The sequence below is a fragment of the Nyctereutes procyonoides genome, unplaced genomic scaffold (genome assembly GCF_905146905.1).
Source record: "Nyctereutes procyonoides isolate TBG_1078 unplaced genomic scaffold, NYPRO_anot_genome, whole genome shotgun sequence".
Classification (NCBI taxonomy): Eukaryota; Metazoa; Chordata; class Mammalia; order Carnivora; family Canidae; genus Nyctereutes; species Nyctereutes procyonoides.
The window spans coordinates 12,696,698-12,840,876 of NW_026575021.1; positions in this window are offsets into that span (position 1 = coordinate 12,696,698).

A 144,179-nucleotide genomic window follows, 5' to 3' on the forward strand; every position below is an offset into this window, starting at 1 on the left:
GAAGTGATTTGTCAGTGCTCATCACGGTACATATTTTAGGAATCATTCATTTGGATCTTGTGTATTACTTGATGTGTTCAAATTATGTTATAAGCAGTGTGGTAGGAAGAGAAAAATAATAGAAACAGAAGGCTAGTCCAGTTTGACCAGGAGAACTATATAGGTCATCATGTTCATAACTCATCTTGAAAATAGAAAAAAAATTATATGTTCAATTATTTCTGTCCTGGAAAGTCAGTGAGTAAAGGAAATTTCTACACAGGGTGGCTCAGCGGTTGAGTGTCTCCCTTTGGCTCAGGTTGTGATCCCGGGGGTTCCTGGGATGGAGTCCTGCATCATGCTCCCTGCATGGAGCCTGCTTCTCCCTCTGCCTGTGTCTTTGCCTCTCTGTCTCTCATAAATAAATAAATAAAGTATTTTTTTAAAGTAACAAGTGAAAAAAAAAGTAATTAGCAAATAACTAAAATAATAGATTGTTGTGAGAAATCAAATATTATTGTGATGGCCAGGAGGACATAGTGCTCAATCCTCTTACCCAGAGAACGTAGTACAAAGAATTTGTCGGCTGACAGTCTCCGGTTGATGCACCTGGGGGTTTACTTGTTCATGTGGGAGCCACATGCTCCGTTGGGCTGCTCCTGGCCAACGGTTAAGCACGTTCAGGGTGCCAGAGGGGTTATTTCTGTCATCTGCTGAACATCTCTAAAAGGTGATCTTTGCTAGGAGGCTCCCTAATGTTCTGGATAATACTTTCTCAGAGCTGCTGATCCCTTTTCTTCTTTTGTAGCAATAGAAACTCTGTGTAGGAGACAGGTGTGATTACAATATTGAACTTAAAGTTCAGATCTGAAGCTGTGCTTTTCTATGATTTCATGAAATAAACCTAAAATAACAGCCGAATTGTCAGTTTGGGCAGCCAATCCCTTGGTGGCAGTTTTTATTGTTATCTTTTATTTGTTTTGCCTTTTTTTTTATGTACAGAAATGAGAAATCCTACTATATCTCTAGTGGCAGGGTATTAGGTTCAACAAAGCTGGACGTGAGTTAATGTATTAAAAATAGGGGTGGGGATCCCTGGGTGGCGCAGGGGTTTAGCGCCTGCCTTGGCCCAGGGCGCGATCCTGGAGACCCGGGATCGAATCCCATGTCGGGCTCCCGGTGCATGGAGCCTGCTTCTGTCTCTGCCTGTGTCTCTTCCTCTCTCTCTCTCTCTCTGTGACTATCATAAATAAATAATAATAAAAAAAAATAGGGGTGCCTGGGTGGCTCAGTCTGTTAAGTGTCTGCTGTAGGCTGGGGTCATGATCCCGGCGTCCTGGGATCGAGCCCCACATCGGGCTCCCTGGTCAGTGGGGAGTCTTCTTCTCCCTCTATCCCTCCCCCCTGCTCGTGCGCTCTCTTTCTCTCTATCTCTCACACACACACTCTCACTCTCTCTCTCAAATAAATAAATAAAATCTTTAAAAAATAAGAGTGGCTTGGTGGCTTATTAAAATATAAAAAAATTCTTTTAAAGACTGTCAGTTCCTTGTGCAGCATTATGGAGATCCCTGAAACTAACAGTTGTTTAAGATACAACAATGGTAGGTCACTCTTTTTGTAAGCATTTATGGGTCTCGTTGGTTCTATAAATACAGAGAACTTTCTTCAGAACTGGTATAACTGGCACTTCTTTGGTGCTTAGGGTTGCTTTTCAGTTAAAATCAAAAGTGTCATTTATATTCGAACAGTCATTACTTTCCATAGTTCTGTTAAACACCATCCCAAAGAATATTGTACAGATGGCATCTGTTGAATGAATACTGAGCAAAATCATATTGATTTCGGTTGCACTTTGCCTACTAGCATTTGCATCATAAATATAGAGCTTAGATATCACACAATGCAAAGAGAGTGAACACACTGATGCTTCTCCTCCACCAAATGACAGACTCAACAGCTTCATTTGCATTACTTTATGTCTAGATAACTGGCTTTTGATGTCCTGAGAATATGAATCTTTTCATTTCTTGTATTTATGGGCTTGAAATTAGTATCTGAGATGTGAAAAGGATATTATGCTAATAGGGGGTTAATGAATTTTAATAAGAGCATTTGTCTATTGGATGTAAGCACATCTCTAGGTGTCTAGTTAAACTCACAGGTTCTGAAGTCACAGGCTGAAGTTATTGGCTTACCCCAGTGTTGTGACAATAGGATTCATCCTAGGACCGTGGCTATATAGGTACAGCTTGCCCACAGATAAGAACTCAGTGGTATGATAAATTCTGAAAAGTTCCATCTCAAATTATGGGCTGGATGATGGTCACAACCTTCACATTATATCATACTCATATCAGTATATTTTATACTGAAAAATAGTAGTAATATTTGAAAATAGATATTCCTACATCCATATAGCTTAACTACCAAGAATGAGAATTAAGGCAGTTTTCATCCACACGGAAATACTATTTGTTCCAGAAAATTCTTGCTGGGAGGTTAGACTACAGACCAGTAATAATTCATTGAATACTTTATGAATTCCCCTTGAAAAAATGTTTTCTTTCAAAGTTCTAATTTATAATTTAAAGTTTTCATGGAAAATTCTTTTTTGGGAGTAGAACTATTTCCCCAGGTGGGTAGGAGAAGTAGCATGCCAGCTGCTCCAAGACAGAGTCAAATATGATCACCAGAAATCCTTGCTCCCATGTGTTGCCATCAGCAATGTTGTCTAAGGAAGGTGGCTCAGGTTCCAAGATGCTAAAACACATCACTAGTATTTAGACAGATGAGACTGCTGTTTGGGGAGTTGCTCATTTGGCTTGCTTCTCAGGGCTTATTGGTCCCATAGCGCTACTTGTTAAATGCCTTTAAGTATCCTCCCATATCCTCAAATATAAATACAACTGGAGCGGCCCTCCTGGGGCATTAATCACTCACATAAACATACATATAAAAACACAACTCAGAGATCCAGAGAATGCCCTAGAAGATGCTACCAATTATAATGGAAAAGCAAATGGATCTCAGGGACACTTCCAGAAAACTCTTACAAAGTCAGAGTACTGAAGCACTAAACTCTTTATAGCCACAGCCTGAACAAGGCATGAGGAGAGGTCTCAGCAGTACCCCTGGTGAACATACAACATTTTAAATCAGTATCTAGATTCTGCTCATGAGCCTATTAGTTCAAGAAGGATTTGCCAACTTCAGACTGTAAGTAATTATTACTGTGGAAAAAAAGTCCTTTGCATTTAAAGATAATACTAATGTAGAGGCCACTTTTAGGCGGCCAACTTGAGCAATAGAAACCTGAATAAGGGGACACCCAGGTGGCTTACTGGTTGAGCGCCTGCATTGGGCTCAGGGTGTGATCCCAGGGTCCTGGGATCGAGTCCCATATCGGGCTCCCCGCAAGGAGCCTGCTTCTCTCTCTGCCTCTATCCCTGCCTCTCTGTGTGTCTCTCATGAATAAATAAAAAAATACATTAAAAAAAAAACTGAGTAAGGTAAAAAAGCCCATAGTGGCCAATGGCTGAGTACAAATAGGCCCATTAGATGACTCACCTTAAAATATCCATAAGCCCCAGCTGACTAATGGGTTCTTACATTGGAGCACAGGTACCAAAAAAGGAAAATTCCATAGGTTCCCATGGCTCCTTACCTTCACTCTTGACTACTACACCCCACCCCTGGCCTCCTGGCCCGCAGTCTCTCCCTTGAGGTACTGCCTGCTGCTCCCTTGCAGTGTGTTCAATTAACTTCTATCTCCTTTGTTCAACCTTGGGTGAATTCTTTCACCACCTGTACCGCTGACCTCCACCTGATTGGGTCACCTCACAACTGATATCCATCATGAGTTGAGCATTTGCTTTGAGGAAAGAGGTCGTTTTGTATAAGTGCCTTACATGTTTTCTTTTATATAAGCTCAAGATTAAACTGGCAAGGTTGGTACAGTTATAGCCATTTCACGGTTGAAGCCATGAGGCTGTCAGTGATGAAGAAATTTTTGCAGGATCAAAAAATGACTAAGTGATGATCTGGAACCCCATCAGACTAACCCCATCAGCCTGACATTTACTTATAACCAATGCCTTATACTGATCAGGATTAACTCTCCTTCAGATGCCTATGCCTTCAGTAGCAGATTTGGGTTTGTGTTAACAAGGCATTTTTCTGCCAGTCTTACGAAAAAGAAAAGAAAGGACCCAAATAAATAAAATCATAAATGAAAGAGGAGAAATCACAATTAACACCACAGAAATACAATTATAAGAGAATATTCTGAAAAATTATATGCCAACAAATTGGACAATCTGGAGAAATGAATAAATTCCTAGAAACATACAAGCTACCAAAACTGAAACAGGAGGAGGTAGGCAACTCAAGCAGATTGGTAGCCAGTAAAGTGATTGAATTGGTAATCAAAAATCTCCCAACAAACAAGAGTCCTGGGCCAGATGGCTCATGTGGGAACTCTACCAAACATTTAAAAAAGAGTTAATGCCCATATTTCTCAAAATATTCCAAAAAAGTAGAAATGGAAGGAAAACTTCCAAACTCACTCTATGAGGCCAGCATTACTTTGATTCCAAAGCCAAAGATTCCACTAAAAAAGAGAACTAGAGGCCAATATCCCTGTTGAACATGGATGCAAAAATTCTCAACCAAATACTAGCAAATGGAAACCAACAGTTCATTAAAAGAATTGTTCACCATACTTAAGTGGGATTTATTCTTGGGTTGCAAGGGTGGTTCAATGTTTGCAAATTAATCAATATATACCATTTGAATAAAAGAAAGATAAGAACCGTATGGTCCTCTCAATAGATGAGGAAAAGCATTTGACTTAGTACAGCATCCCTTCTTGATAAATCCTCACCAAAATAGGGATAGGAGGAACATATCTCAATATAATAAAGGCCATCTATGAATAACCCACAACTCATATCATCCTTGATGGGGAAAAACTAAGAGCTTCTCCCGTACAGTCAGGAACAAGACAGGGACGTCCACTCTCACCCCTGTTATTTAACATAGTACTGGGAGTCCCAGCCTCAGCAATCAGACAACAAAAAGAAATAAAAGGCATCCAAATTGCCAAGAAAGAAGTCAAACCCTCACTATTTGCAGATGGCATGGCACTGTATATAGAATGACTCCACCAAAAAATTTCTAGAAGTGATATATGAATTTAGTAAAGTTGCAGAATACAAAATTAATCTACTGAAATCTGTTGTATTTCTATAGACCAATGATGAAGCAGCAAAAGGAGAAATCAAGGAATTGATCCTGTTTACAATTTCACCAAGGACCATAAGATACTTGGGAATAAACCTAACCAAAGAGGGAAAAGATCTATACTCTGAACACTCTAAAAAACTGATGAAAGAAATTGAAGATGACAAATAAACAAAAAATGGAAAAACATTCCATGATCATGGATTAGAAGAAAAATATTGTTAAAATTCTACACTACCCAAAGGAATCTATATATTTAATGCCGTCTCCATCAAAATAACACCAGCATTTTTCATAGAGCCAGAATAACCAATCCTAAACTTTGTATGGAACCACAAAAGTCCCTGAATAGCCAAAGCAATCTGGAAAAAGAAAAGAAAAGCTGGAGGCATCACTTTCCAGACTTCAAGTTATATTACAAAGCTATAGTGATCAAAACAATATGTATGGTACTGGCACAGAAACAGACCCATATATCAATGGAACAGAATAGAAAACCCAGAAATGGACCCACAACCATATGGTCAACTAATCTTTGACAAAACAGGAAAGAATATCCAATGGAAAAAAGAAAGTCTCTTCAACCAGTGGTATTGGGAAAACTGCACAGCAATCTGAAAAGGAATGAAAATGGACCACTTGCTTATATCATAGAGAAAAATAAAATGGATAAAAGACCTAAATGTGAGACGGAAAACCATCAAAATCCTGGAGGAGAACGCATTAACCTCTTTGACATTGGCTATACCAAATTCTTACAATATACACTTCCTGAGGCAAGAGAAACAAGCAAAAATGGACTATTGGGACTTGATATAAAAGCTTCTGCACAGCAAAGGAAACAGTCAACAGGACTAAAGGCAACCTATGGAATGGGAGAAGATATTTGCAAATGACATATCAGATAAAGGGCTAGTTTCTAAGATCTATAAAGAACTTACCAATCTCAACATCAGAAAAAAATCAGTTAATAAATGGGAGGAAAACATGAAGAGACATTTTCCCAAGGAAGACACATAGATGGCTAATGGTCACATGAAAAGATGCTCAACATCATCATCATCAGGGAAAATACAGATCAAAACTACAATGAGATATCACCTCATCCCTGTTTGAATGGCTAAAATTAACAACACAGAAAACAGTAGATGTTGGCAAGGATGTGGGGAAAGGGGAACCCTCTTACACGGTTGGTGGGAATGCAAACCAGTGCAACCACTCTGAAAAACAGTGTGGAAATTACTCAAAAAGTTAAAAATAAAACTACCCAAGACTCAGCAATTGCACTGCTAGGTATTGACCCAAAGGATAAAAATAAATAAATAAATACTGATTCAAAGGGACCCATGTCCCCGATGTTTACAACAGCAGTATCAGCCGTAGCCAAGTTATGGAAACAACCCAAATGTGCATCAGTTGATGAATGGATAAAGAAGAGGTGGTACATATATGCAATAGAATATTACTCAGCCATCAAAAATGATGAAATCTTGCCATTTGCAACATCATAGATGAAGCTAGAAGGTATTATCTTGTGTAAAATAACTCAGAGAAAGGCAAATACCCTATGGTTTCACTCATATGTGGGATTTAAGAAACAAAACAGATAAACATAGGGGACCAAAAAAAGAGGTAAAACATAAAAAAGACTCTTAACTATGGTTAACTAACCGCTTTCCTGGAGGGGAGGTGGAGGAGGAGATGAGTTAAACAGGTGATGGGATGAAGGAATGCACTTGTGATGAGCCCTGTGGTTGTATTTCAGTGCTGAATCACTAAATCCTATATCTGAAACTAACATTACATATGTTAACTTACTAGAATTTAAATAAAAACTTAAAAAAATGCTTTTTCCTTTGCTGGACACTGATGAGGGAATATATAGCTCTAATTACAGTGGAGCCCATCCACACCACCAGCCCATTTGAGGACAAAGCTGAAGTTTTGGCTGCCGTAGCAAAGGGGGGAAAAAAAGAGCAAGAGCATAGAGCATAGGCATTTGATACCACCACGGAGCTTCCAGATCCAGACTCTGAAGGGCACCTTACTCTGATTTCCAACTAGGCCATGAATCTCTTTACAATTTATGCCGATTTGAGCATTGCCAATATGATACGCAAACATAGGGTCCTAATTGACAGAGAATTTGTCATCGGAATGAGAGAGGTTAACTTTGCAGGAAATAGGGTGGAGAACTATTAGAGTTCATCTCCGGGTGGGAAGTTGAAAACCCTCTTTAGGTCTCTGTGTAATTGGGTACACTGTTGTCTTTTCATGTTAGGACAAAAACTGCCTTTTGAGGGCATGGCGTTAAGAGATTGTGATGAAATTCATGGAGTTGGGAGTGTACTGGCCACTTCTGGCCTTCAATGAGATCCTACAAGTACAGCAGGTCAGGCCAAAGGTGGCCTAAATACTCAAAGAGAGAAAAAAAACAACAAAAGTACTGCTTTGCTAAAACAAACAAACAAACAAACAAAAATCCTTTCCTTTTATAGTCTGTAATCTTACTTCAAGATAATGCAATAGGGATCCCTGGGTGGCGCAGCGGTTTGGCGCCGGCCTTTGGCCCAGGGCGCGATCCTGGAGACCTGGGATCGAGTCCCACGTCGGGCTCCCGGTGCATGGAGCCTGCTTCTCCCTCTGCCTGTGTCTCTGCCTCTCTCTCTCTCTCTCTGTGTGTGTGCCTATCATAAATAAATAAAAATTTAAAAAAAAGATAATGCAATAATTTTGATTCTGCTTGAAATGAAAAAATAATTTTTTTTCTTATACTAAATGTTGTATAAACAGAATTGGAAAAAAGAGACTTAGCAGAGGACAAAGCTAGATGATAAAAGCACACATCTACCTCAATATGCCAAGCCAGACTCTTAACATTTAGTTTAAACCAGCTTAGTCCACATGTGAACCATTCTTTACTGTGACCAGAGAAATGAAATGTGTCGAATTATTTAAATCAATCAAATCTTTTTTTGCAGCCTTGCCAAGGTATAATTGATATACAAAACTTTTTTTTAAATAATGAGTTTAATAAACTTTATATTATATTATATTTATATTATATTTTATATAAATTATTATTATTTATTTAATAATAAATAAATGAGTTTTTAAAACTCATTATATTTATACATATAATTTGAAGCATACACCTATGAAACTACCATGGCAGACAAGCGGATACTTACAGCCATCACCTCCCCAAATTTCCTCATATCGCGTTGCTTTCTGTTGGTTTCTTTTGTGGTAAGAACACTTAAGACAAGATCTACCCTCTTAATAAATTTTTAAGTGCACAACACAGTATCACTAACTACAGGCAGTATGTTGGACAGTAGATTTCTGGAACTTATTAATCTTATATATTTCAGACTTTATATCCATTGAAGACATCCCCCCGTTCCCCTTTTCCCAGCTGCTGGCAATTACCTTTCTACTTTGTGCTTCTATGAGTTTATTTTAGAGACTTGAGGTGAGTGGAATCATGCAGTGTTTGTCCATGTACAAATCCTGGTTTATTTCGCATATTCACTCTAACAAAAATATGGAAACAATCTAAATTAGTGGATGATAAAGAAAATGTGGTATATACATACAATGGCGTATTATTTGGCCTTAAAAAGGAAAAAAAAATCTTACCATCATACAACGTGAATGAACCTTGAGGACATTATCTAAATCAGCCAGATCTTTTTTTTAATACATTTATTTTTTATTGGTGTTCAATTTGCCAACATATAGAATAACAGTGCTCATCCCATCAAGTGCCCCATTCCGTGCTCGTCACCCAGTCACCCCCACCCCCCGCCCACCTCCCCCTCCACCACCCCTAGTTCATTTCCCAGAGTTAGGAGTCTTTATGTTCTATCTCCCTTTCTGATATTTCATACCCATTTCTTCTCCCTTCCCTTCTATTTCATTTCACTATTATTTATATTCCCCAAATGAATGAGACCATATAATTTTTGTCCTTCTCCAATTGACTTATTTCACTCAGCATAATACCCTCCAGTTCCATCCACGTCGAAGCACATGGTGGGTATTTGTCATTTCTAATGGTAAATCAGCCAGATCTTAACCCCTGGGTATTGGGAGGGCCTAGTGCACACTCACTGAATGGATACTTAGCTAAAGGAAGAGGGACATGAGTTCCAGGTATATAACCACCACAGACCACCTCTATGACTAACCAGTATCCATACACACTCAACCAAATCCATACACACATCACATATTTTTTTTTCTAACTCTCCCACTTTCTTTTTAAACACAGACCACAGAAAGCATCTTACCTGAACTGCATCCTGCCATAATTATAAGGTAATGATGTCTAACTTGGGAAATTCAGTAAATGTCTTTCTGTAAGTCCGCACAATTGTCTTCCTAGAAGGGGGCACAGAGAAGGCTGGCCTGAAAGTTTCTTTCATTTCTAAGATTTGTTTACCTCAGGACCAGGTCGAGGCAAAGTTATCCGATGCCGCTAGAAGCCCAAAGAGAGAGAGAGAAACCAAATATTTCAAGGGGAAGTCCAACACTAGGAGGGACATACAAACAAAGATGCCAGAGCCAGAGCTACAAGGTACCCTTAGTCAAAGTTGCAGAAGTGAGAAGTAACTCATTCTAAGAAAAAGAGTGACAAGGACACACCGAGGGTTCCCTGAGTTTATGCTCCTCGATCAGAGGATGGTTTCCATCCCATCACAGCAAAGCTGAAACCCTTACATGATCTTCAAACCCCTCCACTGACACCCTCTCACCAGCCCATCTCCCACTGATGGCTCTTTCACGCGCCACGCAAACCACTGACATTCTTGCTCTTCTTTGGAAGCTCCAGGCCTGATTCCACCTCAAGCACTTTGCATTTCCTGTCCCCTCTGTCCACAGAATACTTTTTACTCAGACGTTTACATGTCTTGATCCTTGATTTTGAAAAAAATCTTCAGTCAAAAATCAGTTTATCAGAGAAGCCTAACTGGCCATGCTCTCAAAATTTGCACACACAACCTCTCCGGCCCCCCATCACCAACAGTTCTTTCATTGGTTCATTTTCTCCTCTTTAGCTCTTACTACTAAATACCATCTATATTTTGTCTATTTACACTGTTTACTGCCTGTCTTCACTCTTAAGAATGAGGTCCAGGAGGGATTTTTTGTCTGTTTATTCATTTTTCTACCCTTAAAAACCTAAGTTATGTTTACAAACAGTTTAGCAGTACTCAATAAAAATGCATTAGTGAGGGATCCCTGGGTGGCTCAGCTGTTTGGCGACTGCCTTTGGCCCAGGCCGCGATCCTGGAGTCTTAGGATCGAGTCCCACGTCAGGCTCCCAGCATGGAGCCTGCTTTTCCCTCTGCCTGTGTCTCTGCCTTTTTCTCTCTCTATGTCTATCATGAATAAATAAATAAATCTTTAAAAAAATATAAACTAAAATAAAAATGTATTAATGACTGAGTGAGTCAAGAGGGCAAAAGAGGCCAGAGGCAGGATAGGTAGTGTTTGGCACAGTAGGCCCACAACTCTAGTGAAAATATTACAGAGAGTGCAGCTGCCAAAGGCGCCATTGCCCCAGAGGTATTCTGTGGTCACCAATTTCGATGTGCTTGTTAGAGCTCATTCTGTGAATCATCATAAACTGTGACAAAATTGTGAAAGGATAAGTGTGAGTGATAGTGACAGAGAAGAAGAAATGAGTAGTGGATCAAGAGATGTGTACTGGGTGAGGAAGGACAGACTTTGTCTCTTGCATCGTGTGCTCTTTGTAACGTAGACCCAATACTCTAGAGAATTCTTCACCCACTCATTTACCATGATGGAGTGGAGCTCACTAAAGGAAAATCAACCCTTTTACTGAACTCTGCAGCCCAGAAATAACATAACTCCATAACAGAAGGAAAGAGACGGAGCCCTGTGTCCTGTTCTACCAAGCTGAACGTCCATTCATGTTTTTGCTTTGTTCTAGTCTGTACCTTAGAGCGCATTCTAGGTGCTATCTTCACTGTAACAGCAGAATTCCTGATGTGATTCCCAATCTGTTGAACGCTGCCACATTTTCCAGTCTAGAATTCCAAACTATAAGGTGGCCATTTCCTCCTGTAAGATCTCCCGGGCTTAAATTTCTCTCACTCCTTCTGAATCTGCACATGGCTTCAGCTTATAACATTACAGATGAGATTTGGCTTAATTCTTGCCATTCCTTGGGGAGCTTCCAGCAATAGTGATACCCATCACAAAGCCAAAACTTCAAAGTTGTAAAATCTTAACCTCTTCTCTTAAGTCCAGACCTGATGCATCTCCAGCATGCTCTTCTAGGACGCAGTCTTTGGTAGGGCAAAGGCATCACTTTCTGTTCCCAAGGAAGGTCTTGAAGGAAAAATGAGAAAGCATAGACTTATTGGCTAATACTTTTCAAAGATTTTCCCTAAAAGGAGAGGATTTTTAGGTGAAATGCATGAGTTTTGATTCTCATGATTATGGACCACTCAACTTGAGTGTCTTTGTTTTTGTTATGTGTTTGTCTTTGTATCTGCACCTAGAAGCAAAGGTTTAAAAAAGTTTAAAAATCAACTTTCATCTTTATTCATGAATTAATTTTGCCTATATCTGCCTCCAGGCCTGAGGCATTGAAAATGTTCACACAAGGATGCTGCTCCTGTTCTCCAGCTTACCATTCTATGAAATTCTTTCTCTTGTTCATCCTTCAAGGTTCACAGTGAAACTAATTTTGTCAAAAGCATAGAATTTTCATGCTCTTTCTCTATTTGCAGGGGTAGTTTTGATTCAAAGCAGGGAAATGAAATTTTTGCTTCAATGGAAAATGTAGTATTCTTCTACTTTTCTAGGCTTTAAAATTTAGAGAAATATTTCACAAATTTCTCTGATGATAAGAATGCCTGAGCTATAGATTTCCAGATGTCCTTCTGGAGATTCTTATTTAGTAGGTCAAATATGAGTTCTTGAAATCTGTGCGGTGAATGCGTAGCAGGCCACAGGTTAGAAGACACTGATGTCTGGACATATCAGAATGGCATTTATCATCACAAAGTATTAATAATCATCATAGTAGCTAGCAATTATTGGGGTGTATTATATATAAATAGTAGTACAAGAATATCATATGCACTGTCTCATATAATCAGCCAAACAAAATTCCTCAGTATATATAATTATTGTGGTAGACACAATACTTGGCTGGCTCAACATCTTGTTCTAAATTCATGTATTCTTTGGGAAGCTAAAATCTTACCTTTTGGAAGTCTTCTAGAGATGAGATTTATGGATTTTGTTGGATTTGCTAATCTGATTCACTTGCACGTGAATATAGAATGGAAATAAATTAAGTGGGGAAAGGGGTAAGGTCGGTAAGGTACAAGCATTTGTTTTGATAATGCACAGGATCACGCTGTTCCATGGTCAACAGCTTCCTGATGCCATGGCTTTCCACAACTCTATGTCAGCTTTTCACATATTGGGAGAAGCAGCGAGATTCTGGGGCCCGATTTGTTCTTGAAAGCTCAACCTAGAGTTTTCTTTTGCTTTTTGAGAGAAACCTTAAATATTAACTTTTTATTGCTTTTTTTTTTTACAGATTTTATTTATTTATTCATGAGACACACACACACACACACACACCACACACAGAGTGGCAGAGATACAGGCTCCATGTAGGGAGTCCGACATGGGACTCGATCCCAGGTCTCCAGGATTAGGCCCTGGGCTAAAGGTGGTGCTAAGCCACTGAGCCACCTGGGCTGCCCCATTATTATTGCTTTTTTATAGAAGGTGAAAATGAGGCTAGTCGGGCTCATGTAAATTGCCCGAGATCATTTTGCTGGAACACAAGTGTGTTTGCCTCAGAACTCAAACTCAAACTCTGCCCTATATATCCTTTTAATTAAGAAGATAGAGGCCAGCCTATTCCTGAGGACTGGCATTTTGAAGTGAGTAACAGTTACAGCAAGCAGCTGTAGGAGGAAGTGATCAGAAGAAAGATAATGTCAAAATACCACGTGACTTAATCTTTGCAACTGGAGATTTCCATTTCAAATCAATCTTGTAAGATTTGAAACTTTATCGGTTTAATGGAATTTTCTAGGACATGGTTGTACTCCTCATGTGGGACAGTATTATTATGCTTTGTGCATTTTTCTTGTTTTAACCTTTGATAACAATTCGATGGCTTTGACAGATTCCTTTTTTCTTTAATGGAAGAAGGCTACTGATACAAGTTAACGTAGTGTATTTCAACTCTCCTGAGAGGGTTGAAATAGAGAGGATATTGAATGATTCAAACATGATAATGTGTGGAGCTGAAGACAAGAGCTCTAGTCCTAAATTGCTCATTTGTAAGATACATAATCCAAGTTGTCACTTTATTTCTCTGAATGTCCGTTTTCTTCACATGTAAAATGGGATAATGATGCTGTCTACCTTGGGAGTAAGGGGCACAACACATAAGGTAATGTATGGGCAAGGGCTTCATAAATTATACATTCCTGCCCATGTGCTCACTCTTGTCAGTGTTAAAGGGAATAAGAAAGCACAAGATCACTACTTTAAGGGGGCCCAGGGGACCCCAGTTAGTGAAGTGTCTGACTCTTGATTTCAGTTCAGGTCATGATCTCAGGGTTGTGAGATCAAGAACTACACTGGGCTCTGCACTGGGCTTGGAGTCTCCTTAAGATTTACCCTCTTCTCCTGTCTGCCCTCCCCCTCCCCCTCTTAAAAAAAAAAGAAGTACTAATTTAAAATCATCTGGCCATCTGGCCTTGATATAGTCTTATATAAGAATATGTATTAAATCCTCCCTTTCCTTTCATAGCCATTTTAGTGTACTCAGAAATTGTACAATGGTGATTTTAAATGTAAGAAAGATAAAAAAAAATAAATGTAATTAGAATACTTGAGACATGTTGGTTGTCAAATTTGGGGCAACAGGTACAAAATGAATAAGCATTCAATACTTGAGGCACACAAACACACACAAAAAGCCAATAGCATTATCCTGGAATTCAGAAACTGTGAGTGAATATACAAGTAGCCCCCCAACTGTGCAAAATATTATTGGCAGTTAGTTTCTTCAGTCCAAATATAATGTAAAAATCAGCAAGTCATTGTCTATGAGTCAGGTACTGTAATGTTAGCACTTAAGAAAAGTGGCTATTGTCACTTCCAATTTGTTGTACTTCAGAAATAAATTGGATTGAATCAATACATGAGCTGACTTTCTTTTTTTCCTGAATGTGTAAGTTGAAACAAATAGAGCAATTATGTAAAAAGGCATCAGAGAGAAGTATAATGATTGAATGTTTCAAATAGTACAGGATGTAATTATTAGAACTGATTAAGCCTTGCTTTATTATAATTAATTATCATAAATATGCTTTCAGTAATTTAAGGATATGTTTCAGGCTTTCAATAGAGAAAACTCATTTTCAATAAGAATCATTAAAAATCAATTGTTCAAAGAAACAAATAATTTTGCAAAGGTGAATTAGGATGAATTGAAGGAAGAATGGTCCACATGCACAAACTTCCTGTTACAAGATACGTGAGTAGTGGGGATGTTAACATACAACACAATGACTATAGTTAGCACTATGGCATGGTATGTTTAAAAGCTGTTAAGAGATTAAATCCTAAAAGTTCTCATTACAAAGGGGGAAAAAAACCCTTAAAAAAATCCATATGAGACAATGGATGTGAACTGAACCTATTGTGGTAATCTTTTCACAATATATGTTAAGTAAAACCATTAGGCTATAGACCTTTAACTGTGCTGTGTGCAATCATATCTCAATAAAACTAAGGAGAAAGAATTAGAGATATGGAAAACAGGAAGAGGGAGTCTAACATATATTTAGCACTAATGCATGCCAAACTGTGGACTGAGTATTTTATGTACATTATCTCATTTGATTTCCACAATGACCCTTTGAAGCAGATCTTAATTAGCTCATTTACAACTGAGGAAAGTGATACTCAGGGTAGTCATAGGGTTAGTCAGCGATAACAGTGGGCTTTAACACACAAGTCTATCTGGTTCCACAGCCCTATTCTATTCACACAGGGTCCTATCTTTCTAAATGGTCAGAATTTTAGCAAAATTTGGAACTGGACTACTGCAGGAATTGTGACCATACAATATCTCCAATGTAATAACCTTCAATGTTATTCAGTTAATTTAATATATTTTCATGACAGTAGCAAAAACAAGTTTTGGGAGAAAATATAATCTTCAAGGCTGGAAAAGGCATTGGGACCATGTACACTTGCTGTCTTTATTTTTTGAAGAAACATTCATGGATTAAATCACTCATTCAAAGAACATGTCTGACGCTGGGCACTCTGCTAAATGCTAGGACACCCAATGTGGTAAAAGGGTATGTTTAAGTCATGGGGATAGTCATTGATACTGGGGCTAAGAGATCCGAATCTTGACCTTATTCTGCAGTCCTGAGTGCTTGCTGTACCAAACTAACCCATCATATGGTGAACACCAATTTTTTTTTAATTTAAATTCAATTGGCCAACATACAGTATATCATTAGTTTCAGGTGTAAAGTTTAGTAATTTATCACTTGCTTGATGTATATAAGCACAATACCCAGTGCTCATCACATCATGTGCCCTCCTGAATGCTCCTTATCCAGGTACCCCATCCCCCTCCCTCACCTCACCTCCAGCAACCCTCAGTTTATTACCTATAGTTAAGAGTGTCTCACTGTTTATCTCCCTCTCTGATTTCTTCCCAGTTTTCCCCCCTTCCCATATGATATTCTGCGCTATTTCTTATGTTCCACTTATGAGTGAAACCATGTGATAATTGTCTTTCTCTGATTGGCTTATGTCATTCACCATAGTACCAGCTAGTTCCATCCATATCAGCGTGAATGCTAAGAGTTCCTCATTTTTGATGGCTGACTAATAATCCATTGCACATAAGTACCACATCTTTATCCATCATCTGTTGATGGACATCTGGATTTTTTCCATAGTTTGGCTATTGTGGACATTTGCTGCTGTAAACATTGGGTGCACGTGCCCCTTCAGATCACTGCATTTGTAACTTTGGGGTAAATATCCAGTAGTGTGATTGCTGGGTCATGGGGTAGTTCTATTTTTAACTTTTTGAGAAACCTCCATACTGTTCTCCAGAGTGGCTGCACCAGTTCACATTCCCACCAACAGAGGGTTCCCCTTTCTCTACATCGTTGACAACATTTGTTGTTTCTTGTCTTGTTAATTTTAGTTATTTTGACTGGTGTGAGGTGGTATCTCATTATGGTCTTGATTTGTATTTCCCTGATGCCAAGTGATATGGAGCATTTTTTCATGTGTCTGTTGGCCATGTGTAGGTCTTCTTTGGAGAAATGTCTGTTCATGTCTTCTGTCCATTTCATGACTGGATTATTTGGTTTTGAGTGCTGAGTTTGATAAGTTCTTTATAGATCTTAGATACTAGTCCTTTATCTGATAGGTCATTTGCAAATATCTTCTCCCATTCTGTAGGTTGTCTTTTAGTTTTGTTGACTGTTTTCTTTGCTGTGAAGAAGGTTTTTATCTTGAGGAAGTCCCAATAGTTCCTTTTTGCTTTTATTTCCCAAAGGCAAGGTGAACAACCATGTTTCTTAAAGATATACTATTGCATGTACATACAAACATGCAAACCAGAAGGTGCAGCACGTCATATTGCAATATCCTAATTTTGCACACAATCTCTTACTTCGTAATGTTTATGTTAACATAATTCATCATTACTACCTTTCCTCTAGATATACTGTCATTTATTCATACATGCAAAAATATAGAAATATTTTTTAGTAAAATATCTGCTTAAATATACTTGTTCATCTATTCAACACTCAGTAAGTATTTATTGATGGGCACTATGAGCAGGTACTGTTCAGGATGTTTGGGATATTTCAAGGAACAAAAAAGAAAATTCTCTGTCCTTCTAAAATTTAAATTTTAGTATAGGAAATGCACAATAAGTGAGAAACAGATAATTGTAAATTATATAGAATGTTAGAAGATAACAAGATTAAAGAAAAAAATGGAGTAAAACAGGGTATGGAGGGTAATTGGTCTGGTTGGGAAGTGGGGTTGTAATTTTATTGGTGATAAGTGGCACCATCCAATGCAAAATCTGTAAGGAGAAAACATGCCTGGCAGTCAGGATAGGCACGGAATTAGGAAAGGTAAAAATAACTCCTTAACTTTTTGCCTATAACTATGGACTTGAACATATTCTTTTTATATTCTGCTCCATATTCCTATCCTAAAATTACTACAGATAAAATCCTAAGAAATGGCGATATTCATATAAAACACAATATATGCTTTATGCATTTTAGAATAATGATGGGCCCGTCTGCTTCACTGAACCCTCTGATTCCTCTTGACTTAACTCATTTAATCATTTTTGCTTATATGAAAAAGTCACAATATTTTGAATCAAGGTATTTTGAAATTCTACCTACATTTAGATTTGTCATAGTTCAGGACCCTTCGGCTGTCTCACCATTTTCTCCCCACCTGAATGGAAGAGAAGCAAGCCTCAATGCCCTCATCACAAATCCTTTGTTCTTTGCACTACTTTGAAAGATTTTCTCTTATACTTTGTCTAAAGGCATTGTGCTTTTTCCTCCTTCCTCCCTCCCTTCTTTGTTTTCTTCCTTCCTTACTTCCTCCCCCTTCCCTCCCTCTATCCCCCCACTTTCTTTCTCTTTCTTTCTTTCTTTCTTTCTTTCTTTCTTTCTTTCTTTCTTTCTTTCTTTCTTTTTCTTTCTTTTCTTTCTTTCTTTCTTTCTTTCTTTCTTTCTTTCTTTCTTTCTTCTTTTCTTCTTTCTTTCTTTTCTCCTTCCTTCCTTCCTTCCTTCCTTCCTTCCTTCCTTCCTTCCTTCCTTCCTTCCTTCTTCCTTTCAGAGAGTATATTTTGCCCCCAAATATTTTTTCAAATATGCTTAGAAACTGAGAAGAGAAAACAGATGGTGCCTTCTTCATAATACCCTAGCTTTACAAATCATGTGAAAGGTGTCAGGAGGCAATGTCCAGTATGCTCTATATCTATATAAAGCATTCATTTTGGAGAGTTTTTATAACGTCCCACTTTGAGCTTCTAGTTCCCTAAATATCCTACATCAGAAAGATGGTTCAGAGGTATTAATTTAGATGACACAGTTATCCACATATTCTTTATAACCAGCCATAGACATCAGAATTATTCTGTTTGTTCAGTAGTTGCATTTTTGATATAAAGGCAAAAAGAAAATCCATGGCTCTTAAATCTTAAATCATACTGAATTCTGGTCCATAAACGAAAACTAAAACCCTGCACGTCTTTATTTTTTATGTGGCTTATTTTACGTTTAAGGCAGCATCGAATAGATATATTCCTGGAAGCCCCATATTTATTTATTTATATATGGTATATGATATTTAAAATACATGCATATGTTATAAATAGTATATGATATATACTCTGTCATTTCTTTAAGTCGTACCAGAATAATTTCAGGTTTCAGAGATGAAAAGCCAACTCAAAACAGCTCGTGCAATGGAGGGATTCATTACCTCACACCATACAAGAGTATGGATTCTTCAGTTTCAAGACTGTGGACATTTTGTTACTCACTTAACCAAAGGTTCATATTGCTTTCGTTTATTCAGGTATTTATGTTTGTAGCCCTCCCTAGGGTGTGTCCTTTCTCCTTTCACGGTGGTGGGATGGTGCTCCGGGTTCTGGAAGCCACAGACCCACACAGCAGCTGTGAAAGCCAGAAGCTCCTTCTCCCTCTCTGACTTTCTCTTTGGTTCTCTTGCCCTGTTTCTGAGTCTGTCTCTCTCTCTCTGTCTCCCTGAGATACAAATAGATATGATGAAGAGCAACGGGTATTTAATATTTGACAAACATATATATTTGCGTATCTAAGTATAATTAATACTCCAAGACGATACAGAATATAAGTATCACCTCAAAGAGCTTCCCCATGCCCACTCCCGGTGATTCCTGCTCCAAAAGACAAACACTGTCCTTACTTCTATTACCATAACTTAGTTTTGCTTGTTCTTAAACTCAAGGTCAATGAAATCACATAATGGATTTTTGCATAAGTGTCTGGCTTCTTTTTTCTCAAAATGATGTTTTTAGATTAATCCATACTGTTGTATGTATCTTTATATATTTATATATTCTTTTAATTTCTGAGGAGTGTAGTGTTTTAGAAATATACCATAATCTATTATTTATTTACCTGTTGATCTTCATTTGGGTTGTTTCCAACCCAAATTATATATAGCTATTATAAAGAAAGATACTATAAATATTCTTATACACTTATTTTTTAAAAAGGTTTATAGAAGACTCCTGCTGAGTGAGAGCCTGATGCAGGGCCTGATCCCACAACCCATGAGATCAGGACTTGATCTGAAATCAAGAGTTGGACGCTCAACTAACTGAGCCACCTAGGTGCCCCTAAGCTTATTTTTATAAACAGGCATTTCTACTTCTCTTGTGTAAATATCTAGTAGTGGAATTGCTGGACTGTAGGGTATGAAATAAATTCATAATAAATGAATCATCAAAATAATGTCCAAAGAAGATTTTGCCACTTGTACTCCCACCAGCTGCTCATCATCTTTGCTAACTTTTGTTGTTGCTGTTACTTTTAATTGCTGCTGATCAAATGGCTTTGAAATGCCATCTCATCACATTTTTAAGTTTATAATGCTAAGATGATTGATAATGTTGATCACTGTCCTAGGAACTTAGCCTTTAGGTATGCCTTCTTTTGTAAAGAGACTGCCTTCTCTATAATTTATTGGGTTGCCTTATTTACTTGTAAGAGATTTTTGTATATTCTATGGAAATATAAAAATGCAAGTTCTTGGTAAGATACCTGTATTTACATTATTTCTCCCAGTCTGTGCCTTGAATTTTCATATCTTTAACAGTGTGTTTTGATGAGCATAAGTTTTTAACTCTATGAAATTCAAGTGTTTTTTTTCCTTTTATTTTATTTATTTTCTAAAAAATCTTGCTTACCACAAAGCATTAAATATATTTGCTCAAATTTTCTTATAGCAGCCTTCCTTATATTTAGACTTTCAAATTTAGATCTATGGCCCATCGTAAGTTAGCATTTTTGTGTATGGGGTGAGGTAGTCTTCAAAATTTATTTTTTTCAATTTGTTCTATGTCATTTGCTGAGAATACTTTTCCTTTTCTATACATTGCTATGACATTTTAGTCCAAATTAATTAACTATATATGTATGATTATATTTCTATTTCAATAATTTATCCTGTCTCAATAATTTCTTTGCCAACAAACCAATTTAAAAGAATACCACATTAATTTATATTGGTCATTATAGCTCCTTTGCATTTCCTTATTTAAAAACAAAACAAAAAAACTTCTCAAATTCAATAAAGATGGGATTTTTACTGAGATTGCATTAAGTTTATAGATCAATCCTAAAATGATCCCCAAGCATCCATAGCCTTGTATAATAAGTGCCCCTTGCATGTGGGTTGGATCTGTCAATATAAAGGGGTATCAATCCCATGATTATATTATGTGGCAAAGGTAAAGAAATTTTGAAGAAATTAAGATCCTAGTCTTACGTTGATTTTCAGTTAACCAAAAGGGAGATTATCTTGGATAAATTCACCTAATCAGGTCAGCAATTTTAAAGAGAGACTGGCCCCTCCTGCTGGTCTAGAAGCAACAAGGCAATATGAGTTCTATAGTTGGAAGAAAATTAATTCTGTCCACAACCACATGAATTTGAATGAGGACTCTTCATTCTAGCTAATTTTATTATTGCAGTTTGTGAGACCGTGAACAGAGGATCCAGGTAGTCCATGTCCACATTTTGACCCATAGAACCAAGATAATACATACATGCTGTTTTAAGCTGCTAAATTTGTGGTAATTTGTTATGCACCAATGGAAAACTAATACAAGTGTCTGTTTTAGTGGGACAATAGTTAATACCTAGGAAAGAAGTCAGGATCATAGAGACGCAAGTAAGTAACAGGAGTAAGAGGTTTAGTTTGGAAATTAAATTGGCAAACCTATTGCTAGAGATCAGAAATGAAGTGGTAACTTTCACCCAGAGGCTTGGGTGAAAATCACAGAGCAAAGTGGGAGACAAAAACAAGGAAAACTAATGACATCTTAGCAGTAATTAGGTAGATTAAGTAAGCAATTAATTAGGTAAACAATTAGAAGAGGTCAGAATTTTCTGGGATTTCTGTCTTTAGCCTCTAATTTGCATATAAACAAGGAGAGGGCAGGTAGCAATCCTAGGGCATGAACACCTCAGACTGCAGTGGAATAGATGAAGGCTCTAGCAGAGGGAGTCAGAAGTATAAGAAACATCACCCATGATGGATACATTGAGCAATATTCAAGAAAATTCCATGAAACAAGGAAACTATCAAAGAGGTAGAAATAGTAGACGGATTGGAGAAAAAAGGACAACAGAATTCTAATTTGGTGATGATATGGTTTACCTGAGAAAGAGTCCCGTAGAGAGAAAACAGACTTTGATAGAATAACACTTATTAGGGCTGGTTAAAGACATGACTTTGAAGATAGAAGAGCCCATTCTACTTCCCAAATTACAGCCGAGATTAACTATAATAAATCTCCTAGGATAGTATTTGAAATTTAAGAATAAAAAAGAATCCAACAGGTATCTAGGCAGAAAGTCCTAGGTTAGCTACCAAGAAGAATATTCAGACTTTCCTCAATCATCTCCTTAGCAAAATTAAATGTTATTGGGTAGGGAGATGAAGAACATTTCTATTTCTGTTTTTACATCCAGTTGCTAGATTTGGTCTATGGAGAAAGGTTTTTTTGGTTCCCTCTCCCTCTTTTGATGAATATTGAAAGGAACATTTTTTCCTCTAACCTTATCACTTTACTTGCTCTAGGACTCAAAGTAAATCTTAGTTGTCAGAAAATGACATTCATTTCTACTTGTCTGTTGAGTTATTGTGTATTAAAATTCAGTGCTCATAAAAATCAGACTTCTAGCCCTCTTCTGTGTGGATATTGAATGAAAACCTGGACCTTCTGAATAAGCTCTTTTCAGTGCCTAAAACTTCGAAGAACATGCATGCTGTTTCTTGCCTCATCTAAGATTAAAAGGTCTAGAGTCCTCACTGTCCATTGCCACACCCTTCATCATGGTCTAATCACAAAATGGGCAGAAGCTCAGAGGCCTCTTCCATGTCCAACTAAACAGACTTGGAAGCATAGGCCAACACATGGTTAGACAATCTTAAATAGCTCAGATAGCTTCTTCTTGTCTATCTGAAACATTTTTCTAAACTTTTAAAAAATATTTTATTTATATATTTTTAAAGAGATGATAATTTACTTGGGTCACAGTTCAGAAGGTACAAAGGAATTAGCATTAAAATCCCAGCCACTCCCACCCTTGTTCCATTATTCAATTCTTCTTCTTCGATACAAATTGTGCCATTATGCTATTACTGTTTTGTTTTGACTATCAGATATATTTTATGCAAATTTAAGCAAATACACAAACACATGCATAATTTTTCTACCTTTGTTTCTAAAAAATTATGGCTTATTATGACACTCTTCTGCACTGTGTCTTGTTGTTGTTTTTACTTATATTGACACACAAATTGGTTCTTTACCAACTCATAAAGAGTTTCTTAACTTTTTAAATAGTACATAGTATGGTGGTATATGATTTATTTAACTAGTCCCATAGATTCAGATTATGATTTCAGGTTATTTCTAAAAAACATAGTTATTAACATAATTCCACAGGTGTAAATATATTTCCAATTATTAGAGATGGAATGGCCAGGTAAAAGAAATTTGCATTTATAAGTTTAATAAATCCTACCAGATTCCTTACCATGGAAATTATACCAATTTACTCTCTTAATTATTAATAGTTACACCTGTTTCTTCGTACTCTTGAAAACAGTATTACTTTCTTTTTAAGATTTTATTTATTCATGAGATACACAGAGAGAGGCAGAGACAGGCAGAGGGAGAAGCAGGGTCCCTGCGGGGAGCCGGATGTGGGACTCCATCCTAGGATCTGGGATCACGCCCTGAGCTGAAGGTGGCGCTAAACTGCTAAATCACCAAGGCTGCCCCAGTATTACTTAAAAAATAAAAATAAAAATAAAAAATCTGGAAATTTAGCAAAAGGATCAGTTAACATAGTTTTAAGTTGCGTTTTTTCTATTAAAATTGAGGTTGATCTTCCTTTCAATTATTTAAGAGCCATTTCAACTCCCTCTTAACTGAACTGTCTTTGTCAATTCTCTTTAGGGTATTTGTATAATTAATTTATAGAAACATTTTATATATTAAAGATATTATTTCTTTACTGATGATATAAATTGCAATATTTTCCCAGTTTATCATTTGTCTTTTTACTTTGTGTTTGATGGGTTTGGCAATATTTTATATATATATATATTTTTATTTAGTCAAATTTATCAGTCTTCTATGATTTCTGACTTTTGTTTCATTTTTTTTGTGTCACGGTTTCTTTCTGCTTTTCTTCCCCAAATAGCTTATGGCCTCTTCAAATATTGTTATGATATTAGATTTCACAATTAAATTTGATCCATCAGAATAATCTTGGTGCTTAGTATGAGGTGAGAATGCACATTTACTCTTTTCCCTGAAAAAAGTTACTTTGTTTACCTAACAAAATTTCTCTTATGAACCATAATAATCTCACCTATATGAAAAGGGACTTTGTATTAGTCAAAAATTCCATTTACATTTGGACTCTCTGTTCTGTTCCTTTGATGTGTATGTGTATACCTACACCAGAACCAAACTACAAAAGCAGCTTTAATGTCAGATTACTCATTTATTCATATTCATTCTGATTCTCAAAAAACCTGGCTAGGTTTATGGAAGATATTGATGATCAGCCTGGTATTTCATAAAAAAGAATTTAGGCTTTTTTTTTTTAATCTGAAGATGTGTCCTTTGCTTCCTAGAAATACACTGTAATAGCTTTTTCTGGAATCTCTAGGTGTGTAGTACCCTCTGTAAGCCCTTGCTCTTCCCTGGTTCATTATCGCTGTTTTTGAAAGTAGTGGCAGCCATTCCAATTATTTTACCATTTGGGTTTTATCTATCATCCAGTTTCATTAACATGATCTTTTCATAATTATTTCTTATTCTAAGTGATTTTGGGTAATTTCCCCAAAGAGGAAATGATGGTTTCTTGCTAATAACTGCATACCAGAAGTGCTCTGAATCAATTTCTCTATTCATAGCAGTTACATGACTCATTATTAGTTATTGGACAAGAAAATAAGCATAAACCCAAAGTCTCTTCTTTAAAGCACAGATTCTAGAATTTTGAGATGATAGTAGCATCCATAACAATAAATGCTGAGCTGGGACTTAATTTTCAAAAATAGTAGTTTACTTTCTAAGTAAAGTGTCTCTTAAAACATGTAGAGTTTTTGTGTATGGGAATTTTAGGGTTAGCAAATAAAAAACATTCCACTACTAGCTAGACCCTCCTTAACCTTATTCAATTTCTTATCTAAGAGTGTAAGGTAAAATTAAGTTCTCCCCAGATAGTTTCTACCAGGGTTACAAACCAAAATTTCAAAGTTTTAGGGCTTTCAGATAAATAGTCCTTAATATGAGTAGATGGATTAATACTGGCTATCCCAAATTCTGTTTCGCTTTATCAAGTGTGATCTATAGTCAAGGAAGAAAAGGAAAAGTCTGATACATCCTCTTTGCCCAGTATACAACATCAACGGGCTCTGGACTCCTCTTCACATAGACCCTGCATATGTCTGCTGATTTCAGTGACCCGGAATGTAGCCCAGTAAAAATAAGTAGATTATTTTATCAGTAAGTGAATGAAAACCAAAGAAGACCTCGCACAAATAAGAGGAATATTTCATCTTTGTTACTGAGTGAAGAAAATAAAGACATCAAGAAGTGTTATAAATTCAAATGATATGAAGTAATGTAAAAAGCTGATACTGCAAAATGCTCTCTGTAAATACTGGATATACCCGGAGACTCTCTGGAAATGAGGTTAGTTTAAGAAAAAGTTTAAAGATCAAGTGTTATTAGAAAAGTTAGAAATGGGAAAGAAATACAAAAGACGGTAAGCTGTTTTACTCGGAGAAGAGTTACTCTCCTTGGGAGAAGGGTGGTACTCACTGCTAGCTGCTTATCTAATGTAATTTTCTTCATTTTATTGTAAGAAATAAAGGTTCAAGTTATAGTTAATTTAATAAAAAGAAATAAGCTACATTTTTCTTTTTTTCCTTTATTATTTATTTTATTATTTTTTTGCAATTAGAAGTGTTGAGTGATTTCGGTTCTTGCCTATGAGACGTAAAAAGAAATTGTTAGTAGAAAAGCACTGTGGGGGTGTGGGTGTCTGGGTGGCTCAGTTGGTTAAACGTCTGTGCCTTCTCAGGTCATGATCTCAGGGTCCTGGGATAGAGCTCAGCTTTGGGACTCCTTGCTTAGTGGGGAATCTGCTTATTCCTCTCCATCTCCCTCTGTCCCTCCCTGCTGCTTGTGCATGCTCTCTCTCTTTCAAAAAAATAAATAAAATATTTAAAAAGTCATTTCTTAAAAAAAAAGAAAAAAGAGAAAAGAAAAAAAAACAGAAAAGCTCTTTAAAAAGTGTGCAGCTTGAGCTAGATAAGACTTTCTTATGCCTTTGGCCTTTCCACCTTCTTCCTGAAGAGAAAACCTTGCCTAGAGCAATAAGGATCCATCTTGTGATTATGAAGGCAGAGTGCCAATGCTAATGACTACAAAGTGGAACAGGAAATTTGCATACACAATGAAATTTTGAGCCAGTTTAGTACTAATTGATCAGTTTCCTCTGGACTTCATCCTGTGCGAGGAAAAACTTTTAGCAAATTTAGGCCTTTCGAGAGATATAAAGACCACTTTTGAGAGATGGTTGTGCATAATTCTTTGCTCAAAGCTGAGCACATCCCTAAAATAACACAGAAGGGTTGAAGTCTTAGATGCCACATTATATTTAAATGTTTTAAAACAAGAAACTACAGTACATGGCCCAGATCAGGCCCTCTGGTCCTTGTAGTTTTCTTGGATTATGGCCATATTCGTTGATTTAATTATGTCTATGGCTATGGGCATGCTACAACAGCAGAGTTGAATAATTGTGACAGAGATCACATTGTCTAAGTCTAACATATTTATTAACTGACCCTTTGTGGAAAAACGTTTTGACCCCTGCTTTAAAGTATGAAATCCAGAGAGCAAGGAGAGAATAGTATTTTAATTGCCATGGGTCAGAGGGGATGACTCGAGCAAGAGAGATCTAGTAGAAGGTAACAAGCAAGGCATAAGTCAAACCACAAGTAATACCGAGATGCTGTTGCTTTTAGCTGCAATACGAATTAATAAAGCAATTGTGAAAGTTCCTTTCAATGCCCTGACTATAATAAGTGGTTACATAAATTTTGGATATTTTTGACACAGCAAGATTGTGAAAATAACTAAAGAAATTATTATTTTTTTTTTAGTGGGAAAATAATTGATACCCTGTGATAGAAGGGAAATTTGTGAGGCTAGGGTCTCAGGAAAACCACAAAAGACATGAGAAATTAAATAGAAATCCAATTCACTCACAGCGGGGTCCGAAAATGTGTGTGATGACACAGAAGAATGGCTTACAAATGGAATTATCCTACTCAAGGTGGTGAAAATGGTTTGCTTTGCTTAAAATAATAGATGCTTTGGCAATTCAAGAGATGATTGACTTCATTTCTCTCACTAGGAAGGAAGATTACAAGTTAGAACCTGCACAAGTGTGTTAGGGAAACCTATATCTAGACCAGAAATCAAAGAGAAAAATATGAAACAGACATTTGGATTCAAGAAGCAGAGTTGCCATACTTAATGCAGAGAAAAAAGGAACAGGATTAAATAAAGAATGTTACAGCTTTATAGTTTTCATGCTCAGCTCTAAACAAAACATCACAAGAAGAAGCGATAAATAAGCTCCACCCTTCTACCAGGAAAGAAAAGGTAAAAATGAAATATTTCTCCTTCTATTAAAAAATGAGAAGTAATCAACAAAATATTTGGGGAGAGTGCCTGGCAGGAGACAAACTGGTCCTTGTTAGTCATGTTAGGGCAACGAAGCTATAACACTATCAGCATATTTATATAAAAACCCTCACGTTTGCATACAGTTAGGTTCAAAGTTAAAATTCAAGTTTAAGAGTTTCACAGGCATTGAATAGCATTCTCTCTCTCTCTCTCTCTAAAATATATATATATATATATATATATATATATATATATATATATAACCTTCTATTCCTTCTATCCCTTTCTTTCAAATTTTGGAATTCCTGGTAAATTTGATTACTAATCCAAAGTCAAATGAATTCTAAGGAAATTATGTTTTAGGACTATCTCTACGCTCCTTTCGTCTAATTTTTATGTCAGATTTATCTCTATGAGCTTCCCAAGGAAGTAGCTTTTACACTGATGAGGTATTATTATAAACTTCTACATCTGCACTGCTTTAAGTGTGAATAATCTTATTCTGATGGCTAAAATAGGGAGTTTTCTAGAAGTTTGCTCTTATGTTATTCTGATGTAGTCTGATATATGCTGATATAGACTATATAGTCAGATAGATCCCGATATATAAACACAATTGAGGACAAAAAGCAGGAACTGTTGGGGTCTTACCTTATGTTATTTTAAATGTAATTTCTGTCAGTTAAAACTCACATACTTGACAACTATTTATTTGCACTGTATTCAATAAAATTACTTAGATTTAATTGATTTAAAGTGTGTAATTTATATAATTGAGTATAAGTATACTATTAAATTAGAGATTAGGTGGTGTAAAATATTCTTCAGGACCCTAATCTTCAATATCACTGCACTAGCCAGGCTCCAATTATCATAATTGCAAAACTCTTTTAGAATTCAAGATATGTATGAGAAGTTCTGTGCTATTTATCAGAATGAAATCTTTCCTCTTTCTTTTCTTTCTTTCTTTCTTTCTTTCTTTCTTTCTTTCTTTCTTTCTTTCTTTCTTTCTTTCTTTTTCTTTCTTCCTTTCTTTCTTTCTTTCTTTTTTCTTTCCTTTCTTTCTTTCTTTCTTTCTTCTTTCTTTCTCTTTCTTTCTTTCTTTCTTTCTTTCTTTCTTTCTTCTTTCTTTCTTTTCTTTCTTTCTTTCTTTCTTTCTTTCTTTCTTTCTTTCTTTCTTTCTTCTTCCTTTCTTCCTTTCTTCTCTTTTTTCTTCTTTCTTTGTATCATCTATCTATCTATCTATCTATCTATCTATCTATCTATCTATCATCTATCTATCATCTATCATCTATCATCAATCATCCCAAGAAAATGTTATCATTTAGTCTAGGGCATGACTGATCTTTATATGACTTAGTGATAAAGAAGACAAGAATTAGAGTTTGCAGTTGGAAGTGATGACATGATCTAAATGACTCAGATTCTCATGCCAACAAAAAGATGAGACCTACATTCTGAAATATTTCTTATTTATTTAATGCATTTGTGTTTTCTTTATGTCTACCTTCTTGTCATTAAGTTTTTACCACTTTAATATAGGGAATGCACTTGATTTTCAGAACTTTAGAGAGCAACATGTTTAGTTACTTAAGGGCCTTCTGATCAACAAACTTCCAAGCAACTGATTATATAAAACAGTCAGGGAAGAAAGGGAAAGAAACAGTGTGTGAGAAACTCATTAAATACTTATACATTTTACTATTTGCTGCTTCTAATAGAAAGTGTGTATTTGGTATGTTTTCTTTGGTACTTGTCATCATGATTGCATTCTTGTGCTTTCTTAAAACAGAAAACAGACCAACTGCATTTGGGGCCCTTAAAATGGACCTTTAGAATTTTTACTTTAATTACACTACATTTATTGATTACTTTGTAGAAAATCTGCATTAATTCAACACTAAGTTTACTATCAGGATGAGACATATTTCTAATTTTTAAAATCTTCTCTTAAGTATTACAGTAAGATGTTATTCATATTCATGTTCACATTTATCATTTACTTATTGCTAAGTAATTTATTGTTTTTAATGCAGTATTATATTTCCTACCCTTTATCATTGGTATTAATCAAAGTGCATGCCTTTTATATTTGTCCTAAGTATCTCACTGTAATATGTAATTTTAAGCAAAAACAGTATTATTTGCAAATGGTTTTTAGATCTTGACTATATTTATAAACTTTATTTCCATTTTCTCTCTTATAATACTCTTTAAAGATTTATTTATTTGAGAGAGAGAGAGAGAGAGAGCACTATTGGGGGGTAGGGGCAGGAGGAGGGAATATCAAGCAGATTCCCTGCTGAGTGTGGAGCCCAAAGTGGGGCTCAATCCCTTGACCTATGAAATCATGACCTGAGCTGAAACCAAGAGTCGGATGCTCAATGAACTGAGACATCCAGGTGCCACCTTATGGTCCTTTAAATATGACAATGTAAGAGTGAATTTTAATGAAGATCATAGGAATACTGGCGTTGATATCTTATTTTCCTAAAACACAGCATTATTGAATTGCTTGGAAAATAACAATAAGAAAATTATTGAGCTTGGATGTCAAATTTTAAATAAATAAGAAAAACTAAAGTTAAGGAGCTTCTCTTCTTATGACTTTCTTAATAATATTAAGTTTCTTTATTGTAAAAATGTATAATACATGTAACATACAAAATATGTGTTAAATGATTATTATTGTTAAGGCTTCTGACCAACAGCAGGTTATTAGGAGCTAAGTTTTGGGGGAATCAAAAGTTATATGCAGGTTTTTGACTGCATAGGAGTTGGTGCCCCTAACCTCTTGCTCTGCCCATTGTGCAAGGGTCAACTGTACATTGGCCTTTATGTCTGTTCTCATGTCAGTACTACACTGTCTTGATTACTAGACCTTTTAGGTTTTCTAAGAAGCATGAATCATCACTTTTGATGGAATTCAGGATTAGCTTTTAGTTTCTGTAAATAACACAGCTGTGAGTTTGTGGGAAATTTCATTGAATATGTAGATCAATTTTGGGGGGATAGTCATCTTAGTAATATTGAGGGTTCTTATCTGGCTTCCTATTTATGAACACGAGGAGTCTTCAATTTATTTAGGTCTTAATTTCTTTCAGCATTGATTTATCCCCTCAAACTTAGCACTAAGAGGACTTTCAGAAGCAAGAAACAAACATTTGTATGTAAACCATACACAGAGTACTTTTTTTTTTCTTTTAAAGAGGGAGAAAGAGAGTGTGTGAGCAGGGCGGGGAGGGGTAGAGGGAGAGAATCTTAAGCAGACTCTGCGCTGAGTGTGGAGTTGGAAGCAGGGCTTGATTTCATGACCCTGACATCATGACCCAGCTGAAATCAAGAGTTAGTTGCTTAATCGACTGAGCCACCCAGGCACCCCTACACAGAGTACTTAAAAAAAAAATTCTAGTTCTTTCTTTATGATCCTTTTGGTCTCATTTCAAATCTTGGGCTCTTTCTCCCTCTTATAAAAATGTTCACTGATATGATACTTTGGATATAGGTTCTTTCCTTACTCATATGTCTATTCCTTTGCTCTCCTACTTTTTTGCTCCTTTTCTTTTTCTTTTCTTTTTTTCTTTTCTTTTCTTTCTTTTCTTCTTTCTTTTCTTCTTCTCTCTCTTCTCTCTCTCTCTCTCTCTCTCTCTCTCTCTCTTTTCGGGTCTGTAGATAACCCTTCTTACTGTATTCAACTCTCTAAAATCACATTTGCACCCATCATACAATAATGCTCTGTTAGCACACTCAAACTGTTAGACTTGAAATCTTAGAGTAATTTTATACTAATGCTTTATAGATATGTTACTAACTCTTAAAAAAAAAGTTACTAACTCTTGTTGCTTTTATATTTTACCTTTGTACTCCCTATGCCTTGAGCATAATTGAGGCACTCATTGCTGTTATCTTTGAGAATACTATATATTTTTTTTTCTAAATGTCTTCCTTTCCCTTTCGTCTTAATTTTGTCATGTTTCTTTTATTTCTTTGACATTTTCATATATATATATATATATATATATATATATATATATATATATATGGAAAAGTAAGAGGAACAATGTCTGTGTACCATTCACAGAGTTCACAGAAAATCTTAATATTTTGCCACACTTGTTTCAGTTTTCTTTTTTTATTTAAAAATAAATATTCAAAGATAATGTTGAAGTCTTCTGTGTCCTTTTCATTATCCTATTCTTCTCTCTCTTTTTCCAGATGCAAAAACTATGAGGAAGTTCATGTTTACGTTTTATTTACCCTGTATGTTAGTCACTATTACTTTGTGAGTATATCCATCCATAAACAATATATTTATATAGCATTTATTGCATATTTTCAACCCTTAATTAAATAGCATAAAACTATTTTAAAAGTCAGCTTTGAAATCAGCTCTGACTTAGAGATGTATTCATATTGGTATTAATACAGCTAGCAAAAGTCATTTGGTTTAATTACTATATTTTATTGTATAAATATATAACTATAACCATATTTATTTATTTATTTATTTATTTATTTATTTATTTATTTATTTATGATAGTCACACACACAGAGAGAGAGAGAGAGAGGCAGATACACAGGCAGAGGGAGAAGCAGGCTCCATGCACCGGGAGCCCGACGTGGGATTCGATCCCGGGTCTCCAGGATCGCGCCCTGGGCCAAAGGCAGGCGCCAAACCGCTGCGCCACCCAGGAATCCCTATAACCATTTTCATAGATAATTATTTGAGTTTACGGTAGCATCAATTGCTTCAATGAAGAATCTCATATTTATGTTATGGTTTGATTGTGAAAATAATTTTAATATTTTTATTTAAAATAACTTTAGACTTGCAGAAAATAGGCATTAATAGTAAGAAAAATTTCTATATACCTTTCACTCAGCTTACCCTGTTAACACCTTACCTAGCCACAGTACAAATATGGAAACCAAGATATTAATATTAGCATAATAATAACAAACTACAGAATTTCTTGAAATTTTTATAATATTTTCCACTAATAGCCTTTTTCTTTTCCAGGATTCTATTGAGCATCACTTATTATATTTTGTTTTGATGCCTCTTTAGTTTTTAAATATGTGACAATTCCTCATTTTTTTCCTTTTTTTTTTATGACCTTAAAACCTTTTTAAATCACTGGCCAGTAATCTAGTAGAACGCCCCACAATTAGAGATGTTCTGATACTTAGTCATAATTGAATTAAAATTCTGTGTTCTTGGCAAGGATGTCCCTGAAGAGTTCTATACTTTACAGTGTCTTATATCTGGAGGTTTAACAAGTCAAAAATGTGTCTTATTAATAGTGTTATTATCTTGATTTTACTTGTTCCAAGTGATATCTACCAAGTTTCTGAATTGTAAAGTGACAGTATTTCCCTGGTAATAAATTTCTTGGGAGAGATACTTTTAAACTATGTAAACATCCTATTTCTCCTCAAATCCTCACCCACTAGGTCACTTTCAACAATTACTACTGTGGTTTCCCAATGATAATTTTCTATTTCCTTTATTCCTTCTGTGAAAATTAATAAAGGAACATTCATTTAAAGTGGAGTCAAGAGGCTACCCAGAGTTTCTCGCATGCCCTACTGCTGGTGGTCAACTGCAGACCCAACAGGAACCAGAATATCTTGCAAGTCTATACTACTTTACCTATTGCTTTACCACCCCAACAGGAGGAAGAAAGGATTTTCTCTCTCTTTCCAACAGTCCAATGAGAGACAGTCACAACTCAGCCAATGAGAAGTCACTACCTTCAAATTCCCAGTTAACTCCAGTGGACTTCCTTGTAACAGCCCTTCTCCCCATTTTCCTCTCTAAAAGAACATTCTTATCCTTTGTTCGCCGGACTTATCTATGGTTTTGCTGTAGTTTGCTTGTCCTGAATTGAAATTACCCGCTGTTCCCAAATAAACAATTTTTTTTTTTTGCTTGCAAAAATAACTGCCAGTCTTGTATTTATGGCTAACACTTCTATATTTATTAATTAAAATCTTCAGAGAGGACAAGCTTTCTTCCCCACGTTTTATTCAATGATTCATTTATATCAATATTGGCTGGTGGATATTGGGTATTTATTTTGTTGCATGAGTTCTAATCTAATGTCATTTTTTTTCCTGTTTAAATTGTTACTGATTTGGCCATTTGGAGCTCTTTCAGATCATTACCTATGTTTTAGTTTTTATTTTGAAACTTGCCCCATCTTGTTTGTTTTAATTACTTCCCTACTTTCTGATACCGCAAGTTGCTCTAGGACCATCTTGTGTGTTCTCTGTCCAGGTCTGAAATCAACCACTTCTCCAGGGAATGCTGTCCTTTTGTTGGATAATCATATTTAGAAAATAAGATATTAGTAACAGATGTGCAAAGATATTTAATAAGCATATAGTACTGGAAGTGGAATTGTGGAATCTGAAGGGAAGGAATCTTTTGATATCATTAGATATTGTCAAATTGGTAAACAAAGTAGTCTTACAATTCCTTCAGAAGCATGCAAGAAATTTGTTTGTTCTTCAGTCTTAACAATCTTTGTTATTCTCAGACCTAAAAAAAAGAAATCACTAGTCTAATGGGTGTGAAGCAATGTTTTTTTGGGATTCTGGGATTCAGATTCTGGGAAATAGAGAGCAACTGAGCAACAAAAGGCTTAAACTCTGTTTAAACTAGATTTCAGAGCAGCCTGGGTGGCTCAGAGGTTTAGTACCACCTTCAGCCCAGGGCGTGATCCTGGAGACCCAAGATCGAGTCCACGTCGGGCTCCCTGCATGGAGCCTGCTTCTCCCTCTGCCTGTGTCTCTGCTTCTCTCTCTGTGTCTCTCATAAATAAATAAGTAAATAAAATCTTAAAAATTAAACTAGATTTCAAAGAATTTTTTTCTTGCAATTTTCTTCTTTATATCCTTTTTATATTATTTATTTTATTTAATTTATTTTTTTAATTTTTTTATTTATTTATGATAGTCACAGAGAGATAGAGAGAGAGGCAGAGACACAGGCAGAGGGAGAAGCAGGCTCCATGCACCGGGAGCCCAACGTGGGATTCTATCCCGGGTCTCCAGGATCGCGCCCTGGGCCAAAGGCAAGCGCCAAACCGCTGCGCCACCCAGGGATCCCTTATATTATTTATTTTAAATAAATATTTCTTTTTATATTTTATTGGCTACAACTTGGCCAAATGGTTACCCATAAATGGAATGGAGGCTGGGAGAGAGGCTTTTATTTTGAGTGGCCTGCTACCCACTAAAATTCAGAGTTCTCACTCCAAAACATTTATAGATAGCTATGAATTAACTAGATAGCTTGGCTTCTTGGGGTTTGTTGCCAGTTCTGAAGCTCCTTAGACTTCTTTCATGTGATCTCCTCCCCTTCACCATGACTGCTGGGTTTTTTCATATGCTAGTGCCACGTTTCCTGGAAAATGAGTGGAAATGTTCAAGCACCTGAAAAGCAAGCTCAGATTGGCACATCATTACTTCTGTCTCACTCCTGGACAAGGCATATGGTCATATGGTCAAACCAGGTTCAACTCTTCATAAGAGGCGCTTCATGGTCTCATTACTAGAGGGAGGATAATTGTAGGCGTTTTAATGATAAACCTACACGAGTCATACACTGGTTGCTGAAAATGAGGCATGTATAATCTCTCAAATTTACTTTAGATTGATATGTCATTGCCCATATTAGTTTGGCTCTTTTTTTTTTTTTAATTAACCTGCTGGTTTTCCCACCCCACTACTTAGCAAAGTAGTTAACAGTTGAATCAATATGTTTTTTAATAGCTTTTAATGTTTGGCAAATTATTAAACAATACGAAGTATAAAACCTCTGTTATACTATTTATGGTATATTATGTTGCACCTGTGTAAATTATTACAACCACTTTAGAAAAAAAAAAAGAAACAACATAAAAAATGATTAGGCATAGAATCCCTCCCTCATGGGTTGAGTAGAGCTTAGGTTAAAACTCTTAAAGGACAAATGTGGCCAGGACCATTTGAAAAATATAATTTGAAATTAGCCAGATGACTTAGTGACATTTTAAAATGTCATTTTGAACAAGCTCAGGAAAAGTGGTTATTAACTTGTAGCATAATAAATCAATCAAAGTGCTGGTATATATACCTTTTAAAGCATAAATCTTTAAGTGCTGGCAATGAACCACTAGTCAGTTTTCTTCTTTTCCTTTCATCTGGCTAGGCATTTCAGAGATTCTTAGAGAAGCCAGAGTCATTTATCTGGAAGGGTCTTTCTTTTTTTTTATAATAAATTTATTTTTTATTGGTGTTCAATTTGCCAACATACAGAATAACACCCAGTTGGAAGGGTCTTTCATTCAAGCAAACCTCAGGGTTTTCCTATCCACCTGCTTATTTCCTTGCCTTTGCTCTTTACTACTAGTAGCGACCTGTAAAAATAGAATTGTGTGGATTTCGGACATGGCACATCTCAGAGAATTGAGGGACTGAGAATGGATTCATGGTGAGTCTGAGGGGAAGGGAAGTAAGCTATGGCCCTGCACCTCCGTTAAAAACAAAATCAAGAAAATAAATAAACATGGCCAGCACACAAAAGTCAAAATAGCAAGTTATTGTATTAGAGCAGTGATAACAAATGCCTTTCCAAAATTAATGATTTTGAACTTTAGAATCGCTTTCAGGGAGGAGGTATGCAGTTTCTCATAAAGCTGACTGCAGTCTACTCCTCTCTTCCCGTAGTCTTTACACATAGTCCTTATCACCTGAAGTTCAGAACTGACAATCTATGGATTGTGAACTGCTGATCCAAACTTTGCTAATGCCAATCGCACTTCCTAATAAAACTTATTATTATCCCATTGTCCAGTGAAAACCACACATTTTTACATCATTTTTAAAAAAAATCTCAGACATCAAACACAGAGAAAAATAAAGACTGAATTGGGGTTCTTCTATTACCTTCTTTTTAAGAAGACCACCAATGATTATCAAAGAGATTGCATATGTACAAATATGACCCATAACTTATGAATACAAAATTTTATTTTCCTTTTTATTTTAGACATAGCATCAAATTTAATTTTTCAACTGAAGGTGAAAAAATCTGGATCATGCATTATGATTCTACTGCTATAATCCCTATCATAGTTTGTGATTTATAAATTTATGTGATGTGTAAATAGAATGTCAAGAGCGTCAATCACATAATACATGACTTGAGTCTAAAGCACACGAAAAATGAATCTTGCTAAAATTGAGGAAATGCTTCATGGTAGTCTACCAATCAATAAAGTCATTTTACAATGGGGGACTGATTTAAAGTTATCATAAATCCTAGTGAAGGAAAACATTTTTGGCTAATCAAATTAGCTGCTTAAATTGCTGAAGCAACTTAATTGAAATTGAATCAAATAATCTGCATAAATCACACCATCAAATGTTTCTCTTGAAATCTATTTAGTTGTGATTTGTATGAAGAATAAGCACTCAAAGATATTAACACAAACCAGGCCTCTGAAACTCATTGTACTATTATGGAACATTTGTAAATGTGTCATTATTTAATTAGATTTAATATTTTAGTACTTTGTACAATTTAAAGTTATTTATTTTGGAAACATTAGTTCTAAATTATCTTGCCTTCAGTAATTTTTCTAAGGAGGAAATCGGTTTAGAAGTGTGTTATTAGCCAAGTAACTGAGTGGATTTATTTAAATATATTAAAATACATGCCAGGTTGCCTCTTAGACTGTGATCCATATTTGTTTATGAGATAAATCTTTTTATTACTTCATTATATGTGACTTGCTCTTTAGAAATGTTTAGCTTTTGCAGGGAGAATATGTGTGAATATTTCAAAAATACATAGAAAACAGATATTTGGGATGCCTGGGGAGGGGTGTAGGGCTCAGCGGTCGAGCTTCTTTCTTTGGCTCAGGGTGTGACCCCAGGGTCCTGGAATCGAGTCCTGCATCAGAGCCCCTGCAGGGAGCCTGCTTCTTCCTCTGCCTGTGTCTCTGCCTTTCTCTGTGTCTCTCATGAATAAATAAATAAAATCTTTTTTAAAAAAAGAAAACATATTTGTTTATATATTTATTTATATTTAAGTATTGACTTTTATTTTTTTAAAGATATAAAGGTTTATTTTTTTTATTTTACAGACAGAGAGAGAGCAAAGGGAAAGGGAGAGAGAATCCTCAAGTAGACTCCCCCCCTGAGTATGAAGCCCAACACGGGGCTTTATCCCAGGACCCTGAGATCATGACCTGAGCTGAAACCAAGAGTCTGATGCTTAACCGACTGAACAGCCCATGCGCCCTAACACTTGCACATATTTTGTTTTTTATTTTATTTATTTTATTTTTTTATTGGAGTTCAGTTTGCCAACATATAACATAACACCCAGTGCTCATCCCACCAAGTGCCCCCCTCAGTGCCCATCACCCAGTCACCCCAATCCCCCACCCACTTCCCCTTCCACTACTCCTTGTTCATTTCCCAGAGTTAGGTGTCTCTCATGTTTTGTCACCTTCACTGATATTTTAACTCATTTTCTCTCCTTTCCCTTTATTCCCTTTCACTAATTCTTATATTCCCCAAAAGAATGAGACCATGTAATGTTTGTTCTTTTCCGATTGACTTATTTTACTCAGCATAATACCCGCCATGTCCATCCACGTCGAAGCAAATGGTGGGTATTTGTCATTTCTAATGGCTGAACAATATTCCATTGTATACATAGACCACAGCTTCTTTATCCATCATCTGTCGATGGACACCGAGGCTCCTTCCACAGTTTGGCTATTGACACTTGCACATATTTTAATACATAGGTTAATATTCTTTGATACAACTTATTTAAAAGAAACATACCAATAATCACTTCAAGTCCCATTTTACTTGAACCTACTAAGCTATGGGTCAAACTCTAGCATATTTATTAGCCAACAGGGACTTTGATATTCATATAAAAAACAAAGCCTCTTAAAAGTTGTAATTTGTGTTAACAAATTCATGAAAGCTGTTAGATTGACGAAGGAAGTCACAGGTATACTGCATGCTGACTGCTGATTTAAAATGATTGAATATTTATAAAACTTTGTATACTGTCCAAATAATAGATCTTGGAATTGTCATTAGTTTTATTGCTCCAATTTTTCTTTTGTTAATTTCTTCTTTTACTTTGCATATTTAATTCTATGCGACATGAATACAAAATCAGCTTACATAGTTCCCTGACTCTCAAGTACGAGGGAAAACCATTTCCAACTAATAAACATAATGCAATTATTTATCTTATAGCACAGAATGGTCCTTTAATTAAAAGAGAAGATTAATAACACAAATGACTTTCTAGTATCAAGTGTGCGTGGAAAGATCTTTTTAAAGGATGGTGTACCTTTTACACAACCCTCTCAGAGGAAGTCCTGTTACATCCTCTCATATCTTCTGCAGCCTACAAGGCTCTACACCTGGTTTGCACATTTTTTTTGCCATGTTGCTGAGTCCTACTCTAGTCCTTGGGCATGCCACTAAAAACAAATGATCCATGCTATGAATTTCCAGTTATCAGAGTCTATGTTAGCCTATATTATTTTAAGCCACATCTTCATAGAACACATGCTCATTGCCTTTATTAAGGCTGAATTTTAATATGCTCTTTTATTGCTTAATAATACAGATCAGTAGTTTTCAAATTGGGCTCAGAGGAGAACAAGGATTTCATGGAATCTTCCTCAAGGACTTATCTGATGAGGATTGCAAGAGTGAGCAAAGCAGAGCTGTAAAAAATCTGTTTTCGCTTGTAGACAGACATCTGCCTTCTGACTGTGTGCTGTCATGGACTTTCTTCCATTCATGCACATGGGGAGTGTGTTCTTTCCTCTTCTTATAAGAGTACTGATCTCATCACGAAAGCCCCACCCTCATGACATAATCTTATCCTAATTACCTACCACCCCCAAATATCATCACATTGCAGATTAAAGCTTCATTATACTGTGAGAAATTGTTCATTCTGTAAAATCATCAATCAATTAACCACACAGACACATGAAAGAGACGAATGCAATGTGATCTTCTAGAATTCTAGGGAATCTTTCCAAATGAAATAAAATCTAAATTGATAGTGATATTATGAGCAGCAAGTTTTCTATTATTTAGCTTCATTGCACAAAGAGATATTAAAATTTCTGCAATGTGTCATATTAATAAAGCACCCCTTCTTAAGGTGCTTTATGATCTAGTTTCCTTCTTACTCTGCCTAATTTGAGGCTTTGGGCCAGTTACAGTGCCCTCACTCTCAGCTTCCCTCTCTATCAACTATGGGCTTTGGCTAAATTATTATCTATGAGTTGATTTACAGTACCAAATTCTATGATTCACTGTTTCCACAACTAGCAAAGTAATAGGCTCATGTGATTCTGCATTCAGATTAACTCAATAAAATTTACATTTAAATAAAAAATGAGAAATGGTTTCAGACTATGGGAAGTACTACGCTGGGAAATTTTCTTACATTCAATAATTTAAATGTATTTTATCTAATACGGCAACTGCCTCTTGGGTTTTAGGCAAAGAAACAGATGTGATGCCTCCTGTAAATCACAAGAAAATGTTCCATGCAAGATGACTGACCTGAAGCCTGAAGGCAATTTTAGGACTGGGAAATATAATAGCCTATGTGCTCTAAAGTGTATTTGCATAACTTAACTTATGTAAAGAAATTCTGATTCATATATGCCTCTGGGTAACAAATACATGACAAATAAGTAATTGAATATTATAAAAAACGATAATCAAGTAACACTCTTGTCAGTCACTGATATTGGAATCACTACTCATGATTGATAATAGTGTATAGTCTCTGTAGATTATGATGTGGAGAAGTATTTTATTTTACAGACTTCAGTTTTTCTATCATTTCTTCAGTCCTAAGAGTGATAACGACATCTCACTGTCAAGTAAAGTCTATCCAAATATAACAGCTTGAATCATTCTTGAATCAAAGAAAACGAAAAGTGCTTCTCTAAACCCCTTTGCAAGTTTTTTTATGACACGGGTTGTAAAATAAAATCACTACCACCCTGCTTCAGATTGGATATATTAATTTCAATTTACGTCTCAAACTATATCAGGAAAAACAGTCATTGTCACTTACCATTTAGATCCAGTGACTTGCTTTTCCAAATAATTTCTAAAAGTAAAAATAAATTGATTAAAAAAAACAACTTGTTAGAAAAAACTCAGTTAAACTTTCTCATTCTGAGATAATTGTAGATTTGTTTATAGATGTAAGAAATAATAGGGAGATTGTATGGGCCCTTTACCAATTTTCCCCAATTATAAGGTTTGCAAAATGATAATAAAATACCACAAACATGATATTAACATTGAATAGTGAAGACGCAGAAACCTTCCATCACCGCAAAAAAATCCACTCATTTCCATGTATAGCCATGCCACTTCCCTTTAGCCCCCAATCTTAACTCCTGTCATCTGTTCTCCATTTCTAATTTGTTTTCTATAATTTTTCCATTTCAGTAATATTTCATCAATGACCTAAGAGAGTATGTAACCTTTTGGTATTGGGATTTTTTTTAGCATAATTTTCTGGAGACTCATCAAGGTAGTAAATGCATCAATAGTTTTTTACTTGTCATTGCTTGTTAGTATTCCATAATGTGAACATACCCCAGTTTGTTTAGTCATTCACCTGTTGAAGGACATCTACGTTGTTTCCAATTTAGAGCTCTTATAAATAAAGGTGACATTAACATTTGCGTGTATTTTTGCTTAGTTTTTGTTTTTGTGTCTTTGATTTGTGGGGTTTTGTTTTTTTGTCTTTTGTTTTTGTTTTTGTTTTTTTGTTTGTTTGTTTTGGGTTTTTTTTTTTTTTTTTTTTTTTTTTTGGTGTGTGTAAACATAAGTTTCATTTCTTTGGATTAAAAACCCAGGAGTGCAACTGATGGCTTCTATGAAAATGGAAGGTTTTGTTTTTTAAGAAAATTTCAAAATATTTTCAAAAGCAGGCATATCACCTTACATTCTCACCAGCAATGCCTGAGTAATTTAGTTTCTCTACATCCTCACAAGCATTTGTCATGGTCACTATTTTGTTTCAGCCATTCTGATGGTGCGCAGTGACATCTGATTGTGCTTTGATTTGGGTTTCCCTTATGGCTAATGACGTTGAATGTCTTTTCACATGCTATTTGACACGTGTATTTTTTCAGCAAAATATCTTTTCATGATTTTTGCCCATTTTCTAATCAGATTGCTGCCTATTTTCAACTATTGTATTTTGAAAGTTCTTTATATATTCTAGACCTTAGTCATTTGATAGATAAATGGTTTGAAAATTATAGTATTTTTCTTTTCTTTTCATCCTCTCTTAAGCATATATTATATTATATTATATTATATTATATTATATATATATAATTTGAGAGAGAACTAATTTAAAACTAATTTACTAGTTTTAAAAATAGATCATACTTTTTGATATCAAGAACTTTTTGTATAGCTCTGTATAAAAATGTTTTCACTTATGTTTTTTCCAAGAGTTTCATAGTTTTAACCTTGCCATTTAAGACCATGATACATTTTGAGCTCATTTTTGTATATGATGTGAGAATGAATTTGAGATTCATATTTTGCATGTAAACGTCCACTTACTTCAGCATCATTGGTTGAAAAGGCAATCTTTTCTCTACTGAATTGTTTTCACATCTTTGTCCAAGGTTAGTTGGTCAAGTGTTCTGGTTTTAGCTCAGACATATAAAGAACTTAAAAGCTGTCGCTTTGCCCTTGTGGTAAAACAAAACAAAACACCACCACCACCACCATCAATAACAAAACTGAACATACTGAGGGGGCACCTGGGGGGCTCAGTGGTTGAGCGTCTGGTTTCAGCTCAAGTCATGATCCTGGGGTCCAGGAATCGAGTCCCACATCAGGCTCCCCCACAGGGAGCCTGCTTCTTCCTCTGCCTGTGTCTCTGCCTCCCTCTGTGTGTCTCTCATGAGTAAATAAATTAAAATCAAAAAAAAAAAAAAAACCCACAACTGAACATAGTGAAAATCAGTGACTTTTTAGAGAAATGAGATGTCAGGGAGCCACTACTGAAACCTGAAGGAGGCAAATCCAGAGTGTCACAGCCAAGATATACTTATCTAGGTAGAAGCTACTAGAGATACAGACTGTTGGTAACATGTAAGTGGCAATTTCAATGAATTACTGGGAGCTGAGTATGGATTATATTGAAAAACTACTTCAGGTTACAGTTTCTTGGGCTTTACCTTCAGGAACCCCAGCAGGTACTCACAGTGAAAATCCAAGAAAGATCCTCTTGTGGTATGGGTGGGAAAGGTGAGATCAATCACTGTGAATAAGATCACTGTCCAGATCACTGTCTATAAGAAAGGGTCATTCCTGAGAGAAAATGACTTTACCAGAGTCTTATCTGAACTGATGAAGAGAATTCCTCTTCTTCCTTCCACTCTATCCTCTAGTCTTAACTGTTTTTACTTAAGAGGCCAGGAGATGCTATGTCACTAGAAAAACACTTTTGAAGTTTACAGTCCAGATACAAAAACACACTAGGAGACAGATTTAGTCACAAGATTCCAGAACACTTCCCCTACCCTACATCTGATGGACAGGGTTCAAATATAATAACCATGGATTATAGGTGAAAATGCTGCAAGACTCAGACTTTCTCTAAGAGGAAATATTTAGGAAAACTCAAAGTCAGAAAACAAGGAGCCAAAAAAAAAAAAAAAAACGGAAAACAGAAATTTGAAATGTTCTACAGAAAACATTAAACATAGCACAAATTCAAGCTAAATTAACAGAAAACCTCACACTAAGTGCCTATTTATATTGGTTCCTATAAGCCAAAACATCATGTCTGGCTTTCGAAAAAAATTACAAGGCATACAGGAAAACAAGAAAAAAAATCACAGGGTAAAGAGAAAAAGCAAATATCAGAAGTAAATTCATATGCGACACAAATCTCAGAATTATCAGACAAGGAATTTAAGAGTTATGATTAGTATGTTAAAGACACTGAAGGAAATATATACACAGCAAACAAGAACACATGAAAAATGTAAACAGAGAGATAGAAGCTCTAAGGAAAAAGCCAAAGGAAGTCTAGAAAATGCAAATTTCCTTTGTTGGACTCATCAGTAGACTGAACATGGCTAATAAAAGAATAAGTAAGCTTTAAGGTCTATAGAAACTTCTCAAACTGAAATGCAAGAGTAAAATTAAAAATATAAGCAAACAAAAAACACAGAGAACAGCACCCAACATCATACTTGATTTCAAAATGCATGAAATACATATAATTGTAATACCTAAGAGAAGAGCAGAGCTGAAGAAATATTTAAATAATTACCAAGAATTTTCTAAATTAATAACAGATACCAAACTACAGTCATAGGAAGCTCATGTGAAACCAAGTAGACTAAATGAGAACAAATCTATACCTGAGCATACTTATTCAAACTTTAAAAAACAAAAAACAAGCAAACAAACAAACAAACAAACAAAAACCAAACTTTAAAAAACAAAGAGAAAATCTTGAAAGAAGACGGAGGGAAAGCTGTATCTTACCTATAGGGGATCAATGAAGAGAATTAGCGTGTACTTTTATTCAGAAAGAATGCAAGCAAGAACATAGTGGGATGAAATATTTGAAGTGTTGAAAAGAAAATCCACCAAACCAACATTGTATATCTTGTGAAATCATCCTTCAAGAGTGAAGGAGAAATACAAACTTTCTCAAACAAAGAAAAGCTGAGAAAATTCATTCTCAGCAGATCTGCCTTGGAAGAAATGTTAAAGCTCTTCAGGAAGTTAGAAAATGATCTTGTTCAAAAACTTCAGATAAAGAAAGGGAGATTGTCAAAGGAGTAAATAAAGGAGGTCTGGAGATTCAGAATGGAATGCAGAATGTTGCGAAATAACCCGATGGTATCCCATTACGTGAAACTGCCCTCCTGAACGGGGTAGGTGGAAAAATAACTCTGAAGATTAGTGGAGTTTGTAAAACTAAAAGCAAAAGAAACTGGAAGAATACTATAGTTGATGAAAGTGTTTCCTATAGTTACAGGCCAACAAGTTAGATACTTCTATCTGTTATCTCTATCCTGCAATGAAATAATTATGTGAATGGATGGCAGGTGGAGGAGGCCAAGTTTCTCACTGTTGGAGTAAGAGGTTACAAATAAGCAAGGTGAGAGTCTAGAATCATCTATGTGGTAATTAATTCAAATTTGAAATGTAAGCATGAACACGTTTAGCTTAGTATCGATACAGGTAGTTATATGTGGAACTATTTACACATTTGTGTATGTACATGGGTTGTATACATACCTGCCCTTTCTTACTACATCAGGTGAGAGGACCTAGGAACAACATACCAGTAGAACAGTCACACTCAGTGCACAAATATTGGTTTCTAATGCTATTCTTCAACACAAGCAGCCCCAAGGAGAAAAGGTTGATTATAGTAATGGAATAAGAGGAGTCCGGAGCATCTCATGGTGCTAGAAAGTAAAGAAATGCTCAAAAACAAACAAAAAACTTACGATAACTAGGGTATATCCAAGGCACACAGCGGTCAACTCAAATGACTTCAACGACAAAGTTTAGAACAATTTGGCAGACAAGTTAAATAAATTTGTAGTGGATTATAACCTAAGGAAGACATTTCTGAGTCCACATTGTTATAAATAAATGACTGAATAGCTTAATAAGGACGGAAGAAAACGCAAATCTGTGCAAAAGAATTCTAAGTAATTTATGTAGATATTCTACTCCCAAAGAAGGAGAGCATAACTCCCCACTCATTAAATGTGGGCTGCACAGGGTGACTTCTTTCTAAATAATACAGTAGGAAAACAGGTATAAAAAGAGTAGCTTGATAGTGGAGGAACCTGGGAATCCGTTTCTCAGCCAGATGAGCCAGGCTAATGTTAACAGTGTTAAATCATAGTGACTGTATATACTCTTGATATGATGTCATAATAATGGCATTTTGCCTCTTTGACTTTTCTCCCCAAAACATAGAACTCCTGTGTAATTATGAGCAAAATATCATTAAGGTCCAATTGAGGGATATTCTACAAAATATCTGACCTTTCATATCTACTGAGGTTATCAAAAATCATGAAAGTCTGAGAAACCAAGAGAAGTCTAAGAAGATATAATTATTACACGTAATATTGTGTCTTTACTAGGATCCTAGAATAGAAAAATAACATTAAGTAAAATTAAGAGAATCTGATTAAACTATGAGCTTCAGTTAATAAAAATAATCAATCTCCAATGAAAAATATAGATATTAAAAAAATTTAAAAATGATGTATCATATTGGTTGCTTAATTGTAACAAATTTACATTAGTAATGCAAGACGTTAATAATAAGGGAACTGAGCATGAGGTATATGGGAACTTTTTGTACTATCTTTGCAATCTGGCTATAAATCTGAAATTTTCCTAAAATAAAAAAAAATTGTTGAAAACTACAAAACAATCAGTTTGTATATTTGTATGGGTCTATTTCTGGATTCTTTATTATTTTATTTTTTTGGATTCTTTAATTAATTCCATTTATCTATGTTTCATGCCTTCACCAATACTATGCAATCTTGATTACTTCAGCTATATGAGAAATCTGGAAATCAGATAGACTGAGCACTCATTGTCATTTTATTTTTCTTCTTCCAGATTATTTGTTATTCTAGTTTTATCAGTTTCCTGTGTAAATCTTAGAAAAACATTGTCTAAAATTAGCATAAATAAGTCTTACTGGGATTTTGACAGCAATTATATTAAACTTAAATACCAATTTGAGGAAAATTTATGTCTTTGCTGTATTTTCCTATTCACAAATATCGTATGTGTCCATATTTGTCTAGATCTTTTGGGATTTCTCTCTTTAACCTTTTGTAGTTTTCAGCATACACATCTGGACTTTATTACATTTCCTTACATTTTTTAGCAGATGCAAAATGGCATTTGAAATATTTTTTTATTTGTATATAGTTGGCACACCAGGTTAGTTTCAAGTAGGCAACATAGTGATTCAACATTTCTGTATGTTTTGCTCTGCTCCCCACAGGTGTAGTCATCACCTGTCACCATTCAACACTATTACAGTATCATTGACCATATTCCCTCTGCCGTGCCGTTTATTCCCATGATTTATCTGGAAGCCTGTATCTCCCACTCCCCTGCACCCACTTTGCCCATCTCCCAACCGCTTCCCTATGGCAACCATCAGTTCATTCTCTGTATTTAAGGGTCTGCTTCTTGTGTGTTCGTTAATTTGTTTTTTGTTGTTGTTTTTTTAGATTCCACATAGGACCGAAATCATACGGTATTTGTCTTTCTCAGTCTAATTTTGGTGACCACATTTCCACTATAGATCACTGAAAAACAATTGATTTGTATATACTTATCTTGTATCCTATGACTTTGATGAACTCACTGATTAGTTCTAGGAATAGTTTGGAATCTTTGCTGCTTTCTTTGTAGACAAATATGTTACCTACAAATAGGGGTTTATTTTTGCCTTTGAAAATTATATGCATTTTTTTCCCACTAGATTTCATTGACTAGGATTTTCAGAACTATGTTCAGTAAGTTGGTTTGATCAGGCATTCTTGCCTGGCTGCAAATAGTAGTGGAAAAGTATTTAGTCTTTCACCATTAAGAAGCAAGTTAGCTGCAGGCTTTTCATAGACGCTCTTTATCACGTCGAGGAAAATCTTCCTTTCAATCCTCCTGAGAATTTTTGTCAGGAATAGATGCTGAATTTTGCTGTGTTTTGTTTTGTTTTTGTTTTGTTTTTTTCTGTATCAACTGACACAATCTTGTAGTCTTTTTTCTTTAGCCTGTTTTTGCAATGGATTACTATGATTGATTTTTAAAAAATTGATCCTCCCTAGTATAGACTATAGCTAATATTCACGACTGTATTTGGTAATATTGTGTTGCCTATTTGAAGGTTGCTAGGACATTAAAACTTAAAAGTTCTCATCACAAGAAAAACATTTTAACTATGTATGGTGACAGATATTAATTAGATTTATTTTGGTGGTGATTTCACATTATGTGAATATCAAATCATTATGTTGTATACCTGAAATTAATATATTATATGTCAATTTTACCTCAATGACAAAATTGAATCTGTTTTAAATCTTTGGAATACGTCCCACTAGCTCATGATGTACAACTCATTCTATACATTGCTGAATTCTATTTGAAGAAGATACAAAATTTATGCGATTACTACTACCATTTTCTTACCTTTCTTTCATCTGTAATATAATAATAACCTACTTTTTAAAATTTGAAATACACAAGGACATTTTTATTTGATAACCAACTGAGGCTAATATTGTATGCCAGCTTTCCTAGAATGACTTTCCTAAGGATATTGGAACAATTTGTCTATTTGTCAAATCCCTTTATATCTTTTTTCATCAACTACTTCATATTGAATTTAGATATGATAACCTAACTCAAATAGTTTCTTAAATGTCTTTGGAATGCTGACAAGCCATTTTTGCATAAAAATTTACTAAAACAATAATTATATGTATATAATTATTGTCTGTGACTGTCAATATATAATTTTTGTCTGTGACTATCTGAATATATATATAATATATATGTATAATTACAGTATAATATATATATTATACTGTAATTTCCAATGTACTATTCAGAGTAGACTTGTATGTGTATGTGCTGGCTCCTTAAACCTTCTCTAAAATCTCTATGGCATTACTTTAAAGGATTTCCTTTATTTTTATTTCCTTTTATTTTTATGGTTCAGATTGAATCAAACTTCTTTGAAACATAGAAATTGTTTATATGATTTTGTGGCAATGTATTTTATTTTCAAAAATGAGACCTACATTATTCTTCACTTGATCCTCCCCAGCCTCAGAAGGTTACACTAAATCTACTTCCCTGCGCCTATGCTAGTTGTCTACGCCCCTTTGTAGCTAATGCTTTTGTCTTTCTTGTGCTTGGATGGAAAATGTCACATACTTTCTGATGCTTTTTACTCATAGTCTAAGTCCTAAGAACAAGAATCATATCAAAAGCTTATTTCCCCTAACTTCTTTTGAATTTGGTCCAGTCTATAGAGGTCAGAGATAATGTAATAGGTTTTGGTGAGCCTTCCAGTTTAATGCTGGGGCTGGAGTGTTACCGGGAGCCCCTGTTGCTTCAGTTAGTGCCCTGATATTATTTTCATTTATGACAGCTTCATCCCAAGGTAGGTGGAGTTGGCATATCCTACTTCCTGCTGTCGGCTGAAGTCTGGTTCTGAATGGACTGATGACAAGATTCTCTGAGATTTAAACTTTGTAATTTCATAGTTATTAGGGGCAAATATTTCTCACTATGATTGCCACCAAAACGGCTATTTTTGAGAGGGGAGGGAACTTCAAAACAAATGAGATTTTAGGGGGCTTAGCAGTTTAATATGGTTGATTACAGGGAGGCTTCTGTATGTAGCAGCATGATGCCATGTACCATTCTTAATTGCAAGTGTAAGATGTTAATTAGACGCTGCTTCTTCTTTTCTGGCTGCTGGATTAAATATCCCTGAACTTTCCCTGTGTATTAGAATCCCTTCCAGCTCAAATTTTAGGTGAATTCTTTTCATCCATCCTTGTTACATCTAACCCCAGACCAAAATTCGACAGAATTCAAATTCTAGGCTACTTCAGTGTAAATCTGACCTCACTTATGAAATTCCACTTAATCATAGAATAGACAGGGATCCCTGGGTGGCGCAGCGGTTTAGCGCCTGCCTTTGGCCCAGGGCGTGATCCTGGAGACCCGGGATCGAATCCCACGTCGGGCTCCCGGCATGGAGCCTGCTTCTCCCTCTGCCTGTGTCTCTGCCTCTCTCTCTCTCTCTCTCTCTCTCTCTCTGTGACTATCGTAAATAAATAAAAATTAAAAAAAAACTTAAAAAAAATCATAGAATAGACATTTTTTTTTTTTTACTTTCACAGTAACTCTAACTCCACCTGGCTTAATTAAAACAACAACAAAAGAGAAGAAAGAATATCATGCTTCTACTTTCATTCATATCTGATTTAATCCAAGTGGTTAGGCAGGCTAATCTCTATTGGCTCACATCTAATTTTTTAGTAGATTGGGAAGTTTAACTTTTTGACACTGTAATTTCCAATGTACTTATTTTTCTTTACATTTTACTGTGACTGTCAACATCAACTTGCATATTTTGGATCTTGGGGATTTTCCAAGAAACCATATGGCTTAGACCTCTGACTTCAGGCAGATAATATCCTATTAGTGCTCAATAACAAAAATTCTTCTTATGAACAATTTTAGAGCTCTTAAAGCTTTTTGATTTTTTTTTCTAACCACATGTCTAGACCTCTGAATGCTGCTATTGTTGGCATCATATTACTCTTAAAGAGTCCCTGTAGAATTGCCTGATGGGTGTGACTGCATCAAGGCCACGCTTGAGAGATTTTAGATGGGAGAGTGCTTGATTGCAAAACCTGAGGGTATTTTTTTCTGCAGTGGAAAATATGTTCCCTACTTACTAAGTGATTTATTTTGTCTAAAAAAAAAAAAGACATTTTGGAGGTGGAGGAAAAATGTCTCTGTCGATGTAGCTGTCCCGAGCTTAATGTCATTTTCTCTGGATGATAACTTTTTCTGTATAGTCATTGTGTCCTACAGCTGTAGCCTATGGATGATTTTTCTCCCATATGACTTCTTTGTGTTCTTGTTTCAGAACATTCAACTTCATCATCTTTGACAGCGTGGTAAACATTTTGTGGCATAAGGTAAGCAATATTCTGTTTTGTTTTGTTTAAACTCATTAATGTGGGAAAAGTACTGCCAACATAGTGTTTGGAAATGATACCTTGCATACAATAAAGACTCCAGAAATGAAGCAAATGAATGACTGCCCCCAAGGACCAATGGTTTCAATATCAAATACTACAATACCAATCATTCTGATAGCTATGTGTTGGAATAGATATTTTGAAACTGAGGAGTGCTGGGCCTTTTAAGTCCATTGTCTGCTAATTCATAAAAATAACACATTCTTGTTTAAGTTAGTGCTTTCTAGCCAAGATGATTATCACTAAATTAATATGATTAAGAAAACAATAACAAAACAACAATAATACATAACATGAATTGAGTACTAGGCCTTGTGCCAATTATTATTGAGGTTGATGCTTAGAATTACTTTATGACTCTAAGAATCTTTCCTTCTGTTCATTTGAGGTAGAACCCATTCTTGTAGAAAAGCATAAATTTACATTATTTTTACCAGATGGGCTCTTGCTCCCCAAACTGTATTGTCAACTTCTATCCTTGATAGCTAGGTTTTACATACCTACTTTGGATGAGAGCATAAATAGTATATAAAGTGATGCCTGTTTTGCATAATGTGCCTGCTTAATTTTTCTTTGGTCCTCCTCTTATTTGTGGGTTGGATGGAATGGGGTGAGAATTACTGTTTATTGCTACTGAAAAGGCCAACTTCTAAGAGAGTGGCTGCTGTCTAGAAGAGGGAAGGTTTCTTCTGCAGTCAAGGAAGCTCCAGTTTGATCTTTTATAGGAATATGAGAAAAGCATAAAGATTAACCAAAGATCAAGGAAGCAAAAGAACACAATCAAAATAAGATCTGCAAAGACACATGACCCCATGTCTCTTCACCTCTTTTAGGGTCAAATCCAAGAGAAAGGGAGCCCTTATAAGCTCCCCGGAATTTCTATATGCTCATAACAGTAGCAAACATCAGAGATCCTCTTTGGGAACTCAGAAATTTATCAGATTTGAGGTTTGGCTCAGTTTGTGCACATTGACATTTTCCAAAATGGAAGATATATACTATTCCATGTTGCCTTCTTTCATCCACCCTCGATTCCCTGGTCATTACTCAAAACAGTAGAAAATAAGTAGAGACAGAGTGGATACTAGCTCTGCCTTTCCACCTTAACAGCCTATAGCTACTGTGCTCATATTTGTTTTACAGGCTATGAGATGTATTACGTTATCTATAGAAAGATGGTCAGGTCAAATCTTCACCAATCAACGTGAGAGTTATAAATCACAAAATCATAGACTGCTAAAGCTATAAGGACATTGGATCCAATCTAATCCATGCCATTTATTTTACAGAGGTAAAAATATAGTCCAAAAATGGTAAAATGACCTTCTTGTTCAAGAACATAAAGTTAGTGTCAGTTTCATTGATAGTATACTTGGTCTTTTACATTCTGCATGTGTGGGAACATATTTTATTCTGTACCCTAAAATAAGATTTTGAAAATCTTTTATTAATACAGTACAGCAGTTCACATTCTGTTTATGAAGGATTTAAAATCGTTTTAATTTTCCACAATATTCTATGTCAGTGTAATTAACCATCTCAAGCTACAGTATTCAACATTAAACAACAAATTTTTTTTCTACTGGTTTCCTTGAAATGAGCAGTTTGCTTCCTGTTGCTAAGGAAACAGATTTTTGCATGAAATGTAATGTAGCATTGATGTCACAGTAAACCACTAAAGTGGAAATCTTTAAAGTCTGACAACATCTTGAGAATAAGCGGTTTGCTCTAATCAAAATGAATTCAAAATTATTCTGAGCATGTGCAAATGCAGTATTTTAGAAAAACATTTCTGCTGGTAAGGACTTGTTTTGTTTATCTACTTTACTCAAAATCAACATAAAGTACTTTTAATATGTGCTTATACTATATGCAATTTATATTTTCATAATCCCAACTTCCTATAACTATAATTAAAAGATTATTTTAACAAAGCAGTAGTAATTATGCTTAAAAACAAAAAGGATAATTTAAAAATTAAGTGAATTTTATCATGAATGGTGTTAGCATTATCTTTTATGAAAAAAAATAAAACTGAATGATAGGATTTATCCTTTATGTATCCTTTATTTCCCGGTTCAAGTTTTCTTAACAAAATAAAAGATGGTCCAGATATTTGGAGAGCAGACTTTCTTAGGTCAACAGCAGAGAGCCTTTTTGTCTAACTATGGTTTAATTCAGGAAAGGTAAAATGTACAGTCTCTAAGAAACACTCTATTTTATTAGTGTTTATAAGCCCCCAAAATGTTATTTCTTGGGCATTTTTGACAAGTGGCAACATGGTAGTAGCTGACTAATCCTTTAATTTCAAATCAGATCTAGTGGGTTTCATGAAATGAACTGGGCTTTTAAAGATGCAGCTCACTTATTCACTGGCTTAGGGGTTTAATTGAGTGTCCAGTTATCTGAATGAATCCTTTTAAGGGGGCAGAGAGTGCCTTCCATTCAAGGGACTGGAAATGGTGGCACAGTGTCCATGGGTCTTCAACAGTGGGGTTAAAATAGCCTCAGGGCCACACAGATCCCTGCCAGGCTGGATTCCCTGCATTTACGACAGGCCCATTGCCCAGATCCTCTGGGAACAGGTTGCTAGAGTTTGGGCTGCATTGTTGGGAGGCTTAAAAAAAAAATGGTCATGATATTTGGTTGTTTGTGGGGAAGTCTACAATGAAGCTTATATATTTTTTCCAAACTCCGGAAAACCTAGAATCTAATCATAAGGTTAACAGTTTTGACAATCAGGAAACCTGAATTTAAGGTTTGTATATTTTGATATATTCAATTCTGCTTTTATTGAAGTTTGGGGTTTATATGCCTGGTTCTTGAGGCTGCTGCAGAGTTTATTTACACTTTTCTTATGACTTTTGTCACTTTCAGTCCTAAATGATTATCAGGAGGTTCTATCCTGTTTATGATGTAATGTTTTAGAGACAATGCAATGATTTATCTATCTCAGCACGCTTACAGAGTATGACGTCCTCTATGTATCACAGTTATTACATTTGTGTTGGAAAAATAAGGGGATTGCTGAACTTTATTTTGGTGTTATATCAACGATTCTCCCAACATAGCTTTTATAATTGAGGTAAGAGAGGCATTTGTGTGTGTGTGTGTTGATGTCGTTGCTTTCATCTTTACATAATTATTACAGTGTAAACCTAACTAAATGGGCTGCTCAAGTCAATTATTTAATTAAAAAATTAAAAACTGCTATAAGAGTTGTAGAATATTTGTTAAAAACGTGAGTTCAGTGACATGGTACGTACATAATCCATTTAAGAAAAACTAAATCATATTTCCCAAACAACAGACCAGCTATTACAACCATGAAGTTACAAAATAACACAGACGACTTTGATATCTCTCAAGTCATTTTACAAAACTTAGTCCATGTGATTTTCTCCCCAAATAATCATTATTTCTGAAGTGCTAGTGAATATATTAAGGAGTTCTAGAACATGCCTAAAAATAAGGAAATGCTTTAATTTTTTTTTATTAATCTAGCAGTTGGATACTTGTAGGTTTAAGAACAGAAGTAAAAGAAATAGACTTGATTACACAGTAAGTCTCTGCTGCTAACCCCGTGTTCTGGAAAACCATCTTAACTGTTACCAGGAATGGTGCTGGAGTGCTCCTTCTACATCTGTGTTGCTCTTTGCCCTTCTGCATGGCCTCTCTTTGGGCAACCCTCTGCCCTACCCTCCTTTTCCTCTGTCTGCGTACCAGTACCCAATAGAAACCAGGGCTCAGAATCTGAAGACTTCCTCTCATCAGACAGGCAATTTGTTACTTACCACATAATCCTGGACATGCTGATAAATGCCCTTAAACCTCTTTTTTTTTTTCAATTGTAAAATACAGATTAAAAAAAAAGAAACTTCCCTGTTGATAAGTTATGCATGTAAATCCTGAGGCAGAATGTTTGACACAGAATTAAATGCGATAGAAGATAGCTATGGTGATGATGATAATGATCTATGCACAGGAAGAGAATGAACCCCCCTAGATATATCTCAGGGTTGTGAAATCTTGTCATTAATACCTGTGTGAAGGATTCAACTGAGAAAAATAAATTACTGAAAAAGATTAAGATGAAATTATTCTGGACTGATTTTAGACCAGAGCTTTCTTTCCCATTCTAAAAAAGAAAAGATATTGAATAATACTACATACAGGTTATCAGAGATAAGGAGCTCAACAAGCTTTTAATTAAGTTATTCGAATTAATGGGATCAGTACACTAGGGTGCAGATATTTTATCTTTACCTAGAAGCTAAGAACCATTTTCATCTACTGCCATGTTGCACCACATTCACAAAAATTCCACAATAATGCCAGTAAATCTATTGCTTTAAAAGGATATGTGCAAAAATAGTCTTTGCCTTAATGATGTCAGAATTACAGAAACTTTGGGAGTGAGCAGTGTTTTGGGGTAGGAGGATTTCTCAGGGAAAGACTAAGAAAAAGTTCTTAAAATATTTTCAAATTAAGAAAAAGAAGAGGTTTTTATGCTAGAGTTCTGCTCCTTAGTGTGCAGTTCATTGTGCTAATAAAGCTTTTATAGACTTGCATAGCAAACTTGCTAAAGTAAACCCACTTTGAGTGACAACTAATAGCAAAAAAGAGAGAAAAAGAAAAGGAGATAATATAGCTAAAACCGGCATTAGTATTCATGAAAACTAGTAAAATCTAATAAAGATGAAATATATATCATGGCCAAATAACCCACAGACACAGTACACATTGCTTTGGTGACAAACTATGCTTTTCATTATGGGAGCATAAATATAAAGTACAAATCTCTATGGAACAAATTTTATTTAAAAAATTTCCATGTGCTAAAATTGACATTTGAATTTTAAACCATTTTAAAGTCTACTGGAATTCATTTTAATTTGTTCTCTGAAAATATTTTCTTTTTTCCTTATATTAGATTTTGAAGGCTGTTTCCATAGAAACCACTTCATGAAGCAAGAGCTTGAACTTTTTTTTTAAAAACATAAAATGGGCTTGACCATCTCTTTTCCTATAGAGGTATAAACAACCTAAAATAGCACACAAAATGATTTTAAAGGTAGGCTGATGTTTACAGCACAACCCCTGCGGCCAGAAAGTTCATGGAATTGTTCTTTGCTGGTTTGTCTACTGCATTCTTAGATTGGAGGCTGCTGTGACAAAGTTGTTTTTTTTCTTTCTTCCTTCCTCCCTCCTTCCCTCTGTCCCGCCTTCCCTTCTTTCCTGAATTAGTACCCTATGGCTGTTGTAATAAATGACTACAAACTTGGTGGCTAAAAACAGAACAAATCCATGTTCCCTTACGGCTCTAGGGGACAGAAGTCTTAAAACAGTTTCAATGGGTTAAAGTCAAGGTGAGGGCAGGATGGGCTCCTTCTGTAGGCTCTAGGGAAGAATCCTTTTCCTTGGCTGTTTTAGCATCTGGTAGCCCCCTGCACTCCTGGACTGGTGACCTCCTTCTTGTGTTATTCCAAACACTTGACTCTATCACCATTTCTCCTGCCATGTCTCTGCTCTTCTCACTCCTTCCTACTAGAATCTTTAACGATTACAACCCTTTTGCCATAACGGTCATGATTCTGGGTTTATTTGGCCTACAGTACTTCCTTTCTTCCCATGTTTCAAGTTCTTGTTTGCACAGAAAGAAAAAAAAATAATAATAGCACAGTTTGTAGGTGTAGGTAATGAATAAAGACAAATAAAACTCACCAGCAAAGATTCAGCTTCAAGAAATGTTTGAAAACAGCTGAGATGGTATACAGTTGCCTGTGTCAACAAAAATACCAGATAACTTGCTCAGTATATTTTCAGAGCTGATGATAACAGATTTTTATATTTGCATAATGCCTTAAGTATTTGCATAGAATTACACGCAATACATCAGTGGGGCTAATATGATTATGCACTCTTCCTGTTCAGACAGGTAAGGTCCCATGACGCTAAGTGCCTTGTAGAAGCTTATACAACTTTGGAACTAGGTTGTCAAGAAAAGCACTGTCCTGCCTCCTTGCTCGGTGGCTTTATCACTGCTTAGAGATTCAGGCTGAGAAGAGTATAGGTTATTTCCTCTCCACCACTTGTGAAAAGCACATTATGCAAATGAATAGAACAATGCAGTTTTTAGAAATATATATATATATTTAGGAATCGAAGATGTTAACAATGCCTAGATTTGCATCATAATCCAAATTACTTTTTTACTCTGAAGAGCTTTGTTTTTGCTCTACTTTATTTTTTAAAAATTTTTTATTTAAGTTCAATTTGCCAACTTATAGTATAACACCCAGCGCTCATCCCATCAACTGCCGTCCTTAGTTCCTGTTCACCCAGTCAGCCCTTCCCCACCCCCTACTTTGTATATTAAGAAAAAATCTTATTGGTAAATATTTGATATTTTTCCAAACATTTAACAGAAAATAAAAATGAAACAATCGTGATCCTGCCACAAAAATATTTTTTTCTTTATTTTGACATGATTACTTCAAGCCTTCTATGCATTTTTTTAACAAATATGTTTTTTTTTCAAAACTGAGAATGAATTGTGATCTTTTATTCTGTATCATTAGAAACTTAAAATGGTGATAAATGCTTACTACTGTATAATATTATTAGGTTAGAAATTATTTTTGTTTTCTTTTGTGTGCACATTGGATTGTTTTTAGAATTTAAAACTAAAATTGCAATTACGTGCTCAAATAAGATTAGTGGTAAGATTCTATGTTCTAAGTGCTAACCATTATTCATTAGAATCCTTTTAGCAGTTATCTGTAAATGCCCAATTCTTTGGCATTTTGTCAATATTGGATACAATTTTCAATGTTTTCCAATACATAACGTAAAGTGTTATTTCTTTGTTTTCATAATTTACTCTTATCTAGTTTTGTAGGAAGATGAACTTTCTTTTTTTGCCATTTTATATCATTATGAATTGTTTGTTTACATACTTTGCAGATTTTTCTTTTTGTTGAATTTTAAAATTAATGTAAATACTAATTAATACTATTTAAAACTCTGCCACTTGGTATACAGAATTATTAAATTGTGATTATTGATATCACCAGTTAAAAGCTCATATTTTTTTATTTAGAAAAGAAAAAATACAGTAATCTTTCATTGGTAAGTTTTTAAGCTGACAAGTATCAATGAGTATATGTTTATATTTTAAAATTTATTTATTGTTTTAAATGGTTTTTCCTTCAGACAAGTAATACTAAGTGTTCTATAACACTGCATATAATTATATAAGAGAATAGCTGTGTTTGTATAAATTATAGGCCACATGGATTATTCCTACATGAATAAAATATGGTTTTCCTACAAAGTCTTTATGTGCTCAATGGTTTTATTACCTCTAAGATAGGAGTAATCTTTACTCTTTATCTCCAATTCTCTTATTAGTCACTCCTGAAATCTACGCCAATTAGACTTTTTTTCTGCCAGCTCCTCTCCACAATATTCTCAATTCCACATTGCTCTGTGAACTTGATGGGTGCCCTAGGTCTTGAGGTCACAGGACTGACTCAAGGCACCTAGGATGTTAAGTTTACAGTGTGAGGTAGTCATTATAGGCACATGTGGGAATAAGGTCCTTCTATAGACCTGGCGCCTGTGAATACCACTCCCCGGGGCTGACAATCTTCTGTCCTGAGGAAGTCATGTCATTATTCAAAACTCAACTAAAATATCATTTTCTAAAGGAGAAATGCCCCTGACTAAGTCATATCCCACCTCTATTTTTCTCATAGCACATTATAATTCTACACAGGGCATCAACATTTTAATTAGAATGTATGTAAAATTTTATTCATTATCTGACTCCCTCAGAAATATGCCTAACTCATGGAAAGCTAAAAAGTATATACCTGTTGTGTAAATAGTGGGTCTAATTTTGAGATGCATAATTCAATTTAATTATAACCCCATAGATTTTTCTTACCGTACTTTTCTAAAAAAATTAAGCATTTTAATCCAATGGACAGAATCCATACTACACTTACATATTTAAAATAATACATAACAAAGCATTATAAAAATTTATAATATGCAGAAATTTCATAATAGTATTATTAATAACTGTAATAAAGGTTTTTTCACTCTCAATATGCGAATAAACCGTTTCATGAAAAATTAAATGTGAAAAAAGTAACTTTTTAACTCATTCTATTTTTTTTAATTTTTTATTTATTTATGATAGTCACACACACACAGAGAGAGAGAGAGAGAGAGAGAGACAGAGACATAGGCAGAGGGAGAAGCAGGCTCCATGCACCGGGAGCCTGACGTGGGATTCGATCCCGGGTCTCCAGGATCGCGCCCTGGGCCAAAGGCAGGCGCCAAACCGCTGCGCCACCCAGGGATCCCTAACTCATTCTATTTTGAAAAATATAGAATAAGAACTGAATAGATACACAAAGAAATAACTTGCAGATCAGGAGATGCATCTAATATAAGACAAACTCAGTCTTATTTAATGTAGAGCAATTATTATTCAGAATAATAAAAAATTATGATTGATGGGTTTTTTTAGAAGACTTTATTTCCTTTTTCTATTATAAATCCTGTAGTTCTCATTAGTCAAAAAAGTGTGTTTATTATTTATATTTATTCAACTTTTAATGTGTCACAGGGAACTGGCATGAGGAATGGTAGAAAAAAAATAAAAATCAATTTTGAGTGTGACTTGCTCGGACTCATTAGATAATACACCCAAAACATACTATTGCCTCGTATCTCTAACTTGGTATGTGCAAACACATAAAAGTTTCAAGTGATATTGAGTTGAATAGAATTGAACTGTTCCTTTAATGAGCTTAAGCAGTATAACATAGTTGTGGAAAATCACAGATTTGTAAATAAGTTGTACTTTGAGTCCACTCTTGGTTCTGACCTCTAGCACCTTTGTGTGTTAGGAAAATCAAATATACTCTCTAAACCTTTGTTTTCTGTAAATAAACAGAAAAATCAGATTTCCTTCCAAGAGCTAATTTGAATATTGAATGAGATAAGACTAAATGCTAAACGCATGGTTTGGGGCAAAGGCATATAAAAAATTAGCTTTTAGACAGCTTCAAGAAAAATGACTGATAGCATACCTAAGACATAAAGAGTTTAGCAGGACATATTTTTCTACCTGCCTAATTTTTCTTTTGCTTGTAATGAAGACACTTCTGGCGATATTAAAACCTACTGCATAAATATCACTAAAATCAAGAGTCCATTCACAAATTAGTAAAGTCTTTATAATCCTAAGTGGTCATAAACTGATGTGTACAGCCTCCGTGAATGGGTTTGTTAATCAAGTTTTCATATCTATCACACACTGGTGTCCAAGTTTTCAAGATTAAAATATGTTAAAAAACACATAAAATATCTTCTGAATATAGTGTTTCTTTGTTTCAGACATTATTTTGATATTTCATGTTAGCTAAAGGAAACGAAGTGAATAATTGCCACTGCCGATTGATAGGAATTGTAATAATAAACATTGTAATATGAGTCAGTAAATGCTAATTCAGAAAGAAATCTGGTTAACCAAATGTCACAAATAGAGATTTTATTGTATTATAATTCCTATCATTAAGCTTTGTGTTACTACAGGATTTCTATAAATTACATGATTTTTCTATACATGACCATATATATACATATGCTTCAAAGTAGTCTACAGGCAAATACAAACATATATACAACTTCTAGACTTGACATAAGTAATTTTCAATATTAACTCCATAAAATGATGAAATTAAGGCTACAATAGCAGGGATTAGTTTTTGCTGAACATAAGCTTATAGAAAACATGATCTTCAACATTTAACAAAACCTTGAAATATTTCTATATTTCACTAATGCTGTCATGTCTAACTTTGCATTTGAATAATGCCCCATTAATATAATGCTTTATAGACTTACCAAATTACTCATACTCTGTCCTTTTGAATAGCAGACTAGGTAGTTATGGATAATAATGCTATTATTCAAGGACAATAGGACAGCAAAAATTTTATCATCAGGTTACCTCAGGGCAAAGTAAGAGAAGTAAAATCATTTTTTATGTTGGTAGTTCATATGCATTAAATTCTAGATTACTAAGGCACTCTGATAGATTCTCTGTTGAACAACTTTAGAATTGGGTCTAAAGAATTTTAAAAATTATGTTTACAAGTAAAGAATTGAAGAATCATTTAAAAGAGTCATTCATCTTTCTGGAGTCTTCTTCTTAGAAGAAGTGTTCCAAGAGGACAAGTAAATGTGGGCTTGTAGTTGTATATGGTGCTTTCTGAGGCTATGCTGGAAAACAAAACATCTGTAGAGAGCTTGACCAGGCACTCGGTTTAAACCTGGAAATCTATTAGGAAGTATACTGCTTGCAATTTTATTATTGGTTGAAAAACCGCCTGGTTGGATTAGTCTTCTAAAATAGAATATGTTTACCATTATTGGGACTGCAAGACATTTGAACTTTGATTATTGTGTACATATTTAAACAACTGTAATTAACAGGGAATCACTATCTTTTAAACGCATTTTTTAATCCCTAAAATTCAATGCAAAAAGCAGTTAATAAGTGTCTAGGTGCTCTGACATACTGATATGAGTGGGCAAAGTTAAACAAGGTGTTAACCCTTCAGGAAATTATTAGGAGGTTAACATGTATGGTTCATAATATTTGCTCTAGTTTTGGCTATATTTGTACACATATGTATCTAGTCCTAATTCACAGAAAATGAACATATACTACTATGCTAAGTAGAGGGTACCATTTCTACTTATGCTGCTTTTATCTAAGTTAATTTTAACCTTGCCTTCTATATCTATGGTGTTTTCTATGTACAAATAAGAATGTCTTTGATTTTATAAGAATAGGCATAGTTTAATTTCATCATGAGCCTCAGACACCAAAGGTACTTTCCTATATTTTTTCTATATAACTAAGGAAACAGTAACTTATATAAATGGCTAATAGTCATGGAAACATGAAAAAAAAGCAAGTAAAACACTGCTCTCATGACTTTACTAATTTTACTTCTCAGCTGAATAGATTACATGATGAAATCCATATAGTTAAAATACTCTACATACTGTTAATAAAATGTGTATTGTCTAAGATATTGCCGGTAGGAGGCAAGGAGTCCGGTACAAAACAAAAAATTGAAACTTCTTCACAAATAAGATTTAGAAATAGATTACCTGAAAAACTTCTGGAAAAGCACCCAGTTATGATTTTTACTACCTTCTTTTTCTCTCTCACTTAGTTTTCTGATCCTGGAGAGTTCTGTCTCAGCAAGATCTAGAACTTAGTAAAACATAAAAATAAGTGTGAAATTCCTTTGTTGAGAATTCCTCCTTCTAATCACTTTGTCCAGTGAAAAATGGATGAATGAGTGAACAGACTCAAAAATATCAACCGTGGGATGTCTGGGTGGCTCAGAGGTTGAGCATCTGCCTTCGGCCCAGGGCATGACCCCAGGGTCCTGGAATCGAGTCCCACATTGGTTTCCCCAGAGGGAGCCTGCTTCTCCCTCTGCCTGTGTCTCTGCCTCTCTTTCTGTTCTCTCATGAATAAATAAATAAAAATCTTTAAAAAAAGATATTATAAAAAACATATCAACCATGATCCAAGCAAAATACACACTAGAGGAAGACAAACCATGAGAGACTCTTAACTCTGGGAAACAAACTGAGGGTTGCTGAAGGGGAGGTGGGTGGGGGGAGGGATAACTGGGTGACGGGCATTAAGGAGGGCACATGATGTAATAAGCACTGGGTATTATATGCAACTAATTATTGAAAACTACATCTGAAACTAATGATGGACTATATGTTGACAGATTGAATTTAAAGTAAAAAAAATACCTACAGGGATGCCTAGGTGGTTTAGTGATGAGCACCTGCCTTAGGCTCAGGGCGTGATCCTGGGATGCCAGGATGGAGTCCCTCACTGAGCTCCCCAAGAAGCCTGCTTCTCCCTCTGCCTATGTCTCTGCCTCTACCTCTCTCTCTGCGTCTCTCATGCATATGTAAATAAAATTTTTTTAAAAAATACCTACAACCCATGAAAACATGAAAAAAATAAGTGTGAAATTCATTCACTTTGCAAACAAGTATTCATTTTGCACCAAGTATTGTCAGGAATTCTTCTGGACTCTAGGAACACTAAGGTAAGAAAGACGATTTCTGCCTCACAGAGCTTTAATAAGTAGACAATCATCACACAGTTCACTAAGTTCTATGGTTGGGGGATTTTGCATTATATTATTGAAGCATGTAAAAAGGAATCCAAGAATCTATGGACATGAGATATATTTTGGAATTAGAAAAATAGAAATTAAGGTTGGATGTGTAGGGAGACAAAAATACAGAGTTTCAAATGAAGTTCATTTGTGTGGCACTGCGGTGAAATGATGGTGCCATTTATGGCAATAGAGGAATAGGCTCTGCTACCTAACTATGGTTAAGTAAATTTCATTTCTCTAAGTTTAAGATTGTGTAGAGATAGATTTTTAGATTAGATATATACACACATATAAGTGTACAATGCCATGTAAATGGTAAGGACCTTGATAACACTAGAATATGAATTCTAACTGATTGGTTTGGGCATAAATGTTTAACGTGAAGGTAGAGGAAAATAATTTTGGAATTTGAAATTCCTTGGAGGGGATTTGGGGGAAATGCATAGGAAGAAGACTGAATTAGATTGGTTTGAAAAATATTTTTCGAAATAAAATAAAAAAAAGAAAAAAATTTCAAAGATAATGTCTGGGAAAACCATGAGAACTACTACTGCTATTGCTATCTTTTTATTTTATTATTTTTTTTAATTTTAAAAAAGCAATGCTGGGGATCCCTGGGTGGCGCAGCGGTTTGGCGCCTGCCTTTGGCCCAGGGCGCGATCCTGGAGACCCGGGATCGAGTCCCACATCGGGCTTCCGGTGCATGGAGCCTGCTTCTCCCTCTGCCTGTGTCTCTGCCTCTCTCTCTCTCTCTGTGACTATCATAAATAAATAAAAATTAAAAAAAAATTTTTAAAAAATAAAAAAATAAAAATAAAAAAATAAAAAAGCAATGCTTTTCTCACAAAATTCATCCCTCAGTCCCTTGACAAGAATTATACTATGTGGCTACCCTTAACTGCCACAGAGCAAATGCTTAGCTTTCCCATCCTTAATAACTGAGATTTGCAAGGAGTAAAAGAGGCTGGGAATAGGCTGGATTGGGTCAACCATCTTAGTGCCTGCCATAATCTACCCTTTGTATTCCCATCCTTCAAAAGTGCCCTTTTCTCACATATATCCATTACATGAAAAACTTTTGCCTAAATACCTTTGAGTTATTCATCAAACTTTAGGTTCAGAATCTGTCTTTAGCAACCTCAAAAGTAAAACAAGTTATGTGCCCAGAACACCTAACATAAAAGGATTAAAAAAACACTGGATTCTTAAATGGATTTTTCTACTTAAAGGTCTTTTACTTTGACAAAAAAAAAAAAAAAAAAAAAAGCAAAGCCTTGTGTCTTCTCTGAACTCCTGATAAGGTTGATCCTCTAATATTAGCTTCAGCTCAAGTTACAGAATAAATTGGATTTTGAGACTTTAAATTCAAAATTATGGGACTCTTACTCGATTTAGATTGCTAAAGACAGAGTACTTTTGATTACTAAAGCCATATCGTGTGTGATCTGCTTTCAGACCAGCCATTCCTTTTTTGCTGGAAGAGACAAGAAATAACAAAGATGCTCCAATATTTTTTTCCTATAATTTTCACTATTTACACAGCATTGGTCTGTAAATGGCCTGGATTCAAGGTTGTAGATTACCCTAATTTGATCAAATATTTCATACCATAATAAAAGTCACCAACATTAGATCAAATTGGTTGGGTCTTTGTTAAACAAAACTATCTCCTCCACTTGGTTTACCTGCAACATCTTGTGGTAGATACTGCATAAAGGTTTTGGACAGTTCTAGTTAAATTTAATCATAGGTACTCAATTATTTTGGCTGTTAGGTTAGTGGAAGCTGGTTCCTCTATTTCTCTTTTCCATGTGGATACTGCTTAGATAGAGAAAATATGTTGATGTTTGATTTCCACCTTGTAATTGGTCTTCTTATTCATCTTGTTGAAATCATTGCTGATTTCAATGGTATGGTTGTTGTTTCTTTTGAGTGTTCCAGGGCTACTGTCTTATTTCCTACTAATAACACTGGTGGAATATTAACTTCCTAAGAAAATAATATATGTTTCTGTACCTTTAAATACTTTCTTACTGGAATTCTATTTTAGTTGTATAGCATTATTACAGCAATTTTCTCTATTTCTTAACCTCTATCTTCTTAGTTTTTCATCTTCTGTCATTTTGGCTCATATTGAGTTCTATTTTATTTTATTTTGTTTGTTTTATTTTTAAATAGAATCTCAAAGTCTCTCCTAATAGTTGGATTTCCCTATTTCCCAATTAGTGACATGACTAATAATTTTGAATTTAGTTTCTGTTTTCTGTTTTTTATTATTTTACTTTGTTCCTGTTTTGCTTTCTGAATTTTCTTAAAATCATAGGTTTCTTATTTTATTTTCCCTGTATTAGATTGAAGAACATAAATATTTCATCACTCTTAAGACTTACATAATTTAGAGATTTCTGGAATTGAAATGTGTCTCTTCACTGATGGCATCTTATAGTTACAGTCAAATGGAAGTCATGACAAAGCTGCCCCTGCCTTTTCATGCATGACCTTTGTCATATAATTTCATATTAGAGGAAAAACACATTATTGGTCCACATATTTTTTTGGTACCACATATTTATACTTAGTTATCTTTTAAAATATCTACAAAAATAGTATGATTGACTGAGATGTAAAGTTACTTTGGAAATTAATATGGGAATGGTGAAGGCATACATTTGATAGCAGTGAAGCAAATATCTGCTGTTGGAACAATTAAAGTGATTCCATATTTACTTGCTGAATAACAGTAAGTGGTTTAGGGGACCCCAAAAAGGAAGACTTGAAAGTAGATTAAGCTGCATCATGTTTTGTAACTGAGATAAATAAAAAGGACCATTTATCACATACCAAATAAGTAAGTACCAACATCAAAACTTGTAGATGGCTGTCAGAAGTCTGGAAGGAAATACTGGAGAAAATGCTATAGCACCAATCCTTAAGCTGGTTCAGACTATGCTACTATAAGGGGGGAAAAAAAGGAGAGGGGCTTTGAAGTTTCCAATTTTAAAGAGTTATCTGAGAGATTAGGACTTTGTCAAAACATTTTAAGGCAAACATTTGTTTCTTACATTTTTCTTTGGATGGTTGTAGAAGATATGATACAATAGGTACACCTCAATAATTCTTAATACGTATAAACACTCTTGTTTAAAAAATTATTTATTTATTCATGATAGACACAGAGAGAGAAAGAGAGAGAGAGAGCGGCAGAGACACAGGCAGAGGGAGAAGCAGGCTCCATGCAGGGAGCCCGACACAGGACTCAATCCTGGGACTCTGGGATCATGCCCTGGGCCCAAGGCGGCGCTAAACTGCTGAGCCACCTGGGCTGCCCCCATATAAGCATTCTAATATATAAATGTGTTGTTATTGACAGCATCTTTTTCTTCCTTTATCGAACATTAAAAATATGGTGCATCTTAAAATTAATGACATAGTTTTGATGATTTATTTTTTTGAATAATCACCTTTACAGTTTTGGCATTCCTTTGTATACTTTTCTGACAAATTTCAGAGTAATTAAATAGGTAAAGTGTGAATATAGGAACAGAGAAGAAATGAGTATTTGATGAATTTTTGAGCATTTATAAAAGTCAGTTATTGTATATATTTAAGAAGTTGAAATAAATTTTGTAATTTTACAGAAATAGTTTTGCATTTTAGATGTTTGTGTTGTTAAAACAACGCCCCACCCACATTTTTTTTTTTTTATTAGAAATGAGTTGGTATACTGGAGTAGAAGCTACAGATTGAGAGGCCTACTGTGGTCTGTGTATTAAGAAAACTTTTGCATATGAGCTGAATGACAAAATCCTCTTTGTGGTTTTCAACTGTTGTTTCTCAAAGGGATGGATTATTTCATGTAGTTAATACTACCTGTCCTGGAAGCAAGTTGTTTCATCTGATTGGAGAGGCAAGTGTTTACTTGTAGCCTCTAATGTGTAATAATTCTGTTTTTCAAATGAAATTCATGATAGTCCCTGCCTTCTCTACAACGAAGAATCTAGGGGACAAGTGGTCCCAGCTAGGGAAAAATTATATTAGCCCCTGATATGCAGTATTTGTTCTCTAAACTCAGAATTATTAACAGTGTTCTTCAACCGTATTACAGCAAATCTTTGTAATATAAATACCACACAATTTGTCATTACTCATTAATGTATATGGATTTGGATTTATGAATTAAAATTTCAATATATTATAAAATTATTTCAAGGTTATTCTTACCGTAATGGTTTTCTCATGTGCATTGCAACTCTGAGCTTACAGCATTTCCCAAAGCTACATGCTCTGAGAGAGTAATAACCCTTCCACCTAAGAGCACTCATGACTCCTGGAACTCTTACTTTCACTTTGAAACAATGCCTAGTAGAGTTACATTGCAAGGACCTGATAAGACTTGAAAGGATTTTCCATTTCAGGATAGATAAAGCCTTCCCACAAGCAAGGTTCTACAAGGGAATCAAATATTCCCCAAAGGGAAAAAGTCTTTAATACACATTACTCCTTTCATACCAAAATTGAAGTAATCAAGGCTATATGACTCAGATGGGACATAATGGTCAAACAAGGGAACCAAAAAATGGAGAATGAGGCTTATGAAGCTAAAGCTATTTTGGGTCATGTTATAGACTTCCAAAGGTTACTCTTCAAATCAATTAAACTACTCAGTTTTGCTACTAGTAATATGTATCTGAGTAAATGTATAGTATACGTACAAAAACACATAACCATGAATTCATTTATATGCACATATCTTTGTTATTCTGTAAATAATTAGTATGGAATATGTTATACACACAAAATACATATATACAGTGCATGTGTATCTCTATCTGTGATTCCTTACTGTGATTCTTTTATTCTTTTAAAGCATTTTGTATGTTGTAACTTAGTTCATCTTCACAGGAATACTAATTATTATTAATTTAGATGAGAAGACTGAAAGACCATTAAACAAAAACCAAGATGTAACACTGATGATGAAGAGAGTAAAATGCTTTGATTTTGTTCTTTCTACTACATCGCTAATATTTATTATTGCCAAGGATGTGAATATTGACGTCTGATAAACATGCTTTAGAGCCAGACGATTGCTGTAGTAGGTAGGCTATTAAGATGGCCTCTAAGACTGCCCTGGGGAACATGCCCGGTGTGATCTCTGATCTCGGAGTGTGAGCGAGATGGGATGAGATACATGAGTTTGTTGGTGTAGGTTGCAGATGTGATTTTGCTGCTATAAAATGGAGCATGGTGAGGATGGGCTAACTAGTGGCAGATGGAAATGCAGCGATTCTATCACTCTAGCTCTGCATTTTCACATCACCTATACAGTGGAAATATGAATCTCATTGAAACAGATGCATTTTCAACCGTCTTAGGTAGTCAGACAATAGAAACATGGCCTCAGAGGGTTTCTAAGCAAAGTCCTGTGAAGAAAAAGGTATAGAACAATAGTGTTTGGCTGTTGAAAGGCAGACTAGGGCATGGCGATCTTTCAATCTCCAGCAATGAACATGGTGACCTTCTGACAGTGATTCTTTATAGTTGTTTTTTTTTCTTCTGCAGAGATAATGGCACAACCATAAAAGAATGCACAACTAATGCACCAAGGGATAAATAATAAATATGTTATTCTTACACCGTTATGTCAAGTGAGATTCAAAGCACTTTCACTCTAAGAAATTCCATGTTGCCAACTCTATATCTAAGTGCATATTTTACATCACTTTGAAAAATATTGTCCAGTTTTCTTTCGGAGTCTGAAAATAAGAAATAAAAACATGGGGATCCCCGGGTGGCGCAGCAGTTTGGCGCCTGCCTTTGGCCCAGGGCGCGATCCTGGAGACCCGGGATCGAATCCCACATCAGGCTCCCGGTGCATGGAACCTGCTTCTCCCTCTGCCTGTGTCTCTGCATCTCTCTCTCTCTCTGTGACTATCATAAATAAATAAAAATTAAAAAAAAGTTAAAAAAAATAGAAAGGCCTTAGAGTTTCAATGTGCCAGGATGAAAATGGCTGATGGGAGAGCAAGTTTGGAAGGAAAAAAAGATAAGTTGTGGGGATACTAAGTTTGAGTTTTCTATGAGAAATTGCAATAGGAATACTGAGTCTGGAATTTAAACCTAGAATTCAGGAAAGGAGCTTGGGCTACAGAAAGAAAGTTGAGGGTCATTAGTGTATGGTTCTGAGATCACCAAGGAAATAAGTGTAGATAGAGACAAATAGTGGCACAAGTATTATCTATCAATCCTTGAGATACTCCAAAATTAAGATGTTACATGTAAGAAAGAGGAGCCAGCAATGGAGATTGAGAGGAAGAAGTCAGTGAGAAAGAAAGAAAACCAAGAACATATGGTATCAGGTCAAGTGGAAATCAAGAACTGACATTTGAGTTTATCAACAATGGACTTCTTTGGTGACCATGATAGGATCTGATTATAATGTGTCAAAAACAGGATAGGAAGAGAAGAGCTGTAGACACTAAATATGCATCATTCTTTGAAGCAGTTTTGGTGCAAAGGGTAAGCTGGGCAGATGAACATGGTCAAGAGAAAGTTTTCATTTTTTTAAGTTAGAAGAAATAACCTCATGTTTGAATATTGTTTTTTTTTTAATTTTTATTTATTTACTCATGTTTGAATATTGTTGTTGTAAGAGAGGGAAGCATCTTTGTAGCAATGCCTTTGAGAAGATTAACAGGGAAATTAAAGTGATGTGCTTCCAGTTTGCAATAAAGGATGAAATCTCCATTGCTTAAGTTGAGGAATTGGCTTCAGATAGGTACAAGCCCAGCATCAGCGTGGTGATGGAATACATTCTGCTCACTCTTACGAGAAGTCCTGCAAAGTCACATTACAAGAATGTGGATATAATTCTATAACAAGGAAAGAGTGGAGACTATCACAATAGTCTAATCTCTCACATCAGGTTAAGTCTTTTTATGAATCTGTTCCATTCTCTAGTTGTTAAAGACTAAAAACTAAAGACTAGAGACAACTGGTCTAGTCCATGGGATTATTTAGAATAAGCAAACAAAACTGAATAAAATAATCATCATTTAATCCCTTTAGTTATCTTTCCATAAGTGTCCCCTAGTTTAAAATAATGTAGGCATTTTGACAATAATTTAATTTATTTTATCATCATTATCCCTTCTAAAATAATTTTATATTATTTGTTAATGCATCTGGGATTTGAATCACACCACAATGTTATTGTCAAGATTTTATCTACCTTATTATTGTCAGAGGATGTATCTTTGTGATACATCAAATAAAAATTATGAATGCCAAATGATACATTTTAGTGTAAAAATCTAAGAATGAAAATTTGGAAAGCATTTGCAACTCTACTCTAAAATGTTTCTTAATCCTAGAAAATTAATTTTTTGGTGTTTTGTTCATGTAATGGACTACTTAGCTCACTTCCTTTTTACTATGTAATAGTTTTATTTTTAATTAAATTAAATCTATATACAAAAAATAACTACATATTTTCCCATTAGTATTTATTTATTATTTTAAGGATTTTATTTATTTATTATTTTAAGGATTTTATTTATTTATTCATTATTTTATTATTCACAGGCAGAGGGAGAAGCAGGCTCCCTGAGGGGAGCCCGATGAGGGACTAGATCCCAGGACCCCAGGATCACAACCTGAGCTGAAGGCAGATGCTCACCACTGAGCCACCCAGGCATCCTCCCATTAGTATTTATTTATTGAATATCTGTATGCATAATACTTTTTGTTAGAAAAAGAGTGGAATAAAGGAATTGAATTCTGACTTTGAGAACTTATATTCTGGTTATGTAAAAAGCTAAAAGATAAAATATTTAGACAACAATACAAGGCTACATATTAGCAAATATCAAAATAGATGGTACAGTTAACAGGTGATACAGTATAGAGAGAAAAATTTGGACTGAAATTATCAGTTTGTTATGAATGAGGTAGAAATGATATTAAGTTTCAAAAAACTGAATACCTATTTGGTAGCAATTCCTCTTAAATATTGTAGGTGAATAAAAATAATTTCTAATATTAACAAGCTTATACTCTGTGAAGTAAGGGAAAGGAAAAAAAACATGCAATTATAAGAGAAAAATTTTACTGTATGGTAAAAATATGATAGAGATATATCAGACATCAGGTTGGAGAAGTGTATGTGAGTCAGAATGGTAGATAATAAAGGTTTCTAGGATATATGGCAATACCCAGGTGGCATCTAAAATCTGTCTGGCTGAGTTTCCCAGGGTTAAGAGGAGTTAACCAGGTAAAAGGATCTGAATCTGTCACTAATCCATTAAAAAAATAATCAATTGGATTGTTTGGGTTTGCGAGGGTATGGAGTTTTATAAGTTCTTTGTACATTTTTAACACTAACCCTTTATTATCCCATATCTGTCAGAATGGATACAATCAGCAATACAAGAAATAGTAGGTGTGGGTAAGGATGTGGAGAAAGGTAACCCTCTTGCCCTGTTGGTAGGAATGCAAATTAGTGCAGCCACTCTGGAAAACAGTATGGAGGTTTCCTCAAAATGTTAAAAATAGAACTGTCCTATGATTCAGCAATTGCACTCTTAGGTATTTGCCCAAAAAATACAAAAATACCAATTCAAAGGGATACATGCACACTGATGTTTACATCACCATTATGTACAATAGGCAAATTATGGAAACAGTCCAAGTGTCCATCAACTGATGAACGGATAGCAAGATGTGGTGTAGATATGGAATATTACTCAGCCATAAAAGAGAATGACATCTTGCCATTTGCAATGACTTGGATGAAGCTAGAGAGGATTATGCTAACTGAAAAAAGTTAGGCAAAGACAAATATCATATGATTTCAAACATATGTGGAGTTTAAGAAACAAAGCAAGTAAGAAAGGGAAAAAAACAGAGAGGGAGAGAGAGAGAGAGAGAGAGAGAGAGAGAGAGAGAGATCAATAAACAGACTCTTAACCATAGAGAACAAACTGCTGGTTGTCAGAGGGAAGGTGGCTAAGAGGATGGGTTGAGTAGATGGTGGGGATTAAAGAGAGCACTTGCTGTGATGAGCATTGGGTATTGCATGGAAGTTTCAAATCACTATGTACACCTGAAACTAATAGCATATTATATGTTAACTATCTGGAATCTGAATAAAAACCTTTAGAAAAATTAGTAAAATGATGCTTGGGGAAACTGATCTTTGTATCTATCTATGTATATCGTATGCACGTATCTATACTTCAGTGTCTATACAGTATCTATATCTACAGGTATTCATAGATGTTTTGCATTAGAACGTATGCACACATTTGTAAAGGTTCTCTGGGAGGCAAAACTGTCGGGGATCTAGAAGTTGATGTGCAGCAATTGGGTGTTAATCTTCCCACTACCCTTTCTTTCATAAACCTATGCTACAGGTGTCCCATCAGGTCTTGAAAATTACCTTTACCGAAACATACTTCTCAGATGTTAGGCTAGGAATCATTCAATATATACATTAGGATCGATAGGTTATCATTAGAATAACCAATAGGTTAAATTTCTATGTTGACAGATAGTTAAGTAAATCATGAATTAAAGAGGCCAGAAGAGTTAGGGATTTCTCAAAGAGCTGACTTTTTCTTTTGTTTGTTTGATCTCAGTTTTGCTATGCAACTGGTTCAATACCCAGTGAATAATGAAGCCAATGTTTGATTAAATTGTGTGTAGATGTAAAAATTTCCTGACAACTGTGTAGACTATATTCTACATTCTTGTGATATTGCTATGAATTTCATTCCAATAAAATACAACTACTCAGTTGGATCAAAGTCTATGTATATTCATAACTTCTAAAGAGCAGTAATGTGAAGTAATTAGTAAATGGTATCAAATCTGAATACAAGGAAGAAAAAATATATGACTGTTGGTTAAATAAGGAGCAATTCTTAGGAATATTGAACTCTGAGGAACCTATTTGAAGTTTTTGGGTTATTATCTAAATTAAGTTGCATATACATTTTCTATGTAAGAACCTTAATGTATAAAAAAATTGATACATGTCACAGTTATTGTTGCAGCAAGAATTACAAATCTGTTAAACATTTTCAAATGAAAGATCATTTCTAGGACCTAAATCTTATACTTCTATCTCTGCTTTTTAAATAAGATGGGTTTCTGAAATACATTACAAAGGTGCAATGACACTGAAAATATGAATTATTGCAAATTCAAATTACTAATTTCTTATATTAGTCACTGGAAGAGTTTATTTTTCTACAAGTAGATAAGCATGTCCACTCAAGCAGAATATTGGTTTAAAACTTAAATTCTGGGCAGCCCAGGTGGCTCAGGGGTTTAGCGCCGCCTTCAGGCCAGGGCATAATCCTGGAGACTCAGGATCAAGTCCCATGTTGGGCTCCCTGCATGGAGCATGTTCCCTCTGCCTATGTCTCTGCCTCTCTCTCTCCCTATGTCTTTCATGAATAAATACATAAAATCTTAAAAAAATAAAATAAAACTTAAATTCTGATAAGTAGATTCTTTTCTAAAATAAAGAGAAGCCTCCTTAGGGTATGATCTCTTCTGATTAAATTTGGGTCTTATTTTTCTACTTTTAATTTAATTAAGATTTATGCTTTGGGCTAGTTCAATGGTTTTCCTTTAGGCTATGATTTTGGTTCCTTAAGAGTTCTTTTTAAAATCCTGTGCAGCATCTTCTACTATATTTTGATTATTGCCCTTCCAAATGTCCCTGGCTAGCATATTGAAAGGTCTATCAGTTCTTAAAAAAGTCTATTTATATATATGCTATTCTCTAACTCATTCTTAATTAAATTAAAAAATAGAGTAAATTGAAAAGAAATACTTTTACTAGGTTTGCATTTTATTGTGAGGGAATATACAAAACTTATTCTAATGAAAAGGGTTACTTGTTATTCCGGATAAGAATTTATCTGAGTTTTAGATTTCCACGGAGGTGACATAGTTCTGTCAGTAACTCAGGCTTGTAAATTGTTCTTTTCTCTTACTTTCATCTAAAAATAGTTACTGGGTCTGTCCACTTCTCTTTATATATTCCAATTTTATCTCTTCCTATTTGTACTAATCTAGTTCAAGTCTATCAATGGAAGCCTGAATCACACCTGGTCTTCTGGCTTGCCCTCTTGTTTTCATTCTGGCCATCTTCAATCCATCTTGAACAGCACTTCTGGGTTAATTTACATAACACCATGTTTTCTTGTTTATCATGTCATCATCATAACCAGAACACTTAAAAAGGTATATTACATATTATAGGATGCTCTTCAATTCCCTTAATATGTGATTCAATGATGATAGCTTTGTATTCCCATTCTAGTGTCTATTGTTCATCCTAGTGAATTATTATAGTACCTATCTATGCCATTTGGAAAATTATGTGTTATTTGGAAAATCAAATAAAAGTAATACAATAATAAAAAGCAGAGTACTTTAATATTTAAATACAGGAGTAGATCTTGTGCTAAATGGCATCTTCTTTATGTATGTGCTTAATAAATAATAAATGATTCAATATGGTATCAAATTGTTCCTATATTAACATCTATTTTACCTGATGACATTGACATTTTTTTCAACTCTAGTGTATTCCATTTATTGAAAATAAAGCTATCTGGTATTTTGAAATATGTGGAAAAGAAAACTCAAAGATTTCCAGGCCTGGTGTTCTCCGGAATACAACAATGTTAAAAATATTACATAGTCAATGATATCGTGGTACCATTGTATGGTGACAAATGGTAGCTACATTGAAATCAGAGTAATATGTAATCATCTCAAATCACTATGTTATACATGTGAACCTAAATCTAATATTGTGTATCAACTACATTCAGATGAAAACATTTTTTATTTTTTATTTATTTTTTTTGAAAACATTTTTTAATGAAAAAAATAATGGATAGGTGTTGTGCACTCATGTATTACAATTTTCATGAAACTTCATAAAATGATTTTTTTCCCCTTCTTTCTTCCACAGCTTGGTAATTTAACATTTTTCAGAATGTCAACATTTAGGTATAGGATTTGCAACAATAATAAATAACAAGCATTTATTACACTTACTGATTATTTTTGTATAAATATTATAAACTTAGTTCTCTTTTGAAGTTCTATTTTTAGTAGTTTTAACTTGAACAAAATCCATCATGGTTTTTTAATTGTAGGAAGTAATTCTCATATGTTTAATGTTATTGCCTTTATTAATTTAGTCTTTGAAAACTTAGTATTTCTTGTTTATCTTGCAGAATTACATTTGTTTCTTTTTCTAAAACTGAGATATTTATTATGACATGTATTTATGAATTAAATACTACATAGTCATATAGAAAAGTGCAATCTGGGATCCCTGGGTGGCACAGCGGTTTGGCTCCTGCCTTTGGCCGGGGGCGCGATCCTGGAGACCCTGGGATCGAATCTCACATCGGGCTCCCGGTGCATTGAGCCTGCTTCTCCCTCTGCCTCTCCCTCTCTCTCTCTGTGACTATCATAAATAAATAAAAAAAAAATTAAAAAAAGAAAAGAAAAGTGCAATCTAGGTTCCACTGCCCACTAGTTGTATGATCATTGGTGTTTGATACCTTAGAATTTAATTTTTTAATGTATTGAAGGAAGATAATATTTGCTTTGAATATTGAATAAAACAACCCAGGTACATTGATTAAAAGGGCTTGCTACATAGTAAATGCTCAATCCATTTTTCTTTCCCTCAATTCATGTTACAATTACATTCTTAATAACTATAATTATTGATACCACCTGGTGTGGATTCTAGCAAAAAATCACAAGACAGGATAAAAAGGTAGGGGAAAAAAACACAGTTTGAAGACACAAAACAGACTCGGATAGTACACAGAATTTAAAATTGTCAGACGGCCAGTCAGAGAGAAACAATGAACCATATGATTTCACTCATGTGTGGAATTTAAGAAACAAAACAGATGAACATAGAGGAAAAGAAAAGAAAAGAATGAGAGGGAGGCAAACCATAAGAGACTCTTAACTATAGAGAATAAACTGAGGTCTGATGGAGAGAGGTGGTGGGGGGGGCAGGCGAGCTAATGAGTGATGGGTATTAAGAAGGGCACTTGTGATGAGCAATGGGTATTATATGTAAGTAATGAATTACTAAATTCTACTCCTGAAATGAATATTATACTATATGTTAACTAAAATTTAAATAAAACCTTAAAACATTGAAAAAAACAAAATCATCAGACAGGAGATCTAAAATAAATATAATTAATATGTTTAAGATTCTAAGTAAAAAGAGATAGTTTAGGGGATCCCTGGGTGGCTCAGCAGTTTAGCCTGCTTCTCCCTCTGTCTGTGTCTCTGCCTCTCTCTCTGTGTCTCTCATGAATAAATAAATAAAATCTTTAAAAAAAGAGAGATATAGTATAAAAGATTTGGTTGGTAGTGTAAACAAAGAGATGGATACTCCAAAAAAAATGCTAGAAATAAAAAACATTGTAACAGACAGGACCATAAATACAGAAAACAAATTGGTGGTTGCCAGAGGTGAGGAATGAGGCATGGGCAAAATGAATGAAGGGGAGTGGGAGGTGCAGGCTTCCAGTTATAAAACAAGTAAGTCACAGGATGAAAGGTACAGCATAGAGAATAAAATCAGTGGTATTGTAAAGTGCTGTATGATGACACATGGTAGTTGGGTGATGACACATTGGTGTGAGCACAGCATAACATACAGAGTCACTGAATTGCTATGCTGTATACCTAAAACTAATGTAACATTGTGTGCCAGCTATGCTTCAATTAAAAAAACAAAACAAAATTTAACAGAAATGAAAAATGCCTTTGATAGGCTAATTAGAGGACTAGACATAGCTGAGGAAGAAATTAAGGAATCTGAAGATACGTTAATATAAACTTCCCAAACTGAAGTTTGGCAATGAGAGAAAATTAATGTAAACAGAACAGAATATCCAAAAACTTTGGCACAACTTCAAAAAGATACAACATACATGCAATTGCAATCACAGAAAGAGAGAAGAGAGAAAAATATCTGCTACAATAATGTCAGAGAATATTCCAAATTCACAATAGGCAACAAAGCACACTTTGGAGAAGCTCACCAAATAGACACCAAATGGAGAAAATACAAAACTGAACAGAACAAATCTATATGTGGGCATAGCATTCTCAAACTTCAAAAAAAGAGAAACTCTTAAAAGAAGTCAGAAAAAAATCTCATCTACTGGAGAACAAATATAGTAATTACAGCTGGTTTCTCATCAGAATCCTTGCAACCAAGAATAGAATAAAACAATGTATTGAAAAAGAAAGAAAGAAAAAAAACACACCAATTTTCTCTGCTCAGTAATAATATTCTTCAAAAAGTGAAGGAGAAATAAAGAATTCCTCAGACAAATGAATACTGAGGGAAGTAATCACCAGCAGACCCACTTTGAAAGAAATTTTAAAGGAAGTTCTTCAGGGATAAAAAAAAGGATATATAAGTCAGAAACTTTGTAGCTTAAATCTAGGCAAAGAAAGGAAGAACATTAGAGAAAGAAAAAGTAAAAGTAAAATAAGATCTATGTTTTTATTTTTAAATGATATTAGATAATTGTTTAAAGTAATAATGGCAACTATGTATTGAGTGATTATAGGATATGGGTGAGTTAAATGAAAGACAGCAATTTCACAAGGGCCAGGAAAGAGGAAAGGGAACTAATGTGTTATATAGTATCCGCACCACCCATTAAGCTATATTTGAAAGTGTATTTGGATTATTGTTAAGTGTTTCTTGCAAATGCAGGCAACCCCTAAAATAATGGGGAAAAATGGAATAAGATATGTCATCAAGTAATCAGAGAAGGTGGAAAAAGAAGGGGAGAAAATAAAAGAAACAATGACAACTGTGATAAGTAGAAAAGTTACAAATACTATAAATATTAATATAACTATTTTGATACTAACTTTAAATGTGAATAGCCTACATAAACCCATTATAAGACAAAGAGTATCAGAGTACTTAAAAATATGATTGTATGTGGTCTTCAAGAAACCTACTTTAAACATAAAGACATATATAATTTAAAAGTAAACAGATAGAGAATGATATATCATGATAACATTAATTTTTTTAAAAAGCTGGAATCACTATTTCAGCATAAGCACTTTTCAGAACAAGGAAAATTATTATAAATAAAGAAGCATTATATAAAGATACAGGATTCCACTCTGCAGGAAGACATAATAATCAACATATATACATCTAAACACAGAACATCAAAAATATGAGGCAACAACTAATAGAGGAGCAAAGAGAAATAGAAAAAAATATACAATTATACTTGAATACTTCAACATCTCTCTTCCAGTATTTGATGGATAGAGCATGCCAAAAATTAGCAAGGATATGGTTAACCCAAACACCACCACCAATCAACAGGATGTAAATGACATTTATAGAATAGGTCACCCAACAACAGTAGAATACATATTTTTCTCAAGTTCACATAGAACATTTACCAAGACAGACCATGTCTGGACCTAAAATACATTAATGAACTTATATGGATCATACAAAGTATGCTCTCAGACCTCAATGGAATTAAACTGGAAATCAATAACAGCAATAAAACCAGAAAACCCTAAAATACTTTGGGGAATTAAACAATATGATTCTGAATCACACATGGATCAATAAAGAAATCTTAAATTCAAAAAATATTTTGACAAAATTAAAAGTGAAAATACAAGTCAAATTATAGAAGCAGCAAAAGTTGTGAAATTTATAGCACTGTATGCATATATTAGAAATAAAAAACATGTAAATTCAATAATCTAAGCTATTTTAGGAAACTAGAGAAGAGAGTGCAATTTAACCTTTAAACAATCAGAGGAAAAATAAACAATCAATGAAATTGAAATAGGAAAATAATAAAGGAGTTCAGCAATACCAAAAGCTGTTTCTTTGAAAAGATTAATAAAATTGATAGAATTATAACTAAGGTAAACGTGTATAAAACAGAGAAAACACAATTACCAATGTCAGATGAAAGAGGGGTCCTCTCTACTGATTCCATGGACACTAAAAGGATAATAAAGGACCACTACAACAACTTTATGTCTACAAATTTGATAACTTAAATAAAATGGACCAATTTCTCAAAAAACACAATTTACTGGGGCATCTGGGTGGCTCAATGTGTTAAGCGTCCTGACTCTTAATTTCAGCTCAGAGTTGTGTAACTGAGCCCTAGATTGGACTCTATGCTGAGCGTGGAGCCTGCTTAAGATTCTTTCGCTCTCTACCTCTGCTCCTCCTCCCACATGTGTTCTCTCAAAAGAGAAAGAAAGAAAGAAAGAAAGAAAGAAAGAAAGAAAGAAAGAAAGAAAGAAAGAAAGAAAGAGAAAGAAGGAAAGAAAGAAAGAAGAAAGAAAAAGAAAGAAAGAAAGAAAGAAAGAAAGAAAGAAAGAAAGAAAGAAAGAAGAAAGAAAACCCAGTAAAACTCACACAAGAAAAAAAATTTTCAGGAATATAGATGTGAAATCCACAAAAAAATCAGCAAATCAAATCTTACAATGTACAAGATATTTATATATTATGACCAAGTGGGATTTACAGGTATGCAAGGCTGGTTCAACATTCAAAAATGAATTAATGTAACCCCAAATCTACAGAATCAAGAATAGAAACCATATGATTATAACAATTGATTCAGGAAAAACACTTGAAAAATAAAAACTCTTATCACGTTAAGAAGAGAGGGGAACTTCCCCACTTGTTGAAGAACATCTACATATAACTCACAGCTAACATCATATTTAGTGGTAAGAACCTATATACTGCCTTTAGAATATGAGAAATAAGGCTGCAATATGTCCTGTGAACATTTCTATTTAACATAACAGAAGTCCTAGTGCAATATGAAAAGGAAAGAAAATAAAAAGTACACAAATTGGGAAGGAAAAAAATAAAACTTAGTTCACAGGTAATATGTTTATGTATAAAATCTCAAGGAATCAAAGAAAATCTTTTTCTCACTAATAAGCAATTATAGCAAGTTACTAGGTACAGCATTGATATACTAAAGCTCACTGCATTTCTATCTACTGTCAAACAAATTAAAAACATAGCACCATTAAAATATCATCAAAACATGAAGTACTTAAGAATAAATCAAGCAATATACTATGCAATCTATATGTGGAAAAAAGTATGCGGAAGAAATCAAAGATTTAAATAAATAGCGGTGTATTTCCATAGTCCGTGCTTGTATTTTGGAAGAGTCAATATTGTAAAGATGTCAATTCTACTCAAAATGAGATATACTTTGAAAGCAATCCCAATCGAAATATCAGCAAACTATTTTTGTGTATATCAATAAACAGGCTCTAAAACAGAACACTGAATAAAAAGAAGGAAAGTGGAGAATGACATTGCTGGCACTAACCAACTTCAAAACTTACTTTAAAGCTACCGGAACCAAGACAGCATTCTGTTGACAGAATAGATACACATGACAATGGAACAGAACAGAGAGCTCAGAAATAGGTCTGCATAGATCAAATCAACAGATTTTTGACATAGGAGCAAAGATACTCAATGGACAGGGCTATTCTTTTTTTATTTTTTTTTTTTATTTTGTTTTTAACAATAAATTTATGTTTTATTGGTGTTCACTTTGCTAACATACAGAATAACACCCAGTGCTCATCCCATCAAGTGCCCCCCTCAGTGCCCATCACGCAGGCACCCCCACCCCCCGCCTCCCTCCCCTTCCACCACCCCTAGTTCATTTCCCAGAGTTAGGAGTCTTCATGTTCTGTCTCCCTCAATGATATTGCTATTCTTTTTAACAAATGGTGCTGGAACAATTGGAGTTTCATATTCCAGAAAGAAAACAAAATCATGACACAGATATTTTATAGCTTTCACAAAAATTACCTGATGATGGATCATGGAATCCAAATGTAAAATGAAAAACTATAAAACTTCTAGAAGAAAAGAGAAATCTAGGTGAACTCAGATTTAGTGATGAGTGTTTAATAAGACAGCAAAGGCAAGATCCATCAAAGAAATAAAGTAGACTTTATTAACAACTTTTTTTGTGGAAATGGCTCTGTAAGGGAATGACAAGGCAGCCACTGACTGGAAGAAAATATGTGCAAAATATCTATCTGAAAAAAAGACTCATATCCAAAATATACAAAGAACTTTTGATATTCAATAATGAAAACCAAATAGTCCAATTAATTTAAGTGGGCAACATATCTGAACAGACACCTCACCAATTAAGATAGACAGATGGCAAATGAGCATATGTAAAGATGCTCAACATGCTGGCAAGGATGTAAAACAACAGGATCTCCTACTCATTCCTAGTGGAAATGCAAAATGATACAGCCACTTTGGAAGACAGTCTGGCAGTTTCTTACAAAGCTAAACATATTCACAGCATATGATTCAAAAATTGCTCTCTTAGATATTTACCCAAATGAGTTGAAAATGTGTGTCCACAAAAAGTCTATTCATGAATGTTTATAGCAGTTTTACCCATAATTTCCCCAATCAGAAAGTAACCAAGATATTCCTCAATAAGTGAATGGATAAAATGTGGTATATCCATTAAATGGATATTATTCAGAGACAAGAGAAATAAGCCACAAAGAAGACATGGAGTTCTATATAATTAATGCATATCACTTAGTGAAAGAAGTCAATCTGAAAAGGCTATAATGACCTAAGAAATCTAATCTAAGTTTAAGGTGAACAAATGTGGTTAATTTGGTTCAATATAATTGATTCAATATATTTAATCAATATAATTGATTCAATATGTTCATCAATATAAATTTGATTCAACCCAGATTTTTACTCTACCACAGGGCTGTAAAAGATAGTTTCGGGTTCATCAGAAACTTACGGGCATTTTTCTAAATTGTGCAAACCTTATAGTACAGTAGAAATAGAAATAAGTTACTATGGGGTTGTCTTACATATCTGTAGGGACACCTCTGAGATCCTTGAATACTGATGTTTGACTCTTAAGACTGGGTTCCACTGTGCCGCCTGGAGAACCTAGGGAGACGACAGGGAATTGTTACTACTCTTTTACATCCTTATCCCCAAATATCCTTTGCACCACGTGTTCTTGCTCCATAATAAGTGGAAGAGAACCCATTTGAGCAGTCTGGCAAATCACCACTGAAACTTGTGGAAAATTTAACAGATAGTTATTGGCTTGGTCTGGACTAAATTAAACCATTTTCAGTGAAAGACTGCAATAGGCCCTGGGGAACTACAGACCACTCTACATCTGCACAGGCTGCGGAATGAATAATAAGATTTAGATCCCCGTCCACTTCAGGAAGCCTCCTACTTGGAGACCTGGAGGACTGTTTTTATACAGGAACTCATGCTTGTCTAATCTATCAGTATCATTTGAGGACATAAATAAATGCAGAAATGCTTAGACCTTAACACTTTTTTTTTTTACTATAGGGATCTTCCTGTGACATACACAACAGAAAAGGCAATATAAACTTTCCTTAGAGCAGTGCTGTGCCAGAGAAGTACAACATGAACACATAAGTCACTTTGAATTCTTTAATAACCATGATTTAAAAAAAAAAAGTAAAGAGGGGCGCCTGGGTGGCTCAGTGTTTGAGTGTCTGCCTTCGGCTCAGGTCATGATCCCGGGGTCCTGGGATCGAGTCCCACAAGGGGCTCCCCGCGGGGAGCCTCCTGCTCCTTTTGCCTGTGTCTCAGCCTCTCTCTCTGAGTCTCTCAAGAATAAATAAAATAAAATCTTAAAAAGAAAAGTAAAAAAAAAAAAAACAGGTGAAGCTATTTTAATGACATTTATATAACTTAATCTTTATATCCAAAACTTCATATAAATTATCTATATAAAATGTATGAATGAAATATTTTATAATATTTTTTCATACAAAGTCATTTAAATCTAGTATACTTTTTAGAGCACATATCAATTTGGACTACCGTATTTTTGTGCTTATTGGCCACCTGTGACTAGTGTCTCCGATTAGACAATGCTGGCTTATAGCAACGTGTCACAGAAGAAAGAAAAACTACTTTTAATGATACCCACTGGTTTCTCAGATACCTGGGATTATACAACATATATTAGCATTGGAGAACATGTGAAAAGATATAGTTAATACTAAGGTAAAATAGCACATCTAATGTCTCAAGCACAGAAGACCTTCATTTACTTGCTTAACTAATAATGGGATGCACTGTCCATAAGGATATGCGTTTTGTCATCTCACAGCTCTCAATACATCTGTTAAATGAATAAACGAGAGGCAAGGAGAGAATCAACCTTCATTCTTTATTTCCTGATCGGTCAGTCCTTACCCCAAGATCTCACATTAGTTTGGACAGGTAAGCTTCTGCCCAGGCCACCCTAGCATGGGACCTTTTCATTTTCTAATGTGAGCAGCTTCAGAGCTGAGAACCTCAAGCTAGCAAAGGCGACTATGATCTTTCAGATCCTGCACCGAGGAAGGCAAGGGAAGAAAGAAGAGCAGAAGAAAGAGGATAAGAAAGAAGATAGCAAGGAAGAGGAAAGGGCAAAATGGCAAAGTAAAAGTGAAAGCCATACTGAAAAGTGGTAAAGCAACAGATAAAGTGGAAGAAATAGAGGCAGAGAGGGGAGGGAAAGCAGGACACCTCGACGAAACTTCTCTAAATTTTCTGTTGGAACTCCAAGTAAGCCCTCTTCCCTCTCTTGAGAAAGAGCACACCAGTTTCCCCTCCTCAATCCTTCCTTATTCTTTCCTTAACCACGAATCCATTTTTGACAAATTAAACTATATAGTCATTTTAAACCTCATTAACTTTGTTTAAGGAGTTTCGTTTTCAGTTAATTTTATAATATCATGGATGATGAGATCTGAACATCAGTAATAATGTAAGATAGGCATTTATCCTTGTAGACTATTTCCTGTAGTTATCTGCATAATGTATTACTGCTAATAATTTAAAAAATAAAAATTCACCTTGCATACTCAGAAAGTTCAATGAAATGAACACTCTTTGCCACTAATCAGTTATGATACATCGCTGTATCCTGATTTTTCTCATTTTTAAATTTGAGGATAATAAACTACGTCATAGGGTTCCGTGAGGCCAGAAGAGATGATAGATCCAAAGTACTTAAATACAGCACACGATAATGAACCAAGGCTCAATATTATTCGCATTAATAATAATAACAGTACAGAAAAGCAGGGATTATTGGATGAAAGAAATGGTCTTATCTACGGAATATTATTGAAAACATAAATATAGAGGTGCTTCTGATAAAGCAGCCACATGGCCATGTTTTTTTGTTTGTTTGTTTGTTTTTTGGTAGAGGGAGAAGGTTTAGTCTTGCCTATTTTACAATCTATCATCCTTCCTAGTCTTCAGGGATGCCCTTCAGTTGTGTTTTTGGAAAACGCTGGGTAGCTAAGAAAGGTCATTTGAAAAGATGTGAATCACATCACCTGAAAGGTTGTTTTGGTTTTTTTTTTTTTTTTTTTTTTTTTTTTTGTTTCTGAAGCTCTAAGCTCTTGAAGAAAATCTAGTTGGCCCTCATACTAGAAATCGTGGCTCATTCAAGAAGTCATACAGTAAAGCTAGCAAGGTCCTTGACAAGTTGGCTACATTTAAGGAATGAAGGAAAAGACTTGAAGGGGTAAGTCAAGGAGTAGGCCAAGATGGTTTAGTGTGATATCCTAAATATCGATGGGGGCATCCTTAAGTACTTATAGAGAGAATGGATACTGTAAACCTATTTATAAATTCTGGAACATATTAAGGAGATTCCATCTACTTCGATTACTGTCAATCATAAGATAGATGTTTGCAGATACAGGGGTGTTTCCTATTTATTGTTTCTAAGAGTCTGTAATATGCATGCTGCGTACTTCGCTGCTCTGTTGAAAAATGAGCTTCATTGTTCTGATGTCCTGTGGTGGGTCTTCATTACCTGAAATGCTGCTCAGTGGTGGGGAGGGGGTGGATAGCTAATAACAATTAAAGGTTCCCTGATTCTATAATTATCACTGTTGGCAGATTATGAAGTGTTCTCGTCTGTTGTGCATAAGATCTATTCTCACAATCCTAAGAATTCATCTTAATTTTGAAGCAGCTTGCTGCATGATACGTGATTTGTTAAAGAATTTTTTAAAAAGCCATGGCCCTGCATGTTTCATAGATTAAGTCTGGATCATTCTGCAGAACAAATCCTGTGAGAACTTCATGCACTTTATGTCATGGTTCATTTGTAAATCCTCATGTAATTTTTGTACAATTTTACTTTCTTTTTCATTTAAGTACAAAATTCCAAGTTAAGGGTAGAAGTGTTTATAAATTTCAAAGGTTTTAACTTCTAGAATCTCATCATATATAGAAAATTCTGCAAAATCATTTATTATTTTCCCATTGTTCCATACATGTGGATGTCCATGACTCAGGTTTATATAATTATCCATTTGTCTACTTATCAAATACTGCATGTTAAATTATTATAGCTTTGTATTTCACTGTTAGAATAAAACTCTTTTTCTCTTCTTCAAAATCATCTTATCTATTAGTTGTTCTTTAGTCCATATAAATTTTAGAATCAACTTACCAAATTCTGTGTGGGAAAAGAATATAAGTAGAATTTTTACCAGAAAGAAGAATTATGTAAGAAAGTAAAATAGGTAGTTATTTGTGTAGAGTATGTTTTGTCATTTGCACAATGTATTATTGTTAATAATAAAAAATTTAAAAACCTATCTCATACACTCAGGAAGTTCAATGGAATGAACACTGTTCACTAAGTTCCCACAAGTCACATGGTCTTGATTTTTTAAAAATATTGGGTATTTCCATGCATAAAATTGGTCTCTTAATTTTTATTCATTTAAAAATTTCCATGTTAACTTTCTTTGCAAGGTTTTGTTCATCTTATGTTAAATTTATACTTAATAGTTTTAGGATTGGTTTGTTTTGCTTTTTGACAATCAGTATCTGTCTACAAACTTGTCAGTACTGAAGAAAAATGCACAAACCTTCTTAGAAAAAAACAAATCCCATGAGAAGATTGCTGAAAGAATGTGATGTTTAGTAGATTCTTTAATTACTATAGTAGAAACTATAGTAATCAGCCAAATCCAGAATATAGGAATTCTGATTTTTTTTTTACTCCAAAAAAAAAAATTCAAGTATCAGAAAACTAAATGGTGAGGCATTGCAAGAAAAAAAAAAGAGAACTAAGTAGCATACCAAAAATATATAATGAGTATGCTTTATAAATCCTGATTTGAACAAAACAGCAGTAAAAGAGACATCTTTGAAACAATTGGGGAAATTTAAGTATGTATTTTAGATAGCATTAAATATTTATTGTTGCTAGCTTTCTGATTTATTTAAACATATCTTTACTGAGCTTACTAATATATTTATTTTTTTAAGGATTTATTTATTTACTTATTCATGAGAGACTAATGAATTGTATACTTCTCTACAATGTAATACAACAAATAGATACAGATATGGATTAATTTTAAGTCACAATTGAAATCCATAATTAAAAAGATATGATAAGTGAAAAGACAAGTAAAAACAAGGTGTATAAACTAAATGTGTGGACAACAATATATACGCATGTGCGTGCTTGTGAGTGTGTGTGCGTGACGATACTCTGAACAATTGATCACATTACATGAAAGTTCTGTTCTGTGCTACTTAAGGTGATTCGGTCACTGATACTTCTCAAAATATTAAGATTACTTATCCATACTTTTTAATTTGCAGTAAAAGGAAGAAATACTATTCAGAAAAAATTATATTCCTATGGAAAATAATAATACACTGCAGGAAAAGTGCTTAAGTTATCTAAAATGCACAATATCATTTAAATCAATGCTATTCATTATGATTCAAAAGCTGATATCGAATAATTTACTTCAATTGTTCTTTCTCAGCATGATGTTCCATAAAAGTCAAAAAAATATTATATTGTTATTCCCATGAATAAACCAAGGTTAATGAAGTATGGTTATATTTTTATACCTGAATAGCAGAATAGACAATGTAGGAAACACTTTCTTTTGTTCTGGGTTTATAAGAAAATCTTCTGAAAGGTATACCACATAGTATTAAGACTGACAGTTTCAGGTTATTTTAGATACATAACTATTGAAATCCAATTCAAAGAATGATTTAATATCTAATAAAGTTTGCTTTTTATTATGTTTGGAAAGTTAAATTTATGATATCCTGGAGCTTTAAGTATGAAGAGATCAAGTGGATTTTTAAAGCTGTCTAGAAAACAGAATGTCACCATTTAAGACAGGAATTTCACTGACTTCATAATACAACATGGTCACAGTCAGTCTTTTCATTAATATTCATTACTTATGTATAGCACTTACTTTTTATGCATGGAAAGAGGTGACTATATGGTTCTTTTTATTCCTAAGAAAGTAGTATTACCCTTGAAGTACAACAATTAAAATGCTCCTCAAATTCATATTTTATATATAGGTAATAGATTCTGGCAATAGAAATAAAAGAACTTTAAGCATGTAACTGCCTTTGTGTGGTTCAGAAAATACTGCAAAATGCTTACATGTAGCTTATATTCTTGATTCTTCGCGATAAGTCATTGAAAGAATAGAAGAGATTGAGTGCCATCAGTTTAGTCAATGTTAGGGTTTGTCATTCTTCCTTACTACGCAGATAGGAGAACCCAAAGATAACTACAGATATCAGAGCACATCCTGTGATATTTACTCTCACAACCTGATACTTCCCTCACCCTGATAATATAATCATTTAAAGAATCTAAGGAAAAGCAAGAGGATAATTATACACGAATTAATTAGATGTGGGGAATAATTTCACTTGAACGGGCTTTTTATTGAATCAAATTGCATATTTTGCGTTGTTAAAGACTGTTAACAAATTATTACTGGACAGAATTGTGCACTCCAGTACTTATCTCACTATGTTTAATCAAATTACTTTCCATGTGGTCACTGTTACCTTTCTAAATTAGAGATCTCTAGTGTGAATGAGAAAATTCAGTAGACAGCACATTGTTCTGCATTTATTAAGTTTTAGGCCAGGAATTCAGTAGATATTAGGTATTTCAAAAAGCCCTTCATCCCAAATCTATCAAAAATGAAAGAAGACAATATTAATGAAATTGTTTGTACTGTATGCCAAAGATGCTCTTAAACTCTTATTTATTGAAATTTATTTGGTACCTTGAATGGGAGAGCTCCATGGAAACAACAAAATAGGCTATTCTGAAGAGAGATGCCCCTCTTTCTATGAGAAAAGGAAATCCTTGGGTCAATGGTTTGTGTCAGTGAAAATATTAAATTATAAATTGCCATGTCAAGGATACTGGCTTTACACAGAAAGCATCTTAAGTAATTTCCAACTCTAAGTTATAAAATCAGATAATTTTCCTTCAACCTCATCATTGTTTGGCAATTCAAATTTGAGACTTTTAATGTAAATGGAAATCTTGCGTCGAAACAGAAGCTGGAAGTTATAATTAGTAATGAAATATCAATCATATGCTTCAAAAATTAAATGAATTATGGTGTGGCACTGCTAAACACACTGCTGAATAAAAAGCACTGGGTTTTTAGAAAATGTCATCAAAATTAGATCAAATGAATGCTAGATGTTTTCTTTAACAGGAAGATCTTAAGGAATCAGCCATTACAATAATTCTCTTGATCACCAAAGCAGGAGTTTTGAAAATATATTTTTTACAAATTACATGTATCTAACCCAATGTAATAAACTTTTACAGATAGCTGAATGTGTTAAAATTCTTTTTCTTGGGCAGCCCGGGTGGCTCTGTGGTTTAGTGCCACCTTTGGCCCAGGAGATCCTGGAGACTGGGGATCAAGTCCCACGTCAGGCTCCCTGTGAGGAGCCTGCTTTTCCCTCTGCCTGTGTCTCTGCCTCTGTGTGTGTGTGTGTGTCTCTCATGAATAAATAAATAAAATCTTAAAAAATTATTTTTCTTATTCTAAATTTGGACAAAATTTCAGAATTATTAATATACATGCCCTCTTGAATGTAATTTGTATGTAGATATTTGCCCAACTTTTCCTTTGTTCATTCAACAAGTGTTCCTTCTAGAACTATGATTTTTGAGGCACAAAAATGCTAAATAGCAGGATGAAATATGCATATATCCATTTGTTAATGTGTCATTTCATTCATTCAACAAATATTTATTTGAAATCTATTATGTACGTACATAGGTATACATGGTATATGTATATATCCTTTATACAAGAGGATCCGACCCCCCCAAAATTGCCTAACAATTGAAGTATTTAGATTAGTGAGGCCAGGTTATCCTGCAGTAATGAAATTGCCCATATCTGAGTAACTTAAAACCACAGAGGTTTATTTCTTATAATCACATCACATTTTTTTTTAAGGGTCAGCTATGACAGCTCTTCCAATACTGTCACTGGAGTACACCCAAGACACTGGCTGATATAGCAACCATACTTTTAAATATCACTGGTCACTTTGAAAGAAGAGGGGAAAAGAAACCGAAATGAAATCATTTCTAGTAGATAGCTTCTCTATAATAAAATCACCAATTAAGCTGTGTGTGGGTGATCCAAAGATGCAGAAGTTGAAGGAAGAATAGTTCTTACAAGACCTCCTGAAACAGTGAGATTTCAAACTCCTACGACATTTGATAGGTGTAGAAATTAGGAAGAATTTATTGGAATAAAACCATAGTGGTTGCTAATCTGATGCCTAAAAGCACTTTGAAAATGACTCATTTGGGGACATGGAAAATAACTGGAACAATATGAAAGGACTCTTGCTGACTTAAAGCCAAAATCTAATGAAATTTAAAATAATCATGCAGGTCTCCCCAAAAAGCCAAATTCCACACTGTGTTGTTCAATATGAAGCATTGCTATCTGAATATTAAGGGTGCTTGCTCCTCAATTTAATTGGATAATGGAATGAGGAAAATAGAATACATAGGAATTGATTGGATACTTTAGTATTAATCTGCAAACTATCCCTACAAAGAATTTTGCTGTATATTCACATTAGTAATGATTTCACTCAATACATCTATTAATATTTGGTCTTTGGTAAAACAGATTTGCTGAGACCCAAGACTGGAAGTGATTCAATCTAGAGAGCTCCAGAACCTACTCTGCAGCCCGGTGTTCAGTTAGCCAAAAATATTGTATTTTGTTCCTCTTCATATTCCAACTTCTTTTTCTAAGCCTGGCTAGAGGAGAGAATGGGGATGAACACCAGATTTTATGGATATTCATTTATTTATCTTATTTTTAAAATTTAAATTCAATTAGCCAATATATTGTATATCATTAGTTTCAGATGTAGATTTCAATAATTCACCAGTTGCTTACAATACCTGGTGCTCATCCCATCATGTGCCCGCCTGAGTGTCCATCACCCAGTTACCTCATCCCCTGACCACCTCCCCTCCAGCAACCCTCAGTTTGTATTATGAACATTTAATGCATTTATCTACTTGAACATTCATGTAAGCAAAAAATTCCAACTGTCATAGAACATGACTAGATACTATCATAATATAACTTAAGAAATCCATTAATGTCAAACACTTGATTCTGTGTGCATTTCCAGCTAAAACCTGGCTTTCATAAAATAGATGACAAGAATGTATAAATAGAAAACTCTTACACTTGCCTTGAAAAAAAATGGGGCACTCTGAAATATTTCCCCATGATTGCCATACTAACAAAACTAGAGGTGCCAAGAAGAGCAGGGGACAATAAAAAATAGAAATATAAGTTGAGTTATGGTCAGTTTTCTCATCCATGAGATCTTCGACTTTTTTATAAACCCAATCCCTCAGATTTCTAATTTCCCATTCGGATTGAGATGGTATTTTACTGAAATATTTGATAAAATCTCTGCCTGTTATAAAGTTGCAAATCATCTATACAGTCATGAAAAAAAAACTAACCATTTGAAAACGTGCCTTTATTTAAGTCTCAAACACTTTCTTTCACTCATTCTCACATCATGCAATGGACAGTGGTTTGCTCTGGAAGTTAGGTTACCATGGAAACATAATTATGTTGATTCATTAGCAGAGACCATATATTGTGGATTTTTATAGTTCTGGAAAATGCATTTACAGGACACTGGGACCATACTCCAAAAACTGGCATGGAATAATATAAGATTGAGTGGACTGATGAGACGCTACTTGGTGCAGAGGAACAATATAATTCTACCTAACAGGTTCAACAGTTACGACACGCAGGTACCTGGGATCTATTTTTAAATTCAACTAAATGAAGCTATTATTCTATTTCCATGTCTGTTGAAAAATCTGCAATACATTTGGCCATTAGGATGTGAAGATGGCTTAAACATGAGAAAGAGACAGATTAGTTCACATGTATAAACTTTAAATGTGAAGTTGGTCAGCAACATGAAAATCAAAACTCCAAAAGGCAAATGGTGAAATTCACATACTATTTTTAACCATCAAATTATCTGTATTTGATGAAAGTGTCAGTAGAACTGAAAAAGATAACAAAAGGCCAGCAATTACCAGATGTCCAATAAACAGTTGTTAAGTTACATTGAAAAAAAATCTCCCCTATATACATGGCCTCGCTAGAAGGAATGTTCCTATAAGCATGAGTATTAGTGGAATGATGTACACTGGAATTTCAGAAATGAAAGATATTTAGGATAAAAATAAATGACTCAAAGCTAAATATTATAATAATTTGATGTTATTCAAAGTTCATGTGCAAGCTTCCAAAGATTAAAAATCTTATATATTTAAGCCTGTATTGATTTGGGAATTAATCTTTGTTATGTACTAAATTTTCTTTTAGAAATATAACTGGTATGGAGTTTAATTTATTTTGGATTGGGATGCCTGGGTGGCTCAAGGGTTGAGCGTCTGCCTTGGGCTCAGGGTGTGACCCCGGGGTCCTGGGATCGAGTCCCGCATCGGGCTCCCTGCATGGAAGCCTGCTTCTCCCTCTGCCTGTGTCTCTGCCTCTCTCTCTCTCTGTGTCTCTCATGAATAAATAAAAATAATAAAATTTAAGAAAAATCTTTCAGAGTTTGTTATATGACTTCTCTGAAAAAAGTTTTCTTCACCTGTAACAACAATGTGATGGAAATAAGCACTTACACATTTTTTTGTCTATCATATGCCAAACATTATTGTAACAAATCATTTATATTTATTCATTGAACCCTCGTAGCACTTTTGAGTAGGGATTACAGAACCATATCTACTTTATAGAGAAAGACATAGACAAAAGAAATTGATTGTCCTAAGTTTCACAGGGAGCATTGTGCAACAAAAGTTTGAACTCAGAAGTGCTGTCTTCACTTATTTTAGACTAGGTTTTTGAAGAATATACACACCTACATACACATATAATGGTAAGCAAGCACTACGTATTTGAAATTGGTAATCTTATAGAAACATTTAGGCCAATGCACTTGAATTAAATCAACAGAGTTATAGAAACTTGCATGGAAGGAAAAAAGGTAGGAAGGTAGGCAGATAATTTAAAATGAAATAAAAGTAAATAAAAAAAGGAGCTTCATGTAACTTAAATTCTATATAATCTAAACCTCATGATGTTATGTTGTTGATGAGCATTTTATGTAGGAAATTATTTTTCATAAAGTCATTTCCAAACTACCTTCCTCCAACCATTCCTTGTATGGTAGGTTGTGTTATTTTTCACAACTCACTGCTCTATCACTGTCAGATAATTTCATGTCCTTTCCCTTTGAATATGACTTAAAAAATGCCTCATTCCCTTGCCCTATAGTTGGATCTGGCCGTAGGATATTCTTTGGGTATTGGAATGTATGTGACCATGACCAAAGCCATTCCCAAACAAAACTTTAAGTTTATTTGAGCTGGTTGTCTTGATTCCCTGCATTTCCTATCTCTCCTTATAAGAGTACATCCAGAGATAGGTTTCTTCTTCACCCTGGTCCTATAGAGAGAGGAATTGTAGAGCCAAAGTGGCAGCTTTGGGTAGACCTATAGCTGACCCACCACCATATTTAGCTTGAGTGAGAAATTAATGTTCATTGATACAAGTCACATGGTTTTGGAGAGGTTTTTCTGTTATGCAACAGCCTGGCAAAACTTACCGCAGGCATCAAGATGATATCCAACCATTTACATCCTTGCTTAAAATAGAAGTCTCTCCTCATGACACATCTTTATATTTGTATATTTTCTATAGCTATTTTTTTCAGGCTTTTTTCGTCACAAATAACTTTGAGAAATATTTTTTAATTTAAAGATTTCAAAAACCTTGTTTCCTTGTTTTACTTCATTAGGTGTGGGGTGGGCCCAGTGTCTGCAATTTTAATAAACATCCCAGAAGATTTTGATATTGGTGTTCTGAAAACCTGATTTTAAGAAAAAAATGATTGCTATTCCACATATTCTTATTATGGCATTTACTTTTGTGAAATTTCTGCTTTGTAAGTGCAGAACAAAATGGAGTCTGAAGATATATTTTCTTAGATCAGCATTAACTATGACTACAGGTTTAACAGTATTCATAGACATTGTAAAGATTCTTAATTTAATTTTATTTGTTTTTCATATTATAAAATTTGTATATACTATATAGAAAAAAAGCTGCTCTGAAATATGTAATAGGAAAAGTTAAAATCCTGCAATCCCATACAATCCCTCTTTAGCATTACTTCCTCTGTGGAAGCCACTAGTAATTTTTGAGTGAATCCTGCTCCCTCATACTTTCTATGCATAATCAAAATCAGCATCTCCCTGACTTCAAACACTAAGTCCGTTTGTCTGTCCATCCATCTACCTACCGACCCATCATTATCATCGTGTCATCTATCTACCTTCTGAAACTTTTTATTTAAATAGCAAGATATTTAACTATTCTATAACTTATGTGCTCATTCAGCAATGTCCCGTGGGTCTCTTTTCACATTAGTAAATGTAGAAAATACCCTATTAAAAAATACCAACATAGAATTTCCTTCTGTGGATACAGACATCTACTGATAGACATTCGGTTTCTGTGCCTTGCACTTACAAACATCACTGAATGAGAGTACGTGCGTACACATATGGAGTGCATTTTCTTCTGAGAAAGAGATGTTTATTGCATATCACTTCCTGTATAATTTATTTTCCACTTGTATACATCAACTGATTTAGCATCTAAAAAGTCACTATATCTTCAAAATCTTCTTGGCAAATAGTAGTTTATGACAAGCGGACTTGCTATCTGAAAAAGAAATTTAAATACTGACTAAATTGGCATGTTTGAAATGTCCCTCATTATAGTTAAATGATGAGTTTTGCTCTTTTGATGTGAACGCAGCAGATAGGAGAGATGGCAATCATTATGCAAATAAAGCTTCTTTTTCCGTTACAATCTCAGACATTCACTTCTTTGCACATTTTACTTTCTTGCTGAGATTACCTTTCATTAAAATAAGACTTAATAGTGACCTCTATAACCTACTCTATTAGTAAAATCTCTTCAGTATTCTTTGCTTTTTGGTCTTCACAAGTTCTGAATGTATTTTTGATTAAGGTTCACTTCCATTTTCCAGGAAGTATTAAGCAGTTTAAGTTTTTTGAGAATTTCCTCAGTGAATATACCATATACCACACTGATTTCTATTCACATTTAGGCAACGACCTGAATCTTATTATTTTACCAGCTTTTTTTCTTTTTCCTGATTACTCATTAGCATTATTACTTCTTTAATTTTCCCATAGTTTTATTTGTGTCCACATGCCAAATAAATACAACATAAACCTATTTTCCTAATATAAAATAACAAAATTCATTCTGATAATCTGATTTTAAGTTAACTTATGACAGCCTATTATTTATTGTAAACCAGATTCTTGAATGCAAAAATTAGCAATCAGTAAAATGTATAATATTGGTCAAATATGGGGATCCCTGGGTGGCTCAGCGGTTTAGCGCCTGCCTTTGGCCCAGGGCACGATCCTGGAGTCCCGGGATGGAGTCCCACGTCGGGCTCCCAGCATGGAGCCTGCTTCTGCCACCTCCTGTGTCTCTGCCTCTCTCTCTCTCTCTCTCTCTCTCTCTGTCTATAATAAATAAATAAATCTTTTAAAAAAAAAGATTGGTCAAATATTTTGTTTTTCTAAAAAGAATTACTGAAGATTTAAAGAAAACTTAATATGCTACACTTAAGAGAATTACCTGTTTTTCTTCTTCCCTTATTTTTCTGCCTTATTTTATATAGACTAAAAGTATTGTTTTCCCATCACATGTGGAGTTCTGGAAAATTAGCTCTGGCATTTTTTCTCTGTTCTTTTTAAAAATTTTTCTCCAGAAGAAAAAATGTGGCTCAATCAGATATGAATAAATCTTGCTTCACATTTTACCACTGAGTAGGAATTTGACTTTTATTTTTTCCTTCAATCTACATTTGTTCAAAGTGATGCAACAAATGCTTTCTTAGTCTTAATTTTCTAGTTATTTTAAATATATGCCTGTGAGCTGCCTCCCTCTGTTGTGAGATGACCAAGTATGGTCCACTTGGGGTTGGGTCCTCTCTCTTGGTGTCCCCACCTCTCTGTCTATGACTCCCTATAAAACAATCAGCTAGTGTCTACACAGTAGGATATAACTCTGGCAGGAAGCAAGTGGTGGTACATCTCACTTGGAGTTGAAATATTTTGTTTTGGTGACTTTGAGAAGATTGGCTGACCATTTAAATACTGGCACTTATTCAGATGCCTATTGGAGAAGTGTGTCTTGGCATTCCTAATATGTTCATTGCTATAAAAATGGAGGTCTTCATGATCCCCATTAGAAATTTTCATTGGGGACACGTAGGTGACTCAGCGGTTGAGCAGTTGCCTTTAGCTTAGGGCATAATTTCAGGGTCCCAAAATCGAGTTCCACATCGGGCTCCCTTCATGGAGCTTGCTTCTCCCTCTGCCTGTGTCTCTGCCTCTCTGTGTGTGTCTCATGAATAAATAAATAAAATCTTAAAAAAAAAGAAAGAAAATTTCATTGTTTTAAACAAAGCCACAAAAATAGTTGGCCTTATTACCCTGCACAACAATACAGTGACATAAATGTCTAGGTTCTACATAGTAGAAACCAGATAAATAATCATTGAAAACAAATTACATGAAGAAATAAATGCTATATTGTATTGTCCTAGTTGTATAGAGAAAAGTGGATATTTAGTAAGGGAATGTAATATTTCCAAAAGTATATATATGAGGCAGCAGAAACTCTCCACAAATCATTTTAGCTATTTGCAAATCTTTTGTTTTTTTACACTTTCCAATCTAATTATATCTTATTTTTTATTGGTTAGTCATTGATTAAGATTGATATGCAATGAATATTCTCTGTGTGTTCATGTAATAACTTCTCTCCAGTTCACAAACGTCTGAAGAAGGACACAGATTTTCTGACTTTGTTTTAAAGAATGTTAGTGAAGGGTCCAAGTTGTTTCTAGTCATTGGATTAGCAGCTCAATCCATGTTAGATATTATCAAAGATTAGTACAACCCCTCTGAATCACTTGTTAGATATGTTAGATTGAGAAAAGTGCCTGATGTCCAGTATCTATTATCACAATCAACTACACATATGTGAACAAAATGCACCCAAAGCAGTAATTATCATTCATAAGCATAAATCTATAGCTCTTCCGATCCAAGTTTTAACTTAGTGATCCCTTGGGTTGCTCTGTGATTTCCTGTTTTGGCATCAAGTATCAATACAAATCAGCCTAACCTGAACAGTTTGGCAAGCATGTATAAAAGACACTTTCCAACTTCTACCATAAACCCATATTACAGTTCTAATTTTACATTTCTGCTATTTTCATCATACTCTAAACATGAAAAAAATAATGAAGGATTAGGCTAGCAAAGCTTTGTCTTTCTCTCTTTCTTCGCTCTTTCATAAAGAAGCACTTGATATTTTCTGTGCACAAACATATCTAAACAAAGTTATTAGCAGCTCTAGAGAAAATTTTATTTCAAGGTAAAATCAGTCCAGAACATAAGTGAATCTGCTTCCTAAAATGGAATCCTATACCCTTCTTATGACAAAGGCCCAGTTACATTTTTCCATTGGTAAAATTTTCAGCTTGTTACTTAGATTCCAAGAAAAACACAGATTACCAATCTAAATATGTATATGCAATGCAATAAGAAAGAATAAGATTAAGATTACAACCAAAAACACATGATCAATTATGCTAGATGCTGAATATTCAAAGCAGAAAAATTGAATTCTTTAAAGAGTATTGGAATAATTTTAGGAAATCAGTTTCCCAAATCACTCTATATGTAAATGTGGCTATATACTAAAATAGATTTCCCTTCTTGTCATATTTGGTTCTAAAATTAATCCTCTTATGAAATATGTAATTTAATTCCATGAGATTAAAGGTTCTTACATCTAGAAATGATATCATAATCAATAAAATATTTTAAAACTAGTAATTGTTTTAATTATTTAACTCTGCAATGTTAAAATATTCTACCTTCTAATCATCTATAGAATTAAGTAAAACCACAACTTGGCAAAAGTGGATGTTATATTAAAGTATATGCAACTGCTTTAATTAATCTTACCTAGAAAGATAACTAGATTATAAAAAATGATGGGAGTTAATATAATAATTAAATCGACAAATTATTTTGCCCTATCAAAAAATGATCCTTATATTTTACTCTGTAAGAATCACAACTGAGTCATCTTCATTATTTTTGTTATACCTGCCAGTCATGATTATTGTCCCTATAATCAATGAATTGTTGCAAAGCCACACAGTTGGTGAAGTCATTAAAGCAGCAAAAATATTTGTTTATTTATTTATTTTTAAAGATTTTATTTATTTATTCATGAGTGACACAGAGCGAGAGAGGCAGAGACACAGGCAGAGGGAGAAACAGACTCCCTATGGGGAGCCCATGTGGGACTTGATCCTTGGACTCCATGATCACATCCTGAGCTGAAGGCAAATGCTCAATTGCTGAGCCACCCAGGTGCCCCCACAAAGAAAATATTTTAAATGAGAGCTTAAGGACATAAGAAATTCCTTTAAAATATACAAGGGGGTGCCTGGGTGGCTCAGGCGGTTAAGTGTCCAACTCTTGATTTTGGTTCAGGTAATGGGATCAAGCCCCATCTCAGCTCCATGCTGAGTGTCTGCTTGGGATTCTCTCTGTCTCTCACCTTCTGCCCTCCCCTTTGCTCTCTCTCTCTCTCATAAATATATCAATCTTAAAAAAATAAAAATAAGTGAATATGCTAACAAGATTAGTTCTTATAGTCATAGTGTGTATGTGTGCATGTAATGTGTGAGTAAATGTGTGTTTGTGTGTCTGAAAGAAGAGAGTAACAGTCAGAATAAAATGTGTGGGAGATATCAGAAAGGGACACAGAACATAAAGACTTCTAACTCTGGGAAATGAACTAGGGGTGGTGGAAGGGGAGGAGGGCGGGGGGTGGGGGTGAATGGGTGACGGGCACGGAGGGGGACACTTGACGGGATGAGCACTGGGTGTTATTCTGTATGTTGGTAAATTGAACACCAATAAAAATTAATTTATAAAAAAAAATAAAAAAATAAAAAAAAAGTCAGAATAAGAGGCAATTTAAAGTATGAGTGCTTATGGATTTTCAGAATCATTTTGTTTTAGATTATGCCAAGGTTTGAATTTCAACTGCAAGTAGGTAGTTTCAGTTTGTTCAGTTCATAGCCACAGATATTTAGAGGTAAAGTGAAACACAACAGAGAATAACAAATGGTATTTAAAATGCCTACTTGCTAAAGAACACAGATTCCTTTGATTATTTCTGATGATTGAAAAGCAACATTCAGTATGGAAAGAAGGTTCGACTAAGAATTTGGAGATATAAACTGATTTCCCAACTCTAACACTATCTCATTTTATGACTGTGTAAATAGCTTTACCTCCCTGATTTCAATTTCAATGGATACATATATATCTTGACTATAAAAGTGCTTTATGATTTATGTATCACCATATATACGTATGTAAATAATTTTCATAATATATACACATCATAAAGACTTGATGTCAGATACCTCTTATGGTATAAAAAGTGTGACTAATGGCATCAGAATTGATTTTATTTTTTTAAATATTTATTTATTCATGAGAGATACAGAGAGAGAGGCAGAGACATAGGCAGAGGGAGAAGCAGTCTCCATGCAGGGAATTTGATGTGGGACTCTATCCAGGGTCTCCAGGATCATGCCCTGGGCTGAAGGCAGACACCAAACCACTGAGCCACCCAGACATCCCCAGAATTGATTTTAAAGTTCACATTTCAGTGAGAGAAATAAATATCTAACTTACAGAATTATAAAAATTTAATTGTATATCATTTTTTAATATTCATTAAATTGAAACAACTATTTTGATTTCAAAATTAAAACTTAAATAAATCAAAATTTGAAAAAAATAACCAATAATGCAAACCAATAATAACCTAACCAATAATGCAAAACTATTCATACAGTCATAGATTTTGACAAATTAGGGAATTTTTTTCCCAAAAAGGCTTATTTTTTTCTGTTACAATAGGATTATATTCAATAAAAATTAATCTAAAAGGAATATAAAGTATTATGGTAAGAAAAACATTACTTATAAAGCATTTCACAGTTACAGATGATATGTAAAAAATTTCCACCTCTGTAGACAGAAAATGAATACGAATATACTCATCAATGAAAATACAGAATAATAATAAAAATAAAATAAAATACAGAATAAGTATTTCAGCTTGTTGGAAAAAGCTTATTTCACTCATATATCATATAAACAGGTGCCTGTGACAAGTCTCTGTAGTTCATTCATTTTTCCCAATAATATGGTATGAATTGATAAGCATTTATTACTTTGATGATAAAGACTTGACTTTAAAGAAACAATCTGATATTTTTAAGATAAATATTTTGATTCAGAGATTTAAGAACCTATTGGAACATTTAAGTGCCATCATCCACCATATTAAAATCTAAATAGAAGTTTTGGGAAAGCACACTCATTTCACAGAGCAGAGGTACAATTTGTGATTTGACCTGAGTCAAATGCCAGGCTATTGTAATAGAAATGCTCAAATAAGGGACAGGCAATTGCAAAAATAGAAAGACTGAGATCAGACTAGGTTCAAAAGCTGATGGAAGCAAAGGAGGCTGGAAGGCTAAAGCAATGGAGCCGCAGTCCAGTGATTCTAATGGACAGCAGACAGTTCCTTCTGAATCCTTGGAAGAGCTGAATTTTTTACCTTATGGTTATACATTCATTAATGACAGAGAAAAAGGGTAGTGCTCTCTGGTCAGTGATTTCACAGAGTGCTCACCTGTCCCCCTGCCCCAGGATGCATAGTGTGTGGTGAGAACACCCGCTTTACTTAGAAGTTTAGGAGGTAAGTACGGTGTGATTGGTGGAAAGAGCAGGGCAGGGCAATGTGCCCTGTGACACCTGTGGCGTTAATGTAGGATATAGGGCAAGGAGCTGCTGAAAGTGAGGCTCTAGTTATTGCTAGAGTGCTTAATAGGATGGTTAGTAGACTCCTAAGAGCTTGGAAAATGATCCGTTGAATAGAAATGATTTATTAAATGAAGAAACGTGATCTACTGAATGAAGAACTTTGAAGAAGAGAATCCAACCATTAGTCCTTTCATTTGAAAAACTGTGTGAGGAATGCACTGGAAGCAAAACAGAATGCGTAAAGGACTAGAAGGTGTGCATTCACTATCTTTGCTTCTCCAATATTTAATCTCTGGTCTAGCGATTTACTTCTGGAAACAGCCTACCTACCACTGTCAGTCTTTATGTTTTGACCAGAGTTAGCTTGCTGACATTTTTACAGTGGGCCTGTGATTCAAGGAGAATTTGTGCTATAGTTAGAGGTCTAGGAATGAATGAGACATTGAAAACACAACTACTTGTTGCCCGAGGACAGGGCAAACCATGAGCGGGGAAACAACAAAACAGAATAAAACAACAAAAAGCAACTCTGGGAACAGGAGACAGTAATAACTAGTCTTGAATATATTGTTTAGATTCTTGCTCCCAATAGGAGAAACAATTAAATATCACTTTTTAAACTCAGTTTGGATTGAATTCTATCACTTTTAACCAACCAATTCTATCATTTTTAACCGTATGTCTGATATGAAAGCTGAACATGTAAATCCAGGTGAGATTTCAAGGATCCACAATCCTTTTTTTGCTAGGGTCCTCTGAGTGGCTCACTTTCTCTTTCCCAATAACATCACATAAAATAATCCCATCACATAAAATAATCCCAGTGGTAGCTCCTAATACCAGCGTCAGAATGTCTGAAACATGCTTAGAGGCAAATGAATTTTAATTATTAAGAAAACATATTCCTTGCATCTGAATATGGTCTTAAAGAATTTTTTGTAATAGGATAATAATTGGATACCACTTAACAACAAGGAAATTGTACACTAAATTATAAAGTAAATGCTTCCATTCAAGGTCATTTTATGAAGTTTCAAGGAATATAAATACGAAGGTAGGAAATTAGAATAAAAATATTCATGTAATAACGGACTTGTTGGAAAAAAGCTAGCTAAGGACCCATCCATACAAGCACATATAATTATAATGACATAAAATGAATTTACATATTATTAATACTGGGAAATAAGTCAAAAGAAAGGATTATGTTAGATTATGGTGGCAGGCTTATGAGGGAACTTATTTTAAAAATTTCCTTTAGTTTTCCAATATTTTAAACATGCATTTGATGTCAGAGTATGTGAATACTTCCTTCTTTGTTGAATAAGTACCAAATAACATATTTTCCCTTCAATGGGTTTTTCTAGGGACTTCTGGGTGGCTTGGGGGTTGAGTCTCTGCTTTTGACTTAGAGCGTGATCCCCGACAGGATCTAGTCCCACACTGGGCTCCCTGCGTGGAGCCTGCTTCTCCGTCTGCTTGTGTCTCTGCCTCTTTCTCTGTGTCTCTCATGAAAAATAAATAAAATCTTACTTTAAAAATGGCTTTTTCTAGATCATTTAATCATTTGTGTTCATGTGCATTTATTTTAGAGGCCATCCATAGACCTATTTAAAAAGAAGCTGACTGCTTGTTCTGAATATCTAAGTGTTCAAATTCAGTAACTCTGAAGACCGATGTCAAATAAAAAAAGTGAAACAAAATAAAACACCTGCTGTTTCCCAGAAGGATCCTTTTCTGTCAAGCTCTAATATATTTAATCTTTCTCCAATTGCAATTGTATCTTGGATTACTTTTGTGGAGACGAAACTTGAAAACATAAATTAAATACCAAAACATGCATAGGTAGATGTTCCTCAATTTAATAGTTTTAAATTTTTTAATTATAATATTAAAATTTTTCTATTTCCTAAATTCCATTCAAAAGTATTTCAATCCTGTCATTCTTCAGATATTATAGAATGATTAAGGGTCAAATTCAGTCAGTTTTATTAAAAGCTCTCACATTATGATTTCTCTGTACAAAATGAAAAAATAAAGTGGATAATACAGTAACTCTCACAGAGAAACACATGGCATATTCATTTCTGCCCTCTTTAGCTTTGTTCTCTATGCTTGTCTTATATTTTTTTCTTCTTCTTTTCTTGATGGTTATTCTCTGACTTCTTATCTAAACTATTTAATTTTTCTTTACTCTGGATGAGACTCATATCCGTGAAATGGAAAAAAAAAAAGTCCTACTTGGAGATGTACTCGTGGTTTAAGGGGATATGGTGCTTATAGAAATATTATGGAGTTAAGTGCATTTTCTTAATTACTCTATCATGTATTGGAGATAGCTGTTTTCTTATATATGTTAGGAGAACACATAAGGAGAGACCAGAACAATCACTTATCATTATTTATATGTGCAATTCATCTAGGAAATACTTAAACAGAAATAAACAATGATGAGCTATTCTTGGGGCAGAGGGAAGGTTTATTGAAAGGAAGACGTGCATGCTAATGTTTAACTGGGTCTTAGTAGATTATAGTAAATAAGTCTTATTTAAGAAGCATTGATCCGGGATCCCTGGGTGGCGCAGTGGTTTAGCGCCTGCCTTTGGCCCAGGGCGCGATCCTGGAGACCCGGGATCGAATCCCACGTCGGGCTCCCGGTGCATGGAGCCTGCTTCTCCCTCTGCCTATGTCTCTGCCTCTCCCTCTCTCTCTCTCTCTCATGTGACTATCATAAATAAATAAAAATTTAAAAAAAAGAAGCATTGATCCTAGAAGTTAGAAAGTATTCCTTGGTCAGAAACTAGGACTTTCTCTCTCTTAAAAAGCTGTTAACTCTAGAAAGTCCATGGATGGTTTTCAGGGTTTCCATGAGCCAGATAAGGAAAATGTTTACGTGTCAATTTCCTTTTCTAATTTGAAAATTGCTTGGGTGAAAAGATGATTTTTGTCAATATCCCAAAGGTATTTATGTCCTTGTTTAAACAGAACTATGTGGTATGAGATATTATTTTAATTCTTATTTTTCTTATTAAACACTATTATGAAAGCAGAATCAAAGATTCACATAATTGAAATCACTTTCTTTGCTGAATCCAAACTTGATTCCGTATTTTTGCATATATTGCCTATTTTTTTCAGGCAGTGGAAACTTATTTTTATAAGAGAAACAAGTGTAAAGGCTGTATTTTTCTGTGCCTGTGTTAGAAAAAATAATTTTCTTTTTTTAAAAAATCATTTTCTGATGTAATAAATTACATGTAAAAAATGTGCTTAAGTATAATTATTCTGGAGAGCTTTAAACATTTGAATAGTTTTTTCAGAACTTCCATAATGCCAAGAAAGTTAGAAACTCGGACTGTGAGTGGGCTACGCTCCTGACTGGCTACACTGAACACCAGAAGTTTGAATGCAATTGTCATAGAGTCACTCAGTTTAGCAGATTTATGTACAAATACCTACAGGTATATAAATTCAGAACTAAGTAAGAACAAATTATTTAGTGATTTCCAGCCACATAAGCATAGGTAAACCCAGGATCATGATAACTTCAATCTTATTATGTGGGGATTTCTTTTAATAACATCTTAATTGAGATACAATTTATATACTATGCAATTGATCCACTTAAACGTTGTAATTCAGTGGTTTTCAGCACATTCACAGATATGTACAATCACTACAATGGTCAATTTTAGAACATTTCCTAACCTCAAAAAGAAACCCCATGCCCTTTAGCTGTCATCCTCTTATCCTCCATCCCTAAGAAATCACCATTCAAATTTCAGTCTCTATAAATTTTCATTTTCTGGATATTTATTCAAAATGGCAACATATACTATGTGGTCTTTTGTTTTCATGGTTTAACCATGTTGTAGCATATCTTAATACTTTACACATAATATTCCATGGTCTAACATACCACATTTTGTTTATATTCATCAGTTGAACTTTGGGGTTATTCCCAACTTTGGGCTCTTATGAATAATGCTTCTATAGACGTTTGTGCATAGTTTTTGTGTGGACATATATTTTCATTTATTTGGGGTATATACCTAGTAGTGGAATGCTTCATAAGGCCTCAATCAAGAAAATGAAAAGACAACCCATGGAATGTTAGAAAATATTTTCAAGTCATATATCTGATTAGAGGCTTGGGTCTAAAATACATAAATAACTCTTATAACTCACTAACAGCCAAATCAAAAAAAAGGCAAAGGATATGAGTAGACATTTTTCCAAAAAAATACATACAGAATGGCAACTAAACACATGAAAACATTTTTTTTACATCATTAGTCATCAGGGAAATATAAATCAAAATCACAATGAGATACAACATCACACTCACTAGAATGACTATCATCAAAAAGTCAGATGATAACCAGTATTGGCAAAAATGTGGTACATCGGTCAGAAGCTTCATACATTGCTGGTGGGCATGTAAAATGGTGTCACCACTTTGAAAAATAATCTGATGGTTCCTCAAACAATTAAATATAGAGTTAGCACATAATCATGTGTTTTAAAATTACTTTCAACACCCTCTCACAGTAAACTCACAAATTATTTGCAAGCGAACTCCATCTTTGTCAGTCTGTATCTTGGGGATAATTGGGGGAAAACAGCTGTGGTAAGTTATCATATACAAAATGCTTTTCATCTTGTGTAATGTGGTTTTCTGGCAGTTAAAGGAATGAGACCCTGAAGAATTCACTGGCCAAATTAACTTCCCATTCCTGCATAATTTCTAACAAGATAAAGTAATCAGACATAGATGTTTCAGGATCTGAGGGAAGACAGATCTGCAGGTGAATCAGAACCGAAGTTGGTCCGAACTGATTATAATAAAAATAGACTCCTAATTACAAACCAAAATCTCATTTAAATTTACCAGTGATTTATAAAACTTTGCCTCCTAGTCTCACGTACTCTGTGGCAATCTATCACTGATTCCGTTTGCAATATTTTTTTATCTTCTGTAACCCAATATCAGCCTTCATCATTCATTAAAGCACAATTGCAATAGAATCCTTTTGATTTTCCTTTCAGCCTCTGTCCTCTCCTATTCATCCTATATAGTTCAGTGCAAAAGTTCCTCAAATGTCTATTTGCCTGTTAAGTATCCATATATTCAAATAAAGCCTCTATTAAGGTCTTTTAACTTCTAGGGAATCTACCTTTATTTCTCTCTGTACTCTAACCATGCAAAGCATTTGACAAAATACAGCATCCATTCCTGATCAAAACTCTTCAGAGTGTAGGGATAGAGGGAACATTCCTCGACATCTTAAAAGCCATCTACGAAAAGCCCACAGCAGATATCATTCTCAATGGGGAAGCACTGGGAGCCTTTCCCCTAAGATCAGGAACAAGACAGGGATGTCCACTTTCACCACTGCTATTCAGCATAGTATTAGAAGTCCTAGCCTCAGCAATCGGACAACAAAAAGATATTAAAGGCATTCCAATTGGCAAAGAAGAAGTCAAACTCTCCCTCTTCACCGATGACATGATACTCTACATAGAAAACCCAAAAGCCTCCACCCCAAGATTGCTAGAACTCATACAGCAATTTGGTAGCGTGGCAGGATACAAAATCAATGTCCAGAAATCAATGGCATTCCTATACACTAACAATGAGACTGAAGAAAGAGAAATTAAGGAGTCAATCCCATTTACAATTGCACCCAAAAGCATAAGATACCTAGGAATAAACCTAACCAAAGAGGTAAAGGATCTATACCCTAAAAACTATAGAACACTTCTTCTTTTTTTATTTTATTTTTTTTATAGAACACTTCTGAAAGAAATTGAGGAAGACCCAAAGAGATGGAAAAATATTCCATGCTCATGGATTGGCAGAATTAATATTGTGAAAATGTCAATGTTACTCAGGGCAATTTACACGTTTAATGCAATCCCTATCAAAATACCATGGACTTTCTTCAGAGAGTTAGAACAAATTATTTTAAAATTTGTGTGGAATCAGAAAAGACTCCAAATAGGGGGGAATTTTAAAAAAGAAAACCATATCTGGGGGCATCACAATGCCAGATTTCAGGTTGTACTACAAAGCTGTGGTCATCAAGACAGTGTGGTACTGGCACAAAAACAGACACATAGATCAATGGAACATAATAGAGAACCCAGAAGTGGACCCTGAACTTTATGGTCAACTAATATTCGATAAAGGAGGAAAGACGATCCATTGGAAGAAAGACAGCCTCTTCAATAAATGGTGCTGGGAAAATTGGACATCCACATGCAGAAGAATGAGACTAGACCATTCTCTTGCACCAGACACAAAGATAAACTCAAAATGGATGAAATATCTAAATGTGAGACAAGATTCCATCAAAATCCTAGAGAAGCACACAGGCAACACCCTTTTTGAACTCGGCCACAGTAACTTCATACCAATTTTTATTTATTTTTCCTCAGTACTTATGAATATTTTAATTGGAATTTCAAAGAAAGTAAACCCTCTACCAATTACTTGCCAAAGTCTGAACCCAGAAAACACCTTTATATGTTATATACTTCAGTATAAGGTTCTTAACTTCAGTATTTCTAACTTTCCACAAATTTTTAGATTTTATATAAAGATGTCAAATCTCCTATACACTTCTTTTCTTTATAGTGTACATGATTCTATCATAACTTACAAAGAAAAAAAAGCACTTGCAATACTTGTCAGAAAATACACACTCAAGTTGTCTGCACTCCAGGGCCCATCAAAAACTTAGAAATTATATTTAGAGAAGGTTGTGTAAAGGTGCTGAGGAGTCCTCCCATGCTCTCTTATTGTAAGGCATACTCCTTGATTGAGGTGCATAACTGAACATAAGTATAGATCTTCACAGAATCACTTTATAGGAATCACATCTAGTGGTGAGAGCTTGACTTTCTTTGATTAGCACAAGGGATGGTAGTAAGAAAATCAATTTTGGACTTGATACAAAATTATTTCCAAAGGCATTACCAAAAAGCAAAGTTAGAAAATGTTCCCCAATGACAATGAGAAATTTCTGAAAAAAAAAAAAAAGTTATCTAATGAGTATTGTCTAGCATTTAGTTTCTCATTTTTTTGGACTATCAGTAAGTATATAGACAAATTTTATGTTTGGCCATTGTGTTAGAGAAGAGATAGGTGGGTAGGGAGTATTGAAAGTTCTATAAACCAAACTGAGGGACAAACCTAGGGCATTTGCTATTTTCTTACTTGATTAATATATCAGTTGAAAGAATGGAATTAAAATATATCAATTGGAGAGCATGACAGAATAAAGCCACCACTGATAGAATATTTTAAAAAAGGAAATAAAATAAATTTATAATATGGTCTTGAGTTTTTATCTGGGTTGTGTAAGGAAAATATTGTCATGCTTGTTACTTTGCAATATCTCTGTTGGAAAACAGGAGAAACCCTTTGCTTGTAAATCCAAGTTAGAAAGGAAAATTACATGTGTGTATTATCAGTATCAGTCATCGCAGTGCAAGAGGGAGATATGCCACCTTTAGAAAAACACTGGACATGTCCTATGCTTAGAGTTTTTTCTATGTGTACCTTCTAATAAGTCATATGTTCAATGTATCAGAGCTTTCAACTCTTTAAAGGCCAGAGATCTTGCAATTAGAAAGCTAACAAGCAAGTTCTGGTAAAATACTGTTACTTAAATTTATTCTGTATATAATAAAATTTCTCTAAGAATTTCAAAATTTCCATTCACTGACAGGAAAAATACTCTTAATTTGTTAACGTTGAGTAATTTTGAAGCTTCCCTTTTCATGATATATAGCTCATTGTTAAAATGCAGTTTAATAGTATTATCTTTTTTACTACTACATTTCTATGTTTGATTGACTTTTAAAACATGAGATACTTTTAAAAAATCTACTTGAAAAATCCAGGGATAATGTTCAGTTCATGTTTCCCATTGGATTAGAAGAATACTATGGAATATACTAGGTGATCCTTGTAATTGATAATGTTAAACCATAAAACCAAGGTCATGGAACTAAGAACTGATCAAATGAGAAATATTACAGCCTTTAAATATAAAATTATGTTAAATAAAATTAAATAAAGCAAAATAACTATGTTAAATAAAAAGGACCCTATGTCCTTGTAATTGTGTTTAATTGAAAATTTTTGTCAGGGATTTTCATTGTACTTGTCTACAGAATTTTAAATGTGGCCATGAAGAAGTATGAATCATCTCTGTATTTCTGAACAAGTCTAAGCAAAATTAAAGAAAAGGTACGATCATTTATAATAAAAACTAACAAAAAACATTTCATGTGTCAATTTTTATAAGAGATGGTCTAGAATAATAGACAAAATCCTAATATCATAAAATGAAGTGCTATTTTATAGGAAGATCTAAGTTTTAAAAATGTCGAAATTTGAGACACCTTTAAACCCAGCAATTTACTTTCTGGGATCCAGGCAAGATGTCTATCATGAACAGAAGGGGAGAACAATGATATAACCTTAGTCAAGATTAATTGCTTTTGCTCATTCCTAAGTCTTTATTTCAAAGATAAATGACTTATATGTAACCTGTAGATCATGTCAGAGATTAACTAAATATCAGAAAAATTAAGAATGGAATTTAAGAAGAATATGACCAAAGGCCAGTTAGTAGCTACACCACTTTTTAAAATATACCTTAAAAGTTATATAACTTAAAAGTGAAGTCCAAATAATCTATTGTAGAAGATTAAGAGATAAAAATGCAAGTCAGTCAAGTTGGGACATGCTGAATTGGTGGCAATAGGAATCTTAGTGATACTCTTGTGACCATTTTGAAATCACAGAAGTATTAATATATTATGGGGGTTATAATAATACAGCAATTCAAAGGACTTTGATTATTCATGGTAAAAGTCCTGGAAATGAAAAACTTTAAGTAGAAACAATGAAAGCAGTGACAAAGAAGGATGTCCTTTCACAAAGCATTCAGATCTTTTAAAGAGAGACATCCCAATTCTCTATATAATAAAATTGCTCCCGAAAGTTAAAAGACATTGACTTCTTACCTACTTCTAAATATATCATTTTCCCTGAAGAGCTTTTAAAAGAGGCTTGGCTACTCAGAAGAGAATGGGAACAATTCAAGGTGCCAATGTTTTGTTTAGTCTCTGTGACACTTGCCTTGTCTGGAAACAAAGTGGTAAATAATTGCTTATTGATGGTCAAATAAAACTGATTTTCAAAATTACAATAAGCCTATGAGTTAATCAATAAAATTCATGCAATTTCACCTCAGGTCTGTGATAAGAGACTTAAAACAGATACCCTAAAAAAAAAAAAAAAACAGCTAGAGGAAGTTCTTGAGATGGAAAGGAAATGATAACGGAAGGAATTTTAAACCATCAAAAAGGATGAAATCACAAAGTGAAAATCCAGGTAAATGCAATAAACTCATGAGTTTTCTAAATTATGTTTGACAGTGGAAGTAAAAATTATAACATCTGATGTGGTTCTTGAGTATGTACAAGAAATGTTTGAGTAAAGTGTAGAAAACTTATATCCCTTTAGGCCCCTTTATATTTCCCCCCATTAATATAATCTTAAACATTTCTTAATATAATTTCTTAATATAATCTTAAACATCTTAATATAATCTTAATATAATTTCTTAATATAATCTTAAACATTTCTTAATATAATCTTAAACTACTAAAACATTTTTACAGGAGATATACTCAGAAATAATAAAGGTAAATCAAAATGAAATGTAAAAGAGCCCACAGGAAAATGGAAAAAGTAAAAACAAAGAAATGAAGAACAAATGAAACAAATATAAAAACCAAAATGCCTCAGTTAAGCTCTAATAAATCAATAATTATGTTAAGTGTAAATGTGCTAAATATACCAACTAAAAGTCAGAGATTGGCAAATTGAATTTAATGACCTATATTATCAAACCACATGCTGTGTACAAGAAACTCACTTCAAATAACAATACAAGAGATATTGATATAGCATCTGAATTTGTTAAACTCAACAGATGTTAGAGGCATGGCAAAAAGTTTTTCTTCTTAGTGAATGACAGTTACATGCCAGTTTATTGTCTGTCTATTGTTTATTGATTGCTCTTAATATCATAGCATACAAACTTAGGGGAAAACTATAAATATATACCCCATAAATACCTTACAACGTGTTAACCTCTTGTAGGAGTTAGAACTGCCCAACATCTTAGTTAACTCTGCCTTCTTCCCTCCAAATTTAGACATTATCATTAGTTTTATACAGTCGATATTTTCTTATAATACGAATGTGATAGCATACTTATTAATTTCTTTCTGATTATTTATTCAATTTCATATTTTCTCAGGTATTTTTTCTTGATTTACAACCTTTAAAGGTTATTTTAGCAAAGTCCATCATAGCGAATTATTAGTTTCTTTTATTATAAAATGTTAAATTCCACTTTAATTCATAAATTAGCATTAAACTGGGGTTACAGTGTGAGAATTTTCTTCTTTCTGAAAATTTGATATTATCCTACTGCATTCTAGCTTTCACCAGTGCTATTGACAATTTTTGTATTAATTTGTTATTTTTTATAGATAAACTGCCTATGTACTCTGGATATTTTAATGTAACTCTGATTTTAAGATTCTGTAGTTTTACTATTATGTGGCTAATAATGTATTTCACTTTATTTTTGCTGCTTAGTGTTTACTGTGCTTCCCGAAACTATAAATTCAAGTGTATCATCATTTTTGGAAATATTTTGTTTCCCATATTACCTCTTTAACAGTCTCTCTTTTCTATTATATTGGGACTCTGATTTCATATATAATCCATCCTGTATGTCATTTATTCTCAATTTCATATTTTCTGCCTCTTATACTTTATGTCCTGAATTCTGAGAAATGTCCTTACATGCAATTTCTAGTTCACTAATTCTTTGTCTCTGCACTGGTGTTTATTTATTTTTTTATTTATGATAGTCACACAGAGAGAGAGAGAGGCAGAGACACAGGCAGAGGGAGAAGCAGGCTCCATGCACCGGGAGCCCGACGTGGGATTCGATCCCGGGTCTCCAGGATCGCGCCCTGGGCCAAAGGCAGGCGCTAAACCGCTGCGCCACCCAGGGATCCCTGCACTGGTGTTTAAAATATATATAATCATTAGTTTTTTTTTCCTTTTTCCTACAAAAATTACATGTTAAAGTTGTTTTCTTTTTTTTTTTTACTTTATTTTTATTTTTTTTTATAGATGATGGCACAACGTTTTATTTTTATAAATACAGCATCTCTTTCAAAGCTAACCTAGTTTTAAATCTTGTTTTTTTTTATAAATTAATTTTTATTGGTGTTCAATTTACCAACATACAGAATAACACCCAGTCCTCATCCCGTCAAGTGTCCCCCTCCGTGCCCGTCACCCATTCACCCCCACACCCCGCCCTCCTCCCCTTCCACCACCCCTAGTTCATTTCCCAGAGTTAGAAGTCTTTATGTTCTGTGTCCCTTTCTGATATCTCCCACACATTTCTTTTCCCTTCCCTTATATTCCCCTTCACTATTATTCATATTCCCCAAATGAATGAGACCATACACTGTTTGTCCTTCTCCGATTGACTTACTTCACTCAGCATAATACCCTCCAGTTCCATCCACGTTGAAGCAAATGGTGGGTATTTGTTATTTCTAATGGCTGAGTAATATTCCATTGTATACATAAACCACATCTTCTTTATCCATTCATCTTTCGATGGGCACCGAGGCTCCTTCCACAGTTTGGCTATTGTGGACATGGCTGCTAGAAACATCGGGGTGTAGGTGCCCCGGCGTTTCATTGCATCTGAATCTTCGGGGTAAATCCCTAACAGTGCAATTGCTGGGTTGTAGGGCAGGTCTATTTTTAATTCTTTGAGGAACCTCCACACAGTTTTCCAGAGTGGCTGCACCAGTTCACATTCCCACCAACAGTGTAAGAGTGTTCCCTTTTCTCCGCATCCTCTCCAACATTTGTTGTTTCCTGCCTTATTAATTTTCCCCATTCTCACTGGTGTGAGGTGGTATCTCATTGTGGTTTTGATTTGTATTTCCCTGATGGCAAGTGATGCGGAGCATTTTCTCATGTGCATGTTGGCCATGTCTATGTCTTCCTCTGTGAGATTTCTCTTCATGTCTTTTGCCCATTTCATGATTGGATTGTTTGTTTCTTTGGTGTTGAGTTTAAGAAGTTCTTTATAGATTTTGGAAACTAGCCCTTTTTCTTAAGTATTTTTTTCTAGTTGGAGTCTACCTTCTATATCCTTATATAATACACTTTTATATTTCTTATCCAATATTTTTAATGCTTCATTTTGAATTAGCTCTAGTTCTAATTAAGCAGATAGTATATTAGAAATCCAAGTAGACTCTTCAAACCTTAAGATCACAATAGTTCTAAATTATTAACACTATATCTTATATGTATAGTTTTTAGGAATTTAGAAAAGTTAAAGGAATTTTAAAACTCCTATGGTCCTTTTGTCATATTTAAAGATAATTATTTATCCATATTCATAGATATATCAACACTTGGTTAAAAAATCCCCAACAATGATAGAAAGTGGGATCTTTCACCATAAATTGGTTAAATAATTGACTCAACTTGTTCAGTATTTTAATCGTATATAGAGAGAGTGTGCGTGCACATGTATGGGTTTATGCTGATAAGATGTCTCCAAGGCTACCCTTAGGTTTATTTGCTAGGAGGGCTCACAGGACTCTCATACGTTAATAATCATAGCTTTGATGTATTATGATGAAAGATACAAAGCGAAATCAGCAAAAGGAAAAGATACATGGGACAAAATCCAGAGGAAACCAGGTATGAGTTGCAAAAGTTCTCTCCTTGTGGAGTCACACAGAGTGTGCTTAATTCCTTCAATAACCAGTTATGACAACATATATTAAACCTTTTCTACCAGGGAAACTCTTCAGAGATTCAGTGTCCACAGTTTTTCCTGGGGGCTATTCTTACAGGCTTTCCTTGCCTAGCATGTACCACATCTGAAGTTCCTAGTAGGAAATTAGTGTTCAGCAGAAAATATTTTTTGAACAGTTTATACATTGTGAGCCAGCCTCAGTTCTGAATGCTTCCATGATTCAAATTTCTAGACATCTTTGTAACAGGACAACTCTGCAAACTGATCTTTCTCAAGGTAGCAGTCTCAGGTCTTCAATGTTAACTATTTTCTTGTGTTTGTGTGTGTGTTCTATGTCCTCACTTTAATTCCACTGAGAAAAAGAATAGGAGAAAAAATTTCATGCATTCTCAGAAGCACTCTACAAAACCATTCTTCAAATATCCACAGTCCTCCATCCCCCAATACTCCAGAAGGGCAATCCATGGTTCTGTCTAAGGCCAACTTCTCTGCCTGTGGGACCATATTCCAGCTGTTCTCATTCCTCCCTCTCACTACTCTTAGCATATAAACATCCTAAAATCATAGTATCTGAAAAACAAATTAAAAAAATCCTTAATATTTAGTAATATAATAACAAGAATCCTATCACCAAATCATCTTTAGATCATTAGAATAAATTCCACATGATTAAATAAAGGAGCTTTTTTTTAACGATTTATACTCAATCCCTTACAAAGGTAGCAGTTGTATTATGTAATTAGCTAATTGAAATGTAATAAAAATGATAGATAGTTTATATGCATACATATATACTCATATATATTCTTAAAACCTTTAAACTTAAAACCTTTAAAATGAAACAAAATTAAGTTCAAATCATGGCTCTGCTATCAAGTCCTCAGATTTCTAAGTCTAGAGAGTTTATATTTAACTCTTCTGATCTTCAACTCCTGTAACATGAAAATAATTTTTCATGAAAATTATCTGGTGTATATATATTTGCCAGTGTGTTTGCGAGTGAGCATGTTTTCTCTAATATTGCTATAAAGCTTGGGATATCAAGTTTTACTGTACATTTTCTTCCAATCCTTGCACATTTTCCCATAAAATATCTTTAGTAACTAAAGAATGATTGATAGTATCACAGAAATACTAAAATACTTAGATGGAAAGTGGTATTAAGGACTCTGCCCCTTGATAAAGCATGATATTCATTCAGCTTTTAGCAGTTAGGTTTGAAGAACACATGTGAACTCCTTGACTGAATCTTGTTTTACCCCTGACACTATCTGCTAGAGCTTGGTATTTTAATGACCATCTGGGAAAACTATATGCCTACTGTCTTTTTATTCTTATGTATTATATTTATTGTAAAGCACATTTTTAATATAGCCATCCTGCAGCTCTGTTTATTCTTTGTCAGAGGTTAGGCTCTGTTACAATTGTAACATGTGTTTTTTAATAGCACCTTGATTGAAATAGATTAATTTAAAATCCAAGTGGAAAAGCAGAGGTGCCATAAAATATCGATTTAGAAACAGCTTTTATATTTTTTACAAAAAGTCTACAATATTTATCTAGAAACAGCCTCTTTATTTCTACATTTCTATAAATGGAACTGAATTTAATCTATAGATCAATTTAGAGAAAATGGACATGTTTATAATGCTAAATGTTCTAATGCTTACACATAATGTATTTCTTTAGTTATATTTATTTCGGCAGTCAGAAGTCTTCAGTTGTAGAAGTCTTGCAAATGTTTTCATAAAATTATCTTTAAGTGTTTTATCTTGTTAAGTTCTTTTATAAAGGGCATTTATTTTTAATTTCAATATATAAACACCCATTGCTAGCACTTAGACATACAATTGACTTTTACATATGGATTTTGTACCCTATTAACTTATTAACTCATGTGCCTTTTTTGTAGATCTCATGGGATTTTTATATACAGAATATTCTGCAGTTGTTAAACAAAAATAGCTTACTACTCCTTTCTGATATGTATGAATGTTATTTTTTTTCCCTGCTTTAAGGCACTGGCTAGGATCTTAATACAATACTAAATGGAAGTGATAAAAGCAAATATCCTTGTTTTGTTCTCAATATTAGAGAAAAAAAAACTACTCCCTCTTTCACCACTAAGTATCATCTTAGCTGTGGGTATTTCACATATGTTCTTTATCAGGATGAAGAAGTTTTCGTTTTTGTTTTTTTTATAATAAATTTATTTTTTATTGGTGTTCAATTTGCCAGCATACAGAATAACACCCAGTGCTCATCCCGTCAAGTGCCCCCCTCAGTGCCCGTCACCCATTCACCCCCAACCCCCGCCCTCCTCCCCTTCTTTTTTTTTTTTTCTATTACTAGTTTGCTGAGAGTTTTTATTATGGATGAGTCTGAATTTTGTCAGATGTTCTTTATACATCTGTTGTGATCACCCATTTTTCTCTCATAGTCTCTAATATGATAAATTACAACAATTTGTTTTTCAATATTAATTCAGCATCTTGCATTGCTGGGATAAAAACCTACTTATTGGTCATAAGTTATACATTTTATTTATTGCTAGGTTCTGTTTGCTAACACTGTTAAAGATCTTGCTACCTACAATCATACAGAATAATATCTCTTTATAATGTCTTTGTCTGCTTTTGGTATCAGAATTATGGTATTCCTATAAATGGGTTGTATAGTGTTCCCTTATCTTTGATGTTGTAAATAATGTGGTTAGGATTAGAATTATTTTGTCTTGCCTTCAGGCTCTTTAACTTTCAGACAAATTGCCTTAATGCCATTAACAACTAAAATACCAGATAAATATATTAAAATTTTAAGAATTTGTTTTCAGACATTGGACAACAAGATATGTGGGGTTGTGATACTGAGGAAATGAGAAACAATCTGAGTCCTGTGGTTGCTTTAGCTTACTGTCTGAAGTTGGCTTTTAGGCCACACACAAAAATGAGGTAACTAAAATGCTCCTCACTGTATTGAAGAGAAACATATTGTAGTCCAATAAATAAGAGACAGAAAGAATGTTTGGGCAGAATGCTGAAAAAGAGAAAACCAGAAAGAGACAGAACTTTAGAAATCTACATAGGGGTTTCTTTTAATCTTTCAGTCCTCATTTTTGCGAGCACTAGGAAAAATTCTGTAAGAATCCAAAGAAATCACCAGACCCTGTAAGCCAAATAATTTCTGTAAATCACAAGAGTTCCCAACTGCCACACCAGAGAAACCTTAAAATTACATGAGACATTAGGTAGCGTCTTAAAAGTGTCATGCTTTGAGAATGGATCAAAATTAGGCCCAAAGAGAAGGCAAATCTGTCCATGCCATAACAAAGCTTAAAAACAAGCCTTAAGAATATCAAACTGACCTAAAATAACTTGACTACACGAAAAAAACAACTTGTAGGGATCCCTGGGTGGCGCAGCGGTTTGGCGCCTGCCTTTGGCCCAGGGCGCGATCCTGGAGACCCGGGATCGAATCCCACGTCAGGCTCCCGGTGCATGGAGCCTGCTTCTCCCTCTGCCTGTGTCTCTGCCTCTCTCTCTCTCTCTCTCTGTATGACTATCGTAAATTAAAAAAAAAAAAAAAAAACTTGTAATACTATTTAAAGAAATACTAAAACTGATACGGATAATTTTAAACTTTACAATTCCAACATCTCATAAAAATTTACCATGTTTGTGTAGCAGCAGGAAAGCATGACCCATAACTGGGAGAAATATCAATTAGTAGAAAGAAGGTTCTAAATGCAGAGATTATCTTTAGTGTCAGAATCTAAAATCGGGTATATTTATAGCTTTTTTTAATAGCTTTTTTTTCAAGAAACATTTTGATATATCATCCATCTAGGACTAATTTTGTGAATGTTGTATGATAGAAATTGCTGTATATCTGAATATGTATGTGTGTATACATGCATAATATATGACAGTTTCTTTGAATTATTAAGTCACTACAAATCAAGCTGAAACAACAACTGAATATTATTAACTCAGTTACTTGGGCGATTAGCAAGAGTTTTATATTTCTTTTCCCTGAGCTATTTTACTTTTTTTTTCTTTTTTCTTTTTTTTTCTTTTATTTTTATTCCTGAGAGACACACAAAGAGAAGAGAAACACAGGCAGAGGAAGAAGCAGGCTCATGGGGAGCTGGACATGGGACTCAATCCCGGATCCCAGATCCTGGGATCATGCCCCCAGCCGAAGGCAGACGCTCAACTGCTGAGCCACCCAGGTGTCCCTTCCCTGAGCTTTTTAATATTTCCTCTAAAATAGCAATGCTACTTTCTGGCTATTTGGGTTATTACCAAAATGCATTCTTTCTTGTTGATTAAGGTCAATTCAATTCTTTGATTTGAATTTCAAAAGAATATGGGCCCTAGAGGGTATTATGTTAAGCAAAATAAATCAGAGAAAGATAAATGCCATATTATCTCTCATATATGGAATCTAAAAAAATAAAATAAAATAAACAAAAAGCAGAATCAGATCTATAAATACAAAGAATGAAGTGATGGTTGCCAGAGGGGAGAAGTGTGGAGGGATGGGCAAAAGAGTGAAGAAGGGTGGAAAAAATAAGGCTTCCAACTATGAAATATGTCATGGGAATAAAAGGTACAATGTGGGGAATAACCGAAGATATTGTAATAGCACTGTATGGTTACACACTGTGGTAGCTACACTGTGGTGAGCATAGCATGACATATAGAGATGTAGTATCATTATGTTGTACACCTCAAACTAATGTCAACTATACTCAAATAAATAAGTAAACCACCAAAGAATAAGGAAAAAAAATAAAAAGCTACTATAGATCTTATAAATATGTACAAAAATATAGAGAGAACCATGACTGTCATAAAGATAGAACTATTAAGTATAAAACGGAAGACGAAGTGGACCTTGAAATGTAAAATATAGTCTCTGAAATGAAACAAAAAAAAATTGAGAGGAGATTAAAACCAGATTGGGCACAAGGACTAGTGAAGTTAAAAAGGCATAGAACTTTATCCAAAATTAAGTACAAAGTAAAAACAAATGGAAAAGAAGGATATTTTATCAGTAGACTCTAGGGAAATATTTAATATTAATGGCAAGAGCAAATTTGAAAAAGAAAAAATGTAACTAACCAAGTTTAAGAAACTCAAACAACTCTAAACAGGGGCAGCCCCGGTGGCTCAGGTGGTGCACCTTTAGCCCAGGGCGTGATCCTGGAGACCCAGGACCGAGTCCCACATCGGGCTCCCTGCATGGGGCCTGCTTCTCCCTCTGCCTGTGTCCGTTCCTCTCTCTCTCTCTCTCTCTCTCTCTCTCTCTCTCTCTCTCTCTCAATCTCTCTCTGTCTCTCATGAATAAATAAGTAAAATCTTAAAAAAAGAAGATGATGATGATGAAGAAGAAGCAGCAGCAGCAGCTCAAAGAACTCTAAACAGAAAGACACAGATAATCAGACCAAGGCAGATCATAATCAGAATGTTAAACAAAACTGATGGAGAAAAATCTTGAAAGCAGGTAGAGAGGAAAAAAAAAAACCTGTATGAGATGTAGAGGGAACAAATATAAATAAGAGCACATATCTCAAACTCTTGTAATCCAAAAGACAATGGAATGACATCTTTAAAGTAACATCAACAAGTTTTTTCATCATTTCCTTTGTGAAATCTCGTATTAGTATGTTCATTTTTGCTTTGTTGGTTGGAGATACACTTACCTCCTCTCATAATTTTTATAGTGTATTGGTTTTCACCATAGGTAAGTCTTAGAAACCATAAAAGCATCTCTATTAATGTCACTTTAAAAAATATTATAACTAAAGCCTATCACCATTAGTATTTGTCTACCATATACATTTCCCTGTGTCATACACATCTGTTTCTATGTGTTAGGGAAAAAGTGATAGACAGGAAAAAGGGATGCTAGTATAAGCAAAGATATGGCATTTAGCCAATGAAAAATATGCATATTATTTTTTACGTGTTTTTTAAAAGGCAATTGATTCCAATACCATTTTGTTAAAGAGTTGTACCTATAAAAAAGACAAAATAAGTGTAGATAACCATAACAATTAATATTCATAAACTTTGCTTGTGGCTTCTTCATTTTTCAGAAAGTAACAGATGAAACATGTATGAAATTATTAAGATCAAAGGACAGTAAAATGAATGTTTATTTAAGCCTTCAGCTTCAAGGCCCCAAAGCATTCAGAATTATGTTTAGAAAAAGGTGGTTCTCTTGTATTGAAATAAATAAAGGTAAAAATGCTACCATAAGCACAAGATCTGAATTGGACTACTCCAATAATTTTAAAGTCTTAAGTATAATTTAGGAATGAGTAAGAAAATGCTGAGGTAAATTTGGGCATATTTTTATAATATTATTATAATTTTTCAATAATATTATTCTGAAGAAATCACTTGGGCAACTTTTTTCTTTTACAAAAGCCTGATACAAATGTTTCAGGAAGATAAATACATGATCTATGTTTTATACAATATATCAAATGTGTATTGTTTAGATATTATAATATTTAATATTATAATGTTTAGTATGAAGCATTTTGAAATGTTTAAACTTAATACGTAAATATTTAATAATTATGTAATATTTAACACAGCTGTGATACACTGTATCTATGTTATAGTACTTGGTATCAAGAAAACATCTTGGGAATTCAGATAATATTCTTACTCATTTCTTAGTTTTGTTTGGAAAACCTGAAAAATTTTACAGTATAATTTAAAGAGCTTGGACTTTCAAGGCAATTTGAATCTTTTTCTCATACATAGATGATTTGGTCATTAATATTTTAGTCATATTCTATGTATTTCTTATAGCTTATGCAACACTGGACAATTAAAAATGTTCCATGCCTCACTTTCCCTACTGGTATAAGAGCTCATTATTATCCTAATAGAACAGTAAGTATTAATGTGTTATTTACTATGTGTCATGAAATCCTTAAAACAGTGCATAGTAAATTATAAGTGCTCAAAATTGTTATTTTATTTTGATAAATAATATTATAAATAATTATATAAATAAAGCAAACTATAATAATAATTGATTTATCACAGTGATTTGTTTATGGTAGGATAAGCATTATTTACACCTGTACATCCTAATTGGCTGAAGAATATAGAAGGTAGCTTTCATATTTCATTCACCAATGCTATTATTTGTATAGCCTAAGTAATTAAAGTCTACAAAGGTGGGTCATAAAGTCCACAAGAATGATAGTGAAATACCGTGTGTTCTGTCCTCAATGTTTCCATAACAAATAGAGCCAATTATTGGTGGAATTAGAGTCATCTATGACAGTGCCTTCCCCTGGTCTGAAATCACAATGAAGACATTCTCTTCTGTCTGATTTATCGCCTTCTTTTACTATTGCTGGATTACTTTAACAAGTTTCTGCCAGCCTCTAATAAATCTGCACAGCATTTCCAACTTAATTGCCCTAACCCACTTTTCACAAAAGCACTTCACAATTTTCAGGACACATATTAAATTATGGAATTTGAAAATAAAGTTACAAATTATAATTAATTTATTAATTTGCTATTAAAAGCACACAACTTGGCTCTAATTGAAATTTTTAAATATATCATTTGCTATTGTATAAAATGATATTTTGATTTCAACCAGACTCTCCTACTCAGTGTCTACTAATAAGGCATGTATATCCTCACCCTCATGCCAAAACTCTTGGTTTCCTATACAGAGAGTTCACTATCTTATTTAATTTCTTTCTTTCTTTTAAGCCTCTCAACTTCTTCTACAAATTGACCTAGTCATCACAGGCTATAAAGTACTCTTTCATTCTTCTAAACACTTGGCCATCCCCAAACTCAGCTATATTTTTTGTATAATTTGTTAATTGACATTACATATAAGACACACACACACACACACACAATGCATGATGTCTTTTGATACTCTGCAATGTGAAAACACTGTTTGGGATTACTACACTGTCTTTGTTAATTTGAGTTGCTATAAAGTACCATAGACTGGATGATTTATAAATAACAGAAATTTATTTCTCACCATTCTGGAAGCTGGAAAGTCTAAGATCCAGGTGTCAAAAGATCTGGTGATGACCTGCTTTGTGACTCATAGACGGCTGTTTCCTTGCTATGTTCTCACATGGCAGAAGGACCTCTCTGGGGTCTTGTTTATAAGGACACTGATTCTATTCATAAGGACTCCACTCTCATGACCTAACATCCTCCCACAAGCTCCACTCTCTCATACCATCACATTGGAAATTAGCATTTCAACATATGAATTTTGAGGGAGCAAAAACTTTCAGTTTTGGCATACATATAACATGATTTCCTATAGAAGAAAAGCCAGTTTCAAAAATTAAATATATATATAAAAGTAGTAACCCTAGGGATCCCTGGGTGGCTCAGTGGTTTAGTGCCGCCTTTGGCCCAGGGCGTGATCCTGGAGACCCGGGATCAAGTCCCATGTAGGGCTCCCTGCATGAAGCCCGCTTCTCCCTCTGCCTGTGTCTCTGCCTCTCTGTGTCTCTCATGAATGAATAAATAAAATCTTAAAAAAAATAGTAACCCTAGCACAGGTAATTAAAGAGAAGACTACGCAGTCAAGTATTACAGGACTGATATGTATTCTTAACAATTAGTACAGCAAAACCAATGGATAAAATATTCAAATAGTTCTATATCAGTGGGCAAAAAAAATACTCCACCTTGCCTCCTGAGCATCTCGCTGCCTAGCTGCCCCAGAACTCTGCCCTTCAGAATTCCACCAACATCAAAATGTTAAGTAACAAGGGTGTTAATGTCTGACATGGTGGTGGAATTACAGGCCCTACTTTACATTTTGACCTTCTGTTCTTACTGATTGTATCTGTTACACATCTGTTGTTAGGTATTTAAGTATAGACTAGAGGAAAAGTGTGTTTTATTGAGATTGTCATGCGGTCAACAGACAAATTGGCATTGGCAGTATACAGAAAGAATGAGTTCCTGAGATACAGATGATGCACAAAGACAAGAATTCCAAGATTATGAAACTGTAGAGAGTTAAGTAGCCAAAGAAATGCTACATGGTGACTGGACAACATAGTTTAATGCAGGAAAAAAAAATCTAGGCCAAGATCTGATATCACAGTTAAGACACTGGGTGCCTGAAAATAACTGATAAGAAAAAAGGTTTCACAGCCTACACATATTAGGTTGCACTGGAGATTTGTTTGTATGAATAAGCCTTGGTTAAGAAAACGTGGTTTAAAACCAGCAGGAAGTTGACCAGTTGCTAAATTACCTGATGTAGCATTAAGCATGAATTCCTGATGAAGATTACAAAACAGAAGGTAGAGACAAAATGCCACATGACAGTCAAGTGGAACGCATATTGGATAAGTGCAGTTTTAAACAGAAGCTTTCCAAGCAGCTGATTATGTATCATAGTTAATTGAGTGACTACTTTCAGTTACTTAATATTATTAGTAAGATTATCCATTTGCAAGTATCCCAAGCATCTTAAATTAATTCATATTTCCACCATTCAATGTCTTGAATTCTTCTCTTAGAGTTTGAGTCTCTGAAAAAAAGTCAGAACAGTTAAGGGGTGCCTGGGTAGCTCAGTTGGTTGAGTGTCTGCCCTCTGCTCAGGTTATAATCTCGGGGTCCTGAGATTGAGCCTACCTCAGGCTCCCTGTTGCCAGAGAGTCTGCTTCTCCCTTTCCTTCTGCCCCTACCCCCTCTTGTGCCCTCTCTCTGTCTCTCACTCACTGTCTCTCAAACAAATAAATAAAATCTTTAAAAACAAAAAGAGCCCATTTGTTAAATCTACTTGAAATCTCTTTTGCTATCAATAGTCCTCAAAATTATTTGATCAGCTTAATTTTAATAGCTAAGTTTTTTCCCATTAGCATTTATTATAAGTCTTGCCCACAATATTCCAGGCTCTAGTCCCCCTTCCTCCATTTTTAAGATGATATCCTCAAATACTAGTCTTGGGATGACCAAAGAACATGCTTAATGCAATGAACAGCAGGCTGGACAAAGCAGAGGAACTAATTAATGACCTAGAAGACAAATTAATGGAAAGCAATGAAGTGAAACAAAAGACACAAGAATAGACTTAGGGAACTCCGTGACTCCATCAAATGTAATAACATTCATATTATAGGATGGCCAGAAGAAGAAGAGAGAATAACGGGCAGGGAATTTATTTGATGAAGTAATAGCTGAAAACCTCCCTAGTCTGGAGAAGGAAACAGATATCTAGATCCAGAAAGCACAGAAAACTCCTATCAAGATCCTAAAAAGGAAGCCAACACCAAGACATATTGTAATTAAATTTACAAAATACAGTGATAAAGAAAAAAAAGTCTTAAAAGCAGGAAGAAAAAAGATGTCATAAACTTGCAAGGGAAAATCTATAAGGATAGCTGGAGATTTTTCAACAGAAACTTGGCAAGCCAGAAGAGAATGGCATGATATATTCAACATGCTGAATGGAAAAAATCTGCAGCCAAGAATACTCTATCCAGCAAGGCTATCATTCAGGATAAAAGGAAAGATAAAAACCAGCCTGCATTCCCAACAACAGTGTAAGAGAGTTCTCTTTCTCTGCATTCTTGCAAACGTTCATTGTTTCCTGACTTCTTAATTTTAGCTGTTCTGACAGGCATGAGGTGGTATCTCATTGTGGTTTTGATTTGTATTTTCCCGATGCCAAGTGATGTGGAGCATTTTTTATATATTGGTTGGCCATGTGTAGGTCTTCTTGGGAGATGTATCTGTTCATGTTTTCTGCCCACTTCTTGACTGGATTATTTGTTTTTTGGGTGTTGAGTTTGATAAGTTCTTTTTTTGTTTTGTTTTGTTTTTCTTTTTTTTTCTTTTTTTGTTTTGTTTTTTTTTGTTTTTTTGTTTTTTTGTTTTTTGAGTTTGATAAGTTCTTTAAAGATCTTGGATACTAGTCCTTTATCTGATATGTTATCTGCAAATAACTTTTCCCATTCCATAAGCAGTCTTTTAGTTTTGTTGACTGTTTCCTTTGTTGTGCAAAGGCTTTTTATCTTGATCAAGTCCATCCACAGATGAATGGATACAGAAGATGTGATTCATATATATATGAATATGAATATGAATATATGAATATATATGAATATTACTCAGCGATCAGAATAGAATGAAATCTTACACCTTACCCATTTACATCGACATGGGTGGAACTGGAGGGTATTATGCTGAGTGAAATAAGACAATTATCATATGGTTTCATTCATCTGTGGAATATAAGGAACGGTGCAGAGGATCGTAGGTGAAAGGAAGGAAAACTGAATGGGAAGAAATCACAGAGGGAGATAATCCATAAGAGATTCTTAACTATAGGAAACAAATTGATGGTTGCTGGAGAGGGTGGGATGAGGTAACTCGGTGATAGGCTTTAATGGATGAGGTAATTGGGTGATGGATTTTAAGGAAGGCATGAGATGTAATGAGCACTGGGTGTCATATGCAAATGATGAATTACTGAACTCTATATCTGAAACTAATGATTTACTATATGTTGGCTAACTGAATTTAAATTAAAAAAGAAAAAGAAAAAAGAGAACTGCAGGCTAATATCCTTGATGAACACAAATGCAAAAATTCTCAATAGACTACTAGCAAACTGAATCCAATTATACATTAAAAAGTCATTCATAATGACCAAATGGAATTTATTTCTGGGTTGCTAGGGCTCAATATTTGCGGATCAATCAATGTGATACACTTAATACAAGAAAGGATAAGAATCACATGATCATTTCAATAGATGCAGGAAAAACATTCAACAAAGTACAACACATTCATGATAAAAAATAAAGTGGATGTTGAGGGAAAATTCCTCAACATAACAAAGCCCATATATGAAAAACTTACAACTAATATCATCTTTAATGGGGAAAAACTGAGAGCTTTTCCTCTATGGTCAGGGACAAGACAGGGATGTCTACTCTTGCCATTGTTATTTAATACAGCACTGAATGTTCTAGCCACAGCACTCAGACATTAACAAAGAGGTAAAAGGCATTCAAATCAGCAAAGAAGAAATTGAACTTACACTATTTATGACATGACTATGGACTATTTATAAGAGCACAAACAGGTGTGTGTTTGTATGTGTGTGTGTGTCAATATGTGTATATATGTATCTCCTTCCTTCTATCTTTCTCAGAGTTACGTGGGACACATGAGTGTTCTTTTAAGTATAGAGAAGAGAGTTTAAATAAATTTCATGGGCAAGAGAAGTGATTTTTTTTAACGTTATGACAATGGCATGCTTCTGAGTGTGGTGTTTACAGGTATGTCCTATACAAAATTTTACCTTTCACAGGAAATTGATCTGGTCAAATTAATAGTTAAAAGTATCCATTCTGAGGCCCAGATAAATATTTTATTTTTCTGTTTTTGTTGTTGTTGGGGAAGGGTGTTATTTTGTTGTTTGTTTAGTTTAAGCTTGTGTTATTTTTGTTGCTGCTGCTAATCAACCAGAAACAATTGGAACCAGGATGTTTCCAATTTCTAAACTTCCACTGATATGTAAGATGAATACAATACCTAACAACCAAATTTCTAGGAATAATAGTCTGTGGGATGCTACAACATGTATAACAGAAGCTTTATTTAGTCTTTCAAAATGGCAAAGTGGTTATGGTGTTTTCATGTTGAAAGAACAACTATATGTTAGCATTTAACAGAGAAGACAATAGAAGAGTCTATCGCATATTAGAGAATTAATCTCATATCAGAGAATTAATGATTTCACCTGTACAAATGGAAAATTTAGTCTTTTAACATCAACAAGGTTCTTTAAATGTCATAAAAGTTATAATTCAGATTATGCTATCAAAATATGTAAAGTCCCAAAGATACATGGAGTTTTATTTGTCCTTCTAATTAGTTTGAGAAGTCATTGAAAATTTTTTTTCAAAAAATATGACTGAAATGAGATGATTCTGAGGATATATAATTATATTCCATTCAGTCAACTTTTTCTATATTCCTTTGGAAAATAAATGATTTCTATATAAATAAATGAAATTTGGATGAATTAGCTGCAAATGCCTCTTCTCCAAGTGCTGCTCAGACCATCTTTGCTAGTTAATTGATAGATATTGACCGATTTATTTGAGGTCTCTGGGAAACCCTGAAGGTGAATATCACAATTCTGTAAAATCATTTTTATTCTATGTATTGTTAAAAACGAAAAGAGAATTCACAAAATTTCTAATATAAGCAGAATTTTTGCCTGAAAGACTGATGCTTTTGTTTAACTTCTGATTTTCCTCACTCTTCATAACTATTTTTTTATTGTGTTCTTAGGAATCAATAGTGGTACATGTGAATCTATCCTCAGTGATCATTATATCAGCCACTTAAATTGCAATAAGCTATAACTCTAAACCATACCTCACAAATTTTGTAGCTTTACATGAAATGAATCATGTAAATCCAGTTATCAATGATTCAGTTTAAAGCTACCACAATTGCTTCATAATCACTCTGATTTTTTTCTTGCAAATTATGTAGGGTAGAGTAACTACCTACTTTAATTATCTAATATGAATACTCGATTTTCTGTTGTTTCTATAAAATTATATGCACTTTCCAAGTTGCGGATTTCCTACCTGTGAACTACAAAAAGTACAGAGCATGGTCTATAAATGCAGTTGCAAAACAAGTTCTATGTAAAAGAATAACAATAGGAATTAGGGGCATAAACTGTTAAATAACTACCCTAAGGGAAAGACTATACCAAAGCTGTGTATGTTGTGGAACACTTTCCCTATCATACAGTTCTAAGGACAGTTTTAAGTGCTAGGACTACACAAATGAATAAAACAGCTTCAATCCCCCACCCCCAAGGAGACTTCACACAGTGAGAGAGAAAATATGGGAAATCAATGCACACATGATAGATGTGTATTACGTGTATGTTTATTTTATGATAATTTCAGTTGATAAGTTATAAGGAGAAAAGGCAGGAAGAAAGGGAGAGGGTTAGGGGGTAGGTATGCCTTTTGTAATTTTAGGTTGGGTTAATCTAAGATATTTTAAGCAAAGATCTGATAGTAGTAAGGAAAGACAACATGTGAATATGTGGGGAAAGAAAATTACAGGAAAAGGAAGATCAAGTGCAAAGCATCTGGATAGGCAGCATGCCGGGTACACTCTAGAAATCCTGAGAAAGCCAGTGTGTTTTGAACAGCATGAGCAGATGCAAATAATAGAATACAGTCTGTTGGTAAAGTAAGAATTTTTTAAAAACTGATGAGGACTTTCCTTGACCAAACATTAGTCAGGGTCCCCTGAGCCCTCTTCTCCCTGTCTTTGCAAAGCCTAGTTTAAGCAAGAAGCCTGTTAAGCCAGTTTAAACAGAACCTTTCCACCCCTGATTTCCCCTCAGCCTCAATAGCAGATCAAATTCCTCATTCCTACCATCCCCCAGGTGATACTTGATCACCCTGACCTGCCTTCAGCAATAATTGTTTGATCAGTTTAGCAAAAATTCCGCTGTACCCTTGATGTCTCCTCTTAGTAATTTTCTATCCACTGATCCCCTAATCTGCTCCTTAACTATAAATCCCCACTAATCTTGTTATATTTAGAGTTGATCCCCATCTCCCTCCCCTGTTGTGATAGATTAACACCTATCACACGTCTTGAATAAAGTCTTCCTTCCCACTTTATTGTCAAGAATATCTTTTTTTTCTTTAACAGGGTCATTGTCAATCTAATGTGTACATTGACTTCAAAAAACTAAAGATAATCTCTGACTATCCAATAAAATTAATAAAAATTATGGAGAAAAATGCAGAATGTGATTTTTTTACAGTAATAAAAATACTTATGTTGGATTACGTAGTGCTCAGGAGCTATACCTCCCAGCATTTATTCTCCTTGACATTAGGAGTAAATCTAATAAAGAAATCGAAAAGGTGGTATGTAGAGGCGACCACGTAAATGGTTTAAAATATTTATCATTGAATAAAATAAGTGTTTAACCTATTTATAAAGAAAGATATTGGATGGGATCTTGCTGGGTTGTGATGCTGTAATGGTTGCTAGTAAGGAAAAATTACCTGTTACAAAAGAATTATTAAGGTGGTTCACAATGGGGGGGTCTGGGTGGCTCAGTGGGTTAAGCATCCACCTCAGGCACAGGGCATGATTTAGGGGTCCTGTGATTAAGCCCCACATTGGGATCCCTGCTTGGCAAGGAGTCTGCTTATCCCTCTCCCTCTGCCCCTCCTCGTACTTGTTTGAGGAACTCCAAGTATCCATCAGAATCCCATTAGAGAGCCTTTGTAACTCATGTAGACAATATCCCTGCACAACACGGAACAGTTGATGCTACGGAACAGTCCTCTGTGTATATGAGTGCTTAATTTTAGACTTTTGATTGTCTTTAAAAAATCTACTGGACTTTATTTAAATGCCTGAATTAGAGTCTCTCTTTTCTTCTCCTCCCACCCCCATCAACGGTACTCAGAGTGATATCTGCCTGAAAATAGCCCAAATTCTGATTTCTGGAATGAGAGAGAAAAATAGGCTTTATTTCCCAACACCGCTGTCTTACTGTGCTTTTTATCCTATCCAGAAAATAACAATTCTCAAAGGGTCAATCATTTTGCGTTGTGTGCATGTAGCCTGTTCAACTTCTTCCCCGTTTACTTATGGGCCAGGTGATGCATAGGATTGATTAATTCAAATAAGTACTTTTGTTAATGAATAAGGCTTTTCATGACATGTTTGATTAACATTTCTGAGGTTTCCTCCAAAAAAAAATCATAACAACTTTTGTGTGTTTTTAAAAATCATTACTCTATGGAAAACCTTTGACAATTCAATATGAAAATTATTCTCCAAAAAAAAAAGAAAATTATTCTTCCATTTTCTGTTATGGTAATTCATGGTTGGAATCCAAAGAAGTAAAAAGTGAGATGAAAATGTATACTTTGTACATACAGCTTAAGTCTTTTGCTCTTCTAATTTTCTGTGAAGACTTGTCATGAGGATCCTCTGACATTACAGCACTCCTGGTACATTAGGATACCTGCTTTCTGATATTGTGAGTGGGAAAATCATATTACTTGACAGTACAGGATTATTTTCATTAATTTAGATAAAATTCTATGAGAAATAGCTAGTAGTTTCTGCTATTACTATTGGCTATATATTCTTGCAAATTTTAACCCCAAAGCAGTTTTTATTTTCCTACAGGAAATGGCTTTATACTCATGGATAGGGCTCCTAACCAATAACTCATTCCCCTTCAGAATCACTAACCTTGTATGGAGTTGGGTGTACTTGGTAATCAGATTCTGGAAGTGACTTTATAGTTAGTTGACTTTACCGCTACCTATGGCATATCTGACAACTTAAAGTTCTATAGCTCTTTTGTCCTAGACGCTAAGTCTGAAGTATCTCAAAATTCCTTGCACAGCTCTAAAGAGTTTCTAGCATTGCTGCCAATAAAACCCCTTCTAGCCTCAATGTGAAACCACTGCTTTTTTCAAAAATTATGCTAACCTTGATGTTATCCTTATTAGGGGTCAGGTTAGGGCCTCATTACTATCTATAGGTCTTTTGTTCAACTTCATACTTGATCCATCTGTGTATAAAATCAGCTACCTTGAAGATCTTAGTACACATTTCCCTAAGACTGGGTCAAAGAGCAAATTAGAGGGTCTGCTCAATATCAAGCTCTAAAGCATCTGTTCCTGATGGTGATTACTGAATTAATTCAAATGACTTCATAGTTCTGTGTTTAATCAAAATTAATGAATTCATCACCAGTGCACTGATTTATTTGTGTGATTAGAACTAAAAAGGTCATTCTCATCATTTTTCACCTCTTTTAATCTTGATTTCTCTATTAAGGAAGTAGATTTAATGCCTCTTGAAAAGAGATGTTTCTTTTCCTTATATTGTGTGAATCAATTTAATTCCCTATGAATAGATTTTACTCAGCTTTTCAATAAGTTTTAAAAGGATGTACTACAAAGGAAAGCCAGTGTGTATCTATTTTTCTCTAAAAAGATGTCCTGAGAAAGAGCTATGTGTCCCCAAAGAGCTTTAGGAACACTTCCATTATTGTTATCTGACAGTGTTTAAAAATTCCCTCTTTAAGTGTCCATTTCTTTTCCCCTTTCCTCTCCCCACTGAGTCTGACTTTGTAAGAGAAAGAAACTCTGTTATATATATTTTATTCTTTGTGAGTAGTGAATGAGAATTGAACAACTTAGCAGTTGTTCAACAACTTAGCAGTTGTTCAACTATATTTACTGACCAAATGAATGGAATGATTACATTGCACAATTGGATTATCAACCAATTTATACTTTCTACACCCTACAACTGGTTTTCTTATGCTAGGAAACTTCTGCTTTCCTTGACTCAGAGCAAGCATCACATTAAAGTGAAAGAGTAAAGGATAAAAAAATGGGAAAAGCTTGCGTTATTATTATTTTTTTGTAAAAGAGATGAGATGGTGAGAAAAGAAGATAAAACACCTATGTGTAGGGTATATTCTTCTATTGGTTTTCCATCGCTGCTATAATAAATTACCATAATGTTGGGAGCTTAAAACTCACAAACTTATATTCTTATAGTTCTTGAGGCCAGAAGTTTAAAATGGGTCTCAGGGGAATAAAATCAAGCTGTCAACAGAGCTGTGTTCCTTCTGGGGTCACTAGGAGAAAAGATGCCCTCTTGCCTTAAGGGTTTCTCAAGGCCACCCATTTTCCTTTGTTTAGACTTGTATTGCCATATGCCTGGGTTTCCACTTGTCTGCCTCCCTCTTTTTTATTTTTTATTTTTTTGAGAGCCTTGTGATTAGCTTGGACTTATGGGAATAACCTAGGATACTCTCCCTACCTCAAGGTCCTTAATTTAATCACATCTTCAAAGTCCCTTTTGCTACATAAGACAACACACTCATAAATTCCAAGGATTAGGACCTGGACATCTTCAGGGAGCCATTATTCAGCCTAACATATATCATATTCCAGATTGTAACAGAGTACTTCTCCACCAGGGAAATAATTTTGAGACTCATTCTTCTTCTTTATAACACAAGAGAACAAGGAAATGGCATTTAGTAAGCATCAGCAATATAATTAGAACTACTCTGTTACTTTCCCATAAATTATCACAATTAAGCCATTATATGCTAAATGTATATTGAGCATTTCCTTGTAGCTACTTTTCCATGTGTGAGATACTGGGCATCAAGTGGCTACCTAGACACAAGGCTGGCCTCTTATGCACTGAATGTTCTAGTGTGTTTGATGGTAATAAAAACAAATGAATGAGGAAAGAAAAAGAAAAAGTCATTGCTATTGAGAAATATTTTACAAGAAGAACAGACATGGTGACTTATTATAAAGTAATAGGTAAAGGTTTATTTTAATTACAAAAGGAACACATGAATTGTCTTTTATATTAAGACTCAAAAATGAAAGTCATTCCCAGGAAGACTTGATATGTTATTACTCTCACAGACCCAAATGAATAATTTGCCAAATCATACAGCTACTATAATAGAAAAGTTGGAATTCAAGTCCAGATCTTCTGAGTAAAAGTAAAAGGAATTTTTGTGTGCCTAACTGGCACTAGGTTGTGGCTACTTTAATGTACAGGCAACAGGGTGAAGGGGAGTACACCTCCTCTTTCCCGACAACATTTTGGCAGTGTCTTTGGACATTATCGATTGTCACAAATTAGGTAAATGTGCTACTAGTATCTAGTTGGTCAAGGCCAGAGATGCTCTTAAACATTATATAGATACCTGACAGTTCCTCCCCCAACAACAAAGACTTATTCAACTTAAAATGTCTGTTTTGTTGAGGTTGAGCCTCTCATCAATCAGATGTTGATCATGAATGTCTGATCAATATACATGTGGTGAACAATGGTAATTTTAAGAAAATGGGAATGTAGTCACTCTGGAATTGTAGAAATTATATGTTCCATATAAAACAGATGTAAAGTTAGTGGGCATTCAACAAATGATAGTAGTAATAACAAGAGCAATACTGATGATGATGATGATGATGATGATACATAGGGAGAAAATGTGACAGTGAAGGAAGAGTGTATTTTTTGACAGGGGCTTTGTCTTTACTCACAGATTCTGGGTATGTCTAATTTCAGTTGACAGATATGATGTGGCTGTCAAATATTATTGCTCCTAGAAAGACCTATATCCATTGTCAGTATAACTCAAATATTTGTGTCACTGTATACCCAGAGCCCCAATTCTCTTTCTCAGATCATGGATAAATTGATATTTTTATTGGCTATCCTGATTGATGTGTGGAAATTTGGTGAAATTCATTGTTAAAGACTCATCTTGAAAAGTGCAATTGGTGAGGAAGGTGATAATACCTTAATTTATATTGTGCTTTACAATTTTCAAGTATTTTCTATGCATAATCTCATTTGGCCCCACGTAATTCTGTAAATTATTCATACCAATTCCTTCCTACACTTTTTTCATATTATGTATCAGAAATATAAATTATGTCTTTTTACTATTCCTTAAGATATTGTAGTTGCCATGAAAATCTGGAATAAACACATTTCTTGTAACTATTCTAATTTTTTTTCAGTAGTACAATGACCACAGTCTGCATTTAATTTGAGAATATTTTAATGTTTTAAAAAATATCTATAGTTACTTGCTCCCTAAATTTATTTTAAAAATTTTATATAATTTATATATCACATAATTTTTATATTTATAATTTAATTATATATATAGAGAGGCATAACACATAAGCAGAAAAGAGTACAAAATGTAAGTCATAAAGGTTTTCACAAAGTACCACATAATATAACCTCTACCAATTAAGAAGAGGAATATTGCAAGTTCCCTAAAGTCTCCCCTTTGGCCTTAAGTCACTATCCCCAAGGCTTCTCATTTTAATGCAGATACATTTACATTACAATAAAATGTATTATCTTAATTGTGAAATTGTGTGAGATTCAACCATTTTATATACCAATGTAATGATGAAACTGTTACCCAGATACAGTTCCCTCACATCAAGAGATCCCTCCACACTCCTTTCTTGTCAATATTCTTTCCTCATTCAGGCAATCATTTTTTTAATTTATATCTTCATAGATTTTTATTGTGCTCTTTCACTTTATATAAATAGCAATATCTGTTATTTATATAAATGTGTGTAGGTATGTATACATGTAAGAATATGGCTTCTTTGCTCAGCATATTTTTGAGTTTCACCCATTTCATTGCAAGTAATTAGTTTGTTTCATTTTTTTATTGCTGAAATACATTGTACAAATATACCATAATCCATCTATCCAGTCTCCATTGAACGAACATTTGGTTTACATCCAGTTTTAGGCTTTATAAAAATGATTGCCATGGACATTCTTGTATGTATCTTTTAATTAACATATATATATATAACATGTGTGTGTGTGTGTGTGTGTGTGTGTGTGTGTGTGTGTGTTTTGGGTAAATGTCTTGAAGTAGAGCTGCTATGCTACATGGTGGAGGTATGCCAAAGCTGCTAGGTAAATTTTAGCAACAATTCTAATCTTTCAGATCTAAAAAAAGACCAATACAAAAAAAAAAAAGACCAATGCAGAAGCAAACATAATCACTTTATTGTGTGTCATAAGCAAAGTTATCATTTAAAATATAATGAGACTTTTTTACTAACCTTGATCTTCATCTTACCCCACATACTGGAGAATTCATAAATGAGAAGTTAGGAGTGTTAAGATAAATAGATGGTGCATGGTTTCCTATTGATGCAATCAGAAACTACCAAAAGCTTATTGACTCAAAAGAAAAAGTCTGAAGTTTGTCACATGTCACATTCACAGTTTCTGTGCTTTTCTTATCCCAATGTAGCAGTACTTGTCTGTTTGAAGTAAAAATTGGTCAAGAGATTTTAGAAATATCCCAGTGAATCTCCCGTTTGCCAAATTTAAGCTGTTTCCATTTGTGTATTAGGAGGTCTCAATCCTCCAAATCATCAGGGTAAACTATCCCTTCTAAGAAAATAATTTTTTCCTTGCTCTTTGACTTTCTTGGTATTCGAAACCTAATCGTTATCAGCCCTACCTATCATTCAGTGTTTAAGTAACTAACCATTTCCCCTACTTGAAGTATTTCCCTTCTAAACTTGCAGAGTTGTGAAGACTGGCATTGAAATTCTCCAGGTGAACCCCTGAAGTGATGAGAAGCAGAGTGACTTACCTTTCGCCTCTCTCCTCACAGGTACAATGCACCTTAAACTATAATAATCTCCTGTACAAGAAATATTTCACTACGTTTGCAGTAGTCCACCACCAGCCTCCAGATCCACCTTGGTTTTGAAGGGTTAGACTGATAAAATTAGATGGGATGTGATGGCAGTCACTACCACTCATCCTCATCTTTCACATCTTCACAGATGGCACCAATTTCTGCAGTGTTCTCAGGGATTTTATTTTATTTTTAAAATTTGCTTTCTCTAGAAAAGCGAGTCAGTTTTAATGGTTTCCATTTAGGCTATCTGACTATAGCAGCCTTTATTTTACCAGCAAATGAACCAAAGTAGAATGTCTGCAAAGTATCAACTGTCTCCTTTCCTATTATGTATTCCAAGACTAAAACAAAAACAAAACAAAAAACAAAAACAAAAACAGTGTGTGTCCCAGTAGATGTGCAGCATGCCAGACTTTGCACAGGATTCCATTAACTTGTCCACCATTCACTTCTACTCTAACAGAGAAAGCATGATTATGCTTTGGGTCCTGGATATTTATGTGAACAGCCCAGCAGGCCTTGAAATGGCATTGTTTCTTTGCCCTCATGTATGCCTAGCTAGCCAAATGGCTATAGGTTGCAAATTCATTACCATATAGTAATAGGATTGTAGAGTCTTTCTTCCTGGGGATCTGAATTCTCTTCCAGTGAATAGGTTTGGATCAGAAAACCAGCTCATTCTGGCAACAAACAATACGCAATACACTGCGACTTTGGGGGTAAGATGGCCTCAGTCTCTTGATCATCTAACTCTTGCTTTCTTTAGATGTTATGGATTCAGCACCACCCTTGCTGGCTGCCTATCTCTCCTGTCTCTGGAGATACTATTTTCTTTTAACTATCTCCATATATCTCTGTGAGTTAGAACTTCCTAATGGCTACTCACCCTTGCCTCTCCTTAGACCTATCTTTCTTCTAATAATTAACTGCCATCACTTTGCTTCCATGATTTCTGGGTTCAACCATCCCCATAACTATCAGGGAGCTAAACTAAACTCAGTCTGTAATAAAATCTCTTAGGGTCAACAGTGGCTTAGAAAGAACAGCCACCACTGAATTTCTCAATTTTGTTTGTGTCCCTCTCAGAAACAAATCCCTTAAGGGTTTGGCCTTAGCATAAAACATAGGCAAAGTGCATTAATTGTGCCTCATTAAGACAGTGAGGAAAAGTCACTGATGAGTTGAGGAAAAGTCAGAATTAACCTCAAGTTCTCATTTCTCACTGTTTTAGTGAGGCACAATTAATGCACCATAAATCACACAAGTTTAAAGTATACCACTTGGTAATTTTTGACATATGCATTTATCTATGAAACCATCACGACAATCAAGGTAACAAATATATCCATCACCCCAAAGTTTTTATAATCCTTTATGCAAATCAACCTCTCCACTAGAGCCACCACAGTGTCTCATCTCCGTGCTACCACCAAATTGCTTTTCGTCACTATAAGGTTAGCCTGCAATTTTTTGAATTTTAAATGAATAGAATCTTTCATAAGCTATATCGAGAAAAGAGGTGAATTTTACTGTATGCAAATTACACCTCAAGAAATTACGCCAATAAACAGATTAAATATTTGATCAGTTTAAGAAGCATTTCTCTAAAAAAATTAAAAAATAAATAAAAAAACGTTTCTCTTTTAGCGCAAGGTCACACAACTAAACAGTGGTAGATTTGAGGATCCAACTCAGTCAGTCTGACTCCAGAACTCTGTTTTAAACCATTTCAATTAAAATGTGCATTTATTTTAATATAATAGAATATTATTTTAATGTGCTAATTTTCAAAATTCACTTACTAGGAATCACGAACTTCCAGACTCTTAACATTTTACTGTAGCAGTGATGTCTTTGGAGTTCTAATTTTTTTTAATAATAAATTTATTTTTTATTGGTGTTCAATTTGCCAACTTACAGAATAACACCCAGTGCTCATCCAGTCAAGTGCCCCCCTCAGTGCCCTCCACCCAGTTACCCCCACCACCCGCCCTCCTCCCCTTCTACCAGCCCTAGTTCGTTTCCCAGAGTTAGGAGTCTTCATGTTCTGTCTCCCTTTCTGATATTTCCCACACATTTCTTCTCCCTTCCCTTATATTTCCTTTCACTATTATTTACATTCCCCAAATGAATGAGACCATATAATGTTTGTCCTTCTCCGATTAACTTATCTCATTGAATTCTAATTAAAAAGGTTCATATCTCATAAATATAAGGATTCTGCGAGGGGACTTTCAGGGCTCTTTTTAGCCTCCCATTTCTCCAAAGACATAAACACAGCTACTACAAATAGTTCAGTTCAAAAAGGTCTATTATGTTAATAAATTTTTTTAAAGTGCAAAATTGTATTTGGATGATTATAATTACATGTTAACTTATATCAAATATTATAATTGATAGTAACCAAAAAGTATACAGTCGTAGAATGCAGGCACTTAATGAAATTCCAAAGATTATTGATCTAATGTCTCTTTGGCACTTAAGGAAAACAGAGTCCATAACAGTACGTGACTTGTTTGATATTACACAGTTCTTTAGTTGAGGAAAAGTCAGAATTAACCACAAGTTCTCTGATTTGGACTAATACCGTGTCTTCACTCATATCATCTTTGGGCTGAGAGTCCATACTATCCAGGCTACTTGAGAAGAGACACCATAATTTTGTACATAAACCATAAGGTAATCAATCAGCTTGAAGGGCTCTTATCTATATTGATTTCTATATTTACCTTATAGGAAATGTATCCCACTTGAATTATGAGAAGTTTGGCACAACTTCTCATATATTGGAAGAATATTGGAAGAATTACTATAAAGGCAGCCCTGATGAGGAAAATAGTAATTCTGTTAGTCAGGTTTCAGGATATCAGATAAATCACTTAACCTCATTTTTACTGTAGAGTAAAACTCTATTTATACATTGCCACACATGAAGAGAGATGAAGTTTCATTCCTGAGTTCATGAAAAACACAGAAGTACTCTCTTTTTGCCTCTTTCTAAGTGGTGAGGTTGCTTCTTGCATGCTAGTACCCAGAAATATATAGTCATCAGATAAGAAGCATATATACATTTTATGGAAATTTACTGAGTATGCCATCCATATTAAAACTAATTTTAGGAAAACTCACAATGTCTCCACATTGTTAAATGGTGGTTTTCAAAATAAGTTTAGATATTAATTATACCAACTCCCCCTCTAGTAATGGGGTATTAGTGAAAAGTATATGATTTTTTAAATTTTAGAAGATTTAGCTTTACATTAAAGTAAAATAATTAAATAGAAGTAGGAAGGCAATTTATTTAAAGTCCACATGGCCACCCCGATTATATTCTTACTGTCAGATATAAACTTAACTTTTGCTCTTTCAAGGAGCAAAGGATCCTTATAGCCAGGGCGCACTGAAATTATTCAAACTATCCCATGCTAACCATACTGCATTACCCATTCGTTCTAGTGAAAACAATAAAAGATCTGGCCCTTACTTTTCCCTGGCCCTTTTGGCCTCCCAGTCAACACTGGTGCTAGTTCTATAAGGCTTAGAACTATATGTTTCTTTTGGGGGAATTGTGATGAACATAAAATTCTGAGTACTTTTTAAAACACGCATTAACTTCACTGCTATAAATGAGTCCAACTGGTATTAATACTGATAGAAAAAAGGGCCAAAATTACATTATATTTCCTTGGGAAAAAAAAGAAAAGAAATGCTGAATGGTAGCATATAATTTATCTAAAACTCTATTTTTGCACAAAATTCTATCAACAAGAAGGACAAATTCAATTAGATAGGAAACATCCCCAGGCTAGAAGACAGAACCTTAGGGTTTTCGGTTCTGGTTTTGTTTTGTTTTGTCTGAACTCTGCCATTAACAAATAATGTGTTCTTGAGTAAATCAAATATAGCTTTACTCACTTTCCTCTTTTGTCTGATAGCACAGTGACATTTGTCCTCTCCATCTGACAGGATATCTGTGAGTAACGTTTCCGCAGGCATTTATTGAAACTCTACAATGTGGCAACAACTTGCTAGACCACCAGAAACCAGGTACAAAGATGAATGAGCTTGACACCCACCATTAAAGAAAATGAAAATTATAGGTAAATGTGCCTTGGAGAGTTAAAACAGTTATATAAATTTGAAGTGATTTTTGTCATTATCACTTTTATTACCTGCAAATTAATATTCTGATAAAATGTGAACAAAGGTTTCATACATGAAGATTTCAGGAATCTGGGAGGCTCTGCATTAAATCCAACTAATAAATGCAAGAAAATAATGAATACACTGTTTCTAAAAGAACATACAGTGGGAGACAAGGGACTAAAAGACCCCTGTATAGGATCTGGAACAGTACACCATACTGCTTGCTTCCAGATCTGATTAACTCTGCATAGCGTGACCCAAGAGCCTTTCTTAGACACTCTCAAATTTTACATTATCTGTATTCTCTGCGTAAAAGGGTGTCTCTGCCCATTACAGTGCAAAAGGGCTTTTTTCCCTTGTTTTTCCAATTCTACAGATTTTTTTCTAAACCATGTGATGTTTTCTCCTCTCACACATAAAAAGTAGGTATTGCAAAATGGTACTAAATGTGTATGTGTAATCACACATAGTCACTAAATATGTGCATTAAAATATTAAATATTATTGAAATAATATTTGGAAATAATTTATACATTGTATAGACCTTATTTTCTAATATTAAATAAAAGAAAATTGTAAAACATTTAACAATATTCTCAGGGATAATTATAACCACATAATAAAGAGATTTAAAAAGTTAGTAACTGATTTTCTTTGGTGAGATGAGGACTATTAATTATTCCCCCACCCCAATATCCCGATTTTTTAAATTCTCTTTTATATAGAAGGATGATAGCATTTAAAAGAGTGTTTTAAAAATGTACTTTTTAATTTATTTCCCCAAAATTGTATTTTATTTGGGGCATTTAAAAATAAACTCTGTAGAATGTACCTTAAGATATTACAGTAAGTAGAAAAAAACTTTTCTTAATAAGTTATATTCAAAAAATGGAAAGGAGAGTACAAGAAAAAGTTATTTAAGCATATAGTTCTTGAAGCCTCACCATTATGTAACTGAGCTTTCAAAAATATATTTAACCTGAATTTTTGGAGCTTCCACCATTTGATTATAGCTAATATGGGTGATATTTACCCAAATCAAGTTTGACTTGATTCTTCTTGCCCATAACGCTGCATATTTATTTCTAAGATGTAATCTATGCTAAATTTGAGGAAACACACAAAAATGTTTATTTTTAGGATCTAGTCACTTAATCGAATCTTAATATCAGTTTTCCTGTTTTGGAGGTATAACTCTATAATTCATGTAAGAAATTATTACACATTTTTCATATTCCCTCATATACAAAAGTTTCTTTTCTGAATATCATTGTCTACAATAAAAATGCAGATACTGTAATTTAATAATTTATCTCTAAGTTAATTCATCTTTTTAATCTTATCTTGCATCATTGTTGCATTTTCCATAAATACAATCTTAAATCTTTTATTTTTATTATCTTTTTCATATTTTAGAAAAAGATTTACTTATTTATTTTAGAGAGATGGAGAGAGAGAGCGAGCACACGGAGGGTGAAGGGCAGAAGGAGAGAATCTTCAAGCCGACTCTCCACTAAGCACAGAGCCCACAGCCTCGCGGGGCTGGATCCCACCACCAATGCAATCATGACCTGAGCTGAACCAAGAGCTGGACCTTTAACCAACTGAACCACCCAGGCATTCCTTTTACATTTTTTTAACGGAAATATAGTTGACAATGTTACATTAGTTTCAGAGACACAGCATAGTGATTCAACAACTCACTCCATGACTTAATCATATCATAACTGAATTAAAATATTTTAAGAATAAGAAGACTTTCCCTACTAATGACTTTAAAAAAAAAAACATATTAAAATTCAAAATGCATCGGGGCACCTGGGTAGCTCAGTCAGTTAAGTATCCAGCTCTTAATGTCACCTCAGGTCATGATCTCAGGGTGTGAGATCCAGCCCTGCTTTGGGCTTCGTGTTCAGAGTGGGGCCTGCTTAAAATTTTCTTTCTCTCTGCCCCAGCTTTCTCTTTCTCTAAAATAATAATTTAATAAGTCTTTAAAAAATTCAAAATCCATCATAGCAAAACAGATAATAAACTGCATACTCCTTTAGAAAAGGAGTCACTTATTTAATATTACCTTATGGAATGATACTTTTTCATACTTTCATAAGCACTTGATCTTAGCCAAAAGGCCAAGAAGCGATCATCATACTTTCATAAAAAAATAAGTTAAGCCAAAATTTTGAATTACTAAATTAGACTTTAGGTATCAGTCATATATTTCATACTAAAGTTTTCCGATCTTCCTTCCCAAACTTTCAGAATATTATTTGGTTTGGGGGAGAAAGACTTCTAGCAGGATTTTAAGAATTAGAGCAGACAAGAAAGTGGCTCACTTTGTGCCAAGAGCTTCTCTTCAATATCTTTATTGCTTTATTGAATGGAGATGGGGGCAGCAATATGGTTGGGGATGCAGCTTGGATACATTTATTGAAGATGCAGCCCCAAATCACTTCATATGAGGATAAGACTTTTGTGAATTTTTAGACAATGACATGGATGGAGTACTAATAACTTGGGGGCATAGAGGTACCGTTATCCTCCTGTTGACAGTGCCACTTACTTCTTTCCAGAGTCACAGAGAATAGATCCTGAGAACAATCACAAAAGGCTATCTATTTTTCAGTTTGATAGCAAGAATAAATAATCTGATGCTAGGTCATCTCTTATGCACAGTGCTAAATAAGAAAAGCAAGAAAAATATTCTGCAAAATTGGCAAGCACCAATGGGGACATGTAATGCCCTTGACTGAAAGGTAGAACAAAAAGGGCTGTCTTGATAAATTCATATGTTTGGTTATAATTTATTTTCCCATATTGGTAATGGCATAGCCCTAGCTTACAGAGTTATGAATTAGAGAAGTATGATATCCTATTCATTCATTTATTAATTCAATCAACAACATATTATTGACTGCCTAATGTTTCCTTCCACTCTATACATTGAAATTACCATAAAGAAAAAGTCATAGCTCTTCATTGTAACTCATTTGCTGTAAAATATCGCAAAGAGATACAAAGACTTAAAAAGCTATAAATAATGTATTTCCACATATTTCCACATACATGCTCTGACCAGTTTAAGTACAAAAGGTTCTGGGAACACATAGAAGGAACAAATCTTATTCAGTCCTGGGAATTATTCATCTTTGATTTGCTTGAATAATTTGTGATAAAGACTAATTTCAAGTCTAGATGACTCAAATTATTGTTTTTAATAGCGTTAATATCCTCTAGATAGATAGGGCTATGCTGTAGATAATTAGTGTCAGAACACTTGAATACAAAATTTTGACCTTAACAAAAACAGTTGTGAAACAATGAAGTCTGATGTCCCACTTACAGACAGTAAGAATTCCTCACCTATACAAGAATATTTAATGATCCGAGAACCTCAACTAACCCCAAAAAAAGACAATGAAAAAGGATGCCACACAAGCACATGTTTTCAGTGCTTAAAATCAAAAATAGAGAGTAAATCTTGAAAACAACCAGAGTAAAAAAGAGACAATACACAAACTTCTCATCAGAAACTGAAAACACCAAAATACTGTAAACTCTTTAAAGTGCTGAAAGAGATAAAAAGCCATCCAGAATTTTAAACCCAGTAAAAGTACCCTCTAAAAAATTTATTTTTAAATGAAGATTATCAGATAAGTGAGAAAATTAGTAACCAGCCGAACTCAACTACAAGATTCTTAAGCAACGGTGTAAAATGAAATACCAGACTTGGAAAAGAAGAGCACCAAAAATGGTATTTAACTTGATTTAACCAAAAATTTTTCTCTAAAACTTTCTTTAAAATGTTCGTTTAAAAAAAATAAAAAAAACAAAAAAAAAATAAATAAAATGTTCGTTTATTCATAAACTTGATGCAAGTTTACAAAATTTGCTATACCTTGACAAATAACCCTTCAATGGAAACTAAACCCAAAAAACAAAGCATGCCGAATGTACAGCTGTCAATCTGTTAGCTATAAGGATATTAGAGAATTCAGCAATATATTCACGACTTAGCTTTAGGTGTGGGAACCTTAATACTTTAAAAAATTCTGCTTTGTCATTTGTTATCTGAGAAATTGGCAACCAGAACCTCATACAAATGTAACAAGTGAATAAGAATGCCAGAAAATATTTTCTACTTCCTCTGAACCAAAATAGAATAAAAATAAATTAAACACCCGATGCAAAAGTGCCAAGTCTCTCAGATGTGGTTTACAAAGTTGAAAGCTGAATCTTAAAGCAAACGTATAAGCGACACTTTTGAATTTTGTAACTGGTTGGTGCAGGAAAATGTACTTTTGAATTTCTTTTTAAAACTATTTAATAAATGGAACTTACTTTTAAATAAAATTTCCTTAAAAGATAATTAAATTTTAAATAAAAATAACAGTAAAATGAGATTTATAGCAGGTATTCAAATGACCATATGACTGTAAAAGCAAGAAGAGTGTGAGGAAAAATGAAAGTATAGTTTGTAAGTGCTATAAGCATGAAGATTTTATATATAGTGAGAAATAAAATGTGTAATTTCTTAAGTGAATTGAGATGTGGGGATAAATATACACTATTAATTCTAAGTAAATTCTAAGATGTTTACAATGCATCATGAAATACCTAACTGATAGGGAAAAAGGATAGTTGGATGGTGGATAGATGATAGATAGATAGATGATAGATGATAGATAGATAGATAGATAGATGATAGAATAAAAATAAAAAGGCCAATATAGAGACAGCAATGGAATATTGAAAAAAAATCAACTAAAAAGTAGGCAAGAAAGTAGCAACTGAGAAACAAAAGTGGAATAGTCAAATGGAAAACCAAAGGTAAGATGTAATTATAATTATATTACAAATGGACTACATCCTCCAATTGAAAGGGCAAGAGTATCAGTCCTTGTGATAAACTTCCTACAATATAAGACATGCAGATGTATATATACCAGGCAGTTGGCTGAAATGGAAAAACAGATTTTATTTGATTTCTTGCAATATGGGAGGGAGACATCAGTACAGAACTGAGCTCAACTCTGGATACAATGAGGACAGCTGACGATTTCCAGCCAATGAGCAGAAGAGTGGTCAGTGGAAGGAAAACTACTAAGAGGACAAATCAAAGGTAGGGAGATTCTTGATGAACTGTCCTAACAGGATTATTGCCAACAACAGGCCAAAGACACAGACATCAACATTGGGGTTGATGAAATTGATCGAATATCAAGGTAGGAGGATTCCTGCTAAACTGACTTTGCAGGATTCTTTGCTAGAACTGAATTGGGCAGGTCAAGGGCAGGGCAGCCACTAAACCTGAGACATAGTCAAGAAGAGGGCTCAGAAGATTGATTCTAAAGTTTGGCCAATCATTTGTACTTTAAAAATGTAAAAACAAAGGTAGGATGAAGTGAAATAAGTGATAAATCCATAAAATGTAAACAAAAGGACATGGAAGTTTATGTGAAGGATAATGCAGCAATTAAAGTAGACTTTGAGAAACAGAATGTAATATGTCACAATGATAAATACATCAATCCATCAGGAAGACATAATTTGTGAAAAGCTTCAAAATAGAGAAAAAATGCACAAAATGAGGAAAAGAGAAAAACAATCATCATGAGAGATTTTAACATCCATTTCAGAGTAATACAATAAGTAGACAAAATTCAATAAGGCTATCAAACACCTGGTCAATACTATCAGCCAGATCGAGTCACATGTTTTGATTGTCACTGCATATGATAATGAGAGATGTAGAAATAAATGAAATGAAAAATTAAAAAAAAGTTTATAA